The 144,179-nt window shown below is 43.2% G+C and overlaps 2 protein-coding genes across 4 annotated transcripts; both read left to right on the plus strand.

The window, feature by feature from the left end:
- Positions 1 to 19,374: 19,374 nt before the first annotated feature.
- Positions 19,375 to 87,396, plus strand: CACUL1 (CDK2 associated cullin domain 1). Of its 3 annotated transcripts, XM_079137165.1 has the most exons (10): positions 19,375 to 19,674; positions 19,874 to 20,553; positions 40,387 to 40,513; positions 41,390 to 41,492; positions 62,925 to 63,020; positions 66,686 to 66,788; positions 69,528 to 69,617; positions 72,944 to 73,082; positions 80,148 to 80,191; positions 80,577 to 87,396. In XM_079137165.1, exons 2-10 carry the CDS (start codon positions 20,211 to 20,213, stop codon positions 80,615 to 80,617), a joined length of 1,086 nt encoding a protein of 361 aa, XP_078993291.1. In that variant the 5' UTR covers positions 19,375 to 19,674; positions 19,874 to 20,210; the 3' UTR covers positions 80,618 to 87,396. The 3 variants fall into 3 exon arrangements, with proteins under 3 accessions (XP_078993291.1, XP_078993292.1, XP_078993293.1); XM_079137166.1 differs by having other exon boundaries at positions 19,375 to 20,553; positions 73,007 to 73,082; XM_079137167.1 differs by lacking the exons at positions 19,375 to 19,674; positions 69,528 to 69,617; positions 72,944 to 73,082 and having other exon boundaries at positions 19,858 to 20,553.
- Positions 87,397 to 133,696: 46,300 nt separating this feature from the next.
- Positions 133,697 to 135,730, plus strand: PRLHR (prolactin releasing hormone receptor). Its single transcript, XM_079136753.1, has 2 exons — positions 133,697 to 133,778; positions 134,035 to 135,730. Exon 2 carries the CDS (start codon positions 134,041 to 134,043, stop codon positions 135,151 to 135,153), a length of 1,113 nt encoding a protein of 370 aa, XP_078992879.1. The 5' UTR covers positions 133,697 to 133,778; positions 134,035 to 134,040; the 3' UTR covers positions 135,154 to 135,730.
- Positions 135,731 to 144,179: the final 8,449 nt, after the last annotated feature.

A 144,179-nucleotide genomic window follows, 5' to 3' on the forward strand; every position in this document is an offset into this window, starting at 1 on the left:
GTTATTACTAATGTTGGGCATAAGAGATTGTTTTACATTTTAATAGGTGCAAAACTGCAACTGCATATTTTTCTTTGACAAAGCAAATCAGGGGTCTCTAAGTGGGGTGCTCAACAGAATTCACTGTATCATAGGGACAATATCACTGTTTGGGAGCTAAAAAACAACAGAGCACTTGTCCTTTCCCAATCCACGAAGGCTCAGATGGACACGGGTGGGCCCCTTGAGTGCATAGGTGAGAGCGTCCTCCGTCACCATGGCCTCTGTGTCCCCCGAAGTCCTACAACGTGGGGCAAACCCCCCCGCCCCCCAGTGCTCAGGGGATTTGGTCACTGAGGTCTACATGCCCTTGGGCAAGTGGGTTTACTAGTACATTTTGACTAGTAATGTAGTTACATTACTAATCTAGTCATCTACATCACTAGACTTCTTATGAAATAGAAAAACAGTTTTAGCAGATAATTGTAGGCAAGCTGAAGATTAAAGAGAAGACTAACTGGACTAATTTTCAGAAAATAAGAATTTAGCAGAGCAGATGCGTTCAGTATGAGCTCTGTGTCTGTATGTTATGGGCTAAAAATAATATCCAACAAGAAGACAACTCCCCTGCCCCTCCAAAGTCAAACGATCCAGACAGGACCTTGAAAGGTGGACTTCTATCCGTGGGGGAGCTCACCCTTAATGTTTATTATTCCATAGAATATTGGTTATTAATAGTAAAAATATCAGAATTAATACTTGAAATATTACTTCTAATCTAACTCTGTCTACTTAAACATTTTAATAGACTAAAGTAGATAATTCATAAATATGTATATATTGAAGATGTAGAATTTTAAGAATTAGGGATTTCTCTGGACTGAATTGTGATACCCCCACATTAATCCCTAATGTGGCTATATGTGGAGATAGGGCTTTTAGGACATAATGAAAGTTAAATAGGGTCATAAATGTTGGGTCCTAATATGATTGGCTTAATGGCCTTATAAAGAGAGGAAGGGAGACCTCTCTCCATGTACGTGTGCGAAGGAAAGGCTGTGTGAGGACACAGGAGAAAGTGGCCATCTGCAAGCCAGGAAGAGAGCCCTCACCAGACCCCAACCATGCTGTGATCATAAGCTTGGACTTCCAGGCTCTGGGCTGTGATCTATGTTGTTGAAGCCACTTGGTCTGCTATCTTGCCATGGCAGCCCAGCTCCCTAGTACAGGGCGGTGTGACCCAGGAAATTGAGGAATGGTATAGTGCGGGTGACTGGCAGCCAAGACTCCGTTTGTTCTTGCTTCCCAGGTCCCATGCCCCCAGAGAACTCTGGCCTTGGCCCGTGGAGGCAGGCAGAGGCTTGGAAGGTGCTTGTGAGTTGGAGTTTGCCTCCTTACTGTGGGGCCTTCTGGTCTCTGCTCAAGGAACTTACCACAGTCTCTCAGGGGTGGAGAGACAAGGCAAGAATGGCTGCACACATCCCCACTGAGGCTCAGGATGGTACACAGGCCACCCTAGACCATCCCCTAGCACTGGCCAGCCTGACTCAGTCACAAGAACTACTCAGGTCACTTGCAGAGTTATGAGTTACTGCTTGAAGCCAGTACGTTTGGGTGGGTTGTTACACAGCAAAAGTTAAGCAATACGTGGGGTAGATACAGCATAAGGCCTTCTATCCATGTTAAAAATACTGCATCCTAAACAACAGTCATCAGATGAGACTGCACAGATTCGTTATCTGTATGTACATGGATCATTCTCCTTAATTGTTTGCCCCAAATATCAGGTAAGTACTATGATTATATTACCCATGTTAAGATGGACAACCAGGGCGTAGGGAAGCTCAGGCACTTGCCCAAGATCAGCCCACTGGAGACACGGAGCAGGGACGGACCTCCTCCACCACCTGCCTTCACAGCAGCTGCCCATCGTTCCACACGGAAGGAGATTCTAGCACGGGAAGCAGAGAAACAGACTGCACGTCTCTGTTGCTAAGTTGTCCTCAGTCACCAGCCCCTCCATGCATACAGTGGCGGTTGGGTCCGATGACTTAGCCCTGGGAACCAGGTTTCTCACCATGGTGGCAGCTGTGGGCCTAGTGGCCCCTGACTGGCCCGGAGGAGGTCACTGACGGAGGGCGTCAGGAGTAAAAGACGCACAGCCAGGAGCTGGCTGCTTCCAATAACAGCACCTGGGAGGGGAGCCAGGGTACCGCTCCAGTTTGGGCTTGATGAGAACTGATTGATTCCAGTTGCATTCCCTGGGACCCAGGTGGTGCCCATTATGGGCAGGAACAAAGCCAGCTCAGTGGAGGGTCTGTGCCAGGCAGGGCTCTGCGGCCAATCGCTTTTCTGGTAGCAGTGCGTGAGGCCTTCTGTCTGTCCAGCCTGGCCTCCGCCTGTGCTCAGATGGACCGAAGCAGCACAGATTGCATTAGCCTGGTCGGGTCTGGGCTTTGTTAAGGGTGGGCTAAGGGGCTCAGGCTGGCGTCAGGGAGAGGCAATGGCAGGCGCTCAGAGCATCTTTACAGGAGCTTACCCTCTCAGGCCTTGGGGAGGATGGCGTCCCCGTTCCCAGGGGCCCTCCCCATTCTCCGTTTCAGTGAGCCGTTCATTGCAATCGTTCTGTTTGCTTCTTTATTTGCGTTTTCACCATCTCTCCCCCAAGCTCTGTGAAGGTTGGAGTCTTGCCTGTCTTTTTCTCTCTGGTGTCTTCAGCACAATGTTGTGCAGACAGTACACATATGATGAAAATGTGTTCGGTGGCTGGGTGTGGTGGTGCATGCTTGTAATCCAGCTCTTTCGAAGGCTGAGGCTGGAAGATTGTGAGTTTGAGTTCAGCCTGGGCAACTCAGTGAATCCCTACACACACACGCGCACACACACGTATATATATATATAAATATACATACTTATATGTGTATATACATATATAAATATACACATATATTTACACACACATACATACAAGTGGGTATACATATGTATCATGACTTCTTGAAAACAGACATCATCATTCTGTATTAAAATAGGAAACTGAAGTTCAGAAATGTTGGGTAAGTTGCCAAAGGTTGCACAGCTAATAAATCTTAGAAACGAAATTCTAACTGGGGTCTGACTGGCCACCACCCACCATAAGAGTGAGAATGTAAGTCATGCTCATGTGTGTTTAGAGAATATTGAATTATAGTGCAAACATTTCCTTTCTACGTAGCTTTCAGTCCTGATTATCTTAAGTGTGATGGACTGACAGATCTGGCTCCATGAGAATGTTGTAGGCCAGACTCTAAGGGAAATGACTCCATTTTGCTCTGAGACTCCAAGTTATGTAGGAAATAAGCTTCTCCTATGGGAACACCCTGCCTCTGTGCCCATCATCAGTTACTTGGTGTGACATGTTTAATAATATACAATGGCAACTCCTATGTAGTAAAGAATTGCTCTCTTTTGATTCCTATTGCTCTTAACCAATGTACCACGTGAACAGTGATTGTGTGGATGTTAGCAACCATTCTTTAGCTTGTACCTAGGTAAGGGTCAGTTTGACCCACTTCCCCCTCTGTCGATGATCTCATGATGTTAGTTTGTAATTTCGAATCGTAGCAACAGACACTTATGATTGATGTGATTTTTGGTATAAGAACCCCACAACCCTGTGGTCGGGGCTATTCTCCCAATAGCCATTTTTTGGGGCATCGTGTGAGACAGTCAGCTGGCCGGCTAAATAAAGACTCTCAGATTTGGGCTTCTCAGTGGTGATCAGTCTGTTATTAAATGGCACCCCCATAACATTAAGGAAATACTTTTTCCAAGAAAAAAAGAGGCTTTAGGCACAGAGGCAGATTATCAGCATGAGGGTTGGTTGGAAGAGGCAGAAAGCTGGAAAAGAGTGGTGTAACAAGACAAGTCATGTTCCTCTCCGGTAAATGAACTGAGGTAGGAGGCCCAGGGTTGCACGGTTGCCAACCCTGCTAGGCAATCCTAGGAGTCCTCTGCTGCTCAGGCACCCTCATCTACAGAGTCTACATTATAGCCCAAGATAGCTGCTGCAGCTCCAGTCATCATGCTTAACTTCTTGTCATTGGGAAGAAGGAAGTTCCCACCTCTGAATTTCAGGACCACTTCCTGGAAGTCACGATGTGATAATTCACTTCATATTCTTTCAGCTACTGGAGAACTGAAGGAAGGAAGGAAGGAAGGAAGGAAGGAAGGAAGCAATAATCTGTCCCTGTCATTGAGCTAGGACGCTGGCTGTCACAAAGTCTGTGGGCTCACTGCACGTAGCAGAGTCTCTAGGCTGGTAGCTTTGATCAGAAGATCAAGAGGTGCTTCGTTGTTGAACAGGCTGTAAAGCGGGACTTGCCCCTTGACTGAGGACAGGGACAGGGAGTCACTCTGCCTTGGGCCTTGTGTGGGAGAGAAAATCTCTCTTTCTCCCCGAGGTGCATATGTGGGAGGGGCCGCCCCCCTCATTGTGTCACCAAAACCAACGAAGGAGAGAGGTTGCCCAAGAATCCCTCAAAAAAGTCCAGGTTGCCTGCAGGAAGGACGGTGACGTGCCGTTCCAATCAGAGGTGCCCAGGCTCTGTGTGTGCTCATCTCGGGAAGGCCCCACTGCACGCGAGAGGAGGGCAGGCAGGGGCCGCCTGGGCAGGCTGCTGTTCTCCCACGCCAGGTCTCCTGGGCATCCAGGGTGCACGATGGGAGTTGGCTGCCTCCAGGTGGAAGGATCCCAGCACCGGGCGGCGGTGGGTACAGCCACGAGCGTGGGCAGCTCAGGCAGGTGGAGGAGCGGAACCTGATAGCTCACATCAGGGAACAGGGCCAGGGAGGCCCGAGTCCAAGCAGACCGTACGTGGGCCTGCCAGAGAGGACCGTCATGTGACAGCCACACCAGGGGTCCTGACCTTTCCCAGCCCCTACCCCAGAAGCTGGAGAAGGGCAGGATCATCCCAGAGGCAGACTAAGCTCCCCTCTACGTCCACGTCAGAAAGCAAGAAGGTAAGGGTGAAAGCAGACTGCGTGATTCCATGCCAATCCCTGGAGCCCCCAGGCCCCTGTGCGGGTCACCTTGGACCAGATCGAGATTGGGGCTCGGACCGTTTGAGTAAGGAGGGAGCTGGCAGCTCGGGCCTGCCCGAGGTCTTGGTCAACGATGGGGAAGGGAGGAGGAGGCCGGGTCAGTCAGTTACCACATGCGGGGCACCAGCGGGTGCAAGTCACAGAGCAAGAGGGGCTGATGATGTGAAAAGAACACATTCCAGGTGGGGAGCGGAGAGTTGAGGAGACCATCCCCGCTCGGAGGAGGGCCCACCAAACCAGGCCTGCGTGCTGGGAAGGAATCCCTGTGCCCGCCTGGGAAAGGCTGTCAGGACGTTGGCGACTCCTCCCGACTTTCCACTGGAGGTGGCCTGGCCGGCCTGGTGGGATGTCCCTGAGGGTGTCCAGACCTGCTGATCATTAGAATCTCAGATTCACAAACCCAACCCTGGATGCTCATCTGCTGGCATGGGGCTTGGGACCAGGAACCTTCCTAAAATACCTTATCCGACTCTGATCTCTGAAGGTCTGAGGACCACTGACAGGCTCAGTGATCCTACCTGCTACTCACCTGGTAGCCATGTGCTATGAGGAGGAGGGGTCAGAACCACAGGTCTCAGGGGCAGAGTCTCCATTCCCTCCTGAGCACTTCACCTGTATTATCTTTTTAAACATATAATCCTCGCAAGGACACCAAGGCGGGTATTATCCATCTACCCGTTTACAGATGAGGAAATCGAGGGGCAGAGAGATTACATCATTGTTTGAGATCACAAGGGGCCACATGGTGCAGCCAGCTGAAACTGCGGTCCCTCCCTCTGTCCCAAAATGAGAAAGACTAAAAAGGGAGCTGGCCACAGAGGACAGGAAATTCCAGGTGACAAGTGGGAGTGGACCATGCCCAACTTCAGATTTCAGAGGAGAGATGGGTGAGTGAGGCCTGCAGCAGGGAGGCCTGGGCAGTAGGCAGAGGCTCACCCCCGTGTCAGTCCATCGTCCAGAGAGAAGCAGAGACCAGAGACTGTGCCGCCTGGAGGTGGGAGACAGCACTTGCTTTTGCACATGGTGGCAGGACATCAGGAGACTCATCCCAGGGCAGAGAAAGGGAAATGGAGCCTGGGGACCAGAATTTTCCTGGAAATGAATACCAAACACATGGCAAGTAGAGGTTTCAAGTGCAGCACATCTAAACTTAGCAACTCAGTGCAAAACCAAAATAGTAGAAATCCTCTGCCTCTATTTTTGTGGTGCCCCTTTGACTGGCAGGGACATGTCTCCACTGCCCTCCCCTTCCTATGCCTCTGAGTTTGCAGAAGGTTTAGATGCACTTTGTTTTCTGTCTCAAAAATTCAAGAGCTCTTGATCATTTTATGTGACTTTAGTTTCTTGTGCTTCAGTTAAGTTGTGTGTTTCTGGTCTCCGTAACCATCAAATCCCTATCCAGAGCAGAATGATGAGTATGGTTTTTGGCACAGGCAAGTTGAGATGTGCAAGTGGACCCTACGTGCTGAACTCTACTATGAAACTCAGAATGAAGCGAGGGCAATGTATTAGTTAACACCAGATGCTGTGACAGATAAAACCTCAGGGCCTTAACATAATATGTATAAGTTTATTTCTTGTTTATACTATGGAGTGTAGCTGTTCCTGGTCAGGCAGCCTTCATCCAGACCTGAATTCCTCCATCTTGTGGCCTCTCCCTCCTGTGCTTCTGTGGTTTCCTCAGCATTAGGCCAAGAAAGAATAGGTTCCACCTGTGGAGAAGCACACATGCCCAAATGTCAGAGATCCCTGACACTCATTTCCATTAGTAAGAATGAGTCACGCAATCTCACCAAAATTCAAGGGGCCAATGCTGTGGGAAACAGTATGACTGTTCCTTAAACAGAATCACCATCTGACCCAGAAGTTCTACTCCTGAATACACACAATAAAGAATTGAAAACAGGTATTCAAACAAATACTTGGACACAAATGTTTGTAGCAGCCATTATCCCTAGTAGTCCAAAGGTGGAAACAGACCAAATGTCCATCAATGGATGAATGAATAAACAAATTGCAGTATATCCACCCAATGGAATATTACACAGCCATAAACAGGAAAGAAATACTGTTTCATGCTACAACATAGATGAACCTGGAAGACATTAGGCTAAGTGAAAAAAATCCAGACACAAAAGGCCACACGTTGAATGATTTCTTCTCTAAGGAATGTCCAAAATAAGTAATCCCATAGACACAGAAAGCAGATTGGTGGTTGCCAGGGGCTGAGGGGAGGGGGGAATTGGGAGCAATTGCTTAATAGGTCCAGTGTTTTCCCTTAGCAGGATGGAAGAGTTTTGGAACTTGCCTAACACTGGAAACGTACCAGATACCACCCAATGGTACATTTTAAAATGGTTCCTTTTGTGTTATGTTTCACCTCAATTTTTAAAAAAACAAGCGGGAACGGGAAGTGTCGTCCCTGGCTGGACAGCTGCCACTTTCTGCCTGGTGACAACCCCACACTTCAGGAGGGAGAAGTACCTTTGGTGACTGACTCAGTATCTATGAGCACATTCTAGGCCCCCAGGACACCCATTCACCTCTCAGGTCAGCATGTCCAGCCAAAGGACATTCCCAGTGCCCAGGGGGCCAGCTGGAGCCACTGCAATCTTGGGATCAGCTGGGCAGGCAGGGAGCAGTGTGCCCACGGAGGGCATCTCTCCATTAGACCCACACCAACTTCCGGGAGGAACCTCTGGCTCCATTGGGCGTTATGGCCCTGACACCATAAAGGGAGCTTCCCTTTGGATGAGAATCTCCTGGGTCAGAACTAAGGGGAGCAGTGGCGAGTTTGTCCCACTCCGAGGGTGCATGGCTTGCAGGGGTGACCTCCTGCCTGTGTAAAGTTGGGGTCCAAGGGTTGTTTAATGCTTGAATAGTCAAAATTATTCCCGCTTTGGGCTCATCAGTTCTTTGGCAACAAACGTCCTTGAAAGTACAGTAGGCTTCTTCCTGGATACAGAAAGTACGCACTGTATGATTTAGTCATATGATGTTCAGGAACAGGCAGAACGAGAACAATCAATGCGGACACTTGGTATAATGCCAAGTACTTTCCCCAGAAGAGTTCCTCTGGTTGAAATGTGACAGGCTCAGAGGGAGTAAGTGACTCATGCAGACGGGGCAAGCAGAGGCGGGACTGGAACCTGGGTCTTCCGATTTGCAGATTTGAAGCCCAGGAGCTCTGAGCTCTTCCACACCTGGCTCCAGCAGGGAGCCAACAGACCGGCAGTTACCAAACGCAGCTTTTCCTTTTGGTGCTTTTAATTAGCATATATGAAATACACTGCCAATCTAATTTAATTATAATTAGGTAACCAGAAGGCTGATTATGTTGTAAATTTAGATTAAAGAGCTGTTGTTTTCAATTAGGCTTGATTGTAAAGTGCTTTGACACTTTTTCCCCCCGGCCTCCAGGAAAGTTCCTTGTAACTTCCCACTTACTCCCTTTCATTTTGCCTACAGGTTGGGGGTGGTAGGAATTGACCAAAGTTCCCAGGGCACACTCGGTCTGGGACAGATTTGTACCTGGTACTTATCCTGTTGGGGGCAAAGACCACCAGATGCTTCTGGGTTGTTGTATTGGAGGCTTTGGCTGTATATAATGGAGGATTCAACTGAAAAGTGGCTCCAACCCCAAGGGGGTTTGAAATCTCATGATAAGAACAACGGAGGTAAGACAGGTCCGGAGCTTGCTCTCAACACATCCTTAAGGACCCAGGCTCCTTCCATAGCCCTGCTCTGCCAACTTAGCTTGTTGGCATCTCTGCTCAGGCTAGTCCCTGGCTGGCTGTATGATGGTTGCTGCAGGCCCCAGCCTTCCGGTCCCCCCAGGAGAGAACATTCCTTCCACACATCCCTCAGCCTCCAGCAGAACTCTCATTACTCTTTGGCCAGGTTTGCAGTTCAGACTTGTTTCAAGCCAATTGCCATTCCCAAGGAATCGCCATGATTAGCTTGGGCAATCTAAGATTCAAGAAGGGTCCTTTTTGGAGACCATGGTTTCCTGCCAGCAAATGAATAGAGGCTGCAGGCACAGGGAGTATTTGTTGGCTTGGCTATCAGCAGTCCCCACCTGGAACCAATGTGACCACAGCCAAAGCAAGTCTGTCTGATCCAGCCCCAGCCTGCAAATGAATCCAGCTGCAAATGTTTGCTTTCTGACTCTCCATTAGATATCTGCCATCCCAGTGTTGGCATGAAGGTGCTGTTGGCAGTACACTTAGGTAGGGTTTGAAAAGGATGGAAAAGAGAGGGGAAAGAGAACCTTCTAGAAGGCAATGAAAGAGGCAAGCGACTGGAAGAAGAGTGCATAGGCTGTGGGAACGACCAAGCTACCTCAATGTCTCTGGAGACTATTGTGATCTGCTGCTTGGAAAGAGGGTGTCAGAAAGAGGAAGACTGGCCCCCAGCACCTCAGGTAACCCTCCTAGCTAGCCGTCCTCGAGGTCAGGAGCGTCTGTCTGACCCAGACGCTATTATTCTACTGCCCGAGGCTGCCTCCAGCAGCAACCATCTTCTTGCTGGTCAGCCACCCACGGCTTCTCCAGGGCCAGTCCTGCTTCCCTCTGCAGCCCTGTGTGGCCCACTTCTGGAACGGATATGGTGAGCAAGTGAGTAGGCCTGGGGCCAGGCTTCCTTTGCTTGCCATTGATCTTGGGAATTTCCCTACACTCTCTTACCCTCGGCTTCCTTAACTGTAAAAGCTCTACCCCAGGGTTCTTGCGGGGGTTAAATAGAATCATCCATAGAACCCGATTAGCAGTGTCTGGCATGGAGTTAGCGTACAGTGGGTGTCTGCTATTATTATTTGTTTTACCTCAGTATTGTTAATATGATTATCCATCTTATTCTGGGCACTTGGAGAAGCTGGCAAGAGCTCTGGGTATCCTGACCCTCAGATGCCCTCTTGATGTTGATTTAAACCCTGGTATGTGCCTGGCACACAGTAGGCACACAGTCGCCTTTTCTGTCTTAGAACCATGTCGATGACCTCCCCATTTTCTTTCCTGTAAAATGTCAAAGATGATGCTTAAGCTGGAGACATGGCGCTCCAGGAAAGAGGCTGCTCTGAGGCTCCAGGACCGCGCAGCAGGGGACCTCCGTATGTCCGCACACGTCGATGCGTGGAAGCTGAATCACTGCTCCGCGTGGTTGTGAGAGGCTGGACGTTCTCAGGAAGCTAAAGCCATTATATGATCCTCAATTTCAATCGTCCTTTTAGACAGTCGTTGGCAGTGACTTGTTGCCTTCGAACCCAATTTTGTTCTGTACAGTTGAAGACATGAGTGACCACTGAGTGACAGATGGAGGTTATAATCCTGCTTGCCTCACTCCTAACGGTTTATGCTTGTCTACACTGGATTACTTTGTAGTTTTAAAAAAAATCATCAGTATTGGCTCAACCAGTCTTCCATTTTCTACTCATTTTGATAAAACAATGGGGTAAAAACATGCAATTTTCATAAACATATACTAATGACCAGGTAACAGTATGTAACAGGGATCTGCCAAAACTGACCTGTGGGCTGGCAGGCGGCAGCACTGGGCCAGAGAATGGGAGGCGGTTGGAGGTCTGAGGTGTGAAAGGGCTGACTGTGTGTGAAACAAACGTGAGTTGACAGTCATTTGTATCTGCCTCTTTTTAAATGTGATGAGATATAAACCAACTCCTCCTGGATAATCAACGTGGCCTTCAAAGGTGCCCTGGACTCTTCCCAGGGTTGATCCATGGAGAGGCTGCGGTGCCAAGCTCATGAAGCGTCTTGGTCTGGTCCAGGCACCTGGAATGCCAATGAGAATTGCTCGGATTGACTGGCCATGAAAAACCAGGTGTCTTGTGCTCACTGCTGCCAACCCTAGATATGCCATGGCCCCTGCCAGAGCTGGGTGGTGGCAGAGGGCCAGTCCTGCATCTTGACTCCAGGCAGGGTGTCCCTTTCAGGCCACAGCTGAACTGCATGGGGCCCAGGTTCCCTCTTTCTCGAAGACTCCGCTGGATTCTGAATTCTTGTCTCTGAACTTCTCTGGGACGCTCGGACACCATCTCACGGCTTTTCTCCTGCAGGATCCCCCCTCCCTGTGCCTTCTCGAATGCCTGCTCCATGATCAGCGTGTTCTTTTACGTGTGTATTCTTCACATGCTCCTTCCAGGTCACTGCCTTCGCCTGGATTCAGCCATCCTCTGAGCACTGCATCCCGTGTCCTCTGCGGGGTGCACTTAGCTCTCGCACTCGGTATTCCTCCGACAGGCAAGGGGGATGGTTTTTCCCAAAACTGCTTCCATTCCATTCCTTCCCTTGCTCCGGTGAGCCCCCGGAGGCCTCACGACTGGGGTCACTTACCTCCCCTCCTCAGAGTGCCTATCTTCTGGTCTCCTGGCCATTGTTACCCCCTCACCTTCATTTCTGGAATACCTTTCTCTTCACTCCAATCCTGCCACATTCTCCAGAGGGAAACTTCAACATCCACGTGAATGGCCCTTCCAGGCCTCCTGCCTCCTCTGCAGGCCCGTTCTAATGACTGCAGCAAGAATCCCAGTGGAGGCTCATCTGTGTGTCCAAATATTCAAATATTACAGATCCAGTTAATAAATGGTTGAACATGTGTTCTGTTCTTTGTTAGAATACTTTTAAATTGTGACAAAAAAAATGCATAACAATGTGTTATTCATGGTCCAATATTGAAGATAACTGGCTATAACTATTATAATGTTTGCTCTTTTGATCAGTTGGATAAGTCATAAAGTCATACATAATTCATAAATTATATTTATTTCATGAAAGTTAATTTTCTTGCTTTCTCCTAAGTAAATTGCTAATTATGTTGTTATAATCAAGACTTCTACATAATTTGTGTTCTATTGAGAGTAATGACAGATTGGACAACCTTTCTGGGGACACTGTTTTTCTTAGGGTGTTTATCGTTAATTTTGAAATGGAGGAACTATATGTTGCTGAGAGGGGGTAAATGGAATTGTCGATTATGACAGCAATACTTAGATCAGAAATGAACTATGGATTTAGTATATCCTGCTTATATTAGTCCATTTTCTGTTGCTATAATAAAATATCTGAGACTGAGTACTTTGTTAAAGAAAAGAGGTTTATTTAGCTCATAGTTTTTGGAGCTCCAAGGGTCTGGCTCCGACTTCTGCTCAGCTCATTGAGGATTCCCCAGACTACATCACATGATGGATGGCATCACGGTGGGAGTGTGTGCAAGAGAGCCACAATGGTGAGTCAGGAAGCCCAAGACCAGGGAGGGGCCAATGTTCCTTTTCTATAACAACTTTTGAGAGAACTAAGTGGGGTCTTGTAGAACTACATTAATCCCTTCTGTATGCTGTGCCACCAATACCCTTAATCACCTTCAACTAATGGCCCAACTTTTAAAGATTCCTCTTACAAACCCACACTGGTGATCAAGTTTCCGGCACAGGAACCTTTGAGGGACACACTGAAATTATGTTCAAACCATAGCAATGCAAAGACATTTTAATGGGGTGACGTTGTATGTGATCAGTTATTGTCACAGAATACAGCACAAAATATTTTAATGTCATTATATAAGTTGATGTCACTAATATCATGAATTTCACTGTCTCTTAAAGCAGCATCAAGATCCATACAGTATTTTTAAGAATTTTCCTTTCAAATCTCCAGTGCTAGAATCTAAAAACAAAATCAACAACAGCTGGGCATGGTGGTGGGCTCCAGAGGCTGAGGCAAGAAAATCCCAAGTTCAAAGTCAGCTTAGGCAATTTAATGGGGCCCTAAGCAACTTAGGGGGACCCTGTCTCAAAATAAAATATAAAAAGAATGGCTCTGTGGCTAAGTGCCCCTGGGCTCAATCTCCGTACCAATAAGTAAGAAAAAAGAAAATCAACATCAGAAGCATGTTATTCAATTTGTTAAAAATCTTTCTCCTCCAAAATACCTCAATGTTAATGGCCAAAAAATAGTCTCTATAGAAATTCAAGACAATTTTGGGAAGATTATACACAAATCTTCTTTATAGTCATGCAAATGTGCTTGTTTCCTTTAAATTTTTCTTTAATGGTTAAATAATAATCCTTTAAAAGGTGAAAAAACTTAAAACTGGTTTTCTTTCATAACAGTTCACTCCATATAATTGTGGATGGTACAAATACTAAAGTAATTTCATTTTCTACTAAGGTCCACGATTCACTCACATTTGAGACTCTCCTATTGTTTTCACTTAACTCTTCCAAGGCATCTCATCTATCTTGTCTAAATTAAATCAAAATGCTTTAACACAGTGAGTAGCTCCAGGACCATGAATTAGAACACAAAATTGGACACTTGGCACAACTGGGAAATGATATTTTGTTATGCAAGAATCTACCACATTAATGCCAAGTGGAAAGGATTTGAGAAGTTAATTAATTTGTTCTCTCAGTTAAGTGCTTGTGCTGCTCAGCTCCTTCCCGCACTCGGAAGCAGTCTTTCTATGTCTGTGGTGGACACAACCCAGAAACCTTCATGGCAGCCAGATGTGCTTGCTTTTTGTTCTGAGGACACAGAGCCTAGGGAAGCACTTGCGGGGAGCTGAGAGGAGCTGGTTCTGAGTGTTAATGTTTCATTGATGGTCATGTCATACCCGCTGAGCATGAAATCCCAAGTGGCAGAGGGGCCCACAAGGCCTTTGATAAACTTGATGTGTGTTGTGTGTTATACAAAGCCCGCTGAACTGTGGGACCCAGAGCAGTAGTGTCTTTTGAGGTGAGGTCTCACTCCAGGGACTTTTGCTTCCTTTCCATGTTGGTCATCCCCTCCCACAGTCCTGCTGTATCTCTCCGTATTTTTGGTTAAACAGAAAATAACTCTAACGTAGAAGAGGAATTTATTGGAAGAATGTTGAGCAGCTTATGGAATCAACAAGAAAGTTGGGGAACCTGGCCTGAAACACAGGCAGAAGCCAGGTGTAGCTGGGCCTCTGAGTCCAGGCTGAGGTCATGCCTGAGGGGCTTGTGCTTAACATTGCCTCCAGTGCTGCCCTTGCTCTGAGCTCAGGCTCTGCAGATGTCATGCATCATTCCTAGTGATTCCTCTGGCTTCAAGTCATTGTCTTCACACTCTGAGTCCCTTGGCAAGAAGGTTGGCTGAGCTTAGGTTGTGCAACCTTGCTGGGGATGATAGCATGTGGGGAAAGAGAATGACTGGTGCCCTTAGGCTTCCTGCACAGTGGTAGGTGGGGACTTGCCCCTCATTGAAGAATGCAAAATGTGAATGTCCAAACAAAAAGGAAATCGGGTGCTTGGAAGCAAAACAAAAACCAAAACAAATCTCTAATATATCCACTGTAGGTTGACACTGGCAAAATTTCTTTCCTCATCCTTAACATTGATTCAACATCAAGTCCCCTTGATCCTAAAGTCAAAACAAATCTGCAGTCTACACTTCTTCCTGTGTCCATAGCCATCTCCCTAGTCCAGGCCACCATTGTCTATTGCCTGCCGTGTTGTCACAGCTCCCTGCCTGGGTTCTGTCTCCACTCTTTCTTCTCCTATATGCCACTTGCCGCAGGACAGTTATAAAATGCCCTTATAAAATTTTAGGTCACATCATGTGACACTTCTCTATCTCTTCAGCATTTAAATGGAAACACAGGCTCCTCAACAGGACTTACAAGGATATACATAACCCAGCCATAGCCCACCTATCCACCACGAGCCGAGTCCCTTGATCTCCCCTTCTTTCCACGTGGTTCTCATTTCTTTCTTCAGTTCCTGGACAGAACCAAGTGCCTTCTGTCATGTTTCTATTGCTTGGAGTGTTCTCTGCCTAACTTGTTGTCTTATTAACTCCTAGCCATCTTTTCATCTTAACAGAAATATTCTTTTTCAGAAAGGTTTTCCCTGATCCCCTAAAGTAAAACATTTTCTCTGTGATGTCCTCTAGCACTGTTCTGTGATGCACCTAGTATTTTCCTTTAAGGTGCCTGTCATGCTATCGTTAGCTGCTTGATGTCTGACATCTCGATGGAACCCCATGAAGGGCAGATGCATACGATTGCAGCCATCGTACAACAAAATATTTGTGAATGACTGAGTGAAAGGGACAGGCCTACATCAGAGCCCTGGTGGGAAAGCCCTACCCCTCATCCTCTACTAGCTTAATTCATTTCTTTCAGCTCTGAAACTCATCAAGTTTATCATAGAATGTGCATCATTATCTCAGTTTCCCTGCCAGGATGGACTTTCAGATTCAGATGCTAAGATTTTTATAAATGAAATGAAACAAAATCCAATATGGAAAGAAATTAGAGAATACTCCCCCGAGTGGCTACACATCTTCATTGTAAGTAATAATCTCAGTGTGCAACTATTGAGACTTGAATTATTTACATGTCTCTAATCCTCTTACCTTCTAATCAAGAACATTCCAGTAGCTTTGCACTTAGATTTCCAACTGCATCATACATTCAGAAATCATTTCTTTGTCCAGTGCTGTATTTGCACAATTATAATCACCTAGGTTTTAAAGATGTATTCATTTTTCTTAATCCTAATAGTTTATCTTTACCAAAGTTGCATTTTTCAAGTTTTCCATGCTAATTCCTTCATGTAATTAATTGCAATTTAAAATGAAATGGTAATTAAAAGAAATCATTTATGTCTGCATGTGGCCTACTACTCTTCTCTGACCTAATTATTTCTTACTTCCCTACTCAAAAGGAGGCAAGTATGGATTGCAGATTTTTTCATATATATTTTTCTGCTCTTCTTGCATATCTCTGGGCAATTTCATCCTTTATTAACAGTGCAAGAACTAGTTGGATAGGATAGATCAAAAGATGTAAAAATTGCAATAATAAAATTTTGGTTTTTCTTAGGGAAAAAATGTATCTCAGTAAAGGCTACATTTTAAGAGTTGGCTACAGAAAAAGACTTGATATGAAATGAGATTACAAGTAGATTTAAGCTAATCATGTATTTATTAATTGAGAAATACTGAATAATTGCAATGAAATACTCTGTGGAAAAGTGACATTAAGGTATTTAATGTAATACAAAGACTAATTCTTAGTGATAAAGTCTCCACCCCTCCAGTCTTAACTATTTTAGAGAATTTGTCACATATGCATTTTGTAATTAAATAAGCATGTCTTTCTTGATTCTAATCAGTACATGCAGAATTTTGTACAACTCTATTGATTAAGGGGCATTAAGGGAAAGTAAGTGGAAAGGGTGGGATGAGGTTAGGTAAAGAATGGTTCCAGATTAGGTACTTGAGTCTGTAATAGGTATTATTGGCTGCCTGGCACCCACTGAAGTCTCCAAAGTTAACTCCAACATTTGTCCTTATTATCTATCCCTTCCCTCTCTGCCAATGTACTAAAGGAGAAATTGATCCTTATTTTCCACATGTAAATCCATGCCTTTTCTAGTAAAATGTTCTGGAATCCAGGCCCAAGTGTCAGGAATAAGACAATGAGACACTGAGAGGAAGTTTGCTGAGGGCTTCTGGGGAAAAATTTTGAAAAGAGAGCAACTAGAATTCCTGGGCATTCTTCATCTTGACTTTGTTGTCCACATATATGAGGCCTGGGTTGAGGCTGACGTACTTCTGACACTCTGAGGATGAAGCCTGAGAAGGGGGATGAAAAACATGGAGAGGGCAGAACTGGAGGCCTGGCTGACCTGTGCCTGGAGCCTCTTTCCTAGACTTCGTCGGTCTGCTAACCAATGAATATCTTGAGTTTTGAGCGATTTTGACTTGGGAGTTCTGTTTCTGAAAGACAAAACATTTTAACCTATGATATCCCAATTTGTGTTTCCACAACATTATTTTTATTTTTAAACTATAAGGTTGGGATATTTGATATTAAAATGATCAAGTTCATTGTAGAAAAAAAAAAAAAAAAAAAAAAAAAAAAACATTGAAAGATACAAAGAAGATTAAAACCATCCAAATTCTATCATCACTGATAACAATTTCTAATGTTTTGAACTAGTCTTCTTTTTGTATACAAACTTACAAATATACTTTACATGTAAATTTATCCTGTTTCAATGAAACTCATAACCTAGTCGGAAAAAGAAACAAAAAATCAAACAGATGAGTATCTGGGAATGTGGAAGGTAGTCATTTTAACTGTGTCCACTGTCAGTGTTGCTAATAATGATATGACCTATCTCTACAACAAGGAACAAATCAGTCACAAAGTATTAAAGTATAATACACTTTAAAATAGATGTCTTACGTCGATCATCTTGACAGTGAGCATGTAAGGAGTTCAGTATTCACGAGTGTCCATGAGAATTCCTGAAACAGGATTTTTATACTTTTATTTTTTTTAATTTAAATTTTTAAAAATTGTTTACAGACTACATTTTGATTCATTGTACACAAATGGGGCACATCATTCCGTTTCTGTGGTTGTGCATGATGTAGATTCGTACCATTCGTGCAACAGGGCTTTATTAGGATGGAAGTCACATTATTCTGTTAGTCCCTTCAGTTTTCAAATTTTCATTATGGTTTTCTGAACCAGGAGTTCACTGGAAGAACAGAAATGTGGGGACTTACTAGTTATCTTTTGGCACAGGTGTCAGAGACTGCGGTTGCTATACCAATCCTTAGGTGGAGAGAGACTTGCTTTAGGTCCCAGTATGTTTGATTTTTTAAATGTTTCACATAACATTTAAAGAAATGTGGAAGAAATGTGTACTCTATAGTTTTTAGACAACATTCTATACATAACTGCTACATGAAGCTTGGTAATTCATGTTATTGATTCTCTAGTTTAAAAAAAAATTTTGGTCCTTTTGACCTACGTACTAGTTTCCTGTGGCTTTGTAATAAATCACTACAGAGGGCTTAAAACAGAGGAAATGTATTCTCTTACAGCTCTAGAAGCTAGAAGTTTGAAATTAAGGTGCTGGCAGGTTTGCACAACCTCAGGAGGGTCTAGAGAATCCATTCTTTGCCTCTTTCAACTTTGGGTGGCTGCTAACATTCCTTGACTTGTGGCCATGTCACTCCAGTCCCTGCTTTTGTGGTCACACGCTGCCTCCTCTTCCCTGTGTTTTGTAACCCTAACAAACCTCCCTCTGCCTTTTTCTTTTAAGGACCCCTTTCATTGCTTTTATGGCCCACTTGGATAATCCAGGCTCCATGTACCAAGTACTTGAGTTAATTACATCTGCAAAAACTCTTTTCCCCAATATGCTCAACATTCACAGTTTCCAGGGATTAGGGAATGGAACCATCTTTTGTGGGGCTACATTCAACCTGCTGCAATCTATTAGATATATGTATAAAATACACTATACACCTACTCTGGAAGGTTTTTCTTTTTCTTATCCTGTCAAGTTTTTGCTTTGTGTATTTGGTTGCTGTGGTATGAGAGAAACATTTATAATGTTCATATCTTACCTGCATATTGGATCCTTTATATCTTCTCTGTGTATTGGACCTATGTCTCTGGACACTCCACCTGTCATCTATCCAGAGAGTTTATTGATGACAAAACTATCGATTGTTTATCATAAAAAGGCATGATTGGGTTTCCTTTTTCTATTTAAAAAAATTAGGCCTGAGATTCTAAGTTTATATGTTTTTGTCTCATTTCATTCAGTTCTCTTCTACTTAAAAAATTAAAACAAACAAACAAAAAACCCTCCCAAATGATCCAGGGTCATAGACTAAAACGTATGCTGCTAAAAAAAAAAAAAAGAAAAAGAAAAAGAAAAAAAAAAAGGTCATTGTCTGAGAGTAAATCATACCAAAGTGATTGTCAAAAACGTTCAATTAAATATAGTTCAGAATCAAGTGGGAAAATATAGGGAAGCTGAAACAAAAGTGGATACTTAAGTATTTCATAAGTAACAATTTGCTGAAGCAGTTCTTTCCTTGACACTAATAACTTATCTTGTGGAAATAAAGATTCATTATCTACTAATTGAGGGTTTTCCTAGACAACGTCCTTATCATCTAGCTAGTCCTTAGCTAGACTAAGCTCCACAAGAAAAAAAAATATAAAATATGTTCTCATATACTACCACTATTGCTATAATTTCAAAATGCAAATTAACTGATGAATGAAAGAAATTAGAATCACGTCATTTTCGTCCTTGGGCCTCAAGACACACACACCTCCAAGTGGTAGTCAGATTTGCGGAACTGTGCAGGAAGCGTGGCGTTAAAAGAATTAAAAAAAAAGACTTCCGTCCGCAGCGAGCAGAAGAGCTAAAGAACTTGGACAACACGCCCGCGGGGCGGGGGAGCAGCTCAGCCGACCTCAATCCCCAGCAGCAACCAAAAAACCCCATCAATATTTCGAACGCATTAATGTTTTTCGCCACTCTGCCGCTTTTGGGTCACCAGGGCTGAGGAATGGTCCGTGAACAGTCCGCCCAAGGCGGCTGGGCACGTTTATAACCTGCACCCCGAGGCGTCTCCTGGCCTCACACCGCTGTCCCCACGCTAAGGCCGGGGCTGCGAGGCACTCCGCGGTACGAAGGTCCGGGAGACCCAGCGAGCGTGGGAAAAAAGCACCACCGAGCGGTGGCCAGCGCCCCGGCTTCAGCCGACTCAGACTTGGAAGTAGTCCTCAGGTGCCGTCCGGCTCCTGGTCGTCCTGGTAACCAGACTGCGAACGCGCGTGCGCGGGCCAAACTCCCTTATCACGTGAGGCCGGCTCGGGGGCGGGGCCGGCGAAGCTCGTCGGCACCCGTCGCCCAACCCTTCTCAGAGCCCGGCCAGCCGTGGAGGGGCGAACCTCTACCTATTGCGCGGGGGTGACTAACAGCTCCCGCCCCTTTTCGCTCTGCTTTCTCCAGGCTCTTCACTCGCACCACGTGCCCTTTTGGCCGCTCCCCCGGCGCCCTTTCCAACCGCCTGTTGGAAGCTGCCGTAAAATGGCGTGAGGGGCGCCGCTGCTTTACGGCTGCCTCTCCCTGAAGTAGAGCCCCGGAGCGCCCACCGCCGTCAGCTGTGTCTCCAGGAGCGTCGGCCCGGTGCAGAGCGAGAGACCCGGTGCGCCACTGCCCTTCTCGCCGTGGTGCCCGTCTCGGCCCCCGGCGATGTGAGCTCGAGGAGGCTGCGGTGCCCCCTGGCCCGGGGGTTGAGACGGGCGGCAGGTGCCTGTGAGGCGGGCGGGTGCCGGGGGCCAGCAGGATGGAGGAAAGCATGGAGGAGGAGGAGGTACTCATCTACGAAACGATGATGGACGACCAGAACCACAACAACTGGGAGGCCGCCGTGGACGGCTTCCGGCAGCCCCCGCCGCCCCCCTCGTCGATGCCAGTCCCTGCTCGAGAGCCTCCGGGGGGGCAGCTGCTGGCCGTGCCCGCCGTCTCCGTGGACAGGAAAGGCCCCAAGGAGGGGCTCCCGCTGGGGCCGGAGGCCAATGGGGTGATCATGATGCTGAAGAGCTGCGACGCGGCCGCCGTGGCCAAGGCGGCCCCCGCCCCCACGCCGGGCTCCACTATCAACATCAACACCTCCACCTCCAAGTTCTGTGAGTCCGGCCTTTCCCCGGCAGCCTCGGCCTCTCCTCCCCGCCCGGACGCCGCATCCACCCCTCCTGGAGCAGCCCCGCGTCCTTTGTTCCAGGCCGGGGTCTCCTCTCCTCCCCTCCCGCCCCTCCCCCGCGCCGGGTGCCCGCGCCGCCGCCCGCGCGGGCCCGGCTTCTTGTTACCTGGCCTAGGGAAGCAGCCTGGTACGTCCGCCGCCCCGAGTTGTGCCACGAGCGCGATCCTTATCGCCACTGGCCGTCTCGCAGCAGTGGGCAGCTCTTTTCTCCTCCGTCCCCTCTTAAAGTTTCGGCCTCAGAGGGGAGGGGAAAATAAGCCTGCCCGCCCGAGTTTCGGTAGGGGAGGCTTTCCGTCCTTTTTGCAGCCAGAAAGAGAAAAGAAATCTGGCAACTGGTGTGTTCGTGTGCTTGTAGCAGTGCTCGTAGCCTGCGTACGTTAAACAAGTCAGAAATCGAAAGCTGGCCCATATCTACACCGTATTCTTCGCGTCTCGGCACACTTTGCATCCTAAGGCAGTGGGAGCCGCGACATCCGTTTTGAAGCTAGTGTATAAAATCACTTTCCAGAGCCAGTGCTCATAAAAATAAGCAATTCAGCATGTGTCCAAACACAAAAGTCTGTTGCAGGTTGAACTTTGCTATGTTAGCGATCTGCCTTAACCCTCAGCTGCAGGCAGAAAGATTGAAGACCAAAGTCTGTTTTGTAACCCAAAACTGACCCCAACCAGGATGTGTGCTTTCATAGCTAGGGAAAGAAAGTGCTTTTGCTTTGACTGTTTTTCCCCCCTCGGTGGTGGTTTTTGTGCTGGTGGTGATGGAAATGAATTTGAGCATCACAGCCAAGGTTTTTCTCTCCTGTTAAATGACTGCAAGTTTTAAATGACATCTGGTAAAGCAGGAGATTTCTAGTTACTAATCTTATCAAGCACTGCAATTATTGTCCACTTAGCTGTGCAGAGAAAATATTTGCCTTGATGCTGATAGGAAGTCACAACCTTAAACAAAAAAAATTTTATGAGAATAGCAAAAAACCTTATTTGTCTTCAAGGCACTGCTTTAGTGAAAGATTAACATCTATAACGCTTGTCTATTAATGTAGTTTATCTCATTAAGAGAAAAAAGTAGAAAAACCATGACTTTTCTCAATTGATGCTATAAAACCATTTGATAAAATCAGCACCTATTTATGATAAAGTCTTAGAAAGCTGAGAGTGCAAGGTAACTAGGTAAAAGTCATTACCAAAAACAGAGTACATATAATAGTTAATGGAAAAAAGTTAGCTATATTTACTTTAAGATACAACAAGATAAGGATGTCCCCTGTCATCATTACTTTTAACATGGTAGGAAAGGTCCTGTCTAATCCAGCAAGAGAAAAGTAAGGTATAAAGACTGGAAGGGAAGTGATAAAACTAATAACTTACAGATAATTTAATCACTTACCAAGAAGAATCATTAGAGAAACAGTAAGAGTTTAAAAGGATTGTTGGATTTTACCATCAACCTACAGAAATTAATATTTACACAGATTAGTAGTCAAAAGTAGATATCATATACAAGAGTGGCGACAAAACTATAAAGTCTCTAGGAAGGAACTCAAGAATACATGAGATCCAAGAAAAACGTTAGGAACTAGAAGAGTATCTAAATTGTATAAGTTCCCATGTTCTTGGACCAAATTAGTTATTAGAAGAATGTCAGTTCTCCAGTTTAATCTAGAAATTTAGTTTAAATGCTTTCAAAATGACATTTGGTTTGTTGTTAACATAATATTTCAAAGCTGTAGTAATAACAACTGGTATAAGTGCACGAACAGAAAAATAGACCCAGGGAACAAATTAGAGGTTAGAGAATTACCTATGTATATTTGAGAACTTAAGGTGACATTATAAATCACTAGATAAAGGACCATAGGTTGTTTGGCTCAGTATATGGAAAACAAATCACAGCATAAATAGAATGGACTAGGAATTAAAGACCTAAATGTGGAAAGAAGAACTATAAAGTTAATAGGAAATGTCGAAGAAGCGCTTTCCTAGGGACAGGAAAGGATCTTTAGAGGCTCAAAAGCTTATAAAGGTGAAAAATTAGTGTCTTTGATTGTATAAAAGTTAAGAATTTTCATTTATGAAAAGACAGGTGAAAGAATGATAGAAAATATTTAAAGAGCCTAAATGTGATGAAGGATTTGAGTAGACAAGAGAATTGTGGATAATAATAAGAGGGCAGCCACTTCTTTAGAAAAGTACGCAAAGGATATCAATAAGGAGCTTACAAAGTAGAAAATGTTAAGAAAGGATGAAAGTATTACTATCTGAGATATCAGATTTAAAGAATAGTGGAATGTCTTTTTTCAGCTATTAGGTTGACAAAAATTAAAAAGCTGGATAGTGTTAGTGTACAGATGGGGATATGGGGATATAGGAAAACTCACATTTGTCGGTAGACTGACAGTTTCAGTGGACTTGTGTGTTGTTGAGATGCTCAAAGGCTGTGGACCAGAAAATGAAAGATAGCCCAAGTGTTGATGTGACCCTGAACCAAGACGGTGATGGAGAAAACAACTGCTGGTGTTTTTTGAAATGGGAAACTTGAATATATACTATGTGCTTGGGATGGTTGGTTTGTCCTAATGATCAGGCCATGTTTGGAAGAGCAATTGCTATTGAGGTCTCTACGAGGTGTGATTTACCACAGTCTGCTCTGGCCAGGTAGACTGGTGAAATTCGAATGCCATATCAATCACCATCAAGTCTTTGAAGTTGGTATTCTCTGTTGTTCCCACAGGGATGTACTATTTGTTGTTGTGGGGTTTGTTAGTTGGCCCTTCCTACACTATAACCCTAACTGCAGGGAGCTGTTACCTGTGTGTTCAGGAACTGGGGAAATTACAGGGTGGGACAATGGATCCATTGGGCCCCTTGTGAGCTGGATTGAAGCCAAAATGCCATTTATCTTGTGATATCCTTAAGTCCCTGATCTGACTGGTGACATGCTGGGTCCCTGAGGGTTAGTATGGGCTCAGAGCCAGCGTTCATAATCCTTGAAAAATCTGAGTGATTTCCATTTCCCAAATGTTTTGTCTCTAACAGATAGCCACATGTTTTACTGAAACAGGCTAGAAAAAAGACTTAGGTATGTTCTTGAAGCAGTTTTGGAATCCATCCTCTCCTTTGTTCCAGGGGTTCTGTGTCTGAACAGGTTCAATCTGGGTATTAGGTGAGGTTTTATGGCTCTTCATTGTATTCACTCAAGTGAGATCTTTGGTATACTTAAGAGTCCCCCACTCCCATTATACAGATCAAGGAACATCTTGGTATACTGCCTGTTTTATTTTTCTTATGACACCATTATTAGCTACCACCAGAGATCCAAGCCATTCTGATAACCACTCTGACCCTGCTGCTCATTAAAATAACCATGCTCACTTTATATCTGGGACCTTTTTCTACTTATCCTTTGTCACTATTGGAATTGAACTAACCCATTGGTACCAGAGAGTGTCTTTAATGGCATTTTTGTTCATCTTTACCCAGAACTATAAAGGACAACCTTGCCTTCTTCACCTGCGTCCCCCCGTGTCCCCCCCCCCCCAATTAGAGTCTCCCTCACCAATATACTTCTCAGTTCCTTGGTGAAGACCTTCTCAGAACACAGTGTGTGTGTGTGTGTGTGTGTGTGTGTGTGTGTGTGTGTGTGTGTGTGTGTGTGTGTGTGTGTAGGAGGGGCAAAATTAGGAGGGTCAGATAGAGTAAATCCACTCTAAGTCTTCATAAGTCTGGATTCATTCCTCCACATGCTAAGGAATTTCTGGTGTCCTAACCTCCTCTTGCGTACCTCTCTTTTATTCTATCTCCTCCTCATTTTTCCTCCCTTCACCTTTTCCTCCTTGTCCATTTCCTTTCTTCTCCACATCTCCCTTCTGCTCTGTAAAGTGTACCCATTTTAGGTATACAGTTTGATGAATTTTGACCCATGTTATTTGTCAGAGATTTGATTTTATCCTACTTGCAAGTTAAAAGCTAGCCTGTTACTGTTACTAGATGCTGACAGAAGTGGGAGACTCCTGGGTCAGAGACAAGGAATGTATCACAGCACAGCAAACAGCATAAGAATCACCATATTTGCCTAAGTTCCCCTTCCTTCCAAATTCCACAAGGATGACACACTAGTACAATGGATGCTTCTTTACTGTGTTTGTTTTGCAGCTGAAGACCACCGAATTTGAGGGGAATCCACTGCTTTTATAGAAAGCAGTAAGCAAACCTGCTGCTTGTTTAGGGGGGAGACTCCCTTATCTTTCAAGTGTACCAGATGCAGAGTAGCAAAGGTTTAGGAGAAGGGTTGCTCAGGGCCTTGCACTTAGCCCTGCAGGAGTACCTGAAACCCAAGGAGAACTCTTCCAGTAGTAACTACCGCATCAATCAAGAGATGAACTATTTCACCACTCTAAGATATGCCTATTCCTCTTTGCAGTCAGTAACCCTGCCTTCACCCCAGCTACCTACTGATCTGCTTTCTGTAAGGAGAGGCTTTTGTAAGTGGAATCATACAATTTGTATTATTTTGTGCTTGTTTTCTTTCCCTTATCCTGTTTTTGAGATATTCCATGTTCTTGCATGTATCAGTTACTTATTCCCTTTTATGGCTATGTAGGTTTTTTTATTTTTTATTTTTTTTTGGATTTATCATACATCATCTATTTATTTGAGTTGTTTTCAGTTTTGGCTGCTATGAACAACCAGTTTCATTTGGACATAAATTGTCATATAAGAACCTACAAATGGAATTCTTTGTTTATATGTTAGTTATGCGTTTGGCTTTGTGAGAAACTGCCAAATCATTTTTCAAAGTGTATTCACTATTGTGCATTCCCACCAACAATATATGACAGTGCCAGTTGTTCCAAATACTTTTTGATATGTGTACAGGCCAGGCTTCTTTTTCTTGATATTGTCAGTCTTTTAAGTTTTAGATTTTCTAGTGGGTGAGTAGTAGTATTTCATTGTGGTTTTATTTTGCATTTCTCTTGTACATTTCCCTTTGGCTTTTTTCATGTGATTTCTGGCCTGTCTCACAATTTTGAGAGAGTCTGTTTAGATATTTTGCTCATTTTTGGGGTTGTCTTACTGTGTATAAATAATTCGCTGCAAATTTTAGTTTCATGTTTTGTGAGATAATACATATTATGAGTATTTTCATTCTGTGACTTGTCTTTTTTTCTTAACAGTGATGTTAACCAATTTATCGATTTTTCCCCCCCATGGCTTGTGCTTTTTATATCCTAAGAAGTATTTGCATACCCCAAAGTCCAGAAATTTTTTTTTGCATTTTCTTCTAGAAATTATATGGTTTTAGCTTTTATATTTAGTTCTGTGATCCGAATTATGACTTGATGTGTGCGTGTAGCTTGAGATAAAGGTGGAACTTCCTTTCTTTCATATGGGTGTCTACTTATGTCAGCACTATTTGTTGAAAAGCCTATTTTTTCCATACTGACTTTGGCAACTTTGTTAAAAAACTAAACAGTACAAAAACAAAAAAAACTGACCATGTATGTATGGCTTCAGTTCTGCCCATTAATCCTTTATTTGGTGCATCATGTTTAGGATTCTTAGTCTTCTTGGTTTTTTATCATTATATGTCTGTCTTTATTGCTGTCTGTCTTACCCTGAAAAGCACTTTTTCTGATAGGCGTTCTAGGTTTATCAGGATTATTTTTTATGTGATACAGCTTTTCCAGTTATTTTATTTTTAACTTATCTGTGTAAAGTACATTTCTTGTAGACAACGTATGATTGGATTTTGCTTTTTAAAAAAAATCTCTGCCTTTTGATGGCCTTGTTTAGACTCTTCACACTTAATGTAATTACCAGTATAGTAAGGTTTGAATCTATTATTTTGCTATTTGTTTTCACTTAGTTCATATGTTATTCTTTTTTTTTTTTAATTCCCTCTTTTCTTGTCTTTTTATAATTTAGTTTTGTCTCCAGTTTTGCCTATTAGCATAGTCTTTTGCCCTTAGGAATTACAACATGAAAATTTAACTTGTAACAGTTTACTTTCGAATAATTTGGACTACTTTATATATAATATAAAAACTTAATATCAGAATGCTTCCATTTCTCCCATATTGTACTTTATGATAGTTGTTATATATAGCTTTACCTCTGTATATGTCATAACTCCTCAAATACACAGTTATTCATTTTGCTTTAAAAAGTTATTTATCTTTATTAAAAACTGAAATGAAATTCACAACATAAATTTAGCTATTTCATTTTTTTATGCAGTCGGGAGATTAAACCCAGAGGTGCTCTACCCCAAGCTACAACTCCAGCACTTTTTATTTATTTTCTAAAATTTTGAGACAAGGTCTCGCTTATGAGAGATTGACCTGGAACCTGAGATCTCCTGCCTCAGCCTTGCAAGTCTCTGGGATTACAGATGTATGCCACCACACTCGGCAAAATTAACCATTTTAGGTGAACAATTCAGTGGCATTTAGTACATTCACAGGCTTGTGTAACTATTCCTGTATCTAGTTTAATATTTTTGTTAAACATTTTTGTCACCTTGTGGTAACACTTTATGCCTGTTAAGCAGTTGGTCTGTTTTTCCCTTCCCCCAGCTCGTGGCATCCCCCAGTCTGCTTACCTTCTCTGTGGGTTTACCTGTTCTGGATTTTTCATATGAATAGAATCATAAGATGTGACATTAATTTTTTAAATAATCAGAAGCTGGAAAAGAATTTTATATTAACCTAAATAGTGTTTTTATCACTGTTTTTTCCTTTGATCCAAGTTTCCTTATCTGTTTTTCTTTTTCTTGTCCTTTAATATTTGTTATAGTGTAGTTCTGTTGACCTTGAATTTATTCAGCTTTTGTCTGTTTTTACTTTCATTTTCCTAGGGCTATTTTTGCTGGATGTAGTCTTCTACGTACTCAGCCTTTTTTGTTTTGCTTTGTGTTGTTTTTCCTGTCAGTACTTTTTAGATGTCTTTCCATCTTTTGAACTGCATTATTTCTTATAATAAAGGTTGGAATAGTCTTATCTTTGTTCCTATCTGTGTAAAGTGTCTTTTTATTTGTTTTCTTTTAAGACATGTGTATTGCTGGGTGTAGTGGCGCTTGCCTATAATCCCAGCGGTTTGGGAGGCTGAGGCAGGCGGATTGCAAGTTCAAAGCCAGCTTCAGCAATTTAGTGACGTGCTAAGCAACTCAGTGAGACACCTGTCTCTAAATAAAGTACAAAACAGGGCTGGGGATGTGGCTCAGTGGTTAAGTGCCCCTGAGTTCAATCCCCCGTACCAACCCCACCAAAAAAAAAAATGTGTGTATCATATGCATCTGTGTGGATGGCAACCATGGATGCTTACTCTTTGGTCTTCTCTTTATTGACTTAATCATTTAGTGCAAAGCTTAAAGAAGTGCATCAGGTCAGATAGCCCACTCCATAGTCTTGCATTTCTTATTTCCATCATAATTATCACAGCAATCTGCCAAATTGTTTTCTTTAAGAACTTTATTCCAGTTGTTTGCAGTGATGGTTAAGTAACACTTGGCTACTACAGCAGTGCCAGGCACTACTGGAACTGTGTCATCACTCCCTTTAAATCCATCGAGATCAGAAAAGTGACTTTCTAGCCTTTGACAGTCTGTTTCCTATAACTATTTTAATGGCAAATACTCTTATCAGTCACAGTTCACTGCAAGAAACTCCTCTAGGTATCCAAAGCAAGAAGCCACTGAGATTTGGAATTTGAATGCTACAAACTCTCATGTCTCTACTTTGCTGGAACATTAGCAACAATAATAATGTTCTTTGTTTTGATTTGGTCTTCCAAATATCCCTTAAATGTGTTCTCTTGGTGGAACCTAATTATTTTTTTTGTGGGGAGGAGGTCCTGGAGATTGAAGCCACGGGTGCTTCACCACTGAGCTACATCCTCAGCCCTTTTTAGTTTTTATTTGGAGACAGGGTCTTGCTAAGTTGCTGAGACTGGCCTCAAATTTGCAGTCCTCCTGCTTCAGGTTTCCAAGTCACTTGGATTACAGGTGTGCACCACCATGCCCGACCGGAAAGTGTAATTTTTAGTGTAACTTTCCATTCAACATTAGTCAGCATACTATGAAAATAACCACCAAATCTCAGGAACTTATATAACAAAGGTTTATTTCTTGCTCATGTTACATTAGTGGCTGAAAACTGCCTGCTGCTCTCCATATGCCATCTCATTGTAAAGAGCAGGCAACTCTTTTCTGAACCTTGCCTTTCTTGGAAGAGGCAAAGAAAAGAAATAGAAACATATATGGCTTTTAAAGCTTCTAAACTCAGATTAGCACATCTGATTTATCACATCAGAATGCCACATGTCTTGTGTTCCAAATGTATTCAACAGAATAGAATGGCTTTATGTGTGGACAAGGAGGGCATGCAGGGCTGGGGCTACACGACTAAACAAACACCAAATGAAGGGATCTCGCACTGACTGATGATGATGTTCCAGGATCAGAGGACACTTACTTAACCTGGTCACTAATGGTTCTTTTCCAGATGTACAGAAGCTTCATAGAATTTTAAGTCAAATTGAGTAAAATTATTCTGTTTTTTAAAAATTAACTTGACTCAAAAGTGTGACTTATGAACTGAATGAAAGTGTTAACTGATTTTATTAAATCTTAAGGTCATCCTGTAATTGATCAGGACCTATCTGCTGGTTTGCAGATGAGTTGATTCTTTTTCAATTAGATCAGTAAATGCATTCATATCTTAAGGTGTGCACTGTTTGCGACATCTCTGGTGACAGTCTGGCATTTTCTTACCTTGCAGTGAAGTGGGGGTGTAATGCAGCAAGCTCGCTGTAACACTGAGCCATGGACCCAGCATCAGGATCTTTCTGCAGTTTGGTCTTATCATTTTTTTTAAAAAAACACTTTATTACATAAAATGTCATTGATGAAACTGCAAGAGAAAGCCATTTTAATGTTTATGTAAGCCCAGGTCACATCCCTAAAGAAAATCAATGCTGTTTACTTTCTCTATAAACTATACACCATATGTAACCACACTGTAAACTGTTAAGTGCTGTGTAAAAATTTACTGTAGCTATCCCTTTGTAGTGTGTCTTGGCCGGGCAGACTGGCTTTTACTCTCTACTCTTGTGGACATTTGGCTGTTAACCTCTGTAGATCTGAATATGTAGTTGTAGGTGTGCTGATTAGACATCTGCACGTCATTTTTTTAATTCAAGTGTTTATTTATTGTATGCCAAGTTGATATTTTTAACATGGGAGGTGATGGAGAGACAAAGATTTATGGTACATTATGATTAAATGCTGTAGTGAAGCTGTGCACCTTCTTGGTAGCCTAGAAGAAAGAGGGGTTCTCCTGTGAAAATGGAGAGACACTTTGGGGTTGTGGGGGAGGCGAAACTGAACTCAGAGACTTCCTTGCTGAGGAGGCAGGCTGTGCCAGAGGCCAGGAGTCAAAATGACTTCTGGGACACAGGGTGTGGGGAGTGGAGTGGCACAAATCAAACCTGGGTGGATAGAAAGGGCAGGATTGTGAAGGACTTGCCATGTTAGGAGGAGGATTTTCTTCTGTAGGCATTGGAGCCCTGAAGGATGTTAAGGGAGAAAACTTCTGTGTCTTGGTGTGAGAGTGGAGAGAATGGAGCCTGGACTAGTGGACGGGTTATAATTAAGTCTACACAAGAGGTGGACACCTGAACAAATAAAACTTTGGAGGCAAGGAGGTTTCAGATTTTAGAGATGTTTAGGGACTGGAGTCTACAAAAATGTGCCAGAGAGAGAGAATAAAGACTCAGGATTGATGGTTTGGATGACTGTGCAGCTGGCCCTGAATTTGACCCACGTATGAAAGGAATAAAGGTGTGAGTGTGGATGTCTCTTTAGAACATTCAGGGAGAGAGGTCCAGGGCAGTTGGTGGTAAATCCTGGGATTTTTTTTTTTTTTTTTTCCTGCACCTAAGAATATTGGAAACCCTGAAATAAGTATTTGATCCTGATAGATTTCTTTTTCCATTTTTAAGAATTCGAGATTCACCAAACTCTTCAGTTTTAAAAAAGAACAATACTTTGTGCTTATTAAAATAGTGCAGACTTATAATTTAAAAGTTCAAATTGTGGGAAAAAACATACAATAAAAATCTGTGGTTCCCTCCCCTATCCCTTCTTATTCTGAAAACTGTTACCCAAAGCCAACCATTTGACTATGATTGATTTATATGTTTCTTCTGGCATTTATCCACATATTTCAATGTGTTAATATTGTTACTGCTTAATTTATCATGCTTATGTGTTATTGACTTGCTGTTATTAGGATGAGAATTTAGTTCTTTCATATTTCCACATACCTCATCTCTCCAATTCTTTTAATACCACAATTTTTGGTTTAATAAAAAACATTTACATTATAGCTACATAAATGCTCCCTGAAGGGCCAAAAGTATACTCAGATTACATTTTCTTTCACCTAGAACTTTGCTATTAGTTGCCCTATTTCTGTTTGCATACTTTTTATTGGACATAGTCTTAAACTTTTTAGCAGCTTCATTGGATTGACCATTTAATGACTGGTGTTTTTGAAATGCTCAAACAAATCAGTTTGTTTTTCTGTCTGCCTGGGAAGCTGTCCTCTTTTTCCCCCTTTTCCTGTTTATTGCTTAGGGCCAATGCATAGGTACCAGGGATTGAACCCTGGGCGCTTAACTACTTAGCCACACCCCCAGCCTTTTCTGTTTTGAGACAGGATCTCACTGAGTTGCATAGGGCCTTGCTAAGTTGCTGAGGCTGGCTTCGACTTGCAATCCTCCTGACTTGGAATCCTCCTGCCTCAGCCTCCTGAGCCCACCATGCCCAGCTATATAGAAAGAACATATCTTAATAGTGCTTTTATACTTCATTGACAATTCAGGTATAGGATTCTTAAGTGAAATTTGCCTTAGAATTTTTTAAGTGTTGCTTCATCTACTTTAAACTTGCATGTTACAATGAATGGAGGATCAGGTGGTATTTTAATTCTTGTTCTTCTGTATGTGACATTTTTCCCTTTGAGAAAATTTGTGGGGTATTTTCTTATAGTAGCATGTCAGTATTCTCTGTACTACTATTATCCCCTTTCTTTCAAATTGTTGGTATTGAACATGGTAGTTGGTAGTGAAACGTTGAATTTCCTGTTTTGATCTTTTAAGTCTTTTAACTTTTATTATATTCTGTTACCCTTAATGCTCTGAGAGAGTTCCTGGATGTTTTCTTTTTTTTTCATCCTTCTGCTGGATTTTATACATGGGCAGATGACTTCTTTTTCATTATAGTAATTTTAATTTTTATCTTTTTGAGCATATGAGTTTTTGTTTTTTAAAGTTTATTGTACTTAAATTATCTTTGTTTAAAAACAAAGCTAAAGCTTGTCAGTTTTTGTTTTGAGCTTCCATCTCTGAGACTTAGTGCAAATCTTTGGAAATCCTTAGCCATCTATTCATATTTAAAACTGAAAAAGGTTAATAGGTAGTTCTGTGTGTATAGGGACCTTGTCAAGCGTGTTGGTCTTAACCTTTGACTGATTAAATGCAGAGCTGCTGTTTTGTTGAGGAACTTCTAAATATTCATATGTGAATGTCTGAACTCTTGAGTTTTGTAGAGGATCTTCTGAGAAGAGGTGGGGTGGGAGGTGGGGCAGGAAGCAAAGGAGCAAGGTAGATGCGGGAGTGGTTCTTGTGCTGACTTCTGACTTGGCTTACTCCACTGGCCCTGTGCTTCACACCTCCCAGCCCTGCCTCACGTGTATCTATGTCTCCAAGTTCTAATACTTTGTCTTCCAGTTTTGTCATGGAAGAACACTTTTCTAGCTTCTTTTTACTTTTTAGCCTACAGACTTTGCTGTCAATCTCCATTCCACCTCCCACCCCTTTCCATCTCTTCCTCATTGTATCCTGTCCTCAAGTCCTGAACCTCTTGGGTCTGGCAGAGCAAGAGTGGCTTCCTTATTGTTGGGATTCACATCAGCACCTGCCTTTTTTGACTTCTTCAAATACATAAGTTTTTTTTTGGGGGGGGGGCAGTTACTGGGGATTGAACTCAGGGACACTCAAACCACTGAGCCACATCCTCAGCCCGATTTTTAAATTTTATTTAGAAACAGGGTCTCACTGAGTTGCCTAGCACCTCGCTTTTGCTGAGGCTGGCTTTGAACTTTCGATCTTCTTGCCTCAACTTTCCAAGTCGCTAGAATTATAGGCAAGTGCCACTGTACCCAGCAGTTCATATGTTCTTGGTCTTCAGGCCAAGGAGAGTTGACCAGTTTATATCTTGGAAGACACCAGAGAATTTTAAAATCATGGAAGACCTGGAACCAGCAGTTTATACCTATATAATCCCAGTTGATAATACTTTATACTTTGAAGTTTGAATAACTTTGACGTTTTTGAAATTTTGGATTAGGTGAAGTTGGTACCATAATAGATGACCTGGAGTCCTTGACCATTTCATATGTGTATTGTCATAACCTGTTCATGTTAGGAACTATGTCACAGGCTCTAGGTGATGTAATTGTGAAACTTGTGTGATCATTGTTCTAAAGGAACAAAGATCTTAGTCTTTCTGGTAGCCACGATAACTAGGTAGTGTTTCTGTTTTTGTTTGGAAATAGTAGTAATGAAGGAAGTTTCTGCTATTCCTACTACATTTCCTCAAGTTGGAAAATGTGTGAATTCCTAAGCAGTAAAACAGTATCATTGTATTTCTCATACAAGTTTTACAGTGTTTTGGGGGAAGAGGTAGTTCATTTTATAGAAAGCCAGACAGTTTAGATAGTGTCAGTTGTTGATACAGTTATAACTTTACCTGGACCAAAATACTTTTTGTTTGTTTTTTATGTTTTTGTTTTTGTTTTTATATGGGGTGAGAGATTAGGTAGCACAGAACCCTTAAAGAATGTGTTAATGAGGACCTACATAAAATAACACATTAGTGTTATCTGATTATGTATATAATGAATGTAATTTCATGTTGATATGGATATACTGTTATTAGGAAGAGAATGATCACAGATATTTGAAATTGTCCATAGTGTTTCAATTGAATTATGCAGACCACAAACCCTATCACTTAGAAACTCTCCAAACACCTAAAGCTCACAGGTTTTGGAAGTATTTACCCCACTTAAAAATAAGTGCTTTACTAGGACTTAACAAATTAGCTACTCTGTTCTATTCGCAAATCAAAGTATACCTGTGTAGGTAGTGCAGGTTTTGTTTTTTTCTCCTAATAAGGAAAAGGATATTTAAAGATTTTACTAACTCCTTTTACTATTTTCTTTTTTTTAAACTGGTCAGTTTCTCTGAGGATCAACTAAATATCACTGTTTGCTTTGTATCAAAGTTACTTTCCTTTTGAGTAAATACTAGCTAGGATTTTTCTGTCTTAAATAAAGCTTATCTCCTCCCATTTATTTATTAGAATATACTGCCTGGTTCAGCTTCTGATTCTTCTCTTCCACTCTGATTTTGCCCTTTCTTGATTGCCAGGGGCTTCTCTCATGCTGAAAGTTTTGTTCTTGACCTTTAGCTTTACTCTCTTATACTTGAAAGAGTTCAGTCGTCCCTGTGAGCTTCAGGGAGCAGAACATTCTGCCCAGCCGTAATGTTTTGGACAACAGATATTTACTAGGTGGTTATTGATAGATGAGTAAACATGATCACAAGAAGTTGTAAGTTTTCTTTCAGAAAGCAGATAGTGGTTAGAATTAGATAATCCAGAGTTCTTTTCGCCTACTCCATTCTGATTACCAAATTTGTAATTAATTTTAGTTCATCTAAAAAGTTTATTTCAGATGTGATTTAGCTTATTAAATTTGGCTTAAGTCTTTTAGAATTGTCATTACTATAGTCTTATCAATTCTAACTGAAAGCAACTTTTTTTTGATGTGGAGTAGGGATATAGAGTAGAATTTGAGTGAGTCTTTGATATGAAACAGTTTATGGCTACTCTTTTAACATTTTCTTTGATTATATTGTTATTTGACTCTTAACTCAAATTGTTGCCAACTGACAAACCACTTATCAAGCCACAGAAGAGAAACTCTAAGGTGATCCCCTGACTGTCCTAAGCTACTGATGCAGTGGCATTAGTTACTGGTTCTCAAGCTTGAGCAACCTTGACAGTTACCTGGAGCAGGCTTGTTAGATAGATACAGGGTCCCACCTAACATCTGATCTGGCAGTTTGCCTTTGCTGATGCTGCTCTGGAGGTCAGACTTTTGAGAACCACTGAAAGCAGGTAATGATCAGCCTTCACAGTAAACCAAGTGTGAAAGAGTAATGCTGATTGTAATTTCTGAATTTATTCCCCTCTTGAATAAATTCAAAGAAATAACACCAAAAATCACCCAAAGGATTATTTAATAGGGTTAACCTGATGTACTTTATCCTGTGTGAAATGAAATATGATTTAAGCCTTAATTCCAAAACAACTACTAAGTAGTATGCCTTGGATTTTTTCTAGTAACCATTCATTTTGACACTAAATTAGTCTACTTCAAACATTATTGAATACCTACCACTTGTTTCGAGTTGGTACTCTATGAATTTCTTCTCCACCGGGCTTAAGTCTAGTTTGGAATGGACCGACAGTAAATAAATAAATAAATAAATAAAGTCAAGTTTTAGTAAGTTATTTGGTAAGAAAAAAAAAAAAAAGGATGAGTGTTTATTCCTGGTATGAATTATACATCTGTAGTAGTTTCCTATTTATTAGCAACCTAGTATTTCTTAAACTTTTGTTTCCAGCTGTTCCATGTATTTTTAGACTTTATTTCATTTTACTGTAGTAAAGTTTGGTTAAACTGCCTTCTCAGTGGGATTTAGGACATATGAACTTGTTATCTGTTTCTAGGTTTAAGCCTTGTGTAACGTGATGCTTTGAGGCTTACACCAAGAATCTTTAAATTTTTTTAACTTGAATGTCTCTAGAGGGTACATGCAGTTCACTCTTTTTAAAAATTTTTGTACCAGACTTGATTTATTAACTTATGTTTACTGGCCTAGCTTTGTAGGCATCTGAGTTTATAGAACAAACCCCCCCCCGCCCCCCCGCTCTTTTTTTCCTTCCTTCCTTTTTTTTTTTTTTAAGATTTGGGACCCTGCCAGGTTGCCCAGCCTGTTCTGGGATTCCTAGGCTCAAGTGATTCTCCTGCCTCAGCTTCCCAAGTAATTGGGACTGCAGGTGTGCAGCACCAATGCAGTCTTTATAGTGCTTTAAAAAATGGCTTAAAAAGTAATCCATTATTTTGAAGTGGAAAATCTTAGATAAAATTTAGTAATTTAATGGTGATTTAATTTTTATCTCGGTTCTGTGTTTTAATTTGGATTCACATTTGCTGATGTTGCACATTATATCCAGAAAGGCAATTTAAAAGGTAGAATTCAAGAATTCCTTAGTTCACTGGGAATCTTATTTACTCTTTAACCACAGAAGATATATGTTAAAAAAAGACTGGTGTACTCATAATTCCTGGTGGGGAATTATGAGTGATTTTTCTTTTTTGCTTATGTTTTCTAATATATACTTAATGCTGCACTACTGAAATCAAGACATAAGTTTGAAAAATATTGTCTAAATTATATGACTTTCTCAGTCTCCTAAGATCTCATGTTATCTGCGTTCTGCCCTGGAGCGCTGCATGTTGCCTTTTTAAGATAGTAAACTAGTTATTTTATTGCATGAATTTTGTCTGTGGTTTCTTTTGGTTAGTCCACATTTTTCAATGGTGAAAGTTGAAAGGGATTTCATTTCTCTAATCGCATATCTGATTTTTAAAGTTCATGGCTACACACCTACACACCTGAGGCTCTGTGTTAAAACTGCTGGTAAATGGAACAAACTGCTAATGGTTTTTGTTTTTTTGATTGGGGATCAGGTTGCTGATAGCAAGGAAATAATCAATATCTTAAACTTCCCTGCATTGTCATCATGAGTGTGGACCGTGGGGAGCCTTCCTCAGAGTGCTTTAACAGCACTCGTGCCCTGTGAGTGGTGGAGAATTAGCCATACCCCCCAGCGGTTTTCAACCAATGGCTAATGAGGATTCAGCATAGTTTCCTCAGTAGCTCTCCTGTGCTGTCAAGTGAGACAACAGAGACACGTGTGCTACACTGACACGCAGAGATCAGCTCGTGCCCGCTCTTCAGGTCATGTCTGGCTCTGCCCCTGCTCACCCACCCGAGTTCTGCTTCTCTTGCCACTGGTGAGGACTGGCTGGCCTGAGAAAAAGGTTACATTAGTTAGCATGTGAGGTCAGCTGAATTGACTTCTTCATCTGATTTTCAAATAAAATGTATTTGAAGATAGAGGCATATTATATATGTTTTGAAATAGATGTAACTTTTTTTTCTGTATGTGGAAAGAGGCTTTAAGATTCTTTACTGTTCCTCAGATTGTTGTCAGTTTTGAAAAATGTCACTTTTCAAAGATTTTTAAAAGCAAAGCATTTAAAAAAAAAATGAGAAAGATGCCTGAGTGGCGTCAGTAAGTCACTGCTTCCAAAGTGGGTCTCCGTCCTGTCCTTAGAGCTAGAGGACTTTTTTATTTTCTTTTTTAAAAAATCATTAATTTTTTTTTTAACAGCTAGAGGACTTTACATTTTAGTTTCTTCCTCCTTCATGTCTCTGACTTAGTAGCTTGCTGAGGTGGGAAGTAGGAGTGCTCAGCTGCGGCTGACCCTGTGGTGTGGTGTGCTGAGCTCAGCAGCCAGAAGCCCAAGGACTGGTGTGTGGGGTCTTGGCTTTGTGTTTCTCTCAGCTTCTCTGTGAGCACTCTACTCCTCTTCTTCAGGTCTCAGCTTCTGGTGCAGAGCGTGCTTTGGGGGTATACTGATAAGGGATTCACTAACAGTATCACATAGAGTATAAATTGTCTTTTCAGTTTTCTTTGAATTCTTTAGATTACATGAGCAGAAAGGTAGTATTTTGGAGCTAGTGTATATCTTTCAACATCTGCCAATCTCTTTTATTTAACAGGGAAAGCAAACTTCAGGTTCAGAACACTAGGCAGGAAGCAGGATCTTGCTAGAATTTAACATTATATTTATTTCTATATTGCCATCAGTTTAATGGCAAGTGATGTGGCTTTTCTGTTTTTAAGAAACCCTCCCCACCTTTTTTTTTTTTTTTTTTTTTTAAAGTACAAGTAGTTTTAAGTACAGGGTAGTGAGACCAGGAAGCACTTGTAAGGAAGTTGAGGAAGTGAGACCGGGAAGGTAAGGAAGCTGGCAGAATCAGTCTCACCACTGTGAGCTTAATCCTTGTGGGGAACTCTGCGTGTCAGTGTAGCACACGTGTCTCTGTTGTCTCACTTGACAGCACAGGGGAGCTACTGAGGAAATGGTACTGGATCCTCATTAGCCATTGGTTGAAAACCGCTGGGGCTAATTCTCCACCACTCACAGCCTGCCTCTCCCCTCTCTAGAGCAAGTTCTGGCAGCTAGACAGAACACTGAGGCAAGCAGTTGTAGATATTGAAAGTTGGCCTTTGTGTACAAGAGTGTGTTAGTCAGTTTTTTGTTGCTGTGACAAAATATCACAGCACAACAACTTAAAAGGGAGAAAGGTTTATTTTGGCTTATGGGTTCAGAGTTTATGTGGCCCCATTGCTTTGGACCTCTGGCAAGGCAGAATAGCATGGCAGGGAGCTTGTGGTGGAACAAAGCTGCTCATCTCATGGCAGCTGGGGAGCAGAGAGCTTGCTTTTATCACAAAGCACCACCCTCAAAACCCGTTATGTTGTGAATCTGTAAATGCATTCCTGAGGTTGGAGCCCTCACGATCCAGTCATCTCCCCAAAACTCTGAACACTCCTGAGTTCGGGATCAAGTCTTCAACACATGAGCTTTGGGAGAACATTTAAGATCAAACCAGCAGTATCTGCTATACCCCCAGATAAACCTAAGCTTTTTCTGTTCCTCGTCTTAGTAAACAGCAGCCCTGTCTTTTGATGCTCAGGCCAAAAACTTTGGAGTTATCCTCGAATGTTCTTTTAGATCTCTCTTCCAATCCATCAGCAAATCTCTCCTCGAAATCATAGCCTACTAAATTGGTTTACTCTCAGCACTGCGGCTGGAATGGGTCCATCCAAAACCTGTTAGACCTAAGTTAAACCTAAGTTTAGGGGTGTGTGCGTGTGCGTGCGTACGTGTATGTGTGTGTGTATGTGTGTGTACGTGCATATGCATGCAGTTCTTTTTGTCTTTAGTTTTACATTTAATCCAAATACTCCTTTCCTCTCCATTCTCTTCATTGTGAGTTCTGATTCATTTGTAAATTAGATACATTTGTCACAGTTTGCATTTCACCTTTACTAGTTTACTAGCCTTGTTGATTTCTTCTTCTTTTTTGACAGCCAGTAAATTCACTTTGTGGCATACAGTTCTGTTGGTTTTGACAAATGCATGGATGTGGTATCTAATACCATAGTTCATACAAAACAATTTATTACCCTAAAAATTGCCCCATGATAATTTTTGTATATAATCCTTTTACCTAAAACCCAGCCCTTGGGAATTAAGGATATGTTTTTCTCCCTATAGTTTTGCCTTTATTAGTGTCATATAAGTAGAGCTCAAGGTATGGAGGCTTTTGGGTCTGGCTTCTTTAACTCAGGAAAATATTATTTTTTTTCCTTCCATGTTGGGGAATAAACCCAGGGCCTCACATGCTAAGCAGGTGCTCTACCACTGAGCTACATCACCAGCCCCAGCAAAATAATGTTAAGGTTATACTATGTAGTTCTGTGATTCAGTAGATCAATCCTCAAGTGTCCTTTAAGATAAGCTTAAGCAAAACTGAATTGGTTTAAAGAAAATATTAAATAAAGATGATAAATTTAAAAAAAACCTTGAAACTGAATGACCACGGTTGGAAGTCAATATGATACAAAGCCTTTCCTTTACCTGGTACTTCTGCCAGTACTTAGGCATGTGCTCTTAGGGGAAGTCGCCACTTGACTTTTCTGCACCCCAGTTTCTGGTGAATAAACAGCAAAATACCTGATTCAGTGTTTGTTAGCTCCTGTCTCTCAGGGTATCATACACTCTTTGGGTATCTCTTTTTTAACATTAGTGTTCCATTGTTGTGAAGCAGCTGTCACCCCAGGATCTCAAAATTGTTAAGACCAGCTGTTACAAATGCTTTGTAAGACCTATAGTGAAAGAATGAGTCTGCCCGTAGGAATAAGGTAAGCCTTTGATGTCAGGCTCCAGATCATGAGCAGGTTTTCGGTTGGGCTTGTCAAGTTGCACATAGTTAAGAGCCCAGGTTAGAGCTCTGGTGATAACTAAGAGTTACTTGCAGCACTATGAAGCTCGGTACATTTTCTGGCAGCCTCTTCTATGACTGTTAGCATTTAGATCTTAATACCTATAGTCCTATCATTAGGTAGATTTTCCCAGGAACATCTGTAAATATCACTGGTGTTTGTTGTTTCCTAGTAGAACCTTCTGTGGTTCACTGATAGGTCACTTTGTCATAAAATTGACAGTGTCTTTTGAGGGTCAGCATGTTTGAAAATGCTTCATTGATGACAGAAACTTACAGAAAACTGGGAAGGAAGCAAATAATATTTATGTTACTTTTAAAGATGGGCAGATTCATAACTGCTTAACTTCCCTGACCAGATATTTTCCCTTTTAATTGAAATGTGATGGGTAGGTAATAAAAGAAGGAATTTGAGAGTGTAAAATGCTATGATTTGTGTTCACTTTTCATGGCACATAGTAATACTTATTTTACTTTTTACTTGTAGTAATGAATGTTATAACTATTGAAGATTATAAGAGCACATACTGGCCAAAATTGGATGGTGCCATAGATCAACTTTTAACCCAGAGTCCTGGTGACTATATCCCCATATCCTATGAACAGATATACAGGTAAGTCAAGATTTAATTTATCTGGATTTGAAAGGGTATATTGAGGTTCAGGGCAACTTCAGTTATGACAGCATGCATGCTTGTGATATATAAAATACACAGGGTGAGACTTGAAGTATTTATATATTCTGCACTTGTGGATTGGAGCAAGTATGATTTATACTTTTTGATTCAAAATGGTTTTCAAATTAAGACTTCTTACTGCCTTAGCTTGCCACCTTTACCATTTGCAGTGCAGAAATTGGAGATCATCAAGGAAACAAGAGTGACTGAAGTGTCTAGTGTAGAGATACATACTTTTTAGTCTCACAGAGAGACTCTACTTGAACCCATTGATGTTTATTGACACACAGTTCTAACTCCCTTTGATTAATTTATTTCTCAGCTCCTGGTAAATGAAAGCAATAGATTAGGAACTGGGGTGGGGTATGAGATCAGCACAGTGACGCAAAGAAGAAATGACAACTATGTTGTTCCACACAACTCATGTACAAAGAGATTATACTGCAAACATTTTTGTGAGTTAGAAACTTTCTCTCTACTGATTATTGCTCTCTTCTTTATTTTGACATTGATTTATTAAAAAAAAAATAGCAAGAGAGAACCTGACTTTTAAGAAGTTATCATTTCAGACCCTAGATTATCAGCAGTATTAGAATAGCTAGTGCTGGAATGCTTCAGATTATTTGCCGTTAGTGGTGATATCTTTTCCATCCAGACATTGATTGGGGAGGGCAAATTTTTATTAAAAGTTGTGTTCAGTCACTGGTTTTAAGTCTGAATTATTTGATCACTGGCAGTATATTTAGAGTGTGTGTTCACCTTAGATTGAGTTAAGTGCATCTTCATTAACTTGGTTTTTGTTTGTTTTTACAGTTGTGTGTACAAGTGTGTATGCCAGCAACACTCGGAACAGATGTATAGTGATCTGATTAAAAAGATAACTAACCACTTAGAGAGAGTTTCAAAGGAGCTGCAGGTAAAGAACTGATAGTGTTGATTTTTGTTTCTTTGGGTTTTTCTGGCTGGATGAAACTAGACTGTTCAATATATATACATTATATATATTTGGAATCTTGTTCATTTGGTTATGATGTAAATTTATAAATATTTCCTAGTTGATTATTGACTAAATCATCTAATCTTTAGAGTAGATTCTTTGAAAATATGACATAAATTATAGAAATTTTTAGATGGAATATATTTAAGACCTTGACTGGTTCCAGGTCTTAAATTACTTAAATTACTATGTAAACTTTTTTTTTAACTTGAAACCTTATTTTTCTCTTTCACTTTAATATTTGGTGACTTTCATAGCATAAATATATACATATACAACATATTATTAATTTTTTTCTGGAACTCATATTATTTGATGAATAGTTTGCCTATTTATTTCTCTTACTTGCCAATATGAACACTGAGGTCAACTACTGATAAACTCCCTATAGCGGATGAGTACCATGCTGGCTCTTACAGTCTGTGGTGAGAGGACTGACTGTAGGAAATACTCAGTTTAAGAGGGCACTTGGCCTCCTGGTCCCCACCTTTCCTCTGTACTGATAAGCTTCAGTATAACTTCCAGTGCTTAAAGGTCAGCCAGGTCAGTTCTGGAATAGAAATAACATGATACCTAGAAAGTCCTTTAGCAGGAATTGCTACACAATTAGGAACTGCTCCAACAATTCTGAAATAAAGCACATTTTCTGGTAAGTGCTGGGATGGACTCTCTTGGATAATGTTCCTCATATACCTTGTGGTCTGAAGTATCTTGTTTACTCCAAACAGTTGTTGTTGCATTAAGTAGCTTTTTAAAAATTATCATCAGAGCTAAATTTTATTATAGTCAAATATGTACTTTTCTTATTGCTAGTGAATATCTAGTTGCTTTACTAGTAACAATGCTGCAGTGAATTATTAGTCTCATAAGTAACATCATTTGCCAAGTCCATCTTGAGGTTCACAAAAGTTTTACTAAGTTACACTCCAGTCATCTGTGTATCAGAGTGTTTTCCTTCACACTGCTAATATAGCATATTATGAAAATAAATCATTTTTAATTTTATATTAACAAAGGAATGATTCTTACTAAAGATTAAAACTAGATAAGGGTTATGTCTCTTAATGTTAGTATTTAAAAACAAGTGTATTAATAAATGTAAAGTTAACATGATATGGGGAGTTTAAGTATTTTTAAAGTCAATATATGTCCCACCTTGAGTTCAACAGTTGGTCCTTTAAAAAAAAAAAAAAAAACTAGCTTCAAAATGATCTATTTTTGTAAGATTATGAAGCCTGTGATCATTATTAAACAGCAAGAAGGAGTGGTTCAAAACATGGGGACCCAGAGCTATGGTCTCAGCTCTGCCACTCAGCACTTGTGTGTCTCTTGGTTAAACATACTAACATTTTCTTGTAAATTTTCCCAACCTTAAAATCAAATAGCTCTACTAAAATATGTGGTCCTTTTATACTAAGTTGTAAGACATTTTTTTTCTTCTGCTTCCTGCATGGCAAAATCTTTTCCTTCTTTTCTCAATATTCAACTCATTTCTGTCTACCTGTGTGAAGCCTTCCTGGAACTCTTGCACTCCCCTCAGAACAGAACAGAACAGAACAGAATGAACAGTTGGTGCTTCTTGCTTTATGGGCCCCTAGCATCTTGGCAATAACAACTCTATTAGGGCAATGATTGTGTTGTGTTATCATTTTTACTTTACACTATCTCACAGGCCCCCCTAGAGGGTGGGGAATCCATCTCATTTGTCTTTTTATCCTTAGTGTCTGGCACAACTATAAGTCAGTAAATGTTTATGCTCGGCAGTTAAGTCTGACCTGTACCAGTGGAAAGGTAGCATAATTAGTGTCCTGTGATTGCTAATGTTTATGTTCTTCAAATTCCTGGGCATTTTATGACTCTGTGTAATGTCTGTTTTATAGAGAGCTGTAGGTAGTTTTCATGGCGGTACCACACAGGAGTACTTGCCAGGTCTCATGAGTCAGAAATGAAATGTTATATTTGGATAGTCATTTTGTTTGCAGCTCTGATTTTTTAATGAATTTTTAGAGTCAAAACATAAGCGTGGGATGGAGTTGGATTTGGCAGGTAATCAGAGCTGTAGTGTTGAGTTGATAAATCAATGAGTTGGACCTTAAAATAGCTGCTGGATTGTGTAGTTTGGCAGGTGACTTATTTATCATATCTAAAGATATATCCTGTTGGGGATACTGAAGAGATTATATGAAATAATGTTCCATATTCCCCAGTTATTTTTGGTGCTGACCTAAAAACTAGATACTATGGTTGCAGAGATTTTAATAGATTATTTTTATTTATTAACCAAAATATTTTTACATGACAGTATAATCTAACCTGTGCCTCTTTTTTAAAAAACACATTTCTTTCATCTTGGTAACAGTGCCTTTTCCACAGTAGCTTTAAAAAGTGTTTTTGTTATTGTCGTAGAATTAATAAAACCATTTGGCAAATAACTAAGCCTACACTTAGTATTCTCCTTAACTGTTGTATTTCACTGAATGTATATCTGTTCTTTTTTTACTTACTGCTGGATTTCTTGAACTGTGATAGTGTATTTTGGTGTGTGTGTGTGTGTGTGTGTGTGTGTGTGTGTGTGTGCGCGCGCGCGCGCGCGCATGTGTGGTGCCAGGGGTCAAACCCAGGGTCTTATGCATGCTGGGTTAGCACTGAGCTGTGCCTTCAGCCCAGCCTTCTTTTTAAACATTCTCCTTTCCCTTAACCTTAATGAAATTCTGTCATTGTGATAATGAAATTCTATATTTATTTTCTTTTTCCTTTCCAAAGCCTCTGGATTTCCAATTCTGATTTTTCAATATACAAGTGAATGAAATAGGTAATTGTAGAGGGAATATCATTTTAGCAATTTAGTAAATAATATTCTGATTAGTTAGAAAGTTCTGTTGAAGCTTAGAAATCACCAGACTGTTGGTGAGGACTCGGATTAGGACCTCCAGTTGCCTGTTAAACTTGAATTATTACTAGTAGATATTTAGACGGAGTCAAAATTCCTCTTCATCGGAATCAGTTTTTCTTTTCAGGTGTGAGATTTCATATCCAGCTCTCACTGTTCTTTCTAGGTGGTAGTCAGAGTTGGTGTAATATTTTGTTTCTTACCTCTTGCATTCCCATTTTTGTCATTCTTTTTGTGTCATTATGGAGTCATACCTCTATTCTCTTGACTTGCCACCTCTTTTGACTAAAATAATCCTCCAAAAATCCTAATTTTTTTGGCATACTTTCTTGTTTCTTAAAGACTCCCAGTTGCCTTTCTCAGTTAATAGCAATTGAGTTCTTGCTCTTAAAAAACAAAACAACAGCAATAAAAACTTGTTGGTGGGTCACCAGGATTCCTGGTGGGAAGCCTGTGGCAGCTAGCACTTTTCTATCCAAATAGGCAAGATTCTTAGGTAGGGCGGTGGGTATGTATTGGATAAAACTTGATAATTTGAATCATCCCTCCTGCTAATTTTAAAAAACTAGAAATAACAAGGAAATTATAACAAAATTACAGAGCCAAGATCTGGAAGAAGGAAATTCAAGAGGAGAGTCTAATATTTGGGCCATTTCTCTATAGGGTCACCTCTTACTCTGGAAGAGGTGTCTAACAGGCTGTAAGCTTTCAGTAGAACTTTGGTATGTATGTCAAGTGTGGAGAGAAAATTGGAAATTAAGGCCCATCAACCCAGAAGATCCTGTCCCAGCAGCATATACAATCCTTCTTGGTAACTGAAACCTCCTTCCTGGTGAGATTAGTATGGTTTGGATTCGCTGGCACCTCTATCACTTACCAGAAGAAAAAGTGAATTCTCTCTGGAGAAAGATAACATTATCCTAGGCCTGTAGTTGTTCAATAGTTTTTCATAAACAGTGTCAGTCACAAATAACTAGCCAAGGTAGGGGATTTAGGGAATTATAAAGCCAGGAGACATGCTGAAATACACTTTTAGACAAGAATAGAGAGAATTCATCACCAATAGCCTCCTCACTTGAAAGAAAATGAAGATGGTGTTCTTCAGATAGAAAATGTTCCTAGATGAAAACTTGGAATTTCAGGTAGGAATGATGAACAACAGAAAAGGTAAATATGTGAATGTACATCAATAGTGTTAATTTCTTGTAGGGTATAATCAGAACTCATTGCAGTAGTGTGTAGGTGGGAGAAAATTGATTTCAACTGTTCTAAGGCCCTTGGTTTAGTCAGAAAGTAGCAAAGTCCTGCTTTATTTTAGTCTGATAAGACAAGAATGTAGTCTATAGTCTTAGCACAACCTCTAAAGGAACAGTACAAGGAAATGTAACAAATAAGATAATAGAAGATGAAAATCAGATCGTTTAAAAATAACAAAGTCAAGAAAGGATAGAAAAAGGTAGAACAGATGGGACAAGTAGAAAACAAATAGGATAATAAATTTCAACTTCAGCATATCACATTATATGAAATGTTAAAAACTAAATGCTGCATCATTCTAAATGGAGAAAAATTGAAAGCGTTCCCTCTGAAAACTGGAACAAGACAGGGATGCCCTCTTTACCACTTCTATTCACTATAGTTCTTGAAACTACTAGAGCAGTTTGAAGAAAGAAAGGGAGACGAGTAGGAAAAGAAGAACTGGAAACTATCACTGTTTGTGGACAACTTGATTCTATATTTAGAATATCTAAAAAATTCTACCAGAAAACTTCTAGAACTCATAAATGAATTCAACAAAGTAGCAGAATATAAAATCAATACCCATAAATCCTATGCATTTCTATGCATCAGTGGTGAATCCACTGCAAGAGAAATTAGGAAAACTACCCTATTCATAATAGCCTCAAAACAGAACAAAACTAAAACAAAAACCTTGGGAATTAATCTAACAAAAGATGTGAAAGACCTCTACAATGAAATTGAAGATGACCTTAGAAGATGGAAAGACTCCCATGCTCTTGGACATGCAGAATTAATAATGTCAAAATGGCCATACTACCAAAAGTATTATGCAGACTTAATGCAATTCCTATTAAAATCCCAATGACATTCTTAAAAGCAATCATGAAATTCATTTGGAAAAATAAGAGGCCCAGAATAGCCAAAATAATCCTTAGCAAGCAGAGTGAAGCAGGAGGCATCACAATACCAGACCTTTATACTACAGAGCAATAGTAACAAAAATGGCATGATATTGGCACCAAAATAGACATGTAGACCAGTGGTACAGAATAGAAGACACAGACAAACCCACATAGAGTTATCTCATACTAGACAAAGGTGCCAAAAACATACATTGAAGAAAAGATAGCCTATTCAACAAATGGTGCTGGGAAAACTGGAAATCCATATGTAACAAAATGAAATTAAACCTCTATCTCTTACCTTGCACAAAAATCAACTCAAAGTGGATCAAAGACTTAGGCACTAGAATAAAGACCCTGCGTCTAATAGAAAGAAAAAATAGACCCAAATCATCATGTCGGTTTAGGACCTGACTTCCTTAACAAGACTCCTAAAAGCACAAGAAGTAAAATCAAGAATCAGTAAATGAGATGGATTCAAACAAAAAGCTTCTTCTCAGCAAACAAAAAGTAACATGAAGAGAGAGCCTGCAGAATGGGAGAAAATCTTTATTACGTGCACCTCAGAGCACTAATCTCCAGGATATAGAAAGAACTCAAAAAACTTAATACCAAAAAAAACTCAAATAACCCAATCAATAAATGGGCTAAGGAACTGAAGGAGCCTCTTTACAGAAGAAGAAATAGTCAGTCAACAAACATATGAAAAAATGTTCATCATCTCTATCTATTAGAGAAATGCAAATCAAAACTACTCTTAAGATGTCATCTCACTCATGTCCGAATGGCAGTTATCAAGAATACAAGCAATAATAAGTGTTGGTGAGGATATGGGGAAAAAGGTACACTTGTACATTGCTGATGAGATTGTTAATTGGTGCAACCCCTCTGAAAAGTAGTATGGAGATTTCTCAGAAAACTTGGGATGGAACCACCATTTGACCCAGCTATCCAACTTCTCAGTTTATACTTGAAGGACATAAAATCAACGTACTACAGTGATGCAACCACCTCAATGTTTATAGCAGCTCAATTCACAACAGCCAAATTATGGAACCAACCTAGATACCCTTCAACAGATGAATGGATAAAAAAATGTGGTATTGTATACATAGTGGAATATTACTCAGCCTTAAAGAATGAATTTATGACATTTGCTGGTAAATGGATGGCATTAGAGAATATCATGCAAAGTGAAATGAAATAATCTAAACCCAAAAAACCAAAGGCCGAATATTTTCTCTGATAAGTGGATGCTGATCCATATTGGGGGTGGTTAGGGAAAAATGAAGGAACTTTGGATGGGCAGAGAGGAATGTGGGGGAGGGGTATGTGGGTAGGAAGAATGGTGGAATGGGACATATTATTACCCAATGTACATATATGACTACACTACTGGTGTGACTGCACCATGTACAGTCAGAGAAATGAGAAGTTGTCCTCCATTTGTGTACAATGTATCAAAATGCGTTCTACTGTTATGTCTATTTAGAACAAATTTAAAAAGAAAAACCTAAATGTTGCATTAAAAAAGTAAATCAGTAATCAGACTAGATGATCCTGCAACCTCCTGAAGGTTGCTAGCCTGTCTGTAAAAATATAGAAACATTCAAAGTGCAAGTTGCAGAAAAATTAGCTGAAAGGAAGATGTGGTAGCTATCCTGATATCAGCAAAAGTAGATTTAGAGCAGGAAATATTATTGGCTATAAAGAAAACTTTCTTTTGTGACAGAAAGTTTAGTTACTAGGAAGATAACAATTCTACATTTGTATGCACAAAGTAACATACCTACAAAAATTAATAGACCCAAAAGGGAAAAGTGTAACATTGTGAGAAATTAATCTCTCTCTCTCAGTAAGCAGACAAAATAATCAAAAATCAGTAGGAATATAGGAGATTTGAACTGCATGGTTGGTAAACATTTAGAAGTTGGTGCATGTTGATTGTAGAGTACACATTCTGTTCAAGTAAACCTATGTCACTTATAAAGATGATGATACATGCTTGGTGTAAGTCCTCACACATTTCAAAGAATTTAAATCATGCAGAGTATGTTTTCTGGCTTAACACCAAAATTCAGTTAGAAATGAATAGTGAAAACTCGAATAAAAAAAAAAAGAAAAGCTCTGTGATTGAACATGTAAAACTATACTTCCAAAAACCTACGTGTGATAGAGGAAATTGAGTGTCAGTAAGCACCTGTATCTGAATGGTAGTGTTGGTGCCTGCTGCCTGTCACGCCTTGTGGGGCTAAGCCCGTCTTAGAAAATGTCAAAGTCTAAAATTCATGTTAGAAAATAAGGTCAGAAAATCAATGACTCTAGCATTTATCTCAGGAAATTAGAAAAAGAATAACAGTTGAAATTCAAAGAGGGAATTAAATCACGGTCTCTGCTAGCAGACCATGGGGAGGATGAGAACTTTTCAGGAAACCGTGGCACGGAGAATAGTGAGGAAGGCGCTTTGTTACGCAGAGGTGGTTGAGCCAGCCAGGTTAGGGTTGAGGGGACGGCAGCATCAGGGAACGTGGTGCACAGAGGCTGTCCTGTGGAGAAACCCGACAGACTGATAATGAGGAGGGGTCCTGCGCAGTTGGAGTGAAGGGTATTTCAGGGAGACTGGAAGGAGAAAAGACTCAAAAAGGCAGATTGGAGCCAACTGGTAAAATCCCTTAAATGTCAGGAATTGCATCTTAGAAGATCAGTGTGACAAAGAATATAAGGTGCATAAGAGTAGAAGAGGTGGAGATGTAGGGAGGTGGTGATTGTGGTAGACAAGGTGAGTTGCAGCAGCTACCCAGTCCCTTATCTGCAATTACAAAAAGAGGAAAAGTCTGAAAGAGGAATGTTTTTTCAAAAACTGGCTCCCAAACCGATGTGGTAGTAGAACTTTATCCAAACTCATGAGGAACTTAATGGGAACATTCCTATACTTTATCCCAGAAGTACCAGTGTGCTGTTCCTGTGCCTATGGGATTAGAGCGTATTGTAGGGCATATGTATCACAATACCTTCTATGTGTAAGAAGTTCTGATTTCAGGGTCTCATGTGACTCAGGAATCTTGGATCAGAAACTGTGGACCTGACAGTAACAAACGGGGAAAAGGGTCAGTCTGGGGATGCATTGTAGAGGTCAAGGAGACAGTGTAAGACAGTAACTTCATGGTTAGAAGAGAGGTAGGGTTACAGGATACAAAGATCATTTTGGTTTTCTTAGAAACATTAGGAGTTGAGGGGACTTGAGCCGGGAAGGGTAAGGATGGTGGTTTGAGGACGTTTAGTTTAACAAGCAGGATGCTGGCAGGATGCTAGATGCTAAGGGCACAGAAAAACTAGCATACAAGTTTATTTTATTTTTTTTTTAGCATCTTTTAGGGGAAAGGTGTAATGGTAGTTCTAATAGATTGGATAGGAATATGAAATGAGTTAAAAGTCTTGCTAATTTTTCCTCTTGTGGAATGTCTCAAATCTATCTCTGCCGCCTCCCTAATTTAAGTCCTCATGGGTGTTTGTCTGGACAAGAGGAAAAGGTTGCTACCTTGTCTCTGGGCCCTGCACCTTCCCCAAGTCCATTTTGTTGAGTGTTCTCACACTCATTGCCCATTTTCTGAACCTTTTGACTCTCCACTTACCTACAGAGCAAACACTCTGCTCCTTAATAAACTTAGATGGCTCTTCACACTCTACTCAGCAAGATAATGCAGCAACAGTATTTAGTCTTTTTAATTTGAAGCGGACTGTCTTTCCATCGTGTCTTCTCTCAGTTTCTTTGGCCACTACTTATTTCCTCCCCTCCATCTGGGAGAAGGGCATTCTATTTGTGAGAGTTCGCCCAGCTTTTCATTTCCCTATCCAGGCAGGCTTAATTAATCATGTTTTCTTCTTTGCTTCTGCAGCACTTTCTGTTGTTACTGTAGTGCTTAATATAACACTTTGGTGTACATTTAATTACCAGACAGGAGGTCATCTTTGCAGTGCTGTGAGCTCCTTGCAGGCAAGGATGCTGACTTACTAATGTTGGCTTCTTTTGGCCTGTCGTAGGCTTGGATTAAGGTTAAGTACTCATTAGATAAATGTGCTGGTCATAGAGCTGTTGACAGATGTGTCCAGTCCCCTTCTGGTACGTGGTGGGATTGAAGTTAGACTTGGCCAACTGACTTGCTTTGACACATGAATTGTGAGTGAAAGTAGAGTGTGTACCCAGAGAGCCTTTAGGATTGGCTCTGCCACAGTGCTGCAGATGGCAGAGGCTCACTTCCTGCCTAAGGGTAACATGGAGCCGACCCTCAAGAGAGGAATATGACATGAGTGAGAAAGAACCTCTGCTATATTTTTATTAATCTATTTTCGAAATGCATTTTTCATTGAGGTAAAACACACACCCTAAGACCTTTTGATATGTATGACTCAGTGGTTTTTTAGTAGTCACAAAGTTGTACAATGATCCCCACTAATTTCAGAACATCTTAGTCACCTAAAAAGAAACCTAGTACCCATTAACAGTCACTCCCTATTCTTCTCCTCAGACCTTATCAACCACTGATCTGCTTTCTGTCTTTGCAGATTTGCCTATGCTGGACATTTCATACAAGGAAATCATATGAGAATGTGACCTTTTGTGTCTGACAGCAAAATTTTACAAGATCCAAGTCATACTGTAGTATGATTAGCACTTCATTTCTTTTCTATGGCTATATAATACTCCATTTTGTGGATGTCTCACGCTTTTCTAAGCTACATTTTAAGTCACTGAGAGTTTGATGTGGTTTCTTTTTTTGAGTGATATAATAAGTATTTTAAATGACAACATTTAGAATATACTTTTTTTGCCTCACTGCAATGTGGTAATTGAATTTAATGGGTGAAAAATTTTTTACTCTTAAAACTGTCTTAATGACATTCCCACTTGTTGACTTTTTTAAAAATGTGTATGTCTGAATTGAGAATCCACTGAAACAATTGAGTCATCCCCCTCAAGTAACATAAGTAAATTTATTGTACATCTTAATTTATTTTATTTTGTGAGTATATTTTCATTTTCACCAAATATTTTCATTTTGATGATAGTTTTATAGTTAATATCCATTAACAGGTGTTTTTTTCAGTATTTTGAAACTTAACACTTCATCACCTTCGGTAAACAGTGTTTAAACAGAGACTTGGTTCTCAGGCCAAGGTAACAAAGTGGGAGGAATAGCACTGATAATACCTGAGTCAGAGTATTTCTATGTAGAGAGGCCACAAAAACAGAGGAGCCTGCGGAGGAATATTCTGGAGGTTTTTAACTTCAAATATGGATGAATTTACAATAACTTCGTTTGCCAGCTGTTTTAATTTAAAGGAAGTTGGCTAATTAAATTTAAACCCTTCTAATAAAATTAATTTGATGTCTTTTATGCAGAATGTATCTTGGTTTCAAGTTAAATATATGATTTGGCTCTCAAACCAATTAGTAATGGAAGCTAACAGAAGCTAAACCAGAATTAGTCAATATTTTATATATGATTCAGCCTTTATAGAAGGCAGATTGCATATAAAAACTCTGCCAAACTGCTGGTAAACTGAATGTCCTGGTATTTAAAATTAGGACAAGTATTACTTTGATATTTATTTTCTGTCCAGTGGGTGGCAGCATAACTCAACCTAGTTTTGTTTCATGGTCTTTGAAATTTTGTGTATGTGTTTTTAAGCCTTTAATTTTTATTTTATATCTGTTGAACTACAAAGTATTTTTTAAAAAAAAACCTCTTTCTTCCCTCAAATATGCTATTTACTGTTTACTCCTGAATAGAGTGAGGAATATTTTAAGTAATAAGAGAGTTGCCTGGTACCTTTCTTCATAGATTGCAAGTAAAACAAATATCATTACCAGCTGGTGAGGAAGTCTTCATTTGTGTATTTTACTGAGTTTTTCTGGAGAATGTGTTTGGAGATCTATTTTTAAGTCCACACTAGAACTTCAGCTGTTGTTACTATTGTTCTTATCTCAGAGAATTTGCTGATGAGTGACTCCCTGACACACAGTCATTCCATAGGATCTCATTCAGACCACAGTTTTAATAAGTTTTACTGTCAACTTTGAAAACAGGGACTGTGTTGTCTTTCACATGTGCCTTCATAGGGTTTAACAAAGACCAGCTCCCAAGTAGAGATTCAGTAAGTAACTTACTGTAAGTCTGTAGAAAGCCTGTTATTGTACAGTTGAGGTTGCTTAGAGACATCTCCTTATTCCAGCTGAAACTGTTTCCTTGAACTTGAAAATGGAATTTGTTATAAGTAAGAGTAAAATCACCTAAATAATGAGTGGTTATTTGCATTTGTTATCAGAGTGTACAGAGTAGAATCATGAATTGCATTTTTATGAATATTTTGAGACAGTGCTGTATACTAAAATTTCAAAAGATAAGGAAGAATATTTTCTTTAAAAAACAAGCACATAAGCATAAAGTAGCAAGCTCACAAGTGTTATCAGCTCACTGTATAGAAAACTAACACATCTGTTAGTCTTTCTGGCTTCTGTCTTTTCTGGCTTTTGGATATTTACTCCATTAACTAACCCTTAAATCTTTTTAACTGTCCCATATCACCCAGCCAGTTTAGACGCTAGAATTAGGACCCAGATTACTTCATACTTATGTGGATAATTTACAAAAATCTAGGATCACAGAAGCCAGGCTTCAATTCATTTTATTATTCAAGCCCAAATGGTATTTGGAAATGAGTACAGTATTATTTTAGAAATCTGAGCAGCTTTCCAAATGGTGGTAGTAACAACAATGGCACTTAGTTGAGACTAAGTGAAAATAGCGGTGTCTGCTGTCTTCTGCTAGACACACTTGGCTTCCTCTGTGTAGTTTTTATTGAAACCATTGTTACAACTTCTCTTAGGAGTACATAATGTTATAAGCATTTAATAGTCCTAAGGTTCATTTACCTTCTGTATAACTTACTATTTTGGGGGACATTGTTATATAGAAATAATACCTGAGAATATCAACCTAGAGGAGGAAAGATTTATTTTGGCTTATGGTTTCAAAGGTTTCAGTTCTTAATTGCTTGGCTCTGTTAAGTCTGGGCCTGTTGTGAGGTATGGAGCCCATGGCAGAGCAGAGTGTCATGGTGGCCAGAAAGCAAAAAGAGAGAAAAGGTGAAGAGGCAGAGGAAGAGACCAGGTCCTAATGTACCCTTCAAAGATGCACCTCTACTGACTGCTTCCTCCAGCTAGGCCCTACCTCCTAAAGATTCCTCCATTTCCCAAGAGCTCCACCAGCCTAGGACCAAGGGTTTTTTACACGTGAGGCTTTGGGGGACATTCCAGATCCAAACTATAACACTGGGTCACTATGTATGTCATAGTTATTTTAAAGGCTCTGTTGGATAATGTCATGTGGGCCATCTTTGCTTCTGGACTTATTGAATGTTTAATTCTTGACAACAGATTGTAGTTTTTGTTTTTGTTTTTTGGTGTCTCTTAGGATTTGATTGAATGTTGGGTATTGTGTTTGAAAAACCAGTAGAGACTGACATGCATGATAGTTAGGCCTAGAAATAGGTGTGCCTATCCTCTGTCAGGCTGTTGAATCCATGTGTGAGTAGTTGAGTTGGGTCCTAGTTCAGTTGTTCTCAGCCTCTGATTCCTCAGTGGTAGGCTGTGACTGGCTTGTTCTTAAGTGATCCAGAAGGATTCTTTTTAGTACTCTGCTCTTCCCTCAAGTCTTAACAGGCCTTGTCTCACTGGGGCTGGGGTATCTCTCAGCATTACTGTCCCTCCCTTTGCATGGGTAGTTGTTATTGTTTGGTCCAAGGCCTGGGCTGGCAGTGTAAGTTCTATGTGTGGATTTTGTTGTTGTTGTTGTTCTCTTGCTCTCCTGCCTCAGTCATAGGTATTCCTATGTCCCTGAGCCTGGCTTCTCCCCATCTCTGTTGCAAATGACTTTTCATCCTCAGTTGAGAGTCCTGAACAGGGATTGGTAGACTTTTTCTGTTAAGGAACAGACAGTAAATAAATATCTTCATAGGCCTTATGGTCTCTCCTAACTATTCAGCTCTTCTGTGGCAGTGTGAAGGTGGCCAGAGACCTTACACAGATAAATGGGCAATGCTGTGTTCCAGTAAAAACTTGAATTTATTAAGTGGGTAAACCAGATTTGACCTGCAGGCTCTGCTCTCATGGGTGGTCTAGAGTGCAGGTGGGTCTTCCCTCCACTCTAATCTCTGAATCCTTTCATGACCAAAGTTTACTTGAATCTTTGGGGGATCTTGAGAGTGAGGATGTTTCCTGCCTCCCTTAGCAGCAGTGTATTTTTTGCTTTGTAGTAGTGCAGAGATCTGCAGGCTGAAAATGGTGATTGACCTTTGCCTGTCACAGAAGGGAGCTACAGTTTTTGCCTCAGGTCAAAGAAAGGTAACAAGGGTTCAGGTGGGTTCCTTACTCTTTGCTGTGGCAAATGGCTTTTGCTCTGAAGCTGAGTGGGCTCCTGGGGTATATTTGTTCATATTTTCTACTGCCTGCTAATCACCAACATTTTGCTCAGGGGGGACCCAAATGAAGCATGCCTGGGTTTCTTCACATACTGCTTTCCATCCCCAAACCACAACAGGCAGACCAACTTCTTGGTTGCTTACCTGCTTTTATGACTAATTACCAAAGGAGAAGCAGTTCATGTGTCCTTTTCTTCCTTCCTGAATTGTGTCGCTCTTTGGAATTCATTTCACTTGGTTGGATGTTGCAAATGTAAGATAAACCTAAGGTGTCTGAAAAGCTGAAAAAAATCGATTATCAAGATGAATCAGCTTTTTCTCAAAAAAATAAAAATGGTGAGAATGATGTTCTCTCAGCTTTCTGCACTCTAAGTGGAGGTAGAACTTCACAGTACATTTTACTCACTTTATAATCCCTGAGTTTGATACTGGTCAGGGAGCTGTTAAATATAAAAGAAAATTCACCTGTAGTCTAATGCCGAGAGTTAGGATGTTATTGAACTCAGTCTTCCTAGTAGTGGTGTGGTCTGCATCTGCACAGCTCTTGGTGTGCAGTGGGTGCCTCGTGCTGCATGGGTGAGGCCTGCCCACCCGTCTGGTTCTCCAGCTTTCCTTCCCACAGAGCTTAAGAGGCCTGAGGTGGAGATTTCTACCAATTTGGCCAGCTGTTTACGGAATCCCTGATGCCCTCATTAAAAATAGGAACCTCTGGAAAGTTTCAAAGTCAGGACTTTAGAGTGTGGCCGAGAATCTGCATCATTCACACACCCTTCCAGTGATTTGCAGAGTGACAGTCTTTGAGGTCCACTTTCCTGTTGTAATGTACCCTTGTTCTTGAACCCCGTCTCTTTCTTCTGAGACAGGGACTGCACAATATCTTATGTTTAGGTATAAGATGGTGTTGCTGAAGCCACTCAGCACCTTTGCACTCCTGGAGTGTTGGTCTGAGTTTGGGAGAATCCACATAAACCTGGATAACATAAATAGCAAGGAGCACCCTTAGCAGACATTGGGTGCAGGGGCGGGGACTGAAGAAGACGATGATGTGTCCAGAGAGTTGGTAAAATTTTGTTGCAGAAAAGAACTTGGACCTGGGAGAGATGTTGATGAGACTTAGCTAAGCAATTAAAGCAGGCAGCAGAATAATTCGTATTTGTTTAAAAATAGATACACAACAAAACAGAAGAAAAGAAACATGAATGTTAATGGTAATTATCTCCAGTGTTAATCCAGTAGTGATTATTTTTCTATAGTTTTTTAATTTTTTAAAATTTTAGTGAACCTATGTTCCTTCTTGAAAGGTTTGTGTTAGTTGCCTTGTCATGTTTATTAGGTCCTCTTTACCTCCTACTTCGTTTGAACATACAAATATCTTTTATTTGCTTGAAGCTAACCACAGTGCTTTTGTGAAGATAAGAAAATATATTTACAACTTTTTTTTAAGCTTCATTTTGGTAGGATAGGAGGATAATGGGGGGATATGCATAGGAGAAGGACATAAATATGAAATTGTAGAATCTATATTTTATATCTATAGTATCCAAGGAAGCACTATTAAAAGTTAAAATTTATTAAAATGAAGTAAAAATTTGGTTCCTTGGTTTTATTAAGCATATTTTAAGTGCTTAATAGGCACAAATGATAAGTGGTTATCATATTGAACAGTGGAGATAGTTTCATTGGGCAGTACTGACCTAGATCATAGTGTATTTAAGGCTCGTGGCTGGTAATATTTCTTAAATAAGTTATCCTCTTCTAAAATTAATATACAACTAATGAGACAGACTTGTCACCCAAACTTCCTTATTTAGCTGTAGATATTAAAGGTGACAAGCTTTCTTTTCCCTTTCTTCTATGAGAGTATGGTATGTGTATCAAATCAGACCTTTTCTTTCTTGCTTTAAAGCATTTCTCATGCTTTACTGATACACTGTTAAAGTATACATTTTTAGTTGTATTTAATAGATTGGCTTACTTAAAACTAAACACTAAAATTGTCTTTTAATATAAGGATGCATATGATTAGACGATAAATGTCCCCCAAGGACCTCTGAGAGTAACTCAAACCCTTTTGGAGGGTCAGAAAAATCAACTCTTTTTCTACTTTTATTTGGATATTATTTGTGCTTTCCATTATGTTGACATTTAAACTGATGGTGCAAAAGTAGTGTGAATAAAATCGTGGGACCTTAACAAAAATCTTTACTTTCATATGGTGGTATTAGCCAGAAAGGTGTGTGTGTGTGTGTATGTGTGTGTGTATGTAAAAGCCAGTTTCACTTATGAATGCCTAGATGAAGCAGTGAAAATTATGACTTTGATATACTTTAAAAAATACTCTATGTGAAGAAATGGAAAACTATCAATGTCTAGAGGTGATTTTGAAAAGAAACCCTAGTATGGTTACATGAGTTTTGAGTAAACCAGCACCCCTCCCCCTCTGCCCCATGAAATGCCATTTTCACTTGAATGATTGACAAACTGTGGTTATTTAGACTTAGGTATTTGACCAACAATTTCTCAAAAATAAATAAGTCTGTTCAGGGAGAATAATGGACAATATTTGTGGCCAGTATTAGAATTTTAGAAAACTTTTATCTACCACTGTGACCTTGATAACTTCCCAGTACTTAAAAAGACTTAACTGATGGGATGGGCAGTAATACTAAAAATATGTCTTTTTGATATTATATAATGAAATGTGCCAGCAGCTAGAAGATTTGTATCTCAGTCGTCTTTCCCAAATGACCATTGCATGATGGTAGAAAATAGGTACGTTAAAAATCTGTTTAAAGTAGAAAATAAAGCAGAGTTTTAATGCAGTAAAGTATAATACTAATAATCTGTTGAGAAAAATCAGGAAAACCATCCCATTCATGATAATAAAACACCTAAGAATAAATCTAACCAAGGAGGTGAAAGGCTTCTACAATGAAAACTATAGAACATTGAAGAAAGAAATTGAAGAATACACACTATGGAAAGTCCTCCCATGCTCATAGATAAGCAGAATTAATATTGTTAAAGTGGCCATTCTGCCAAAAGCAGTATATAGATTCAGTGCGATCCCTATCCAAATATCAGTGACGTTCTTCACAGAACTGGTGGTTGCAGGGGGCCAAGGGGGGTTGTCCTAAAATTCATTTGGAAGGATAAAAGAACCAGAATAGCCAAAGCAATTCTAAGCCAAAAACAACAACAATAATGCTGGAAGCATCACAATATATCAATTCAAATTATACTACAGAACTGTAGTAACAAAAACTGCATGATACTAGTATAAAAGCAGAGTCATAGACCAGTGATACAGAATAAAAGAGAGAGACAAACCCACACAGACACAGTCATCTCATTCTTTGACAAAGGTGACAGAAACATACATTAGAGAAAAGGTAGCATTTTTAACAAAGTGCTGGGAAAGCTGGCTAGCCATATGTAGAAGAATGAAATTAGAACCTTGTCTCTCACCCTGCACAAAAGTCAACTCAAAATGGATCAAAGACCTAGGAATTAGATCAGAAACTATGCAACTCCTTGTAGAAAACAATCCAACACATAGGCATACACAACGATTTTCTTTCTCAGTAGGACCCCTGGAGCCCAGGAAATAATACCAAGAGTTAATAAATGGGATGGCATCAAGTTTTAAAGCTTCCACATATCAAAGGAAACAAGAATGTGAAGAGAGAACCTGCAGAATGGGAGAAAATATTTGTCAGCTGTTCTTCTGACAGAAGATTAACATCTAGAACATATAAAGAACTTAAAAAAAAAAAACAAAAAAACTCACACATAACCCAGTTAATAAGTGGGCAAATGATGAATTAAAACAGATAATTCAAAAGAAGAAATACAAATGGCCAACAAATACATGAAAAAAAATGTTTCAACATTTTCGCAATTAGGGAAATGCCAATCAAAGCTACACTGAAATTTCATTTCTCTTGTCAGAATGGCAACTATCAAGAATAGGAACAATAATAAATATTGGGGAGGATGTGGAGAAAAAGGAGTACTTTTACACTGTTGGGGTGTAAGTTAGTACAACCACCATGAAAATCAACATGGAGGTTCCTCAAAAGACTAGGGTTGGAACCATCATATGACCCAGCTATACCACTTCTCTGTATTTATCCTGAAGAATTAAAATCATCATGATTCATGCATACCTGTGATACAAGCATACCCATGTTTATAGCAGCACAATTCACTGGAACCAGCTTAGGTGTCCATCAGTGGATGAAGTGATAAAAGAAATGTATATATACACAGTGAAGTATTACTCAGGTATAAAGAATAATGAAATTAATGTCATTTGCTGGAAAATGGATGGAACTTGAGAACATTTTATTAAGTAAAATAAGCCAAACTCAGAAAGTCAAGGGTCGTATGTTTTCTCTCTTGTGGAAGCAAGAAAGTTAAAAGGAAAAGAAAGGTTGGGTTGGGGAAGAATCTCAGGAAATTTGAAGGAGGATCAGTAGAGTAAAGGAAAGGGACCAAGGAGAGGGAAAGGTCCCATTATCAAACTAGGGTATGATAATGCCAAATTATATTGTTACATTGTGTGCATGTATGAATATATAATGAATTCTACCATTTTGTGCTGCTAATAAAAAATGGGAAATTTAAAAGTATATATGTGTGTGTGTGTGTGTGTGTGTGTGTGTGTGTGTAAAAATTGCTGACAGTTTTAGATTTCATGGCAACTAACCTTTAAGAAACTACCACTTGCCAACTTCCAGAGGAAAATATCTACAATTACCTGGAAAGATGGAAAGACTGTTTATTAAAATAAGCCTTCTCTTTCCATCTACCTAGCTGTCTGAGGCTAAAGTTTCTTAATTTACTTTCTAAATAACACATGCAGTTGATTTAATACTGAAGCAGATATGAGAATCCAGGTATCTTCTTAAACCAGATTCTAAAGAGACTTGCAGAAATGCTGGAGTAATGACATTTACCTGAATTTCCTTTTTGTTTTGTGTAATTTTTTCATAAAAATGTTAAGATGTGATGTAACATATTAAGATGTAATAATAATCTCATTGTTGACAAGTTAGAAAGAATTAATACATATTTTTAAGGCCTTATTTAATTTTGAGATGGGATCTCACACTGCTGGGTTCAAGTGATTCCTCCTCTTCAGTATCCCCAGTACCTTGGACTACAGGTGCATGCTACCATGCCTGGCTTAATTTCTTATAGTCATCAGTATAACTCACATGTCAACAAAAACTTTTTGGAATCTGCTGTTATTTTTAAGAGTGCAAAGGATTCCAGAGAATAAAATATTTGAGAATCACTAGAATAACCTTGATTTCAAGATACATTGTTAGGAAAAGTGCAGATCAGTGCGGTTACACATTTGCATTTGTGCCACAAGAGCTATAAATGAAGCACTGCTTTTATTATATGGCATACAATTCTCCTGGAAGGATATGAAAGAATTTAAGTGGTAGCTGCTTCAGGGAGAAAGGAGTTAATAATGGGATCCTGATTAGAACAAGTTATACTTATTCTATGTATGTATAATATTTCAAAATATATTCCATCATGTAAAAAATTATGAATGTAAAAAAAGAAACTCTAAATGCATTTGAACTAATTTTAATTTTAAACCAAATGAATGCATATCCATTCCCCAACACCTCCCTCCCCGGTCAGGCATACACACCCAGGAAAGTAAAAACATTCCCACTCAGCTCTATTACAAATTTCAGAGAGTATAGGCACATTATGAAAAGTTGGAGCAACTCTGGAGTAATGATTACTAGTTTTTTGGCAGCTTGCTTTTTCTTGTTTTATTTGAAAAAATAATGTTCAAGCCAAATACTGTTATATTGAAATAATGTAAATCAAGTAGGTAGCAGTTAATGTGGCCTAAGGTATGCTGAACTTAAGTTTAAAGGAAAACAATTTGATTCGAATTTTTAAAATGGCATTTATTTATAGATTTCTAGAAAAGATTGGGTTTATCTTAGAAGACTTAAAATTTCTAGTCTTGTCATTTAAAAGGTTTCGAATAAGTGTTGCATGAAATGTGGACATAAAAAAAGTAAGCTAACATTTGATTCAGTACAAAAAGTACTTTTTAATACTCATAACCTTTGAGGCTTTGGGAATTCTTGTAAAGAATAACTAAGGAATTCAATTTTATTTGTGCTGCCTGCTGTTAAATGTGCCTTTTGATCAGCGTTCTTATTTTTAACTTTTGGATAAAATGTCCTTTTATGAATAGGGAATATTATTTTAATGTAATAGCTTTTAAGATTTTTTCTCACATAATACTTCTAAATTTTATTTCTTTAAATTCTAAAATATCACTTTGAGAGTCCTTTGAGGTGATTTAAAAGAAGATACTTTGATTCTTTTATTAATGATGGTTTTAAGTTTGCCTATAATATATAACCATTTTAATGCTTTTAAAAATGTTAATGGGTTTTTCTAAAGAATTGGGCATGTGTGAAGCTAATTTGGAAAGGAGTTTTATTCTTCCTGGTTGTATATTTTTCAAAGCACTTCCGCGTTATTTTCTTTGATTCTCAGCACATCTTGGAAGTAGCACAGTTGGTGTTTTTCCTATTTAAAATGAAAATTGAAGTTCAGAAAGCTAAATGATTTGCCCAGTGCCACATAGTCTTGTTAAATAGTGAAATAGAAATTTAGATTTAAATGAAATGCCAAAGATGGATTATTTAACCAAGTCCAAGTTTGTTTGTTTGTTTTTTGTACTGGGGATTGAACACCAGGGGTGCTTAACCACTGAACCACCAGCTCTTTTTACATTTTATTTAGACACAAGGTCTCACTGAGTTGCTGAGGCTGGCTTTGAACTCATTATCCTCTTGCCTCAGCCTTCTGAGCTGCTGGGATCACAAGCATGTGCCACCTGCCAGCTCCAAGTTTCTTTCCTACTGTTCTGCAGGCTGGGAAGTCCACCGTAAAGCGCTAGTTGACTCAGTGCCTTGTGAGGGCTCCCCTCCTGGCTGACAGATGTCTGTCCCCTCACTGAAGCTCTCATGTAGCCTCTCCTCTAAGCCATGTTGGGGGGACAGGGGTAGGACATAATGAACTCTTTGGTGTCTTTTCTTATAAGAATACTGATTCTATAGGATCAGGACCCTACCTTATGACGTCATGTAATATTAATTATATCCTTATTTTAAATACAGCTGCACTGGGGGACTAGGACTTCAACATGCTGTATATTCAGTGTCTCACACAGTAAAGTTGGAAGTGCTCTCTTTATGGCTTTGTGACGATATTTTGTAACAGTGAGTTAAATAGGAGACATGCATTATAATTTTACTGTTCTCTAGAGCTGCAGATACACATGGAATATTTCGTTTCTGCTCTCTAACAATGTTTATAACTGGTTAGCTACAGAAGCTGTTTACAACCCACCTGGCATAGATCTCAATGTTACTGTGCCTATTCATTCACCATTCTAATAACATTGAGCCTGTGTTACTTCCTTGAGTCTCATCCACCCATCAGGTGCCTCAATACAGTGTGGTTTGTATAGAAAATGTCTAAATTCAGTGTTAATTTTTTTAAATCATACTTAATTTGGAATGCACCATTTTATAACTTTTAATGAGTGTGTTGAGGTTATATAATTTTTAAAGATAGCTAAGCCAAAGCTCAATTTTACATAACAGACTTTGGAACAAAGTCTTAACCAAATTTCAGAGTGTAAGGAAGTGTCTCTCCTTTTCTTTTGTGAATCTCAGTATGAATTTTGGATTCCTTCAAAGCCTATTTGCATTTCCAATTATGGTGGAAGGAATTTTTTCTGGTTTGCTAGAGTGATTATGTTTACATTCTTTCTTACAGGCCAGCCCTCCAGATCTCTATATTGAAAGATTTAATATAGCTCTTGGACAATATATGGGAGCATTGCAGAGTATTGTGCCTCTTTTCATATATATGGTAAGTTAGAGCTGTTTTCTCCTTTCCAAAAGAAGTAGAGTTAAACATTCTAGTTATTTTTTTTTTACTAGTATTTTGTGGAATTTCCATATTGTGAAATGAAAAATTCATTCACTAATGTTTAATAGTTGTTGACATGGAAGAATTATTTATTTTTCCCTTTGTCTGTTTTGAAATTCCCTAATTCCCGCTTGAATAATACAGGAGGCATTAGTAATTAGCAAACACCCAATGAGTGTTTATTGTATCTATGGTCATGTGGAACAGACTGTGCTTGGTCTTGGGAAAATAAAAGATACATAAGATTTTTTGTCCTTAGAACACAGTTAAGGCATGTATGTAAAAATATGATGTATGCAAAATGCCAAGTAAGTCATTGCATAAAAAGTGGTAAATAAAATGCTTCCATTCTGATGATCTTGTTTACTTGGAGAGTTATGCTAGAAGTATAATTTGTAGACTGTAACTTGTTGATTAACTACTTCTTCCTTTTAATTATAGAATCATGGGATCTTAATGTTAGCATTCCTAATGGAAAGGGCTGTAGAAACCATTATTTCAACTCTTCTTTGTTAGATTAGGAAATGGGGTATTTGATTGTTTTCTGCATTCTATAGCATATACGTTGCTATGTGTGGACTATCAATCTTAAAAATGACTTAGTCTTTGTAAAATGTACTTTATTTAAAACAAAAACAAAGCTACCTCCAGTTATTTCTGACTTAGAAGGTACTTTACAAAAGATCTTGTAGTGCAGGATTTTCATTTAAACTTAATTATTCTTTGGGTACTGATAACAATTGTAAAAATTAATAAAGGTTTATAGTTAATGCAGAAGAAGCTTGTATTTACCTATTGTTTTACCAAGACTTTACCTTAGAAGAAATTGATAAAAGAGACTTTACTTTTGGTTTAAGTGCCTGAACCTCTTTATGAATCATACTAGTCAAAAATATTAACTGGGTGAAGTGTTACATATATATAATTCCAGCTATTCAAAGAGCTAAGACCAGAAGACCACAAGTTTGAGACCAGCTTGGCAACTTAGTTGAGACCCTGTCTCAAAATAAGACTTCAGAAAAGAACTGGTGATGTAGCTCAGTGGGGGGTGCTTGCTTAGCATACACTATACCCTGCGTTCAATCCCCAGTACCACCAAAAATCATCATCATCATCATCGTCATCATCATCATAGTTTAGTGTACCTGGGTGGGCTGGGTTAGTTCTTGGAAAGGGTCAGGAAGCCTGGGAGATAGCCACATTGTAGCATTTTGGTGCAATCCTCTAGGTTTATCAGGAGTATTTGTTAGATAAATATCTTATGCTGATGGAGCAGATATTTCATTCTCATTCTAGTAAATTCCTTATTCTTGCTGTTCTAAAATTTTCAGTAGAGATGATGAGTGATAGCAGAGCTTGAAGGATAAGGTCTTGGGTGTAGTTGTGGAAAAGGGGAATTAAGGTTAGATGAGTAGGTTTATTTACCTCCATGTCTGCCATTTAAATGGCATTTATCTATAAGCATGTTGGCTAGGTGAGTTAGAAATAAAAATACAGTTAAATGAGCATAACTTGGATTTTGATCAAAACTAATAGCTAATTTGTAAAAATAAAATTAAATTAAAATTAAAAAAGAAAGAAAAGGCAAGAAAATGATTTATACTTATCTGCACTGCCATTATTGCTTTCTTAAACTTTATGGTGGGATCCTGGGGTTTAAGAAGTTTGTATCAAGTAAGAATAAATGAACCTCACACTTAACTCTTCTACCTAGCACAATTCAAATAAAGGATATTAGATTGTAAAATTAAAAAGCTTAAGTATACCTTTTCACATAGTTTAAGAATTTGAATTTGCTTTCTAGTTACTCATGAAAGTTTGTTAAGTTTATTTTTTTAAATTTTAACCTTTGGTATTCTTATGGTGGAAAAAGTACATTATTTAAATAATAGTTTGAAATGTTAATAACCTGTTAGGAACATATTCATGTTCTTTATAATCACAGAACAGAAGTCAAATTTTTGTGTTACTTGTCAAAATTATTCTCTTAGAATTCTATATTACTATTTTAAAAAATAAAGTCGTTAGAAAATAGATTGTGTCCAAGCCACTCAATTACCAGAAAAGAGTCTCATTGAAAGACATGAGGTCAAATAAAGACATCATGTATTTTGTTTAGGATATTGAAACTTAACATGATTGTACCTAAAAAAAAAAAAAAAAAAAAAAAAAAAAAAAAAAAAAAAGTTGGATATCTGTTATTTAAAGAGGTAAAATAACTTAAAGAGTTTCTAAGTGCTTCTGAAGTTTTCATACTATTTCTATTGAATGAGTCTGGTTACTAAAGAGTAGGAAGAGAACATACATTAAGATACTGTGCCTTAAGGTCTTAAATATTGGAAGACTCAGAAATTGTATCTCTAGGAATTTATCTTATAAATAAACTCATAAATATATGCAAATACTGTATATATGTAAGAATTGTGCAGTATTGTTTTTAATAACAGAAAATTGGGGAAAAAACCTATTTAATAAGGCAATAGGAAATATGTAAAAATAATGATGTCTAAGTTCTTATAGGGAAAATTTTTGCCATACACCACATTGGTGTGAAAAAGATGTACAAAGCAGTGTGTAATGGTTTCTCATCAGCAGGTGTTTTCTTTTTAAGTGAAAAAGAGTACATATCTACTTATGTGAGGAACATTTTAGAAAGAATAGACAGTAATTTCCCCAGTACAGAGTGGGACCTTTGGGAATAGGACAGAAGGTCTTCAATAGGAGAATTATTTTTATTGCATACCTTTTTGCATGCTTTTATTTTTTTAACCATATGCATCTTGTTATGATTTTTTTTAAAGAGAGAAACCATTATGAATTTAGAACCAGTGAGCAACTTGTTAACTTTGTGTTTTCTACTCTTAGGCCTTGACATTTAAGCATGAACAAATTTGATCTTTTTTTGACTTGTCAGTCACTGTAGTCATTCAGCTGCAAGAAACAGAAAACTTGATTAAACCTCTGTCCGTGAATTAAGTACATAAGGAGAAGCATTGTGTCCTGTCTTAGAACTGTAGAAGGAGGCAGTCTTCAGGTGTTTTGAATCCATGGGTTCTTTTTTTGTCTCTTTGCTGTCCACCACATCTGTTTCATCTTGCCCTCAAGCCTGCCTTTTCATAGTCTGATTATGCTGCCCTGGGTGTGTCTACCTCTTAAGCAAAGATGGACTCTGTGGAATGCCAGAAGCTGACTGGATAGTCATGGAAGTGGAATGTGTGCTAGGGAGTCACCACTGCCTGCTTTTAGCCTATCTTGTTAGTAAATGGGGTGCCTTTAATGAGTGTTTGCCAGTGTTTCTTTAGGTGATGGTGGAGGATTTTAAAGGGGATGTCACACAGTGTGATTCCATAAAGTCTACATTCCTGTTGAGTTAATATTTGAGATCTTCCAGTGCTCTTTGGAGATGTATGGTTCATAGTTATTTATCGTCTTACTTTGTCAACCTCATTCCAGAAAGACTTGTTACTCATAGTGGTGGGCTCTTGTTTGATGGTTTTTTTAAATTGATGACTTTATGTATGTCTCCTAAAATAATATTTAGTGCTTCAGTTCACAAGACTACTCATATCCCCCAGTTGATACATGAAAAATAATTTCCTTTTCAGAATAAGTTTTACATCGAAACCAAGCTTAATAGAGACTTAAAAGATGACCTTATAAAGCTGTTTACGGAACATGTTGCAGAAAAGCACATTTACAGCCTGATGCGTAAGTAATTAAATTTGTTATGAGGGTGAGAGACTACTAACAATGTTGTTTTCTTTCCCTCCCTCCCTTCCAATAAAAAACCCAATATTGACATCTCTGAACCAGATAGCAGGAGGCATTGAAGCCTGCCCTAGTCTATAGGGAGAAACACCGACCTCAGGGTGGGCCAGTGAACTGGGAACAGCTTAGCCAGGTTATTGGACATGTCTTATGTCTCATCTGTATTGGACATGTCTTATGTCTCATCTGATACTTGGTACCTTTTTCAGTTCTCTCCTGGTCAGGGAGAAATATTAGGAGTTTCATTCCTGACTTTACTAAGGAGGAGTACTGGGCTGTATCTTTGAGATGGGAGTGCAGAATCCTTTCTAGTTTTTACTCTTTGGTGCAGAAACCCTTCTTTAGTCTGGCTGTCACTTTGATAGGCAAGCTTGTTAGCCTTTTGTGGTCTACATTTTCTCTGTGAATTAGGATTTGGGAAATTTTTAACATGGCTCTGCAGATGATTAAGTAAATGAGTTTTGCCTCTTTCCCATTTGCAGGTTGCCTGCCCCCTCACAGTAGGTGACATCTCATTCTGCCTTCCCTAAAAGAGTTATCCCTCTCCAAGTGAATTAGGAAGCCCAGTCACTTCATGTCCTAGCATCCTCTAAAAGCTCCTGTTTTATGTAGTACACTTAAAGGCATTTTTAAAGAATTTGACACATATTTGGATTTGCAGTATGTATATTTTGCCTTCCTATTAGTCATAATTACTTGCTACAGTATACTTTTACCAGAATTATTCTAAACTTGACCACAAACTTTTTTTTTTCATTTTTGTTTTAAATTAAGAAATTGCTGAACTTTGAGCCAGTTTATTTTAGAGACAGGGTTTTCAAATAATAGTGTAGATGATGATAAGACATGTTTTATTATTATGTTCCCAAGAGATTCTAGAATGGAGGCCCAGAATCTTGGGCATATAACTTGCTGTAAAAAAGAAAAAAAAAAAAAAAGACTGGATAGATGTTTACAAACATCTTTGAACATTACCTCATGAGATAATTTCAGCTATTAATTATAGCCATGTGCATATTTTCAGTTGATCTTGACATTTTCTTTTTTTTTTTTTGCTTTTGTTTCAAAATATAGCACAATATTTTTCTTCTGTTAAAATTCTATAGAGAAATGCTACTATCTGGTAGAAAATCCTATTTCCTGTATAAATGTTTCTAGTGCTTATTAGCACTTTAGAAATCAGTTTTCTTGAGCATATAGGAAAAGGATAATCAAAAGAAATTATCCCAGATTTGGTGAGAGAGAAAACAAATAGATTCCTTCTTTTGTTTCTTGTATATTCTGGTTTTCAATAAAAATCAACTTAAAGGTAGAAAAAGAGGTAAACCTTTTCTTTTCAGAGTAAACTGGAAAAGGTCCTTAAGCCTTCATAAATTGAATAAAATAGAATTTATCATATTTATTGAGCAATTACTTGGCATTATACTTAATGAGATATATAAAACAAGTGAACATTAGTCACATTGGTTTGGGCTCCAGAATTGGGACTCTGTAAATGTTTAACAGTGTTTTGTGGGTGATCACCAAAATGATTTTAAACATACTGCTTGTTTTCGATAAGACCTATTCCACATACTTTACAGATGTTGATTTATTTAGTTCTCATTTTAGCCAAATAAGATGTTGTTTCCACTTTTAGAAGGGCATAGAGGGAAAACAGTTAATTATAAACCTGGCTTAGAATAAAGTATGCCAGGTTTTAATATAATTATTTGTTAGTAAATTGCAGGTGTTTGAGTTCTATCCACTAAATAATGGAATTTGTTCGAATCTGTTAGTGATGTTATTTAGAGGAATTATTCCTCCTTACTTAAAAAACGTTTTTAATAAAAACTGTTGTAGAACAGTGTAAATAACCTCAGAAAAACTGACTCTATTATGATGTTCAGAGTCAGGGTTATTTTGTTACCAAAGTCTTAAACATGAGAAAGATGAATTCATCATCGTCATCATCATCATCATCATCATTATCATCATCTCTTGACCTTAGCTTTTCTAAGAAGAAAGTAGATAAGAGCTCGGCATTGGGAAAGCAGGTTTCTGTCTGTAATCAAGTTACTAAAATTACTATATGGTGAGCATCCTCAATTGGAAAATCTAAAATGCTCTGATATCTGAAACTTTTTGAGTATGACAAGTTTTAGAGCATTTCGGATTTTTGCATTAAGGATGCTTAACCGATAAATATTCCCAAATCCAAAAAAACTCTGAAACATGAATCACTCTGATTCCTAAGTATTTCTGTTAAAGGGTACTTAACCTGTAAATGTAAAGAGCTTTAAATATGGTGTTTTGAGGGAAGAAGAAATGATTGAGGAAGTCTATCATATGGTATTTTATTCCCCAGATGTAATGAGAGCACTTTCAGCTCACTTCCAAAGGCCATGATGCTGTTGCTTTTAGAAAGCTTACCTCTTTTTGCAATCTACCTGGGTTGGTTCATTTTCCTTGGTGGCTGTAGCAGACCTTCATGTATTACCTGTGCAATTGAACTACAGGGATATATATATATATTTTTTTTTTTTTTTTTTAAATCTTAATATATAAACTCTTGATTTTGTTCTCTTGTGCTGTTCTTTTCTTGCACTTGTTTACTCTTCAGCTTTTGAGAGAAATAATAATAATAAAACCTTGAGAATCAGCATGGTGTGCTTTTTTTAACCTGTTCTCTTATTTCAGCTTTACTTTTAGAAGCCCAGTCAACACCATTTCAGGTCACACCTTCAACTATGGCAAATATTGTGAAAGGCCTGTATACGCTCAGACCAGGTAAACATCTGTCTTTTTCATTGGGATTGTACCTGTTTGTTTTATTACAGTCTTACCCAAGAGGGCAGTAGTTCTTTATGTACTTTGTGAGACCCAGTGGTATTTGGATTTCCTATAGCAAAAAAAAAAATGAGTAGTTATTCATCAATGTGCAACGGAAACTCGGAGCTCACTTAGAACTCTCTACTGGTGAGAACCAATTAGTTTGGTTTTGGTAATATCTGTAAGGGGGAAAAACAAGAAATAATTTGTGGGATATGCTTTGGATAAAATTGAATCTCATGTTTGGCCTTAATTTTAGAGAGTTCCTCCTTTACTTCCCACTCTAGGTCGCACACACATTCACAGCTCAACTTCTAGGCCTGATGTCTACTGGCAAGGAATCTTGAGTTGGTGAAGTTTCAGTCATATCGTGAGGACATTTTGAGAAGATACATAATCAAAGAACTAGGCATTCAGAGGCTTGGTTTGCACATTATCCTAATTTATCTTAGAAGAAAGATTTAAAGAAATCCCAAGGTGCCTTCTTTGTAAGCATCTTCCCGTTTGTTAATCAGAATGTCAAACTTGTCATAAAGTTGTCTAGCCAATTTAAAAATGTTGATGGGAGAGAGATTGCAGTTCTCAGGGTAGAATATTGTCCCCTAATTTGTAAACACAAAGGGTGCCTTTTTGATGCTAATTACCTTTTTGTGAAATTATTTTATTTTAGGATTAAATAAAATAAAGCATGATATAGAACTTGACACAGTACATGATAACATAATAGGTGTTTACTACTATTTATTTGAGCTTAATTGTCATTTTATTTTAGTTAATTGATGGTTTGATTTGTTAATTAATTTTAAAAACATGTCAGAATTTAACTTGCTGAGATGGAAACCAGGTGAAAATTGTGGAATTACAGAAATAGACTGATTTCAAAAATGCCTTCTTTCTCAGGCTATTTTAAACCATTCGTGATGTCTGGAATATTCAAATTTATCATGACTTAAATTTGGGTCAGGTCTTGAGCTCTATTTATAACTTCTAACAGAAATTACTTATATAAAATGATTGCCTGTATAAAGCTGCAGAAAGATTCCATTGCATGTGTCCAGTAAACTGATATTTTTCATTTTCTAGTTTTTCAGACATTTGAATTTCATTTTACCACAGTGTGGTGAAAATGGCTCATGAAATGTTTTTGTGTGCTAGGTTATGAATAAATTTTTTCTTCTTTTATATCTGGAAGGCTTCCAAGTACAGTATGACAAATTCTGCCTCCCAAGTAGGCAGCATTATCAGTTCTGACTTTTGTCATAAGTAACAAAATTGCAGAATAAAGCTAATCACTATGGGTAGAAAATATTGTAGATACATGTTTATCTAAATGCTATTTTATCCAGGCTTGAGCTGTTGTAATAGGATTTATACTACTTGTGAGGAAGATTCTGCATTTGAGAATTGTCCTTTTCAAAAGGCGAATTTTATCACAGACCAACCTTTTGCTGCCCTAGGCATTTTCAGAGATCCTTTTAAACATATTTTGGCATTTACATGTCTTGGTTCCTGGTTATGTTCCTAGTTTATTAAAGGAATTTCATTCAACTGACAGATGAAGATTAGAATATTTCAAAAGTTGAATTTTAAATGTAAAAGTTTCTTCGGTTGTAAGGTTTCTCAGGTGCTGGTCTTTTACAGTGCTGCATCTGAATCACCTCTGAAGGTTTCTAACTAGATCCACAGGCCTTATTGTAGAAGGTTGTGAGGACTAAACCATTGTTGCTGTGTTTCCCTTGGTCTGCAGAGGCTCAGTCTGGAAATAGTTGGGGCAGTCTTACCCTGCCTTTTTCCATCTAATACGTAGCCTTTGTTTCTTCATCTTTATTTTAAATCACTACCTGAAGTTCCATAAAGTGGCAGAAAGATTTGATTTCCGTCTTCTCTGTTTAGTTGTTTCCTTGAAGCATGACAGTGATGCTCTTTCTAAAGCCAGATTTGAGCCGGGCTGGCAGTAGGAACACTATCGAGAACATTTTGCCATGAGTTTGTACAAAGGCTGAGTGGATCAACCTTTGCGTTATTTCCAATGCTTTCTTAGTTCCCATCTTTATCTTAGCTATTCTCGGGTGGATGTTGTTTACTTCCACTGTTTTACTTACCATTGATCGAGCATCATATAACATCAGATGTACCTTTTTCAGATTTAGAGTTATTTACTCAGATTGTACTTTTTAAAGTGGGCTTGCTGGAGTAATGAACATTGACATTTTTATGGTTTTTGATGCAAACAGCCAAAATGCTTTACAAAGGAGAAATTTTGAAAGGGCTAGATTAAAACAGTTGGAAAGGGCTAACAGAGTTGTCACTGAAGACTAGCACCAAGGGAGTAGTGGTTCATGGTGCCCTTGGGACAGGTAGGCATTATTTGTATTTAATGTTCACTGAGCAGGGGGAACAAAGTGGTTTTTTTAAACTTGAATATTTCTGAATATTAACAAGACTACCTAATTCTGTTCTCCCTGCCCCCACCTCTGGGAAATTACCATTCCTATCTTTCTTTCCTTTATCTGGTCTTACTGATTTGTGCAAATAATTTATAATAAAGATACCAAAGTCATTTTTGTTAATGTCCAGTGCAAATATTTTCCTGTGGCTTCTATTTGCCTTTTCATTTTCTATAGATTATTCTCATGATCTTAATAATTTGAACAAAGAAGTGGTTCTTTTGTTTGTATTTACATACATATACAATAATTATTTGTAAATTTGTTAACAATTTAACGTGGGCCAAAATGAGTTTTTTCCAAAGTACTGACCATTTATCTCTAGCCCACTGATCAAATTTTCAGTCTCCCCACCCCTTTTTTGTTTTGACTCCCTTTTTATGTCTATTTTTATCTCTGTAGTGTTGTATTTTCCAGCCAGTGTATTGTTTTAATACTAGCTATTTGGCTAATACGGCTGGTATATCCTTCCAGTCCCCTCAGTCCAAGTCCCTTCCCAGTCAGAAATCTTTGGAATTCTCATTCATGTTTTTCTTTGTATTTAGAATTTTTGACAAGATCCATTTTAAAAAAACTTCCTAGAGATTTTCATTAAATTCTGATAAATCAGTAAAATGTAAAAATGCCTGCTTTCTTCATCCTGTAAATTCTTTTTAGAAAGAAAATTTAACGACTGAGTAGTGTTCTTTTACCAGAACAGGATTGCCTTGAGTTTTTCCCCAACCACCATGTTTCATATTTGTTTTAATATATATTTTGTTCTTTAAATGAAAGTCAACTTTCCCTTTTTCATTTATCTATGTGATTTCCTTAATGAATCTTTTCCTTCCCTCACAGAGTGGGTTCAGATGGCTCCAACTCTATTTTCTAAATTTATTCCAAACATTCTCCCTCCGGCAGTGGAATCCGAACTTTCTGAATATGCTGCTCAAGATCAGAAACTTCAAAGAGAGCTTATACAGAATGGTTTCACAAGGCAAGTTTTTTTTTCCCCCCTTTGGTGACAGAATACGTTCATTTCCTTAGTCTGCTCCGGCATGGTGGGGAAGGGATGCCAAGGGCTCAGAACGCAGAGTTACTGTCCAGGAGCCAAAGTGCTGCTGCCTGGGGAAACAGTTAGCTCCTTGTTGGCACAGTTGTTGAAGCTGGGTTTTGAACTTGTGGAAGCTACTCTTCACTTCATGCATTTGGAAGAAGGGATTTCTCACTGGGTAGCCAATTAGGATGGACAACTTCCAAGCTCTCTTCTAACTTATTCATTAACTTTCAACATGTGGAAAGACACTGTAGAAAATTTATGATCGGTTATAATATACATTTATGACTACCAAAGAAGCTTTAAATCCTACAATTCAGATTTTTGTTTTCTCTAAAGTCCAGTTGTTTATTCTTAAAAAATACAGTATCTCCTTAAATGTATCCAGAAAAGTTACCTCTCTTGATTTTGATGTTTACATTTTGCTTGTTTTTCTTCCATTTTTGCAAGTCTTTATAATGGCCATACCCCAGAAAATCTTGCAAAGTACCTTTTTTCAATGAAAATAAATTAATGTAAAATTTTTGTGACTTCCTTGTGGGAAAACACTGAGTTAGACTGCCACATCATTTAAGGGAATAGTAATATCTTGTATTTTATAATCCTTACTCTTAGTACTTTTATGTGTCATCTTGTATTTGAATTCCTGGCATTAAAGAAGAAACTTGTGGTAAAAACGCATGGATTGTCTTTGTCATAGTTGTGTCCACAGATATTAGGTGGATGGACTTTTCTCTTTCATAGGTTCTAAGGTCAAACTAAATTTAAGAGAAACTAGCCTTGACCAGGATCACTGTTATTAAAGTTTCTGTTTCAACCCAGGTTAGGAAAGAAAGCAGGTAATTTTTTTCGTTGTTGCTGTTCTTTGTTAGTTCATGGATTGACTTTTATTCTCCTTTTTTTGTCCTGATGACATCTGTATTCATGTGGTAATGGGGGCACTGAGTAACCCATTGGTCGTTTACAGTCTTCCCTGGTACTTGCACTGTAGAGGCTCAGAGGAGCTGTGTGACTTGGCCAGGTAGACCTGACTTTCTTGTAGCTAGGGGAAGGAAGGGCCAGAGAGAAATGCTGGAATGTTTCTCTTTGATGTTGAGGGATGTGGTATTATTTCACATTAATTGTGTTTCTGGCAGAAATAGGGGTATTGTTTTTGTACACAGCATGACTGTTGAAGGCCATATTAATTTTACTCATGATTTAAAATAAAAATGATACAAAAAATATACAATGAGAAATTTGTCTACCCTCACCTGGTTTAGTAACTGTTACTATGTGGTTTCTTATAATTCCTTCCAGTGTTTTTTATATATAGATATAAGAAAACATAAAATGTCCATATTTTTATTAGTTTCTTTGAACATTTCATTGTGTGGGTGTATTAAATAGACTATCACTTATGTAATCAGTCCCCAGGAGTTGACCTCTGAATTATTTCTAGTCTTTTGAAGTTTTGGACAGTGCTGCAATGAAGAACCTAGTACATGTGTAGTTTTGTGCCTGTTACACATATACCTAGAAGGTAAATTCTTGCAAGTGGCACAGCTGGGTCAAGGGTAAATGCAATTGTAAATTTGGTTAGTGTTGCCAGTTGCCCTTCATAAGGGTTGTTATCCTTATGAATATCCTTACGTATATCTAACAGCAAAGTTTGAAAGTGCTTGTTCTTCATGGCCTTGCTTATATAGTATATTGCTAGACTTTTGAATTTTTGCCAGTCTAGCAGGTGAAAAAAAAGACTTAGAATTGGTTTAGTTTGTTTTTCTCTCATAAGTAAAGCTGAGCATGTTTTGTTTGCATTTTTCAGTTATGTCCTTAGCTTATTAAGTCATGCAGAAATGTTTTTGTTTTTCTGTGACTATACCAGATTTACAGCTTTTTTTGATTTAAGTATATAGTTTGAATTATAGTTAATAGTTTTTACTCAAATATTTTCAAATAAGTAGAAAATAATCAGTATAACTTGTTATTTTCCCCTACGCTTACAATAATTTTGAAGTTTTTAAAAATATTTTTAATTCATATTTTGAGTATTTTTAGATTTAGAGATGTTTGTTAATATCTTCTTAAAGATCAGTCTCCTGAAAACTGGTATTTATAAAGCAGTAAAGGAATATAGTTGTTTTGGAGTTATCTGAGCACCCTGAGTTCACCTTCCAGAACAGGATGTGGAACTGTTTAAACACGTCCAGAGACATTTCCCAAGTTTGAATCTGGAACAAGAGAAAAGGGTGTAGGAATGCTTCTGTGTAGTAGCTCTTGCATCACATTTGCTTGGGATAGATGGGTAACTAACTCTTTAGTATTAGAAGGATGAACTTGACACCATTTAGCTAAGGCCAGTGGGTCATGCTTAAGATTTTGGTGTTAAATTGGAATTTTTATTATTCTTAGTAGAATTCTTTGGTACAACTTCTGGTTGAAATTTAAACATTAAGCAATATTCCAAAAGGTAGTGAAATTAAAATGTTTTATTTTACAAACTTAATCGGACCATTTTATAATTATTAACACTTTATAGGCTGGGTGTGGTGGCTCTGATGCCAGCCACTTGGGAGACTGAGGCAGGAGAATCACAAATTCAAGGCTAGCCTCAGCAAATTAGTGAAACCCTGAACAACGTAGCGAGATCCTGTCTCAAAATAATAAAAGGGCTGGGAACTTGGCTCACTGGTAAAGCACCCCTGGAATCAGTCCCTCGTATCAAAAAATAAATTAATATTTTATTATATCTTTACTATAAGGATTAAACTCTGGTTCATAAATTCGGACAGGTTCTTAGTACAGAGTACAAAACTGACGTTTTGCACCCATTCTTGAGCTCATTGCAGGTCGCTGCTGCTGCTGAAAAGTCTGCTTCTGTTCTTATACAGAACAGAACCTTATACCTTCCACAATCTGTCCTATCAAACTTAATGTTTTCTTTAATCGTTATTTGGCTATGGTTGTTTTGGAAGAAATGGTGTCCACTGATAGAAAAAACATATTTAAAGAACACACTATCAATAAGAATTCTGTTACTGGTTATTCTGACATAAGCAATCATTTTGCAGTTCCAATGTTACAAACTGCTTTTTCATTTAAGATGATGTTCCACTTAAGTGATTAGGGTTCTTGAATAAGCAGCCCGCAGCTTTAATGTGACCATTGCAGAGGAAGTATTTGAAATGTCATGAATATTATGTGAATGTTATCAAATATATCTTCCTCTGCAGTTAGTGGACAGATTCTCATTTGAGTGGGAGTTTTTGTGGAAATATAGGGTATACTTATTTCATAGCTAGAACTAACATAAGCTCAAAGCACCAATTTTCTCTTTCTCTTCCCTGAATAATTGAATTGATTGGGGAGAAGCAGCAATTTGGTTTCTCTTATCAAAAAGATCCCATGAAGATAAGCTTATTTGGGAACCTATTTAAAATGCAGGCCCCAGCAGGAGCATCCTCATTCAGACCAACCTGTGGTCTCCTACAGAGAGTGTTCCAAGGAACTTGTAAAGGCAGACAAGATGTTCTTTCTAAGACAGTTACCCAGATTTCTGGAACAAAATAGAACCTTGTGAAGTTATTGCTGGTCTTTTAGCTGAGAGGGTCACCCCCCAATTTTGGCTTTTTGTTTAGTAGCAGGTTTCTTGTTTTGAGGACATCTTATAGTTATGAAGACTCATGGACATAGATAACATCTTTGGCATACATCACATTCAGATTCTTTCTTTCTACCTGCAACTGTTTTCACATCTGCATTTTTCTCCTGTTATTTGTGCATGTTTGGTTTTTATTTAACTATTGAGAGGTGATAATAAAAGTTGTATGTAGAAGTTAAGGTTCCATATATAAAATCATGCATCTTCTTTTTTAGTTAGCATTAACTTATTTATTTTTTTAAATATTTATTGAACGGTACTCTGATACCAGTGTAAATAACATTGTAAGTCACTGGACTGGCTTTGGCAAGGCGTTTAGGTTAGCAACACAAGGATTTAGAAAGGGGTGTGAAGGCAGACAGCTCAGAGATCTGCTGAAGGCTGGTTCATGCTAGCTGGATGTGCTCACAATTTTCCTTGAATTCCCTCTGGGGGTCAGGTGGTATGGTCTCTGCCAGCCATGAAGGCTCCTCATCCACCCCAGCAAGAGGTATCTGCTCTGACCTGAAACATAATCAGAGAAAGAAGGAGGAGACTTTGAATATTTTTAAGATTCTTTGAAATCTTCCATTACTGTGACCTTTCAGAGTAAGCGGTGGCTGTGGCTTAGTGGTAAGAATATTTAGGCTTCATTGTTTGGGCCATGCTCAAGCTAGCATTTAATAGGCCATCTGTGAGATTACGAATTATTCACTAATTTGTTTTTTTTTTTTTCTTTTTTTTTTTATTGTAAACAAATGGGATACATGTTGTTTCTCTGTACATGGCGTAAAGGCATACCATTTGTGTAATCATAAATTTATGTACAGTAATGTTGTTTGATTCATTCTGTTATTTTTCCCTTCCCCCCACCCCTCCCACCCCTCTTTACCCTCTATACAGTACTTTCTTCCTCCATACTTGCCCCCCCTCCCTAACCCTAACTCTAACCCTAACATTAACCCTTCCCTCCCCCCCTTTATGTGTCATCCTCCACTTATTAGCGATATCATTCGTCCTTTGGCTTTTTGAGATTGGCTTATCTCACTTAGCATGATATTCTCCAATTTCATCCATTTGCCTGCAAATGCCATAATTTTGTCATTCTTTATGGCTGAGTAATATTCCATTGTGTATATATACCACAGTTTCTTTATCCACTCATCAATTGAAGGGCATCTAGGTTGGCTCCATAGTCTGGCTATTGTGAATTGAGCAGCTATGAACATTGATGTGGCTGTATCTCTGTAGTATGCTGATTTTAAGTCCTTTGGGTATAGGCCAAGGAGTGGGATAGCTGGGTCATATGGAGGGTCCATTCCAAGTTTTCTAAGGAATCTCCACACTGCTTTCCAGAGTGGCTGCACTCATTTGCAGCCCCACCAGCAATGTATGAGTGTACCTTTCTCCCCACATCCTCGCCAACACCTGTTGCTTGTATTTTTGATAATCGCCATTCTAATTGGGGTGAGATGGAATCTTAGGGTGGTTTTGATTTGCATTTCTCTTATTACTAGAGATGTTGAACATTTTTTCATATGTTTATTGATTGCTTGTAGATCTTCTTCTGTGAAGTGTCTATTCATTTCCTTAGCCCATTTGTCGATTGGATTCACTAATTTGTTAGTTCAACAAATATTAAGTGTCTCTGTGTGCTATAACTTTTCTAGGTACTGGGGTGTACAAGACAGGCAAAGCACCAGCTTTTATGGAACTTTTGCTCTAATGTTGGAGACAAATAAGAAACATAAAAATACAAGTGTCGTCAAGTACTAATAAGTGCTGTGGAGAAAATTAAACAGAGAATGAGGTGGTGTGAGGGGCTATTCCAGCTGACCTAATGGGAATGTCCTCTGAATGTTGGAGCTGGGCAGAGATGAGACAGCGGGTGACGGCGTGAGGGGGGAGTTGCAGACAGAGAAACTCCTAAATACAAAAGTGTCGACGTGTCCAAAGGAACAGAGAGGGAACCAGGGTGGCTGTAAACAGGGGTGGAAAGTGGTGGAAAATGAGGTTGGAGAGAGAGGCAGGAGCCATGTCACCGGGCTGGGAACAATAATTGGAATTGATTTTTTAACAGTAATGGGAAGCCATAAAGGGCTTTAGTTAAAGGTGTGAACTAATCTGGTTTTACATAAGATCAGTGTGGCTTTTGTCTAGACTTAAGGCTCTTGCAGAAGCATAGGAGAGAGATGATAGTGGCTTGGACTGAGGCTGTAGCGGTGGACTTGGTGAGCAGAGCTTGACTCAGGATTGTGTTTGGAGCAGAATTCCCCAGGGTGAAGGGAAGAGAGAATCAGGGATGACCTAGAAGGTTGGCCTGAGTAATCGGGATGGCTGGTGGTGTCCCTGAGATGGAAGACTGAGGAAGGTGTGGGGATGGAGTGCAGTCAGCACTGTTTTCTGGCCATAATAAACTTAGAATGCGTAGATAATGGTGATGAGGCAGTTGGGCTTACAAACGCAAAGCATATAGAGGGAGATTGTTTTAGTCAGCTTTTTCACTGCTGTGACTAAAAGACCTGACCAGAACAATTGTAGAGAAGGAAGACTGTATTCAGGAGCTCACAGTTTCAGAGGTCCCAGTCTATAGACAGCCAGTTCTAATCCTTAGGGCTCAAGGTGAGGCAGGACATCATGGCAGAAAAGTGTGGCGGAGGGAAGCAACTCACATGATGATCTAGAAGTAGAGAGGGAGGCTCCACTCTCCAGATACAAAATATATATCCCAAAGGTACACCCCCCAGTTACCCACCTCCTCCAGCCACGCCCTGCCGACCTTCAGTTACCACTCGGTTAATCCCATAGGGGGATTAATTCACCCACCCATTGGTCATTTCTCCTCTAAGTGTTCTCGAATTGTCTCTCACATGAGCTTTTGAGAGATACCTCACATCCAAACAGTAACATAGATCAGTGCTTTATATTAAATCTGGAAGCCACTGGCTTGTGGAAATTTAAAGTCACGGGGTTCTGAGAGTTTTTAAAGGCTTTAGGAGTTTTTGGTTTTTATTTTATATTTGAATTTTTTTTAATTTCATATTTGAAATTTGCCTTAGTAAATGCAGGTCGCTTGGGAGGTTGATAGCAGAACCCAAATTTGCCTTCAAAGACATATTTTAATCTAAACCTATTTCTAGAACTCGATGTAAACCATGCTTTTAGATGATTCTTCATTTAATAACTTTTTGTATTTAAAAGACTGCACCCATTAGCTAAGAATATCCAGGTTATAATTCAGCTTATGTTTAATGTCTATAACAGGATTAGAATTGAAATGTTTGCTGTACTTCCACTAAAAATTGTGCTGACTCATTTCTTCTGTTGGGATGTGTAAAGAAATGGGTCAGGTCTGCTGATTGCCTTCTCTTTCCTTTCTCCAGAGGTGACCAGTCCCGGAAGAGAGCTGGGGATGAGTTGGCTTACAGTAAGTTCCTTCCCTTTTTGGGTGGTCTTGTGCTAGGACAGCCAGTGGGGGGTACCAACACAGTGAGTGTGTCCTGCCCCTGGTGTTCCTGATGGTGCTCACTAAGGTGTCATGTGTGACCAGGGTCAGGCTGTTGAGGCAGCTTCCAGGAGGCCACTGGATTCCTTAGTGTCTGCACGGATGGGGCAATGACCCAGAGTCAGTTTCTGATGATCTTGGCCCCTTTTGACTTCACTCAGAACCCCTGATTTTATGGGGCTCTTTTTATAAGTCTTCTTGTGGGAGAGGAGTTAAGACATAAGACATGCACGTTGAAAATCAGACTCCTGCCATCCTGGGACCATGTCTGCTCTTCATGCCTTTTCCTGTTCTGACCTTTTTTCAGACAGCTCATCTGCATGTGCAAGTTCCAGGGGGTACAGATAGTGAATGTGTTGAATGTACTTTCCTCCCGAGGAGAGAACACACTGGAGCTGCAGAGACTGTGTTCTGAGCACAGCGGGGCCTGCGACACTCAGGAGCTCTGTCACAAGGCTGTTCTTGGGAGAGAATGCCGGACTTCTTACTTTGGTTTGTAATTTAAAAAAAAAAAAAAAACAAAAACTAACAAGAAACAAAAACATGAAAACAGTTGCTGCTAGACTTGGGGGTGATTTTGAAACGGGACAATCTTTTAGTGAGTTTATCTACAGATTCTATGAGGAACAAGCTTCTGGGAAATTGACCATTGCTGAGTGAAATCTGACAGCCAAAATCAGCAGCTTCCTCCAAAAATAAAAGGGCAGAAGAACCTTTTTTTTTTTTTTTTTTTTTTTTAAAGCACTTGTTTTGTTCCTTTGTGGACTTTGGACCTAACAGCATCTTGGTTTTACATGTCAGGATATCTTTTGCTTTATACCCAAGCAGATGGTTACAATACAGTATTTTTCACCCTAATCCAAATAGCCCCTTTAAAAACAAGAGTCAGTCTTTGTTTAGTATTAGGAAGTCTTGTTCAAGGAGAATGCTAATAACTACTTTCATTAGAATCTTTCCTTCATCAGTTCACAACTTTTTTCTACTCTGTGCCTTGAGCTTTGTGCACTTTGCAGCTGTGTGACAGTGTTGTCAAACTCACAGATACTTCCTGGAGAAGGTGATGGTATTCCATACCAACCCGCTGATATGGGGGGTGACTTACAGCAGGATGCTGATTGCGTGGGAGAGTGGAAGCGTGTTGCGCATTGGTCAGATGGCCCCTGCTGCACCAGGCCAGTTCATGTTCTTGTGGGGACCAACTCCTGTAGAGCATTTCCATTCCTGCTATCACCTCACCTGATGCACCAGCCGTTCTAGTGTGGGCAGAGCCCTAGTTCAGGGGTGGGCAGCCCTGTAGCACTGATGTCCTGCCCCCTTTTAATACTGTGGAGAATGTCCAACAGCAAAAAATGCTTCCTGTGACATTCTGGGAAGTGATTCAGTTATTAAAACCAAATATAATCCATGGTGTGGGGTTCCTGATCCATTTCATTTTAATGGGTGATAAGTACTTAAAAATGGTAGAGTTTGTGCTCTGCATCCTTTAAATATTATATTTGACATTTGAGCACAGTAGGGAAGAAATTCTGCTCTTTCGAGGTTCCCTTCCAGCTGTAGCAAAGCCATATCTTCTGTTTCACCACACCTACAGTGCTGTTTAGTTCTGCATAAAAGTCTCTGTAGCTAATTCTGGTTGGTTTTGAAAGTCAAAGAAAAATAGTGTGGCAAGGGGAGAATATTTTTCCATTCATTTTTTTCTTAAATGTAGATTGAACGTATACTTCCCTTTCTTGGGCCTTGTCAGACTAGTAATACTCATGCTGATCTCTTCAGAGAACTTGGCAAGGAAAGAAGACACACCTGATCTACAAGTTTTCAGTAGAGCTGCCTCTGCCAGTTCAGTGTGTCTTTTTTTTGGGAGTGTGATGGGTGGAAAAGCTAAAAGGTGGGATATTAGGAGAAAGTTATGTCTTCTGACAGAAGTCCTTGATTTGTAAAATTATTCTGCAGAGGAGTAAAATTAAGTGAAGTTTTTCAGATATATTTTTAAGTACTTATCATCCAGAATTGGTGGATTTTGTGGAATGCTTTAACTGGATTCATTTCACTCTGAGCATCTTGGATTGTATTGATGAATACTGAATTACTGTAAGAACATATACAGGCTCTCACCATGACCTGTATAGTTTGATTTGCTACACCAGTAATATTCTAGTGTCAAGGAAGAATTTCATTTTATCATGAAGCCCAAATTTTACTTTTCTCATTGGAGTGCTTTCTGTAGGCTTATAAATACACCTGAAACTGAAGTCTCTCCTGAGTGGCTTTAATGATATTTCTGAAAAGAATAAAATTGGAGCATTTCTTTAAACATGGGTGAATTCTTCAGTATCCTGATAATATTAATCAAGTGCTTTTTTTCTGAGAGAGAGCATTCATTTTTGGCCAAGAACAGAACTTTCCCTTTGAAAGCAATGTATTATGATGTGAATTGGCATTAAAATCTTTGGATGTTTTGCATTATAAGTTAATGAAGAAATACTTTCTTTTTATTGTTGTGTATTTGTTAAAAAGTAGGTGAAAGAAAGTCTGCAGAATTTAGTTTCTCTAAATTTTGCACAATGACTCTAGCCAGCTGTGGGTTAAGGTTTGGTACCACAAAGCCATTATTAAAAGGCATACAGAAAGGATGTGCACATTTTCCCAGGCATGTGTCCTGGTGGTGAATGCATCTTAGACCCTTGAAGTATGTTGCAGCGTGAAAATCCATTTTTTTAAGTTTGAAAGTGACCTTGCTTATTAATTGAAATTCTTGACAGGTTTTTTAGTTTGCAACATGAGAGGAAATAAAACTTGTCCCCCTACCATTTTTGTATTGAGAGTATGGTTTGCCAGGAAGTATTGTCCTCTCATGTTTTCTTGTATTCTTCTTGTTAGCAATAGTATAGTTTTTCCACCCCAGCTAAATACTGGCTTTTTGTAGCAAATCATTGAAAACCCAAATCATTGAAGATAGAATATTATACAAGCTGGTTGATTGTCTGGGTTAGACAACACATACAGTTGATTTGGCTAAACTGACTAGTATGTATGTGCAGCCTAAAACTAGATCCTTAACAAGAAAGCTGGGTCAGTCATATTGAATTAATGACATGTAAAAGTAGTGAATGATAATTGTTTGGAGAGATGGTACATATTTTAAAGGTTAGCCTTAAGCCTCAGTAACAGTGTCCTATCTCTTGACTTCTGTTGTCACTGCTGCACCGTAACCCGACAGGAATTACTGCTTCGTTTTCTTTGGGATAGAAAGCAAAACCTGGTGTCGTGACTCTCATCCCAATAGTTCCTAGGAAGAATCAGTGAAAAGAAGCACCAGCCTGTTGTATGACTGCTGCTTTATAACTTTCATGACAAAGTCACATTTTTTTCCTGTACTTGTTACAAAATTGTATCAGTTTCCCTTCCTTTAGTGAGGATGGAATTTGTGGGTGGGTGGGATTGCAAAGGGATGGATGCCCATGGCCAGGAATGCTGCACACGTCTCCAGTGCTCAGACCTGTCGAGCAGCCACTCCCCTGCTGCATGCCACGCATCTGTCAGGTTGCAAATTTGCACACATAAATAATTCCTCAGGAAGAGTTTGCACATGTATCACCTCGCAATATTCTGTACTGACCAAACAAGGAATTTGAAGGTTTTCAGCACAAAAGGGTAACTTCAGCATGGTCTGTACACCTACTGGCAAAGGTAATGGTGATCTGGCAAACCCAATTGGTTTCTGCAGTTATAAAGTGAGCAGGAGCTTTTGTACCATAGTATTTAAATATTCCTCTTGAATCTCCCTGTATACAGTAAATAACCCTTCCAAATTTTGTCTTCTTATTGAGACAGCCTGTGTTTTTTTCTCCCCCCCCCTTTCTTATAGCAGTTAATTATTTCTGTGATTGTTAAGTAAGAGGCATTGCCCTTGAGTTAAAATTCACTTGTTTAATAAGCAGCTATTATTAAACTAACTGAGCGTTGTTTTATGGATATACACTAATCTGAGATACTGAAAAATTTACAATTAAAAAGAAAAAGAAAAAAGCCTGCATTAGCTATCCAGCCATTGTTTGGATGTTTTGAGTTGATTTTTTGTGTGTGTCATTGAACTTTTAGCTTGGGATATTATGTTTACTTTAATCCAAGTCTAGACCTCTTAAGGGAACTTTGAAATTCAAAGTCAGAAAGAATCCTTTGACACCTGTAAGAGGTTTAGAAGACCTTTTTGGGTGTGGTTACTGTTTTTCAATAAGTTTGTGTGAGATGAAGTTCATTTTTTTCAGAAGTTAGAATGATGGAGGTCATAGGAGTTGGTGGAGAAATAGCTTTCCCAATACTTTTCATTACCCTGTTGAAATTGGCCTGAGTTTATGGCGACCAGGATATATGAAAGGAGCTCCATTCTTCCCAAGGGAAATGATTCCTCTTCTGTCCCCAGTATTGATTAACTAGTCCCTGGCACCTCCACTCTCCAAAGCCCTAGTTTGAACCTCTCTCCAGAGCAGAGTGGCATAGTGCAGGTGCTGTTTCTGCTTATGCTGGTGGGGCGGCTGGGGGAGAATTCAAGAAAATGCTAATCATAGATCCATTCTTACAGGACCCCGGTATATATTGCACCTCTGCTAGTTGGAAATTGTCTTCCTTTCAGGTTGGACTACATTGTTTAGAAAAATGTTAATGGATTACAAATTTGGAAAATTTATAGGATGACCCTGGGGCTGAGAATTCTGTGGTTTGGAAAAAATAAATATTTTGTATTGATTCTCACATGTCATTTCAGTGTTGTGACTATGTACTAATGCAATAAGTCTGTGGATGTTCTCTTAGAAGAGGGCAGTTTACTCACCCTCATGAACCCTATTTGTCGATATTACAACCATGCAATTCAGGTGAAGTTATTCAGATGTGAAGTTGTGGGGAGCTGTGACCAGAATCAGGAATGCTTCTGTGTAATTTGGGGATGAAATGCAGGCAAAAGATTTTGCCACCCGCCCCAGCAGCCAGGGCAAGGTTGTGGCAGTGAAGTCTCATCCTTGGCAGTCCTGTCAGAAGGCATGACCAGGCAAGAGCAGGTGTTGTGCACATGAACTCATTCATTAGTCCAAGAAAAAACAAAATGGAATGGAATACTTAACTGACCTGGGATACAAAGTCATTGACTTTGGCTTTGAGTTTTAACCCTTGGTGGATTTTGAGTCACTCCTTCTGTATTAGGGTATATACTATCACTCTAAAACATTGTGGTTAATGAAATAAATCTTGTACAGATATCCTTGGCCTTGTTATGTTATGTTATAAATCTTGTACAGGGCAGATGTCCCTGGCCTTGATACCTGGTTCACTTGAACTTTGTTATAATATCGACATTTGATCTTTGCTTACAAAACAAAAACAGTCTGGTGCAGAGGTCAGGACTGACACTCACCCTGCTCATGTTGTTGCCACAGTTACTCAGCCTGCAGAGTGAGTGTCAGTCCTGACTCCTTCTGAACCAGTGATAGAAATTCTGTGTGAGTGTGTGTGTGTGTGTGGGGGGGGGGGGGGGGTTCTGTAGACATATAGAACACATGTGGAGGTATATGTATAGTATGTCTTTTTTCAAACACTTTCTTTTGTAGACCTTGATTCAGAGCTCTCTGGCTTGGGAATTTTTGTGTGGATTGTACCATGATTCTGTGTGATGCTTTCTGTTTTCCTGCTGTGAAATTAGTAGTAATCCCTAGTAGTAGTTTTTTTAGCCTGACTTCACAGTTGTAGTTTTTCTTGCTGTCTCTTTAGAAGTGTCTTTTCCTGCAGTGTTATAAGAACGCCAATTCTCACCACCACCAACTCCCCCCAGCTTTTCATATAAGCCCTGTTGTGATAGTATCTTATGTTTTGGTTACCAGATACAGCAGGTTTCAGTGGCTTTTTCTTTCTTTGCATTGGAATTGCCTGACAGCTACCTTTGATTTCCTTCCAGCCAATAGGGTGCTATTTAAGCACTCATTTTTTTTTTTTTAGCAGATTCTTTTTTTTTTTTTTGTTACTGAGTATAAATCTTTTCTGCTAGAATCATGCTAGAATCCACTCTGTATTTATTTCTTCTATTAGCCTTTTTTTCTCAGTAATCCAAAATTCTAAAATCATGAGTTTTAAAAAGCATGATAATAGAAAATCACACAGAATCTGAGAGCAGACGTTTGTCCCAGCTTAACTAGCTTTGTGTTCTTGGGTAGGTTATTATTTTGAATCTTCATTTCCCTATATTAATGTTAAGTCCTCACCTCCCCAAATTGCTAGTGATAGCCTGAAGAGTATAGCAATTTAAAACTGCCTACTAACTGAAGTGTTTAATAAGATACCTCAAAATGGATGCAACTATAAGAAGTGGCTGAAGCTACCAACACAGTGGGGGTCAGCACATTGCCCTCAGCAGCTAACAGATGGTGCAGAAGACCCAGTGAGTAAGATTATGGAAGGAAACAGAAGACCACATAGCACAGCTAATAAACTTGAACAGTTGGGGTGTGTGTGGGTGTGTGGGTGAATGTGTGTATATAAAAAACATTGTACCCTTCAATAGGAAGCCTGTTTATGAACCCAAGTCTAATAGTGTACAGTAATGTATAACAATTGGTGACCAAATTGGATTTATCTCAGGAATGCAAGATTGGTTAATATTAGAAAATCAATGTGGCTGTTAATTTAATAGATTAGAGATGTATGATCAAACCAGGCATGAGTGACACATGTCTCTAACCCTAGCGACTCAGGAGGCTGAGACAGAAGGATCCCAAGTTCAAGACCAACCTCAGCAATTTAGTAAGGCCCTCAGCAACTTAGCCAGACCCTATCTCAAAAATGTTGGGGGTGTAGCTTAATGGTGAAACACCCCTGAGTTTGTCTCCAGTGACACCACCAAAAAAAAAAAAAAAAAATTGTGAGATCAGATTGTTTATGAAAATCTAAAGAATGTACAGGCAGCCAAGCGTGGTATTGCATACCTAGAATTCCCAGTGACTCAGGGATTGTGATTCAAGGGTAGCCTCAGCAATTTAGCAAGACCCGGTTTCAAAATTAGAGAGAAAAAGGACTGGGGATATAACTAAATGGTAAAGTGCTCCTGGGTTCTTGTCCAGTAACCAAAGAAAACCAAAAAACAATTCTACAAGGCAAATAGAAGAGTTAAGGGTTTATCAGGATTATAGTTATTTTTAATTTAAAAAATACTGAATGCTGCTAAGTAGATAAAATTTTTTTGTTAAAAATGCAGTCTGCTTCTAAGTAAATAACAAAGTTTCTTATTAAAAACATTGCTTATGAATGCTTCTAAGCAAGTGGAATTTTGTTTTACCTTGAAAAAGCTTATCGGGGTTTCTGGGACAAAACCAGTATGCAAATGTCAATTTCATTTTCAGGTACCAGGTACAAATGTGATGGTTTTAAAAATTTTAAGACATAAGTACAACTCATAGGAGGAACAAAAAAATATAAAGTACCTAAGCATATATCTTAAGTATATGGTGTTTAATGAGGGGACAATTTAAGTAAGGATGAGAAGACTTGATTTTACCAAGATCCCAATTCTTTCTCTAAATGGGCTAATAGATTCAGTGTAGTTCAATAAAACCCCCCATGATCTTCATTGTGAAACTTGACAAAATCAATTTTAAATTTTAATGAAAGAACAAAGGGCCAACCATACTCAAGATGTTCCTAAGAAAGAATGAAGTGTAAGGGAAATTAGCACTATAGGAATATAAAACAGTACATAAAGTGCAGTGATTGAAAGAAACAGTGACTTAGGGGTAGGGAAGGATTCCTACACAAGATGGCGTGAGCCTCAGTGAGTAGAAAGAATTTGGCTACATTGATGTGAATAGTCTTGTTTACCAGACAGGCCACAGAGTAAAAAACTGTATATAAATCCCTGTTAAAGAGCACCTGGATGTGCATCCATATTGAGAATACCCAAGAGAAATGGAACTAAGCAGGCAGGAATTTCAAGGAAGATGCAGAAGTGGCTTATAAACATGAAAAGATGTTCAGCCTTATTTAATCTTCAGGAAACAAAATCATAATATCATTTTCTAGCCATCCGATTGGTAGAAATTATAAAACGTCAGAAAATACCAACATTTGGAGAGATTTTGGCAACAGTGACCACCTTCTGCTACTGATAGCATGGAAATTGGGAAATTGTCCCGTTAGGAACAGTGCAGCCTGGTGAAGTTGCAGGGCGCATCTGATAGCCCGCTCTATGTTTCAGAACCCATGCACGTGTGTGTTGGAGATGTGTAGGAGCGCCCACGGGAGCAACTGTCAGTGTTCACTGAGCTCTGCTGGGGGCATAGGTCACGGTAAAGCGCTTGCCGGGCATGTGCAGGGCCCTGCGTTCCATCCCCAGCACCACAAAAGAAGGAAAGGAAAAAGCTAGTGCGCGCCTGCAGTACAGTGGGTGAAACGGTCTCTGTGCAGTGGAGTTCTGTGGAGCAGGAGAGCGTCAGACAGCTGTGAGGGAAGCAAATTCAAGGAGAGCCAGCACGGCCATTAACAATGTTCAAAATCAGAAAACAGTGTCACTTCGGGACTCATACATACTTAGTAAAACCACCAGGGAAACGACAACATTCAGAGTCATGATTTCAGTGGAGGGGCAGCAGAGGGAATGAATGCAAAGAGCCCAGATGCTTATAAGCATTTGATAATATTTGACCCTTGTAAGCATGTCAGTTCCCTTTGAGTTACTGTACAAATTCAGTACGAAGCCAACCCAGATTAAAAGACATTTTTAGTGTAATTTAAAAACTTACATAGAAGTATAAACATGAAAATAGGAAGCTCTTCCTTGAAAGATGAAAAAAATAGAAGGAACTTGCTGTACCAAACATCCCATTTTTTAAAAGCACAATTAAAATGGTTACACTGGTGTAAACACAGCAAGTTAATGGAAAATTTTTAAAAATAGAAATGAACTCAATCTGAAGAATTTAGAGTACATTAAAGATAGCTTTTAAAAATTCTGGCCATAATGGATTATTCCATGAAAGGTGCTGGTGTTGCTGGAGAAAATTAAAAGGATTATAAAAAAATGGAAAACCGTACAGTTCTTTGTTGGGGTTAGAGAAGTTCGTTCTAAGAACTCCAGCATGGTGTAAGACACGACCCTGTGCAATCACCTGCCTTTGAGCTCCGGGAGCACTTGCCCCAGCGGGGTTGTGTGTGTGTGTGTAGGCACATGTGTGTTTAAAATGTTTTAATTTGAATATATGCTCTTACACTAATTCACAGAAGAAATAGAGCATTTCAAAAATGAAGTAAAGGCGTTTTAGAATATTAGTATTTTTGTTTTTAAACCTGCTTTTTTAAGTTTTTTCTTTTGTTGAGAGCCATCTGATTATAAAATATGCTCTGTTTTTGAAATTCCTAGTTTTAACACTATGAAAGCACCTCGAGTTCTGATTGGTCCTAAGGTGGCAATTGCAACTCAAAAGGCCACCTTCATTGATATTTGGATTTCTAGATGACTGTGCTTACTACAAGACTTTTTCTATTCCATCTGTCAGTTTTACAAAGATGTAGAAATCTTTACGATTTCCATCTTACCCTGTGTCAGTAACTGTTCTTGGTGAATAATTAGCAGAGTTGCATTTTTACTCTTGGTAATCACTGGGTTGAAAACCTATTGAAACATTTATCTGGATTTCATTTTCTAGGTTAGTTCTCTTTTTTAAGGGGGACAGTTTTGGGCAGAATATTATAAAGCTGAATACACGTGTAACCAACAGTTCACAGTTCCTCCTAACATTTGTTTTGGAAAAGAGATTTTTTTTCTTATTAATAGTTGTTATCTTTATCTTGAAGGTTCACATAAAACCTGTTGATTTTTTTAAAATACTTTCTGGACTGTATATTACACACTTATCATCACCAGAAAACTTGGCAAAATGTAGCTTTTTGATTTTTTTTTTTTTTTAAATCTGTAAAAACCTGGATAGAGCATCTTTAGGTTGACAGTATTTTTGAGAACGTTGCTGTGAGATAGCAGCGTGTGTCTTAGAGGGTTACATTTTCTTGTCTCATGAACTGCCAGCGTGCTCTTCGGTAAGATGGTGAAGTCTTGCAAGTTCAGGACACAGGGACTACAGCATTCTGGAGGGGAACCATGCCCATCAGTCCCTCTCTGCTGGAGCTCTTCCAGTCCTGAGAGGATCCCTCACCTGCCTGGGTCCCCTGGCTGCTCAGCACGGGATCTGAGAGTGTATTCCGTGTTGGTAAAGCTGCTTTACTCCTAAAAATGTGTAGCTTCTCGTTTCTTCCTCTGGCTCAGTGAGTCATCTTGTTTACTGCAGAGACCATTGACTTAAACAGTGTGGGAGATTGATCACCTTGGAAGCCCCAAGATTGGACGGCTCCAGGGTTTACAGCAGCCATGGCATCATTGAAAACATGTTTCTTTCAGCTCTCTGCCTGGCCAGCTTGTCTTGGTCCTCGTGTCGCTTCCCTCTGGGCCTTCACCTACCTGCTCGTTTGTCAGACCAGTTGAAGAAGAGGGCCACTCCTGCCCAGCGACTCCTCAGGAGCAGTAAAACTGCCCAGACACCCACTACTCTTCCCTTTCCACTTGGGGAAGTTAGGAGTATGTGAACATCCCCAAAGTAGTAACTGTGGAGGAGAATGGGGCGGTTTGTTTTGAGATGATTTAAATGTTTATCTGAAAATCAAGGGTCTGAGCTTAACCTGGCATGTGAACTCAGCTGTGTTTTGTGAACAGTGCTGTCTCGCCAACTTTGACAGTATGTTTTGGCTTCTAGTCAGAGACTGGAGAATTGAACTGACATTAGCATAGCTTCAGCCAAAATGTCCTCACAGCCATCCAGGTGAAGCTTGGAAGAGGGTCATTTGACGTCCTAGTCAGCTGATTGCCCTGCAGCTGGGTGTCTTCCTTGGTGTACTGAAAACCATGCTCAGTCAGGATAATTATGGCAAGTGAGGAATTGCTTCCAAACTGTCAGAGTGGCAAGGAGAAGATGAAAGGCACCGGATCCCTCTGCTGAGGCAGGGAATGAGGTGAGAAGCAGGAAGCAGGCATGAGGACTCTCTCCTGAGAGGGCCCAGCCTGTTGGGTCAGGTCCTTAGGAGGAACGATGGGCAGGTTCTCTGGGAAGATTGGATCAGACTGCTGCTCACATCAGGCCCTGGCCACGTAGAGCTGAGCAGGCCACCTGGGGCCAGGGCAGAGCTGGGACTTCAACCAGGACTCCTGGGTGGCAGCACACTGCAGTGCAAGAATGTCAGCCTCAGGCTCGGGGCCAGCGAGCACCACTGTGTGTGCCCTCTGTGCCCATTTCCTTGTTTGTGAAGTCAGAGTACTGCTCTCACTTCTTCTGGTCACTCGTCCTTCATGTATCAGAATTGCCACCACCGGGCTCCTGGCACACTCGCCCTTACTGCTTCCTGAGTGCTCACGGTGTGCCCTGCAGCGTGGTGGATCACTCTGCCTGTTGTCACGGTAACAGCAGTTGGTCCTTAACTGTGTCACACTGAAGGGTTGGTGTCAGGCTTCAAGATGCAACCACGATGGGCCAGCACAGAGCAGGTGCCAGGAGGTGCACATTTGGTCACGCTTCAGGGTGCTTTCAACGGCTCAGCTGCCGGCACCGTGAACTGGGCCTCCTTGAGACCACAGTGACGAGCCCTGTGCTCTGGATGCTGTCCCATGTCAGCAGCACACCTTGGTGGACAGTGAGCCCTAGGCTTTGAGCCCATAGATGGCTCAAGTGCTCCGACACGTGGGAGGTGCCCAGCAGGGCTGTGAGGCAGTATTTCTCAGCAGGCCCGAGATCCCTCAGCTACCGGGACTCCTGCCAGTGAGACCAGAAAGCACCGTTGTTTGCTGATCCGAGGGAGGGATGCTGGCCAGGGTCGGGCAGACTCATGGGAGGCTGAGCACTGGCAGGGAGAATTCTTCATAGAATCTGGATCAGACTGGGACTTCTGGTTCTGCCATTAATTACCGGCAAGTCAGTGAGCCCCTCTTAACCCCCAGTCTTCTCATCTCTTAATAGAAGGAACTGGCCCACTGTGGTGGACTGTGTTTGGGTCTGTTTAGCCTTTGTTTGCCCTCCTTCATGTAATTTGCTTGGGAGAACTGTCCCTCGGGTTCAGCATGTCTCAGGGAGACTGCTGGTGAGGGGTCCTGCTTCACTACCAGTGGAGAGTGACCCAAGCCGATGAGGCCCTCTGCTGGAGCTAGAAGTGTCTGTGGGTCAGCCTGCAGTCTGCAGAAGGCAGGAGCAGAGAGACCCCAAGACTGCTGGGGCTCTTGTTGCTGTGGTCTGGTTCTGCCTGACGCCTGCCCTCCCAGAGGCTCAGCTCTGCCCTGCTCCACCAACCACAGCCTTTCCTTCTTCACCTTAAGAGGTGAGGGTCTGTGTTTATTGCTTTAGGCCACTTGCCCTAAGGAACCCCCCCAACCCTGCCACCTCAGAGAATCTCCTGGAGCCTCTTGCTTTCCATGTAAACCCTTTTCCCATAAGTGGGGGTTTTGTTAGCCACTTTGGAGCATTTTTTTAAACAAGGTATTGAACAATTAAATGTATACATTTAAAGCAGTGACTTGCCAGTTTCTTCCTCTGCACTTTGGGAAAAAAGGGGAGACTATCTAGGTTCATTTCCATTTTCGTCCATTTTGTGTTGCTACAACAAAATACCAGAGGATGCATAAGTTATAAAGAAAAGAGGTTTAGTTAACCCACAGGTACAGAGAAAGGGAAGTTCAAGATCAGGGCCTCAGCATCTGCTTGGCTTCTGGTGAGCACTCCCTTCCTCATGGCAGAGAAGTAGAAGGGGCCAATTGAGTGGGGATGTCCTCTTTACAGCAGTTCACAAGAACTAACCCACAAGAGGATGAGAAGGGCATTAATCCCCTGTAATGACGTAACTTAATCACCTTTTAAAGGCCCCATCTCCCAGCAGTGCCACACTGAGGAATTAACACAGTTTTGATGGGGACAACCCATAACAGTCCCTGGTCCAGGATTCCCACGGTGGAGTACCCAGCAATACCATCCCTGAGAGTGAGCCTTCATCAGCCACTCGCAGAGAAACCCGAGTCCTGTCAGTCCAGCCCTGCCCTGGTGTCACTGGGCCCTTGCCTGGGCCAGGCTGAGCTGCCCAGCGGGCTCCAAGGGAGCGAATGCCTCTGCACCGTGTTGGCAGCTGGGCGGCTGTGAATTGCTTTTGCCCTGGAGCCCCACAGCGCAAAGATGCATTTGCAATCTCCAGGCAGCAGGTGTTCCTGCCACCCCAGCAAGTGTCAGGTCCCACCTGGGAGGGCCGGAGCCAGGCCAGCTCAGCAGGGCGTAGGTGGAGGTCAGCCCTCTGCCCCCACAGCGGGCTCTAGTGATGACAGCTGGAAGGAGCCCTCGACGGCCACAGCAGCCCGTATCCCGCAGAACACGGACCCACGGGTCTGGGTAGGATCTCCACACGAGCCCCTGCTCTGTGCCAGGCCCTTTCCACACCATTGCCCAGCAGAATGCTGCCACTAGGTGCTTCGCTCCTTCGCTCCATTTGTTACAAGGTTCTGCTCTTGGGTCCTAACAGGGCTTCTGGTACCAATGGCACTGGGGACCTGACATGTATTTCCAGGCCTCCCCTTTCCCCAGGGCTGTCACCTGCACATTCCAGGGTCCTGGCAGCACCTTGGGGGCTGCGTTGGACTTTCTTTCCAGTCCCCACCTGCCAGAGGATAGAGCTGACAAGGTCTGCCCGCTTCCTCAGTGAGCTGAGAGGAGTGAGGGCCAGCGGTGTTGGGTTACCTTCCCAGCATCCAGTGTGGGTGCTGGTGAGGAGCACAGGTGTGCCACTGCAACAGCACGACTCAGGGGCTTGTTCCCCGTCAGCACACGGAAGACATCCTACAAGGAGCCAGGATAAACTAGCACCGCAGAAAGTGATGGTAGCTACGAGCGGAGCGAGTTGAAATGACTGTTTTCTGGAAAGCAGTTATCAGTAAGTATTGAAAAAACAGCAATTATTAACATGTTGTCTGACCAAAGCCCATTATTCAAGTTGCCTTTAAACTTGCTCTTTTGGGGGCTAAAATTAGATTCGTGTTTTCTTTTAACTCAATCAACAGCCACTGAGCATCCTCCGTGTATTAGATTAGGCGATCTCCATGGTAATTCAAAGCACCCACATCTTATTAAATCCATACCTAGGCCTGCATCCAAGGCTGCGTCCCTGAAAGGACGTCCTTGGGTGGAAGCGACAGCTTTCAATTATTGAGTGCGTCCGTTGTCAGGCTGTGTGCTAAGCTGCTGCTTACGCCTGGCATTTGATTGCCAAGACGGTCTCACCAGGGAGCCACTAACATTTGCAATCCTGGTTTACAGATGGGTAAGTGATTCCGAGAAAGCCAGTAACATCCAGGCCATGGAGCTGCGTCCAACTCAGGTCTGACCCTAGGCTGTGTGCTCCTGGTCCTGGGCCACATTACAGATCTAGAGAGTGTCACAGTGGGAAGAAGGCTGATCCCCAGCCTCCAGAGTCCTTGTTAAGGACACTTAACAGGAACAGATTTCCCGGAAAGGCCACCCATCGGTGACTTCCTCTAGCTGGAGCTGAAGAACTGTTCACTCGAGGTAACCCTGGGGGTTTCGTGCTGGTTGAAGTAGCCCAGGTAGGCAGATGAGACAAGTAAAGCAGAGAACAGTTAGCCCCTGACCTCGCTTCTTCCAGAGCTAGCAGTCTTGCTGGGCTGGGGATCGAGGGCTGTGTCCCCAGACTGGAGTGTGATGCTCAGGTCTGAGGGTGGAGCGGGAGAACGTGTTCCATGCCCTCCCCATCTGCTCAGAAAGGGGTTGACGAGAGCAGGGGAGAGCCTGAGCGGCAGACATCTCGCACCGCCCCTTGGGAAGTGGGCCCCTGTACTCTGCCTTCACAGGAGGAGCTGAGCTCAGGGAGGTCCTCGGTCACACAGCAGCAGAGTGGAGTTGGCCAGATCCAAATCAGGACCCTGCCTGCAACCAGGCCCCAGACAGTGACCAAGTTCCTCCCTGAGGGACCCCACTGGGTGGTGCTCCACTGCCTGGCAGCTGCGTCACTAGCTAAAGAGCTTCCTGCCATAAGCTCAGGTTCCCAGAGGGGCAACAGATCATCCTGTGGCTAAAATCCAGGGCCTGTGCCACCTCTTTCACAGATCAAGGGCTGGTCCCCACCCGCTCCCCTCTCCCAGCCCCGGCAGCATTTGCTAGGGCTGGGCTCCAGGCCCTGGCGTGACCTGTCTAGGGCCTGGCCACCTGGCTGCCCCATTTCCTCTCTGGCAAGAAGAGGGGTTCCAGTGTGCAGGACTGGCACTTGGGGGGCTTGTCGGTAACACGGTTTCTCCTGACCTGCTGATCCCCCTCCTGCAGATCTACAGCAGGACCCAGACACCCACCATGGGAGTGAGGGATGTGTAGGCTGGATCAGGTCTCGGGTTCCAATTTCTGTATTGTCTAATTGAAGACTAATTCTTATCTTTCACACTTTCTGATCTTGGGCTAAACTTAGAACCCTAATTTGGGTGACCTTTTTATTCAGTTCTGACACAGCCCTGAGGTTCCACTGTGGTGGAGGACTTTAGGCAGGGTGGATAGGGACACAGAATGGTCCCTAACCCTTGGCAGCAGCCACGAGGAGCTGAGGGCACTGATGGGCAGGGGTCCAGAGGGCAGGGCATGCAGTCCCCGCCAGAATCCATGCTCCCCCTCTCCCGGAGCACGCTCAGCCTCTCCTACAGGTATCCCAAGGTGGGCCTGCTCAGGGCTGGCTCCTCTCCCTCAAGGCCAGTGAGCTGCACAGAGCCGGTGGGGTGGTCACATCCTGGTGTCTGCTCAGCCCTGGGAGCCTGTTGCCTTTTGGCCTAGTCAGGGTGGTGTCCAGCTAGCTGTATGGGTCATGTGCTTTGAAATGGAAACCCCACCCAGTGCCTTCTACAGTTGAGGGCTTAGATTCATGGGCATAAAGAAGGTTCTCCATTTCCTCGGATGGATTTTGAATGGTTACTCTGGCAACCAGGTCTGGTCTCATTTGTTATCCTGGAAAAGGAGGCTTAGTGTGGTAGGATCTGTTTTCCCCTTATATTTTGCAATCTGTGAGTCTGTAAGTGAATTGAGGAGTGTCGTCACTTCAGAGGTTCTACTGACCCCTCAGCATGAAGCCAAGCCCTGGCAGAAAGTACAGCAGGTTCAGGTGGACACCTAGGTGGTGTCCAGTGGGCTGGACAGGAGGGCAGGGCTCATCCCCTGAGGCCTTGCATGCCAGAAGCAGGATTCTCAGTTATGTCAGGACCAGGTTCAGAACTTGACCTGGCAATGGCCTTGAGCTAGGAGGGCTTAGGGCTCAGAGGGCAGTGAGGTAAGGCAGGGGACCTGGCGAGGCTCTTGGGACCTTGTGGAGTGGAGCCTCGCCATGCAGTGCTCCCCACCCTGCCTGCCCTTGGGATCCCAGCTGTGGCTTGTGACATCAGAGGACAGCAAGAGCTCGGGAGGGGAGAGAACATTCTATGGAGGTGGGGCAGGACCCCAGGGGACCGGGAGGGGACCTCTGGCCAGCAGATCCTGGTGAGTCTCCATGCCACTTCACAGCTGCCCAGAATCCTCTCTGAAGACATGCTGCTGACCTGGCACAGACAGTGGCCAGGCTGGTGCTAGAGGCAGGTCAGATGGAGTTGTTCTTCCAGAGGCAGGGGGAGCCCTCTTCCACTTGCTCACCAGCATGGACACCGTTTCCTGAGCACTGTCGAGCTCTGGGCACACAAGATCTTGGTTCATTGTCCCAAAGAGGCTCAGACAGCTTAGGCACTCATCTGCCCCACAGCTGGTGAACATGGATGGAAACTTGTATGCTCTGGCTGCAGTGTTGCCGCCAATCAAGTCGGTTAATCGTTCAGACAGCAATCATTCACTGTTTTGTGCCAGGCATGATCCTTACGACTAGTAAGGGTCCTAAAGCTTCCAAGCACAAGTCCAGGGCCCCAGCTTCAGTCCTTCCCTGGCCCTCTGGTCCCTGGGGAGGCTGACAGTCTCCATGGCAGAGAGCCGAAGGCCCTGCTTCACTTTTGGAACATGGCAGATGAGAGGTTTTACAAACCCCTCTCAGGTGCAGACAGGTAAAACTGCAAGGAGGGAGTAGTCGCCACCCCTAGCTGCCTCTGAGCTCGCCAGTCCACAGGAAAACCTGGAAGGGTCTCGTGCTTGCATCTACAGCAGTGTGACCCTGACCATCAGCGAAAAGGCCCAGCCATTTTCAGTGCAGTTCTGACGTTAGAAGTGGAAGAGATGCAAGAACCACTGCAGGAGGTGGCTCTCGAGCGATGCCGACTAATAGAACATGTGAAGACGGGAGTGTCTGGAGCTGCCCTGGCCATTGTGACCACTGGCGCATGTGCACCTTGAACCCCAAAAAGGAATTAGTGCCACCAAAGAACTGGAGCTGAGGCTGTATTTAATTATAAGGAATCACTGAGGGCCACCACGTGGCTGGTGGCTGCAGAAGTGGACAGCACAACTCGAGGCAACAAAACTTCTGAGAGTTGGAGGGCCCACACTTAAGACTCTGGACCATTGTTAGTGCTTCCAGGCTCTGCTGAACACACCTGTTCCTGCTATGAACAGAATGAAACGAGCAATAGAGCTACAGCCAGGCTTAAATCCAGACCTCATTAGCTGTGTGACCTGGGGCAGGTTACTTAGGCTCTCTGAACAATTTCTTCATCTGTGAAATGGTATATTACTAGCACCTGCTCTAAAGTGGTGTTTTGAGGACTAAAGGAGAGGATTTGATAAAGTGCCCTTGAACTGGAAGGGGGCTGGCCTGCAGACAGTCCTGCAGGTTCATGCCTACCACAGCTTGGCTAGTGAGCACTGAGGGCATTCCCATGCCCAGGTGCCTCCCTCCCCTCACTTGCTCCACACCACAACTCCTAGGTGTCCCTGCTGTCCTTACACTACCTGGCAGAGAAGTGAAACCGAAGCTGGAAGTGGCAGAGCTGGGTCTCAAATCATTACACGAACCTAACCACTAGCCATTTTACCAAACTATTTCTGGTTGAGCATGTTCTGAGGAGTGGTTCTCAAAGGCAGTCCCCAGACAGCACCGTCACATCAGCCCAGGACTGGTAGAAAAGCAAGTCTGTGGAGGTCTCTGGAGTCTTGGTCTTGAGTCCCAGGGGACTCTCCCCTGGTGCTCATCCCAGCACCCCACCAACCCCCAGCTGTTCCCTCTGTACTCGCTGCTCTGCATCTGTGCCTGAGGGGAACCCACCCACCCAGACCCACCCATGAACCAGAGGGGAGCGGTCAGTGTGGGCTGGCTGCCCTCCATGCCCCTGGGTAGCAGCCAAGATTGTTAGCCTCCCAGTAATTAGCACACAGGAAGTGGCATGGACAGGGACACCACTTGGTTGTTCTGAAAAGGATGCACCTTCCTAGCTGATGGCCTGTTGTGACAGAAATCAGGCTCCCTGACAAGAGCATTTTCAGAACTTGGAGCCCCAAGGTCCCCAAAACAATAAGGGGGTGGGGAGAGGATGAAGCACTGTAGGGCTCTCTGGGCAGGCTGTCCAGCCAGGCAAGAGGGGTCCTGGCTGCACACTGCGTCACCTGGCAAGCTTTAAAAACCTCCAGGCAGCTGCTCCCACCCAGGCCAAGGAAACGCCACCCTTGGTCCTTGGTGGTGGTCCCAGAGCACTGATCATTATTAAAAGTGCTTCCGGTAATGCTAGTGGGTGGCCAAGGCTGAGAACCATTGCTCCAGATCAGGACTTCTCAGCCTTGAGGGGCAGTAGGAATCCTGGGGATCTGTTTAAACTGCAGGTCCTGTTTAGTGGGTCTTGGGGAACACAATTTTCTGCCCTTAAAAAAATTTGCCCATTTGCCAAATGGTCAATTTGTTTACGTAACTAGATTTCCTGTGTGGTTTGCTAAACACAATAGTTAGTAACTTATTCAAGAAAAGTTCATTCTTGCTTAAGATATTTTATCTACAGGAAGCCAACTGCATTTCATTTAATAATTTTTAGACTTTATGCTAGCTTTTTAGGTAAGATATTTGCATGACAATTTACATGTAAGATCTTTCAGTTTGTCTGAATAATTAGATATTTGGTGGAATGATTCTTGATGGGCTACTGTAGGAGTCCATAGAGGGGTCTCCACACAGCCTGGGGCGGAGGGAGTGGGACCACAGAGGAAGGTCTCTGGGTGAGCCCCCAACTCTCCCAGAACCCCTTAAACCCGTCAGGCTCTGCTTCCATCTCTTTTTACATTTGAGTGATTTGCAAATGAAAGCTGGATCATTTTTTATCAAAATGTTGCATTTGATATTGTAGAAACAGGAGGCTCAGTGAAGTTAAGCAACTTGCCCAGGGTTGCACAACCCAGTCAGCCCAGATGGATGCTGTAGGTCCTGCAGTGTTAACTCGGGCAGAGCCAGGACCCTGATGCTCCAGGCTCACCTTCCTCAGGGAGGAATCACTTGGCCGACCACCCAGAAGTTGCCCAGGTGGAGGCGGGTATTAATCACCTTTACATCCCCCACAACCCTAGTGGCTGGACTGTCTTCCTCTGAGGGGTCCTCAGCCTCGTCTCCCTCCATGGCAGGGGCAAAAAAGGATGCTTCTTAAACTTGGACCCATCAAGGGCTTCAGAGGCAGAGAGCAGATGTCTGAGTCTGCCATTCCTCTGCTTCCTGTTTCCAAGGGGATGATGTGACATCAGCCTGCAGCAGGGAGCGGAGGGGTGCACAGGTGCAGTCACTAACTGCCAGGACCAAGCCCTGCCCAGGAACTTGGGGAGGTGGGATGGACTCTGCAGCCTTCTCTGCGCACCGTGGGCCCTGCGCCGGCAACCAGCCCATTAGCCTAGGCAGGACACACATTCAGAAAGTCATCTGGTGCAGGCTTCTGCCTCCCTGCAGGTAGGTATCTCATGGTCCTTGCAGAGATGAGGCAGCTGGGCCCCAGGAGCTGAACTGTATTGGAGGAGACATGCCTGAGCCCGCCAGTTTTTGATTGGGCTGGAGAGTTGGGGTTGGGCCACTGTCTCCAGGGGAACAGGCGGGGCAGGGCAGGCATCAAGGGCTGAGTGATAAGGACCAGGAACTTTCTGCTGGGGATTTGGGGAATGCAGCAACTGCTGGATTGAGGGCTGGGGCTGGGCATTGCCCCCCACCACAGAGCCCAGCCCCCAGGTGGAGAGGCTTGTGATGATGAGACTCAGCTATGGCCCCAGCACCCTAGGGGGGCACAGGGCCAGGCGTGGCCTCAGCCTCCCAGTTTTCCTGTGGGTGGTGTCTTGTCATGAGCCCTCAAAGTGCATATACAGAGATCCATGGCAGATAAGTGAGTGCCACTGCTGTGCCCCCAAGAGTAGATGAAGGTGGGGACCCCCTCTGTCCTGACCACTGACCCAATCAAGTGTCCAACAGGGTGAGGTTGGAGCAGCCCATTCCCACCCCGGTGGCGGGTTCAGGCCTCAACCCTCCATGAGACTCTAGCCTCCTGCTCAGGATCTGGCGATCTGGGCTCAAACCCAGCTCCAGCTTCCTAGCTGCGTCTCATTCCCCTCCCTGTGGAGCAGGGCCAGTATGAGGACCTGGCGCCTCCAGCACGCAGACGCACTGAGGTTCAGTGAGACCACCCATCCGAAAGGCTTGGGAGGGTGCCTCGTGCGCCCTAGCTGTTGGTCCTTGGCATTGCCTTTGGGAGCGGGAGGAGGAGGGGCTCGGAGGCAGCACCCGCCCTGGGGCGGCAGGGGAGGTGCTGGAGAGGGGAGGAGGAAGCCGGGGCAGGAGGCTGGTCTCCACGGGAGGTTGTGTATACTCCACGTGACAAAGACTGAGGGCCTCTGCCGGGGTGGAGGGGCGCCCTGCAGGGCGGCAGGTGGCTGGCATCACCGTTTTTCCGATCCACGGAGCTGGGCTTTGCGCGCACGCGGCCGAGCGCGCAGCAGCAGCCTCGGCACCAGCTGGCGTTGGCTGCTGGGTGGTGTCGCGCCTCCCGCCCTGTAATTGGAAGTGGCCTGTGCCGAGGAGGAAGGCGGCGGCGGCGGCGGCTAGCAGCGCCTCCCCACCCCGCCCCCGGTAGTGGAAATGGTTTCTCAACCCTAATGTGAAAAACAGCTGAAAAACAGACCTCCCGTCTGACTCGGCGCCATTATCCCTAATCGCACTGAAGAGGCGCCAACGTCCCCACGGCAGCGCGAGGCCAGGGCGTCGCCAGCGCCTGCTGGCACCGCACGGGTCGCGTGCCAGCCTGTCCTGAGCCCGTGGCGCACTCACGTCCCTGCTTTGTAGCTGTCGGGATGGGCCTCGCTGCGGGAGTGTGCTGCAGGGCGGAACACGTCCATTTGGACACACAAAAGCCCCAATTTCAGAAATATTGAGCACATGCTAAAGGTGGGCGTTGGGAATGAGGGTGAGCCAGGTGCAGCAGGCACCCTGCCATCCCAGCTACTCGGGAGGCTGAGGCAGGAGGACCGCACCTTCGAGGCCAGCCTGGGCAACTTAGCAAGATCTTGTCTCAAAATAAAATATGAAAAGGGCTGGAGGTGTAGCTCAGTGGTAAAGTGCCCCTGAATATCGGTCCCCAGTAAAAAAAAAAACACACACACACACACACACACACACACACACACGAAAATGTAGCTATGTAGGAATGGATGTCTGCCAAATACTATTAGGTGGGGAAAAACCAGTTTATAATATAAAATGATGCATAGAGTGTGCTTTAATCAGATCAGGCTGCTATCACAGAATCCTGCAGACTGGAGGCTTAAACAGCAGGCGTTTGTTTTCTCACAGTTCTGGAGGCTGGACATCCAGCATCAAAGTGCTGGGGCTGGTTCTGATGAGACCTCCCTCCTAGCTTGCAGAAGCCACTTTCTGCTGCGCCCTGTTGGCCTTTTTCCTGTGTACGGGGGAGTGAGACCTCTGGTATCGCCGCCTCTTCTCATGAAGACACCAGCCGGACCTCCAGGTGAGGGCATCAGGAACTGAGGCTTCCTCAAGGGATTAGCTCATGGCGGTGAAGCCCTCCTGGACGGGATTACTGCCCTTCCACAAGGGGCCCCAGACAGCTGTCTTGTCTCCTCCACCATGAGGGGACCAGGAAGCAGGCTCTTACAGACACCGAAACTGGGGTGATCTTGGGCTTCCTAGTCTCCGGGACTGAGAAACACATTTCTGTTGTCAGTAAGCCACACAGTCTCTGGTATTTTGTTATAACCTCTCAACATAGTAGGTTAGCACATAGCACACCCACTATGTGCTAAACACTGTTGTGGACACAGGGATCATCTCACATTCCAACAGGCAAGGAGACCAGGAAGCAAGTCATTTATTGTATAATGCAGCATAGAGACACGTTCTGCAGAGGGGTGTTGAGGGACTTCTTGGTCTGTAGGGTTGCCGGCAACAGACCAGGTGGCTTCAGCAGTAAACATTAGCACAATTTGGGAGGCTGGAAATCCGAGATGGAGGATTCTGGTGAGAGCCGTCTTCCAGACTTGCAGACTCTTCCTCTGGCTGTGTGGTCACGTGCCTTCCCTGCTGCGTGTGTGTGTGTGTGTGTGTGTGTGTGTGTGTGTGTGGCACCTGCACTCTGAGAGAGACATTTCGAGCTCTCTGTGTGCCTTCTTATGAGGACACTTCTCCTATTGCACCAGGGTCCCACCTTTAGGCCTCATTTGCTTTACTTCCTTAGAAGACTCCATTCTGAATACAGCCATATTAGAGGTTAGATTTTCCACATATGAATTTACCCATAACAAGCAATTTCTGCACCATGACCTGCTCCTTCATTGATAAGCTGGGTCATTTGGGTAAAGTGACGTGGCTTCTCTGAGGTCTTCTGTTTCCCCTTCTGTACCCTGGGAGGAGATCATGCCACCCTCTGGGGCAGTTATAAAGATGAGAAGGATGAAGAAATAGCCTCATAAGTTGTCAGGTGCCCTGCAAAGAGTGACCGGATAGGAGAAAGGAGAGTTGGGACAATACTAGAGAACTGTCAAATGCTTCAGGCCACCTCTAGTCTGGACGGGCTCAGGGCTTGAGGTTTCAGGCCCAGCATTGACACAGAGGCGAGGTGGTCCCATCATTCAGGGGAGTGGGTGTGAGGAGGATGAGAGGTTGCTATGGTGACCAGGTACCAGAGCTGGGAAGCTCCAACTGTCCCAGCGGGGCAAGTCAGCTCAGTTTCCTCCAAGTTTGTGAATTATCAGGATGAGAGGGACATCAGACTTATTCTGCGAGATGATAATTAAAGAATTTAAAATGTTAACAAACCAAATGAAACAGGCCTGGTGTGGCCCACAGCCCAGCAGTTGTGGACCTAGGCTGTCAGGGTTGCTGGTGGGATGGGCAGGCTGCGGCCTGGGAAGGATGAAGGAGAGGAGAGCGGAGGGGTGGGATAGACTGCACACTCCTGACATCCAGTAAGTGGAGCCCTGAGATGCTGCCAAGTGTCCTCCGATGCATAGACCAGCCCCAAAGAGGGAGCCACCAGCGCAGATGTCCCCAGTGCCTACAGTGGGGACCTCTTTTCTGTGCCAGGCTGGGTGATTCCTGCCTGTGTGAGTTTGTCCAGGTCCTTACAGAATGTCTGCGCATGCACCCATGCACTCTTAACCCACAGCAATTCAGTAGGAGATTGTCACTTAATGTATAGCAGGTGCCACCTCTTCAACAGAAACACATTCAGGCCAGTTCCAGGCTGCCTCCTCCTGTTCCCAAGGTAATTCTCAAATCAGAGATGTTTTTACAAGTACTGCCCCTCTCTGCCCGCCCTCCCTGCTTGTTCCAGTCTCTCTGGGAGAAAAGTGCAGCCTAAATATTAGTTATTATCATGATGACAAGGGTACTGGGGGATTGTATCTAAAATGTTTTATTCTGAGTATGATCAATCGGGCTCTTCAGGAAACAAACAAGCTCATTTCATTTTCGCTGAAAGTTCCCCCATTTAGAACCCAATTTTCTGTCCCCATAACCCCCGCAATCGCCCCCAGGCTTGAGGGAGGCTTCTCTCCCTGTGAAGGGTGGGCTCCAGGACAGTGTCCAGGACTCAGAGTCCTTGACTGCACGCAGTGCACCTTCCCCAGGAACCAGCACTCTTGGGAGTGTGTCTGCCATTTATTATCTGATTAGTCTCTTCAAGGGCATCTTAATTTGTCCTTCCCAGACACGTTTCCATTCAGACAGTTTGAGAAATTATGTCTCTGGGCCTGCTATAATAAGACAATTATTCCAGCAGTGTCCCATAGCACAGTGGCAAGTCTTGAGCTTGGTCACGGCCTTGATTTCCATCTGGGGTGAAAAAACACAGACATTTCGAGAAGCCGCAGCTTTCAGATAACCAGTGTACACAGGCAAGACTCAGGCAGGGCCTTCACTCTGGCGGTGATGTTTATTTCCTTGGCCCTACTCATGGGCTGTGGAGACTTGGGAATGGTAAATGGGATGAGTTTTGGGGCCTCCCGAAAATGGAGCTGGAATCTCAGTTGTGCACTAAGTGTGTGGTCCTAGGAAAATTATTTACTGTCTCTCTGACTCGGTTTCCTCATCTGTAAAATGGCTATGATTATAACCATCCTATATGTTTGGCAGGTATTGGCTGTTCAACATATTTCCTCCTCTTTTGGTAACAGTTCCTTAATTACCTTTTGGGAAATCACCTTCTTCACTGTGTACAACCTGAGGGGTAGAAATCAAGGTGTCCAGCCCTCAGGTGCTAAGATGGGCACATAACCAAACTGGGCCCATCAGAGTGATTCCAGGGACATTTTTAGGATGACCGGGGCTCCTCGTTCTGGCAGCCACCCCCTGAGGAGACTCTAGAGAGGCTGTTCTTTAGAGCCTGGTATCTGCCCGGGTTCCTGGTCCTCTGAGCCCATTGCTCCAGCTAGCTTGTCACTGCCATGAGCTACCCTGTCTCCTTTGGCTAGACTCCTCTTGCTTGGATGTTTCTCTTGTTTGCAAGCAAAGAGTCCTAAGTCACCCACAGGCTTGTTGGGGGTCAGGAGAGTGAGGACCTCTCTCTTGGGTAAGACCCTGACTTGGAGCCCAGGATGTGTGGGAACACAGCAACAGGTCCCCTCCATCTTTGCCCAGAGAGAAGCGTTCATGAATGTGGACAAGCAACCAAAGGGAGGTGGGCATTCCCTGGGGAGCTGAGGCCCTGCCCACTGTAGGGACTGTCCACCTCCCACCTGGGTTAACCTCTTCTCTCAGGAGACTACAACTGCCTTTTTCTATGGATCTATTTTCACTTCCTTCTGAGTTTGCAGGGTGAGGGGAAAGCTCAGGGGGCCACTGATACTGAAGGTGCCCCTCCCTTCTGCTCCAGAGGAGTAACCGGGCTCTAGGGACCAGGGGTGTCTGTCCACCTGCCCCAGCTGTCAGGCCTGCTCACCTGCTCTCCTCCTGCAGAGCCGTGATGATTTAAAATTGCATCTCTGTCTATGGAATGAGCCGCCCGAAGCCCCATCAATTTGCCAGACCTCAGGAGAGCAGGGTTCGCTGGGCCAGGCCCCACTGAACAGCAAATGCAAACGTGTCAGCAAGAAACTAATGGTCATTGAGTTGCATTAAATGTGCAAATCACTTTAGAAGCACTCGTCCTCTTTCCTTAAAAAGAAAAAAAAAAAAAATTCATGAGACATCAAATTGCATAGAAAAGCACAAAGAGGATATAACCAACAATCATCGTTGTTACTTAAATTAATAGCTGCTAACATCTTGTTCCTGTCTTCTTCTACACATTTAAAATACCATTATCAATGGGGACAAAGTCCTTTTAGACGGTCTTGTCCAGTTCCATTTGCTCCCTCATGCCCCTGAGTGAGGTAACCTCGAGCAGGAGGTTGCCATGGACACGTGCAGTCTGCATGGAGCACCCAAACACACGCATGCACACATGCACACGTGTGCACGGTGTACACTTGGAGGATTCACATCCGTGCACATGCTTCAAAAATGACACAATTGGTGTCGTTCTCTCTGTATTATCTGTTTTCTTGCTTTTCTCATCCAGTCTTGGATTTTGAAATCTATGTTGACATACAGGCTGGAGTGACACACACATGTGGGTTGAGCATCCCTAAGCCAAATACTCAAAATGCTTCAAATCTGAAAGATTTTGAACACCAAGGTGAAAATTCCATATCTGACCTCATGTGATAGGTTGTAGTCAAAATAGAGACATACAACATGGCTTATTCAGCATCCCAAGGTGGGAACAAATAATATTATTATTATTACTGGGGATCGAACCCAGGGACACTTAACCACTGAGCCACATCCCCAGCCCTTTTTATGTGTTTATTTTGAGACAGGGTCTCACAAAGTTGCTTAGGGCCTTGCTAAATTGCTGAGGCTGGCTTTGAACTTGCAGTCCTCCTGCCTCAGCCTTCTGAGTCACTGGGATTACAGGCTTGTGCTACTGTATCCAGTTTCATGCACAAAATTATTTAAAATGTTGTACAAGATGACTTTCAAGCTATGTGAAATAAGGTGTAAATGAAACGTGAATTTTGTGTTTAGACCTGAGTTTAGACCCATGCTCACAATATCTCTTTTTTTTTCTTTCTTTCTTTCTTTCTTTTTTTTTTTTATTTTTTGCGGTACTGGGGATCGACTCAGGGCCTTGTGCTTGTGAGACAATATCTCTTTATATATGCATATACAAAAATCCCCAAATCTGAAAAAAATCCAATTCCCAAACCCTCCTGGTCCCAAGCATTTTGGATAAAGGGCCAGCCTGTGCTTTCTTCTGGACTTGTCTGGTGTTCCCGCTGTGAAGGCTCTGCTTTGGAGGACTCGTGTGGGATGGCAGCTTCCCCTAATTCTGTGAGGCTGTGTCTGCACCTGTCCCCCTGAGTCCACTGGACTGTTAGCTTTCCATCACGGGAGCAGAATACCTGAGATACGGCTTATTTTGGCCTACCGTTCTAGAGGTTCAGCCCATGGTCACTTGGCCGCATTGTTTGGCCTGCAGTGGGGGCAGTGCGCTGTGGCAGACTTTACCCCACAGTGGCTGGGAAGCAAAGAGAGAGATGGGAAAGGGCCGGGTCCCAGGGACCCAGATTCCTTCCACTAGGCCCTGCCTCTCAAAGGTGCCACCACCTTCCTGTCGTGCCACTGGCTGGGGACAAACTTTGAGCACATGGACCTTTGAGAGGAAGATCCACACTACAGCATGAACCCTGCCCAATGACTGCCCCGTTCTCCTCCCTCCCTCCCTCCAGCTCTCCCTGCTGCTCTCCGCACCTCACAGAGGCCCTTCGGGTCCACCGCCGACCGGCCTCGGCTCCTCTGAAGAGGGGCCTCACTCCCACCATCCTGGGTTTCCTCCCCTCATGCTCAGTCTGGTCTTTCCTGCCTCCTGTCTCAGCCTCTTTCCCTCTTGAGATGCTCCCAAAGGCTCTGCCCCGGTCTCCCTGGTCTTTGTTATACGAGGAGCCTCATGGTGACTGTGCGGCAGATGTGGTGGAGATGGGTCTCATCTGGCCAGAGTGCTCTTCTTGAGGCATTTTGAACCAGAGCCCCCCGACCCCACCCCATTGTCTGACAGCAGTCACGTTGACACCTGCTTGGTGTATGTAGTGGAGACACAGGTTGGCTTACTCCACATCTGTCCCAACCTCCTTATTCAATCTCTTCCTCTCCGGAAGTGGCTGAAGAGCTGAGATTTCCCAAGCCCCACAGGCATGCCTCTGGGTGAGATTCAGTCACAGATTCACAAGAGAGTTAAATAGTGTCACAACACTGGCCTTCTTTGGTGGATTCCAGCAGACGCCCTGCGAGTCTGGAGTCAACAGCCCTTGGCACTGCTTCCTGACCCCCGGTAACCAGAGGTGCAGACCTGGAGCCCTCGGCTGCTTCCTGCCTCCCCAGCTTCTAGATTATGGCAGAATTGGCAACTCCCCTCCCTTGGTGGTCCAGTTCTGTGGGTGTCTTTGGAATCTCCTCTCCGCTAGAGATTATTTATTCCTCTGTCCCTTCTGATGACTCTGTGAACTCCTGTCTTAAACTTACTGCTGCTTAAACCAGCCAGGGTACTTGCTGTTCTCCGCAGGGGCGCCCAGGCTGATGGAGTCCCTGAATGAGGGGAGTCTTTGACTTCTGATTTATTCCCTCTCTTCCTTTCTCTGGGAGCACGCTGACTGCAATTTCATTCCATCATTTATCGCACCAGCCAAAAATGAGTACGAAGCACCTGCTGGGCGGGACATGAAGTATACCGTGTGAAATGAATCGCTCCGACCAGGGCTGGGGTGTAACTCAGTGGTAGAGCATTTGCCTGGCATGCCTGAGGCCCTGATTTCCGTCCGCATTGTGTCAACTCACATCCCCTTGGTCCCTCTGTAACTTCTGGTGTCATAGCCTTGGTAAGTAGGTGGTTGAGACAAGCCCAGAGGAAGGAGGACATTACCCGAGAGGGTCACTTGTGGCTTCCAAGGGCAGCATGAGCATCTGCCTCACCAGTGCATCATCCAGTATCCCTGGGATCTGGGCCTCAGAGGGCTGATGAACTGTTGCTTCCTCCCAAGACAAAGTGCCTCATCAGCCCAGGGGACAGAAATGGCAGCTGCTTTCCCAGCAGCAGAGCCAGAGTCACATCTGGAGGGTTGTAACCAAATGGACCATTTGTTTTTGCACAAAAGGATGCTCTGAACATCAAGATCAGTCCTGCCGGAAGCAGGAGTGAGAACAAATATCTTTGACTATCAATGAGTCAGGACAAACAAGCTTCCTTTTCTTTGTCTCTTTGGAATCATAAAGAAGCTTATGAATTATTTAACCTAGACTTCAAAATAAGGAATATTGCTGGAGATAGAGGGACCCTTCATAAGGATTTTTTTAAAAAGCCAATCCATCAGGAGACATGATATTTGTAACTGTGCACACACCTAGTAGCAGAGCTCCAACAAATAAGAAACCAAAAAATGACAGCATTACAGGGACTAATCTACTCTCCTAGGAAGTCACTTGTAGCAATTGATAGAGCAGAGGATCTTTGGTAGACAAAGGTGGTGGGAAAATGTGAAAGTGCTAGCAACAAACTTGAACCCGTTGGCATCAGGGAGCCTGGCGCCAAGGGTAGTAGAGCACACGGTCCGTTTTTCCATGCAAATGGGAATATTTACCAAGGTGCACCAGATGCTGAGCCACAAAACAAAGCTCAATCACTGTTGAACGGTTAAAATCATATGAAGTACATTCCCTAATCCAAATGGAATTACACTTGAAATAAGAAACAAGATATCCCGAAAATCTCCAAATATTTGGAAGTGAAGTAACATGGTTTTCAATAATCTATCAGTGGGAGACGAAATCACAGGGGAATCAGAAAGTACCCAAAATGGGTGATAACGGTGGCCCTCTCAGGAGGGATGTGGCTGCCCATCCCTGCCTGCCCAGGGCCATGCCCGTCTTGTTGCTGGAAGTCCCTTGGCTTCAGAAACCCCTCACTGTGAGCAAAGCAGGCTGAAACGCTCCGGTTTGGTCTGCACTGTGAGTCGTGTGGTTACCTTGGGTACAGGGCTTCTCTCCTTTTATGTGGGAGGCTGGTGGCATAATAAAAAGATTCGGTTCCAATTGGAGCTCCACCATGTATTAACTGTGCGTCCCTGGGCACAGTAATTCTTCGCCCTGGGTCCCAATTAAGTAATATACCAAATAAGAGTTCATATTATCTACTTTTAAAAGATTTTTTAAAAATGAGAAATAAATGATGTGAACATAGTGCCTGGCTTGTTAAAAACATGTTCAGCTACAAGACAGGAACGTACCTTGGAAATGGGATAATGGCTGATGTCACGGAGCATTTGCGATGAGGTTTTCACCACACCGGCTGCTTTTGAAGCATCTTGTGAAGAAAGTTAGACCCAGAGAAAGGCAGTGGTTTTCCTGTGGTCACACAGCAAGTCAGAAGTAGATGCAGCAACCACTTTCAGTTCTCTTTGGCTCAGGGATCCTTAGATAGTGTCTTGGAGAGGGGTTTCCTAGTTTCAGGGGGCATCAGAAAATGGAGGGCCCAGGAGGTTGGGCAAGCCCCAGCAGCCCTGGCATGAACCCCCGACTTTCCCAAGCTGCCCCCACTCTATTTTTGAGGTGACCGTGGGAACAGGCTGGTGTGAGCAGTCTCCCCGACGTGCCTTGCCAAAGCCTGGGAGGCCCCGGTGTGGGAGGGCTGGCTTCTTGCTGCAGTGAAGGTAGAAGGCGCAGGGCGGCACTGATCTCTTGCTGGTGATGTCCCTGTTCTGTCCCTCTCTGCCAAAACCTGTTTTCTCAACGTGAATGAGGATAATGGTTGAGGGACAGCGTATCCATGACGTCAACATCAGTGACTTGATTGACCAAGTCAGAAGCAAGGCAGTGGTCCAGCTAGCACTGAGGAGAGAACGAATCGGAGGAGGAGAGGACCCGAAAATGAGGGGAGACAGCAGGACTGAGAACTGGGTATTAGACTCAAGACGCATCGGAATTGATGCCTTTCTATTTCTGGGACTTCTGGAGTGGGAGTCACTGAGAAAACCAGCCGTGGACCTGCCAGCTCTTGAGGTGGTCATGTAGGACAAGACCAAACTGAAAGTGACATCCACAGCTTTGTCGTCTTACTGTTCTGTGTAAGCGAGAAGCCCCCAGGAGAAAGGTACCAGCTGCCCACAGACTGGCACTGGGTGAGGGTGGCATGCAGGGCAGATGGGGGATCTGACTTTGGCTGAGGAGCCCTGTCTCTATGGGCCGGAGATGAGAGGGCTGGGGCTGGGGTTGGGGTGGAAAGCACCGAGTCAGAGTGGGGGAACGTCTTGACCAAGAGCTGCTGAGAAGGAGGCCTCTGAGCCATGGTGTGAACCTGCATGTGTTCATCCACACCAGATTTTTAGATATTTGCACCAAAACTTCCTGTGATTGTGATGCTAAATTTTTATTTAATTTTTTTTGGTGTGGCTATCAAAACTCCTAAGAATGATATAAAAAAGATAGTAATTATTTATAATGGTACTGGGAAATAACTAAATGTAAGATGACTATAGAATTGTCAAAATTGGATGTGTCTTTGTGTTTGTGGGTTGATTCTTGAGGAACATGGCGTGGTCAGTACGGTGGAAGATATAAGCTGGGGAGGTGGTTCTATGCACACTTTCTAGGTGGAGGACTCAAGGCTGTTTTACCTGGACATGTATAATTTGGGGTTGACGAATTGATATGACAGATTTACCAAGTGGCTTAGTACAGTAGAATTTTATTTCTTGATCATGCCACAGGCCAATGTGGGTCACTAGTGGTCATGGGGAGGGGGTGGGCAGGGTTTGCTCTGTACTGTTACTCAGGGACCCAGGCTGTGGTCCAAGGTGTGGGATTTTCATCTTTTACGGTCTTGTCCTCTGCACCCTGCCAGCAGATAGCAAAAGAAAGATCATGAAGAAGTCCATCAGGGGCAGACCTAGACGCGTGTTTAACTGTTCCGCTCCTATTCCAATTATCAACACCTGGTCACAGATCTCGCCAGACTGCACAAAGGGCTAGGAAATGTGGTCCCATGTGTGCAGGAGAAAAAGGAGACAGAGTGTGGGCCCAGGGCCATCTCGGCCATGGCACTTCTCTTGGACAACTGTGGATATTACTTTGGTTCTCTTTTGTGGATAAATTTGGTGGATTTAAGGAAGGACAGGCCAGGAACACGAAGGTGGTGTATGTATTTCATGCTCCCTGGGGAAACTGGATCTCAGAACGGGGATGGGAAGGAATGACCAGCCAATGCAAAGGGCAGATTTAAAGGAGAAGAGAAAACGTTCAAATGCGGAGCCAAGCTGGGAAAAGTTAGAGAGTTTTAAACAAAACTTCAAGAGCTGATAATCTAAGCTCTCTCCCGTTCAAGTGCCCTGGGCTATGTACCTAGGGCCTTTGGTGTTTCCCTGGGGGGAGATTTGGGCGTCTCTGTGCAGACAGGTGGTCCTTGAAGGATTGCCCTGGGCGAGTAATGGCTACTTCTACACACGCTGAAGTCAATCCCAGCAAGCTGAGCCACGAGTCCCCAGCAGGAAAGGAAGTGGAAATGTGTGACCCCTGAGAACAGCATCTCAACACAAGTTCTGCTCGGTTACCTAGGAGATTAGTGGATGGTACTTGCGGGGTGGGAGGGTTGTTTTCAATGGATGCTGCACCTGTGGGCAGACGACAGGTAAAGGGAGGAGGGTTGTGGAGTAACATGCCTGGGGCTCAGGTGAGCTCAGGTGGGCAGTGCTGGTGTCAAGCATGGGATGTCGGCAGGTCACAGGGATCCACCATCATCCGGGATACTGTGGGGGAGCTGGGCCAGAAGCAGGAGTGGGGCTGGATCCCACTCGTTCTGCACATGGTGGTAAAGGAAGCAAGGTCATTTCCCATTTCCCTGCAGGGAAACGAAAGCTCATCTGGCTTCTCAGCGGGGACTTGAAGCCACGGTTCTGGGAAGAGCTCGGATACTCACGGAAGGCCCACTGGCTTCTCCCAAGGTGCCCCATGGAAGCCCTGCTTGTCACCAACCCTGTTGGAGAGCATATGCCCCATCCTGCTCTCTCCCTGGTGGAATCCCAGGGTGACCCTGGGGTAGGTCATGAGGGATGGGTGTCTGAGATGCTTCTCCTCGGAGAGTTCTGTCCAGGGTGCCACTAGTCACAGAGAGTTCTGAAGCAGCTCTGAGGACAGGAGCTCTCAAGCACCACACTCTTCACGTCCCAGAAGGCTGGAAAATGCAGTGGGACAAAGGAACTTGCTTTCTCATCTGGAAAGCAGCTACCGTTACGATGGACAACACAGCACTTAAAAACCCACTGTGACAAATGGCAGAGGTTATGAGCTATGTGGAACAAAGGGACAAAGGAGCAAGTCAAAGTCCTCTTCCTGCAGTGGCGGAAAGGAAAGAAGCTTCTGCATCATAGCAATTGGAGAGAGGAGGTGCGCCCCTTCAGAAGGGCTCAGAGTTGATTATATAGCATAACAAAGAAAATCACATTCGCAGAGATACCTGTTTCATTGGTGTTATATTTCAGTGCAGAGGAATATGAGGGAAGAATGCCACCAAAGGGGTAGGTGGGGAACTCATCACATCCGACCCCTTTTCTAGACAGGCACAAGGCGTAGACTGCCTCTCGAGAGACCTGCAGGAGAGGTGGGCAGAGGGACTATGTCAGAGGGCACCTTAGTCTCAGGCTTAGGAGGAGGAGAAGTTGCACTGAATTTTGCCAGAGACCCAGGAGCTAAATGAGCAAATTCAGGAGAAAAATATTGACCAAGAGACCTTGAGGGGCAGAGAGAAGGAATTCAGAGGAAGTGGGGGAAGCCAGAGGAGGCTAGGCTGGTGCTGTGGTTTGGATATGAGGTACCCCCTGAAAACTTCATGTTAGGAAATGTAGGAATGTACAAAGGTGAAATAATTGGTCTATGACAGCTGTAACTGAATCAGTGGATTAATCCATTTGGTGGATTAATAATTTCAGTGGACTGCTGGGTGGTCATTGTAGGCAGGTGGGCATGGCTGGAGGAAGTAGGTCACTGGGGCGTGCCCTGTGGTGTTATATTTTGTCTTTGGCTCCTCACTGTCTTTCTGTTTCCTGGCTGCCATGAGCTGACTGCTCCCCTTCACCATGACCTTCCACCTGATGCTCTGCCTCACATTACACCCACTGCAAGGGGGTCGTTCGACCACGGACCCAGACCTCTGAAACTGTGAGCCTCCATCCTTGTCCTTCCTCAGCTGTTCTTTGCTCACAACAATGAAAAGTCGGCCACCGCTGCTGGACAGAGGCAAAGGTTGATTCTGCTGGTGGCCAAGGACATGGCGTCTATCAGGCCAAGTCCAGAGTTACCAGGTTGGCTGCCACTCTCCATTGTCCTGGCAACAGGTCCCTGTTTTCTCATGGTGGCATTGAAATGAAGATAAACCAAGAAAGCAAATTCTAATCAGGGGCAGGGCCCCTTGTGATGTGGGTACCTCTGCTTTGGGGGCACTCCCTGGTGATAGGAATTTGGGATGGTTCTTGCTATAGACAAAGAATGTGTCCAGACAAGGATCAATAAGTTTTGTGCCCCTCCAGAATAGAAAGAGTCCTGTCCTGGGAGCTGCAGGCCTGGGCTTCTCCTGTTGACTGATAGAGGTCTTGCAGTGCACACGCAGGAGTCTGGCTGTGCCTGAGACCACGCGTGTCTGGGAGGGGTCTAGCATCGCCACCAGGCAGGGCAGAGGTAGGTGTGTGCACTGGATAGCACATAGAACAATCCAGAGGCTGTTGCTTTCCTTGCCCTTTGGTCTTGCCCCCGACTCCCAGAAGTTTGGGCCAGGCAGAGGTGGGAAGGCTTGGGAGCAGGAGATGCAGGGAGTTGGCAGGACTCTCTTGCCACCTTCCCCACTGGTTTGAGCCTCCTGTCCTCTCTGTGGACCTCTGCCACAGCCTCCCACTGGGTGCCCAGCTCCTGCCTCTCCATGCTTCCCTTCACCCTCCACACCAGTATTTGAGCCACACCAGTGGGTCCTGGTTCTTAGAGAATGAAACTCCAACTCCCTAGCCCAGTTACAGATTCCTACCAGACCTGGGCCCACCTCCCCGGCCACTGTCACCGTGCACCCGACTCTCCTCACTGCCAACTCTGCTCAGCCTCCTACCCCCTGGCACTTCTGACCTAGGCTGCTCAGATCTTGTGTCAGATTCACTCCAAACTCGACCTGATCCATCCCCTCAGGCTGGGATGGACTACCTCTTCCTGAGGACGCATCAGGGATGCCCCTGGGCTGTAGGAAGTGCAGGATCCAGGTGCTTGGACACTGTTGAGCCTCTCCTCTGCTCCATGTCCTTTGCCAGTGAGCTCCATTCTGTCCCCGCAGCGGGGCCTCACTCCACCAGGTGGGAAACAAGCCTGCCCTCTTCTCTGCCTCGCTTCCCAAGGTGTCTATCTTAGTGAAGTCTTACTTTTTCCCCGTTCCACTTTGAAAAGTGTTAAGAGTTCTGACTGGCCTTGCTTGGGCCAGCTGACGTTACCAACCACAGCCAAGGTCACTCTGGTCATTATTGCTAGTAACGCTGTCTGAATATGAATTAGCTTCCTTATTCCGTCTCACGGCACATTTGCACTAGACTAGGCCAACGAAAGCTCTCATGGCTTTGTGTCTGGTCCACGTGCCTCACCAGCAGAGTTCACGGGAAAACAAATTAGCTGAGTTTTCCACCATCGTCTCTTTACACCTGCTAATAAAGCAAAATGAAACAAAACTGGGCAGTTTTCATTTATTGGGTTTCCTTTGTCTTGAATAGAATGATGTAAGGAGTATTCGACTGGCCTTTGCCCTGGCTCCTTGTTGCCAAAGGCAGAGGCAGAGGGGGAGTCACAGGGGAAAAGAAGGGACAAGTGGGAACCATGCCTGCCTGCGTACAAACGTGTCCCTGGGACAAGAGCCTCCAGCCTGTCTATTCACTGGATATCATTAATTCATTCAGAATGTGTTCAAGAAAAAATATTCATAAAGAACGTTCCTGGCTATAATCTTCTTATGAATAAATAATATGGTAATAAGGAATATATTTGTAGGAATCCTCATATTCAAGATAATCTTATTAATATATTTTTCCTGGGCCCCTGAGTGTTTCTCCCCCTCTGATCCAAAGTCTAATTAACTGCTCTTCTATCGTTTTTTAAAATCCTAAACAGCCTTAGGACTTCAGTGTTTCCTCCTGGATGTAGCTTCCAGGCCGTCCATCAGTTTGCATGTCTTCTTGTCATTTAGAGATGTCTTTGCTCACAGCTTGCTTCCAACTGGGTCTAGGTCCAGCTGGGTCCTATGTAAATAAGTGGAATGATGGGGCAGTCATCTTAAACTCATGCCCTTCGTCTCTGTTAGCCATTATCATAATCATTATTATCTACATTGTCTAAGTATGCATTTATTTTCTTATTATCCCTCACAGTAAGTTCTTGCTGTGCTTGCTGCCAGATACAAACTCCTCACATCTTACACATATAACTTGCTACTAGCCTGGGAAAAAGATTCTGTGGACATATCAGGGAAGCTGGGCTTCAGGAAGAACAGGACTTGGGATCCTTAATAGATAAAAATGAGACTCCATCTAAGTCTAAGCCCTTACTTATGAGTAGAAAGTGTCTTGGACAGTTTTCTGTTTCTATAATGGAATACTTGAGGTCTGGAAAATTTATAAAGAAGAGAGGTTTACTAGTTTGACATTTGGAAGCTAAAAGTCCAAGCAGGTGGCTCTCTCCAGTGAGGAGTGAGGTGGCAGCATGGTGGGAGTGTGTGTGGAGGGAGAGATCACATGGCGAGATAGAGAGCCAGGGAGCAGCAAGCGGCCAGTGCTCTTTAATAACAACCCCTTTCAAGGGAACTAACTAGGGTCACAAGCCCTTCCAGTGGCAGGGCCCCAGGCAACCCACTCACCTCTCACTAGGGTATGCCTGTTAAAGGTTCCTCACCATCTCCCAACATCACCACACCGAGGACCAAGCTTAGTCCACCTTTGGGGACACACCCAGACCAAATTAGGAAGCAAGGGCCTGAGCTCTGCCCTCGTTGGAAAATGAAGAGTTGATCCTCTTGATGTTTAAACATGGATTTGGAGACACCAGTACCTCCTCGCAGTGCATCAAGAGCTCTGATACCTGTGATTTGTGCTGGGTGCCGCCTTCATGTGAATCCCGCAGACCGGCGGCTTGAGGTCTTGCGTCTGTGTGTGATCACATCACGCCTTCATCAGAGTCCTCCAGGGCACGTTCTGTGACTTAATTAGGTCTGCATTTAGCCACAGGAAGGGAGAGCATATTACATTTCCAGACAGTGTTTCCACTTGAACTTGAAAGCCTTCCCCATCAGGGTGTGCAGGGCAGGCGTGAGCTTCCTGCGAGCTCTCAACCTGTGTAACGCATCTGGCTTTGGTTGCTCAAGGCACATGTCAAAATTAGCCTTTAAATGCTGATTTAATCTCTGGGATAATCACATTGCTCTTCACCCCGGAGGCTTTTAATTCTTGATTGTATGCTAAAAAGTGACAAAGCTTCAGGAACTAAGAAACGCATTTATTTAATATTTTAAAAAGCAGCCTGTTGATCACAGAAGGAATGGTGCCTGAATGGAGTTCGAAGGTGCTGGCTGATGGTTCTGGGCAGGCGGTTGAGCCATTGAAGAAGCTCCGGTGTCCCCAGCTCTGCGTGTGTCATGGCAGAGGGGGCTGGGCTCCTAAGGGAGGGTGGGAGGGACACAGCACCTACAGCCTCTGCCCCTCTAATACCCAGGGGTTTATCTGGAGAATGTGGATAATAACAGCTAATGTTGCTTGAGTGCTTATTCTGCTTCACGTGCTGTCTGGTCATTCAATCCGATCAGGCAGGTATAAAATTACCACGCCCACCTTAGAGATGGGGAGACTGAGGCCACGGAGAGGTTAAAGAGCAGCCCGAGTCATCTGGAAAGTGGAGTCTAGATTTGAGCCAAGGGTCTGGTTCCTTAGTCCACACTCTTACCTGGAGCTGCACAGCCTGAGCGGAGCCCGCCGTACCCGGTCTTAGGAAGGAATCAAATGGGCGAGTCTTCCAGCTGCTGGTGGGGGTCTTGGAACCACCCGCGACCCGATGCTCTGATGCGGGTGATGCCGGGCCCTCCCAAGAGGGGTAGGCGGAGAGGGGATGGCTCCGGCTCCTGGGGTAACTGTTCAGCCGCTCCCAGCCTCAGTTCTCCGTTAGTGAAATGAGCATAAGAATCTCAGCTACTTGTAGGGCGGCGTGAGGGCGTAGAAAGGTCAGCAGCACCAAGAAAGCTGTCAAGGGCGCGTCGACTCTGTTGCCAACACAGGTGGAGCGCGGAGCACTGCAGGGACCTGCGGAGAGCGCTTTCCCTCCCGCATCTCCTTGAGCCCCGGGAGCGCTGGGGAAATGCGGCCTGTCACGGACAGGAAACCGCCCAGAGACGGAAGGACCCCTGCACACCACACAGCCAGGGACGGTCAGGACATCCAAGCCCAGGTCCCGAACCCCTGCACGCTGCTCCCACGCCGACCTCCGCAGAAAGTGCTTTTGTAGGGTCCTGCTCCTCCTGCAAGAGGTCTTCCCCACCGACACCTCTTGGTAGCCCCGCTCCCCCCAACACCTCCCTGAGCTTGTCTTTCAACCACTTCAAGTTGGTGTCTGCTGGTCACCCTCTCCAGCCCGCTGCCTTCACTGGACTCTGCTTTCAGAGCAGCTGCCTAGGCTGGGGTGGCAGGCAAGCGTCTTCCCCGCCCTTTCTGCTTCCCATGCCCCTGCCTCTGGGTCTGATCCTGGAACTGCACAAGGTTGGATATTGGGGATCCATGATCCTGAGGCGCTGAGGGAGCAGCTCTGGGCCCCAGACCTCTGTCGCACAAAGAAGATGAACCAGGGCGGCTGTGGGTGTGCAGGAGAAAATGCTGCTTACACCCTGGAACCAATTCACAGGATGGGATGCATTGATGCTGCTACGCCCTTCTCACCTGGGGACACTTTGGATCACCTTGGGACACAGGAAGGGAGTGGGGCTGAAGACTGTGTGAGAGAACCTGCCAGTGACTTCAGACTGGGCTTGCTCTTTTAATATCTCAGGGAAACCCACACCCAGATGCTCTGCCTCCTCAACTCCTCTGCAGTGCCTGCTTCCACTCTAAGGCCATTTGGAGCAGAAATGGGATGAACAGACGTCATACACCTCAATTCTTTGTCCTGTAAAACCAAAGCTCTGCTTGCAAACAATCAAAGGAAAAAGTCAAGGCTGAATTTACGCAGCAGATACCATGCTGGCTTCCATTCTCCAGGGAAAACATTTTCCTTGTCTTGTCCCAACTGGCTGGAACCATCCTCGGGTCTTATGGGTATGGCTGGCTTTGACTAATTCTGGAAGTTGTCAAGTCTCCTTCATCTAGATTTAATTTAACCAGAACTCACAAGATGCTGTGGGGACCAGGAGACAGATAAATCACCATCCCTGACTGGTCTCCTGGGGACAATTAAGCCAAACAAATAAAACCCCAGTGGAGGATAAAGCATTCAATGTCACTGGGAGATGGACCAGAGGATGGAGCGTCAACAGGGCTGCAGAGCAGTGGGGAAGGGGGAGGATGCCTGGGCTTGAGGCCGAGCAGGGAGAAGTGGTCACATTGCCTGGTTTTGTAAGATAAAGAGGATTTGAAAGAATAGAATGATTGAGGGACCTTTGGCTTAGACCAAGCGTACCGGGTTGGGGGTGAGCAAAGCTGGGTTCCTGCATGGACCCCTCTCTCCTCTCTTTTCATCTTGTGTGCACAACAGCAGGGTTTCTAGCTTGAATGGGCAGAAGAGACAGCCTAAGGTCTGGGAAGCCAGGTGGAATCCAGTTACTTTTTCAGGGAGTCATTAGTGTCACGAGAACACCCTCCATATAGATGAAAGGGCACCAGAGTACCGGGCCCTGGCCTTGCTTTGCTGCTGAATAATTGGGTGGCTGTGGCCTGTCACTCACCTGGCCTCAGCCTCCTCTGTAAGAATCCCTTTTGCCTGGTGGTTGGCTGTCTCTCTCTCTCTGGGTTCCCTGGGGAGCACCTGGGCACCGTGGGAGAGTTCCCAGCAGCCAGCTCACCAGGAGTCCAGGTGGTTCACAGCACTTCCTGTGCTGACAGCCCTTGGTTCCCAACCTCCTCCATGACATGTGGAGTCCCCCTGGAATGGCTGGGTCCCCATGGACAGCATCTGCTCTTGCCCTATGACCACCTGATAGCACAGCTTTTTGTGTCAGGTCCTTCTACCCCCAATATCAAATGACAGATGCACTGGCAAGGCGTAGGCTGGGGCCCAACTGGAGAGGATGGAGGGGTTTGCCTCTCCCCTCCTCCCCCAGGGTGCCTGTGCTTGCCCACCTCCTCCGTCCAGGTAGCTTCTTCCCCTCTCTTTCTTTCTATCTCTTTCTTCTCTCCCAGTTGAGCAAACAAAGAATTCTTTTTTGGGGGGAAAGCTCTTCTTAAAATGCAGAGGAATTATAAGTTAAAAATCATTCTCTCCTCATGTGAAGAGCAGGGTGAAGGCCAGTGGATCCGCGGGAGGGCAGGAGCACACCCGGTCCCCACAGAGCTGCCTGCAAGTCCTGGGCACCCACTCGAGCTTGCCACAGGTGGGGCCTTGGGGGCCCTGGGCACCTAGTGGATGTGCAATGAGTTGCACAATTCAAAAGCTGCCCACCAGCTCTCAGGAGCTGCAGGACACTAGCTGTCCCCAGTAGACATCGCTCCTCCATCTCTCAGGACAAAGTGTTGCTGGGAAGTCGCTGCATTCCCAAGCTTCCCTTGGAACAAAAGATGATGGCAGGTCAGCGGCAAAAGTGGTGCCCTGCTTCTGGGTCTTTCCATGGGAAGGTTGAGTGTCCTCTAAGCCCTTCATGCTGGGGGTGGGACCCTAAACCCAGAGGTGGAGACCACCTGTGCTGGTTCCAACCCTGCACGCTACCTCTGGGCTGTTTCACGAAGGAACAGAAACCTTTCCTTATTGAAGCCACTCTATGGGAACCTTTTGAAAAGCAGCTTGGCCTGGACCCTGCTGTAGCCGCTCCTGACTAGACGAGGTGGGGCTCATCCAGTCCCTCCTCTCACCCCGATTGGAAGTGTCACATTCATCACCAGGTCGAGCCGTCTTCACTGGTCTACAAACACCAGTGAGCAGCCACGAACTGCAAATGCGTGTTGCAGAACAAATAAGCCTTCAAAGCTCAGCGTTGAATTAAAAAATGAGTACCCAGAACAAGATTTATGGCGCAATAACACTTGTGTAAATTAAACCTCTCTCCGAACCCACACTGCTTTATTTCAAGGATACTCATGTATATTCAAGGACATATATAAAATCATTAGAGTAGGTGTCTAAGAAAGGGGACAAAGAAGGAAAAAATAGATATTTATAAGACAAGGGCCCAGAGCCAGGTGCAGTGGCACACGCCTGCAATCCCAGCAGTGTGGGAGGCTGAGGCAGAAGGATTGTGAGTTCAAAGTCAGCCTCAGCAACTTAGCAATTTCCTGTCTCTAAATAAAATATAAAAAGACCTGGGGATGTGGCTCAGTGGTTAAGCCCTCACTGGTTCAATCCCTGGTACCAAATAATTAATAATAATATTGATGATGATGATGATGATGATGATGATAATAATAATAAAATAGAAGGGTCTTGTTCAGAGGCATGATGGCATGATGGTGCCAGGCAGGAACTGAGGACTCTGCCACATCTCCAGCCAAAGTGAGCACATGGAACGTATGCATCACACGCATGCACACATACCTGCATGCACACACACCCCTGATGTGGAGAATAAAAATAAGTGGGATCTGGGGGACCAAAATGTCATCTGTGCTCTGTAATGTGGACATTTTCATTGAAAAAAAACAAATAAGGTGGAACAAACCCTAAACAGATTCAGGGATTTTCAGGACCTGTTACCTTCTTCCTCTTCTCTGCTTTTTCCTCCTCCTTCTCTTTCCTCTTCATTTTTGTTATCTAGTTGTTATTTAATGATCATAAACTTAACTCTGCAATTCAGTCAACCATGGAGGGAAATACGCACAATATGGAACCCAGAGAATGGCAGTGAGCCTGCCAAGATTATAAGGCTTTATAAGCAGATGGGGCGGAAAGGCGCTCTCCTGAGCTGCAGAAGGAATGGCCTGGTGTTCAGATCAAACAGAGGTCAGAGATAATAGATGTGTCTGCCATTGGCAATGGTGGTCTTGCCCATCTGGAACCCAAAGTGCTCCATGGCTTCCATGATGGTCAAGCCATTTTTTATCTTCCTATGGAACACACACAGGCCATCCAGTCACAGTATTGGTAGGGAACCGTTTGTTTTGGGTCCAGTATTCTCTGTGGGCAAGATGCCAGGACCTGGAGCTTCAGGATGAAGTTATCATTGAATTTCTCCCTGTAGATTTAGTGCCATCATGGTGCCTGAAGTCATCACCCTGGCTCATAAGTCCTGGAATATTTCTGTGAAAACAAGAACCCTTATAACCAAATCCCTTCCCTCTAGTGCTCATATCACAACAGTTTTCTGTTATCTTTGGAACAATATCTGCAAACAGCTCAGAGGAGATGCATCCCAATGATTTGCTACAGAGTTGAAGAGTATTGTGGGGTTGGCGAGGATTGGTGACAAGTGACTCCAGGTAACAGCAGCAGCTGCAAAGCCTTAGAAGGTTTTTCTTCAATGATACTCGTTATGGTTGGGATATAAGGTGTCCACCAGAGGTTTCTGTGTTAATGCAGGAGGTGAAATGATTAGATTATGAGAAGCATAACCTAATTGGTAGATTATTCCATTTGATGAATTAATAATTTGAATGCACTAACTGGGTGGTAACTCTAAGCAGGAGAGGCATGGCTGAAGGAGATACGTCACTGGGGGGGATGCCTTTGGAATTTATTTCTTGTCCCCCTAGTTTCTCCCTCCGTCTCTCTCTCTTCCTGACTACTATGAGCTGAGTAGTTTTTCTATACTGTAACTTTCTGCCATGATGTTCTGCCTCACTTCGGACCCAGAGCTATGAAGCTGACTGACCATGGACTGAACCTCTGAAATCATGAGCAAGAATAAGTGTTTCTTCCTCTAAATTGTTCTTGTCAAGTATTTTGGTCACAGTGATGTAAAGCTGACTAACACAATACAGGTGGTGTGTCTGCTCCGATGCAGGATGAGGGATACAGTTCAGAGTATGCAACTGGAGGCAAGGTAAGGAAGCTTCTAGCTCATCTCAGAGGAGGATGGGGTGCCAATCCCTGTAATCTTTTGAAAATGCAGATCTGATTCAGAACGCTGGACTGGGGCCTGAGAACCTCACTTCTAACCAGCTCCCAGATGCTGCTGGTTCATGCACCACCCTGAGTATTGAGCCCCTGAAACATTTAGACTTATTTTTGGTAGATCAGTAAATAGAATTAAAAAATAAAAGGAAGAAATGGAAGCAAGAAGGTATTGAGTCCTGTTGTTTTCCTAGGATTGCCAGACGCTTAAATGCTAGATTTCGGACAGGCCAGTTTCCAGGGAAATCCTTACTGTGTCACTTCCTGTGTGCTTTCTTTTTGTTAATGGAGTTACTTACATAAGGCGTATCTCTGGGAGCTCTCTGTGTTTGTTCTTGTTATTTGTTGTAAGAAAAAGAAACCTATCACATCCACTATAGTATGTTCATGAAATTTATGATATGAAAGCAAAATGGTTGGGAAAGGACTAGACAACTGTTACACAATTATTTTTAATCTTGCATGCAAAAGCATCTTTGTAAGCAGCAGAGCCTCACCTAACTGAAAAATGTTGGAGGAGAGTGAGTTAGTAATAGTTTTGATTGAGGTGAATCACAGAAATTGAACAAAACACCATTTACTAAACTCCAAAGACTGCTGATGATTATGCAATTTCTTTCCTGTCCGTACTTAAAACTTGAGTTGCTAGCAGTGCATCCTGGTCTAAATTATTTCCCTCTGGATTCTTCCCTCAGGGAATTGTGAATCTAAGGGTCTGGGGTTATTTCCTAGAGGAAGACCAGGCCTGTGGAGAGAAAAGCTAATGAGAGACCGAAAAGCTTGGAGGTGCATTGGATGTGAAGCAGACCACCTTTTAAAAAGGTGGACCTTGGGAAAGGTGTCATTCAGGTGTACGTGGACAATGGATGCCATCCAGCAGTGTGGCTAGTTGGCAGGAATATCTCAGAATGACAGTCTCTGAGCCCCAGGGCCAGCAGAGCTCATAGTGACCTCAGGGATTGTCTAGTTGTCCTCCCAGCCTGGTGCAAACATGTGCAATGCCTTGATAAACACTCCAAGGACCTCTCCAGTTCTGCATTTTGAAAACAATAGAAAGAAAAATAAATAAATAAATAAAGGAAGGAAGGAAGGAAGAAAGAAAGAAAGAAAGAATGAACAAACGACCCAGGATCGTTCTGGATCCTGACAGGAGAACAAATTTAGATGTGCATGGATAATGATTTGGAAGTTTGCATATGAGATCCAGTTTATATGAGGAAGCAGGGATACTGAGCTGGAGAGGGCTGCCCTGGGCGGCTCGGGTAGCTATTGCCAGAGTGGGGGCTGGCATACTTTGATTGCAAAGCAAGACCTGATCTGCAGACCTGGGAACATAACTGTCTTCTCTCTAGACTTCTCAAACTCTTTCTCCCTTAGTCTTCAGCTCACTTTTACAGGAGCCTGGCTAGAGGTCCCCAGCCTGTCTTACTGAGCCCAGTTCATCTGGGTGATACCGCCGTTTACCGGTGACGAGTTCTGCTCCCTCTAATGTTGAAGTTTGAACACTAGAGAAGGATGCCAAGGCAAGCATATTAAGCAGGTTTTATTTAAAAGTAATAATAATATAGACTTCTCCTGGGAGGGAGAAGGGGGCCATGGCTGATGTTCTAAAGTCCCCAGAAGTGAGCACACCCTACATCTTTTATAGGTTAAGGACTCTTGTTCTCCAGTTCCCTCCTCCCTTATCTCTCCTTCCTGCCTACTGACTAGGCCCGGTTTTGCATAAAGTGAGAAGCCATGGGCAGGGGGAGGGCTCAGGGGGCATTAATTAGCAGCTCCATGCTTGCAGTCCTTGATAAAGGCAGGCAAATTTGGTAATCAATGGGCTCCGGAGATCCTTGACATTCCATTCTCCCAGGGGCAGTCTCCAAATTCCAGAGGCAGATGGCTTCATGGCTTCATTTCCTCCATTTGACCCGATCCCCTATTTCTACACAACTGCCTGTCCTTAATTCTGGCTTCATGGGGAGTCCAGTGACTTAAATCAAGTCTCCCATGGACATCTAAATTTAAAAACAGATTAAAGGAGAGGTTCCTCTGTTGTCCCAGAACCAGGCAGACAGCACACCTCAGGCGATGCATGCACCAGACACAGGCCCTGCTGGAAGATCCAACATCCCTCCCCAGAGCGCTCAGGCTTCCCAGCAGCTCATGAGGCCCTGACTGGCAGCGTGCTGTGTAAGGACAATGGCAACCTGTGTCAGTGGGAGCCTTGGACAAGTGTGGATGCTCACTAGAAGGCAGGGGAGTATGCAAGGAGGAGCAAGTTTGGGGGAAAAACATCAGCATTTATGAAGAATGTCTTGGCTCAACAGTAGCATCCCTTCCCGCACTCCTGACCACTGTAGGAACTCAAGACACATATAATGAGCTTGTGGACTTCATTAAACAAATCAGGCGCCCAGTGGAGCTAGGAAGGATGAATTGGGTTGTCACTTGTGACTCAAAATTCTCTTTGCTGAGTGTCCCTTGGAGAAACCCTCCCCAAACAGGTGTCTGGGCACACGTTTCTGAGAGTGAGAGTTGTAGAAGCAACCTAAATGCTCATCAGAACTGCATCCTTTCTATAGGTTCAAATCTGTGTGTGTAAACACATAGGTCCAAAAGACCGAGTGTAAATTCTGAGCCACAAACTGGGATCGAGGGTGTGGGTAAACGGGACTTTGGGCTTATTTGTTTTTTATGAAACAGGAGAAGGTGGTCATGTGGTCCTATGTCATTAAAAATCGTTCAACAAGAAAAGGATAGAATATACAGAAGGCACCAAGCTGGTACAATACATAGTCTTCCAATATCTCCCACGGAGAAGGGCCGGAGGGCTGAAATCCTCTGCTGGACTCTTCAGGCGAGAGGGAAGTCTCAGCAGCTGCTCTGAGCCCCCTGACAGGCAGCCAGGACCAATGATTCTCCACCTAACGCCAGGCCTCAGGGTAGTGGTCCACATACCTGAGCGTGAGTCAGAACAACACATTCTGCTTGTTATCAATTCACTTTCCCAGGCTGCGCCTTCATCGACTCCGGCTTAATGAGTCTGTTTTGTGTTCCAGCAATCTACATTTTTTAATAAGCACCAGAGATGATTCTGATAAAGATGGCCAGTGGGACACAGTGAGGGGAGAATAATACTGTCCTGTTATTTAACCTTTCCTGAGGCATTGCCTTATGATTTCCTTCAGGATAGAAGCCAGGTTTCCCTGGTGACAAAGGCCCCCTTGCCAAGACAAAGCACAGGGAGGACACCAACCTAGACATTCAAATCGCCAAAGTGCCATTCCCGAGTGGCAAGTGCGTATGAGTGCACGTTTGTGATGTTTTGAAAAACACCTCGAGGCCCATCCAGTGCAGTACTTGGTCAGAGGGAGGGAGAGAGAGAGAGAGAGAGAGAGAGAGAGAGAGAGAGAGAGAGAGAGGGAGAGAGAGAGAGACAGAGATACAAGCAGGGCGAGATCTTCTTACCCTTAGATAATGACTCTGGAACAAACCTAGATGTGTGTGGATAATTATTCAGAGACAGGCATAACGAGATGTGGTTTGGGTTCAACACTGTGTTTCATGATGAGTCATATTAATGGAAACCTAAATGAGGGGTTTCTTCAAGGTCAAGGTCCCCACCTCAATGTGACTGCAGAGAGCTCTTCATGGCCAAATGCTATGATGCAGATGCCAGATGATTTTTACCATCTGTAAAAGCCATTTCTGTTCATAATAAAGGAGGGCTGGAACCTAAATGGGAAAGCAAATTGCCTTGTCCCTGCCAATGGGAAAACATGTAATAGAAATGGCTTTTAAGTGTTTTGTTTTGATACCCATGTTTATTTACATCATTGTGTATTTGCGTGGATTTTCTCTTTCTAATAGACTAAGCTGAGATATACCATCCATGCCACTGATGTCTGAGTATTGAAGAGACCAATCAAGAGTTTAAAAATGAAGACGTGCTGAGATCCTGAATTGGATGTGTCTTTAGGGGAGAAGTGTGTTTCTACTGTGCCATGAGAGTAGGTGCCCTGGCTGGAGGCTGGATCTTCAGGGATGGAGTGAGGTCCTGGGATGGTGAGAGGACCAACTGCCTGGACAGAGCACCCATACAAGTCGAGGGAACACCCAGGGAACTGGAGCCCCAGAAACTCAGTCTGCCTGGGTCTCCTCCCAGCCCTGGATAATCACAGCACAAATCAGCCCTGTTGTCAGCATCGTTCACGGACCATGTGGGATACTAGTAAAGACATAAATTATGAAATTAAGTGACATGATCAGGAAAGACAAGAGACAGGCAGGCCCAGGCAGGAGTTCACCCTGTGGTTCTACCTCAGGCCTGATGGGCACACATGAGATTTCTGGGAGCCCCTCCCCAGGAAGAAATTGTGCTGAATGGGTGGTTGGAAAATCAGGAGAAGTGGTTTTCTGACAAACAGCAGCCTGAAGAACATTCCAGCAACTCAAAGGACATAAGGAACTCTCCTTCTCCTTGCCATCTGAGCACTCAACTCATGGAGATCCATGATGGGCCCAAACTGTTGCATATGTCGTACACAATCACAGAAAGAGAGACCCAGCTAAGCAAATCGTGCTATGTTGATATGGTTGAGTAAAAGCTGCTATGAATACCTGAAAGACTGTTGTGCATTTGAATAAATATGATCTATGGAAGCGAACATAATTCTAATTCAGTAAAGCAATTAATACACTTCCCAGTAATCATTAATCTCTTTCTTTTGTAGCATTCATCATCATTCATACAACAGTGATTTTTGTAGACTTCCTTTGCACTCACCAGATTGCAAAATTTTAGGCAATAATACTTGATTCCTCCTACTGTATCTGGCCCTGGTAAATAGTGATTGGATGGAATAGAATGAAAAAACAGCACATTCTTCTCACCACAAGGCTTGCAAAATAACCATCATGTGAAAGAGTTGGGAATTGCACCCCAGGAACTTCCTTGACAGGAAATGGTGCTATAAGGCAGGACAGACAAGAAGGTTGTCAAGGGTCGTGGCAGCTTTGCTGGGAGCCAGTGCTGTTCCTTCACACATAATACATCGCCAGGGCACCCAGCTGCCCTGGAGGCAGGCACTATTATGATCTTTTTATATGTTCCAAAACCAGGGTTCTTCTAGGATAAGCACTTTGCACAGAGACTCACATTTAACAGTGGCAGAGCTGTTACTGAGGCCCAGGAGCTGGACACTAGTCCTTGTTTTGTCTTAAGGCACAGTGACTAATTCTCCCTTCCATTCGGTAATTCACTTTTTCTTATTCTAGAGTCTTTCTTCTTGAAAAGCATCATCTCTGTCCCTTTGCCCTGTTGCTATTTCAGGAAAGAGAGACAGAGGACAGCCTGGAAATAAAATATTTTTCTGGGGTCAAGGTGTCTGCAGAGAGCGGACTCTGAGGGTTGCTTGTGTTCTCATTTCGGAGACAGTACCTCGGGAACAGGAAAGGGGGCATCAGCGTCAGGCAGGGAGCCTTGTTGCCCGTGCCCTCGGAGGGGGCAGTTGGCAGTGCCTGGAAATTCTTGTGATTGTCACAATTTGGTGCGGAGGTCACCTGGAGGTAGAGGCGGGGCTGCTGGTGAACATGCTACAAGGCAGAGGACACCCCACGATGGCCTACCCCCGAATGTCACAGTGAGCCGTGTAGGAAACCCTGGTGTCGTTACATGTCTCACATCTTTGGAAGCTAATTTTATATTTAGGTTTTATTTCCCATAAAGTAGAGCACATATGATCATATACATTAGGGTCAACTAAATTAATACAATATGAAGTGTATATGTGTGTGTGTGTGTGTGTTTCATATATATATATATATATTCCTAATCCTTTTGTGTTTTTCTCAGATTTCATTCAAAATGATGAAGTGGGGTAGCAATGGGTGATGTTAAAAATAGTTATCTCTGCTATTAAAGACTGAAAACAGGGCATGGTGGAGATTTAGCTGAACTCATAGCTAACTATCTTCTCGTATTTGGGGGATATTCCTCATTATCTTACCAAAGTGAAAGTTAAAACCCAAATTCTTATACTTTGCAATTAGAACTCAGGTGTGGATTTGGGCTCTGCTACTCAGTGTCTACGAGTGAAGCATATTGACAAATGAGGCACTTGAGGAAATTGGGGTCCCATGTTGTGGAAATGGGGTGTCTGGCTTTGGGGAACACACAGTGAGGACTGTAAGATTGAGTTCCCAATGCAGAAGTGGCGATGGTGGAGGCGACAGTAGCAGTGGCAGTGTAGGTGGGAGTGGGTGGGTGGAGGTTTCTTCATGGGGTGGTTTTGGAAGCTTAGTGTTGGTGCCAGTCCCTCAGTTATGTGGGTACCTTCTTTACTACAGCCCATAGCAAGAAGATGAGCTCTTTGCCTGCTATGATGCACGCTTTGCCTAAAGAAGCATTTTATATTTTATTTTATTTACATATTGATTACATTTTCAATGCACAGGGGAGGGAAGCTTGCGCTTGTGTGAAATGTCTTTTGAATTGATTTCTCCCAGGGGTGGGCACGTGAACAGTCACCCGGGGTTGATGCGATGTGCCCAGCAGGATGGAGCACACTCATGCATCTCTGTACACCTTGACTGCTAACTCAAGGTCTCATTTTAGTTGAATGGATAATTCGTGTACAAACCATTAAGCCAAAAAAATAAGAAGGTATTGAAAGAAACAGCTATAATAGATACGTAAGTCTAGAAAAATTGGAAATCAAGAATTGCAGATATAATTTGTACGTCTGGATCTGTGACAAAAATCACTTTCTCAAAGTCATCTAAGGAAAATACGTGGTGCTTTCTTTGCTTTTGCGTGAGATGTTCTGTCAGTTCTATAGTGCCTGCTGTCAGAGGTAGTTCTCTGTCCTAGGTAGCTAACTCTGCCATGTTGGAGAGTCTTCCTGAGTCAGCCTGAGGAGCCAAGAGGGTGCCTGGCTCTTGGGACACATACAGGACAGGCTTGGAAGACTAAACTCACTTCTAGGGGAGCGTCTGCCCTATTACTGCCTAGACTTAGAAGACAAGTTCCAAATAATTGCTTTCTTTCTGATAGGGATTAAAGATGATCTCTAATGTTTTCTCAGAGTGTTTTCTTAGATGCTTGGACTAACTTCAATGAATCAGCATGAACTTAACTCGTGTCAAATTTTTGGATTCCTCTAATTAAGCTTCCCAGGCCCCTAATTTGTCTTTACTTTTATTGTTTCTGTCTTCTGTTTTCCATTATTACATTGCCTATTGTCTTTGTGTTAGATAGCTCTTAGTTACTGGAATAAAATACCCAAGACAATCCAGTTATAAAGAGGAAAAATTTATTTTGGTTCACAGTTTCAGTGTACAATGTCTTGGCCTTGTTTTGTGCTCATCATAACAGAGAGCATGTGGTGGAGCAAGTTGCCAGGGAGCAGAAAGAGAGAGAAGGAGACCAGGTTTCCACAATCCCTTTCAAGACTAGGTTCCAAATAACCTAACTTTCTGTGACTAAACCCCACCTCTTAAAGCTTCTACCACTTCTCAATATTGCCAGGGACTAGGGACAAAGCCTTTAACACCTAGGTCCTCCAGGGGACACTGATCCAAACCTTAGCAACCACCATTATCAAATATCATCCCCTGAAGTTCATATGGCCCAGAAGTTTGTTTCCTCTATAGGATAGAAGCAAGGAACATTCTGGGTGAGACATAAAGATCTATTTAACTTAAACAGGACAGGGCTTGAGTTGTACCTGATTTTTCTAGAGCTTCCTTTAATAAACCACTTGATTTTCTAGAGTATCCTTTAATAAACCTACATTTTTCAATCCCATTTGAATCTCCCACTTGAAGATACCTCTTGTCATTCATTCATAAGCAGTATAGTGAAGTAGTTGAATGGTTTGGCTCTAGGACCAGGCAGAGCTAAGCTGAAATTCTGACTGTTAGCTATGTCATTATGGTTAAATATTTTGAACCCTTACCAAACTTAACTTGGAACTTGGCAAATGATCAACTCTCTTCCCTGGGAAATAAACACATGAAGTCCTGAGCACAGTTTCTAGCATGCATAAATCCCTCAATAAATGGTGCCTACTTTAATTCATTTGATCAAAAGAAACACGTATTGGGTGTTGACTGGGTTCGTGGCATGTTATAGGTACAAAAATGCTTGAAGACGTTGACTCTGGCCCATAAGGAGTTTCTCATCAGTGTTGCTGGAGACAGGGAAGCCCAACACTTTTGCCGTTTCAAAGGTAGAAAGCAATAAAGAACAGAAGGATTACGAAAGGCAGAAGACTTTGAGCACAAGGTAAGATATGAGTTGGATCCTGTAGGGTGTGAAGGATGTGAGTGAGGACAAAGCAGCCAACATTGTAAACACAGGAAATAAAACCCAAGAGAGCTATTGGGCGGAAACGGTGAGGGTATGTCCATAGCCAGCGGAGCTCTCCATCCCCAGACAAGAGGGAGCACCGGAGTGGAAGGGCTGCTGGTTGGAAGTGCTGTGCTCAAGAGGCTGCCCTTGGTTTGACGAGCCATCAGAAGCTTTCTGAGTGGGAGGAAATAAAGTCCTTAGTTTGCTGTGTGCCGTATGCAGGACTATGATAATTTGTCTTCAGCGTTCTTTGTTTATTTTTGACCTTTCAGGTTTTTGGAGCAGTATTAACCCAGGACAGTCTGAGCATTAATGTGGAAAGTGATCCACTCTCTTCTCTGGAGGGTGCCCTAATATTGAGCCTTCAAAAACCAATATTTAAATATTCTTTATTCCAAAGTACCAATTATGGAATGTTGTCTTCTGGTTGCTTTCTCTGTGTATGTAAATGATGTTGAGCATAGCAGTGGCTCTGGTGATGAGGCCTAGCTATATCCCAAATCCTTTTTTTTTTTTTTCATAACCTACTTTGCTACCATTTCCTCCCCTAAGGTATTTTGAAGCAAAGCGACATTTCTGCTTTCTGGTACATACAACCCTGCTGGTGAGCATGATGGAAAAATTACTCAGTGAGAGATAAGGCAGGTGCAGATTGTATCTTATTTGGAGCTTTGCACTTCAAAAAAAATTCACACTGACTTTAGCTAAATTGTAACTCAGGGAGTGTGGGTTTAGGATGGATACAGGTGCATAAAATTGATCGTTTTGTGCCCAATATTGACTTTTCTTCCTGTGTGAATGACTCACTTGAATTGGAGGGTGCAATAATTTACCACCTCTTTTCAGTCTACGTGGAATAGGAAAATCTATAGCCTCAGAAGACAAAGCACAGGACTTAGAAAGGGAATGAAGCTCTGTTCTATGGAAAAAGAAAAGGAGAGGCAGAAGAGAGAGATAGATGGGATGAAGGAGTTTACAAAGCCTCACTCCCCTGACAATGAGCCTTCTATGGTCCAGGGAAATTTGCATTTCAATGACAACTGAATACTGCTAAAGATTCTATGAAATATTTTTTCAAATGTTTATCACTTTTGTTATTCGAGCAGAAATCCTGCTGTTACTAGTATTATTTTTTAACGTTAAAAAAAAAAAAAAAAAAGGTTGAGGAGGGCATTTATTCAAAGAAGAAAAGGATGGACTACTGGTCCAAAACCTTAACATTTTGTAGTGGGAGCATCAGGCAGGTAGGGCATGGGTCGCTGTAGCTGAAAGTGAGAGGGAGTGGGGGGGTGGGGGTGGGCAGACACTGAAGCCTGTCTGTGTATGGTTAACTGGAGAGAGAACTGCATTTTCTGACCCAGAGAAGTAAAAGATTGCCTTGTCCCATTGTGCGGTGATCTGCAAAGGAGCTAGTCACCAACCCTGCGACCTCCGGACACCCGGCTCATCTTCCTTCATCCACTCGACTCTTTTGAGCCCAGGAAGCAAACAGGGAGGCAACTCTTGGAACCAGGCCGAATCCCTCCTCCGAACGTCTGGGACCCATAGAAGGGAAGGGATTCTCTAATTGTTTTATGGCGCGGTTTCCGAAGCACTCCAGCACCGAGCCGGCGGTCTGGCGGGAGCTGTCCGTGGTGCCGAAGCCTTCCTGGCTTGGCCGGACCCTGCGCCCGTGAAACGCGCTGCAGCCCCGGCAAAAGGCTCAGTGGGTCCGCGGTAGGGCGAGAGCCCCAAGTTCCGCGACGAACCCCGGGCTCCACGCTGCAAACCAGAACCCCTCTGTCAACCGTAGCTGGGACTCTCCGCAGGATCCAGAACTGAAGGTCAGGTCCGTCGTGTCTCCCCCGCCTCCCTGCGGCATCTCGACCCCCACCCCAACTCCCTCCCCTGCGCCTTCGCTCTTGAGATCGCACCACGTCGTTCTGACAGCCTGGCGCTTCCCGCTTCTCCTCGGCCCTTATCTCCCTCACGCTCTTCGGGAGCGCGATCCTCAGAGGCGTGGCAAGCTCGGGCAGCGAGACCACCCCGCGCTTGCCGGCCCTCCCCCTCGCTGGCTCCGTCCTCCCGGCGCTGCCCTCCCCACTAGTTCCCTGAGCGCAGAGTTGGGCCACGCGCGCTCCGCCCCCATTTTCCATACAAGGCAGCGCTGGAGTGGAGGGCGGGGCGGAGGGGAGGCGCTCCCAGCCCCTCTCAAAAGCTGTAAGCCCACCCGGAACCCCTGGATCCGTTCAGCGGCTGCGAGAAGCCCGAAGCCCGGGCTGCCGTCGCGGGCGGAGGGCAGCTAGAGGACAGCGCGAGTCCTGCCTCTCTCTCCCGCTCCGGAGCGCTTTCCCATCCGCCAAGCCCCACTCCCAGGTAGGACTTCGCTCCTGGGTCTGGACTGCGTAGATCCCAAGGGCTATACATTAAGTAGGAGTAGGTTAAGTAACCCGTGCATGTCTAACCATGCTTGGATTCTTTCACCCAGGTGTCAGGACTGCACTTTTTATTGATTCTGTTGTCGTGTGGCCAATTATTCCAAAGGGAGGACTTGGGTGGTGAGGGGCGGGCGCTGATACAGGAGGGGCAGATGGAGAACAGAACGTGACGGACTTCGATTATCTTTGGACAGGTGGCCATGACCTCACTACCCGCTCGAAAGCCCGGGGTCCCTGACTTGTTTTCTGGGCTGCCGGCAGCAGCCACAACACCGGCTAACCAGAGCGCAGAGGCCTCGGCGGGCAACGGGTCGGCAGCAGGCCCCGGCGCGCAGGCCATCACGCCATTCCAAAGCCTGCAGCTGGTGCATCAGCTGAAGGGGTTGATCGTGCTGCTCTACAGCGTCGTGGTGGTCGTGGGGCTGGTGGGCAATTGCCTGCTGGTGCTGGTGATCGCGCGGGTGCGCCGGCTGCACAACGTGACCAACTTCCTCATCGGCAACTTGGCCTTGTCAGACGTGCTTATGTGTGCCGCCTGCGTGCCGCTCACGCTGGCCTACGCCTTTGAGCCACGCGGCTGGGTGTTCGGCGGCGGTCTCTGCCACCTGGTCTTTTTCCTGCAACCGGTCACCGTCTACGTGTCGGTGTTCACTCTCACCACGATAGCCGTGGACCGCTACGTCGTGCTGGTGCACCCGCTGCGCCGGCGCATCTCGCTGCGCCTCAGCGCCTACGCGGTGCTGGCCATCTGGGCGCTGTCCGCGGTGCTGGCGCTGCCTGCCGCCGTGCACACCTACCACGTTGAGCTCAAGCCACACGATGTGCGCCTCTGCGAGGAGTTCTGGGGCTCCCAGGAGCGCCAGCGCCAGCTCTATGCCTGGGGGCTGCTGCTCGTCACCTACCTGCTCCCCCTGCTGGTCATCCTCCTGTCTTACGTCCGGGTGTCTGTGAAGCTTCGGAACCGTGTGGTGCCGGGCTGCGTGACCCAGAGCCAGGCAGACTGGGACCGTGCGCGGCGTCGCCGCACTTTCTGCTTGCTGGTGATGGTTGTGGTGGTGTTCGCCGTCTGCTGGCTGCCGCTGCACGTCTTCAACCTGATGCGGGACCTTGACCCGCAAGCCATCGACCCCTATGCCTTTGGGCTGGTGCAGCTGCTCTGCCACTGGCTCGCCATGAGCTCCGCCTGCTACAACCCCTTCATCTACGCCTGGCTGCACGACAGCTTCCGCGAGGAGCTGCGCAAACTGTTGCTCACCTGGCCCCGCAAGATCGCACCCCATGGCCAGACCATGACGGTCAGCGTGGTCATCTGATGTCACTGTGCTGGGCCTGGGCTGGAGAGTTCTAGGTTCACTGGCCTCCGAGGTCCGACTGGAGACCTTATTTCCTGAGCTAAGCCAACACAGGGGAAAATTTCCAGCCCAGCCCATTTGTCTAGCGTCCTGCCTGGTTCTTGTGTCTTTAAAAATGTTAAATGGGCCTTGGGGTGTAGGAGGCCAGGGAGAAGGAAGAGGATGTATTATTTCTTCCTTATGTCCTTGAAAGACAAGCAGATCTCTTTTTTCTGGATTCAGAAAACATTTTAGTACCATGGTTTTCATCCTTGCTTTCTCTGCCTCTTGCTTTCTCTGTGGTGATGAAGGAACACCGTGGGAGGGATTTCAAATGGCCTTTTGGGGTTGGCAAAGGTTTTCAGTTTGCCTTTTTAAAAGAACCCAGCTGAGATTTAATGCCTGATGTTTGTAAGTCAACTTGAACCCTTGACTGTAGGATTTCAGCTGAATATGTTTTACAACCCTTAGGATTTTAGCATTTCCTGAATAAGACCATTAAAAACAAAGGACTTTAGTTTTAAAACCATTTGAGTACAAAACCATTTACAAACTGCCTTTCAAAGGTCTTTTTTTTTTTTTTTTTTTTTTTTTTTGCGGTGCTGAGGATTGAACCTAGGGCCTCGTGCTTGCAAGGCAAGCACCCTGCCAACTGAGCTACATCCCCAGCCCAAGGTCTTGTTTTTGTTGTCCTTTGTTCTTACTCCCCAACTACTATTTTAAAATGACAAGATGAATTAGACAATGATTAGATAACTAACGAGTAAAAGGTTCATTTCACTTAAGGGGACATATAACTAAAGGACATGAGAACAGGCATTGTGTGTGTGTGTGTGTGTGTGTGCGCGCGCACACACACCCAGTGTTTGCCACAAGGCGGGCACTCAAATACTTGATTGGTTTCCTGAATACTCCATGTCAACCGTATGCCACAGCATTCTCTTGCATTCTCTAATTGCTCAATTGCAACACGTCAGTAGCTGTCATCTGACTGCTCAGCACCTGCTCCTTGGAGACACTTGGAACATATCAACCCAGAATAGAAGGACTAGGAGATGTTTCCTTAAGTACAGCACAGAAAAATTTACTGCCATCCACAAGATGCACAGATCCAACACTAATTACTGCCAGGGTTAAGGGAACGGGTGAAGGCTGTTGGGCATGATACCAGGCTGATAATCACCATGTTAATCTCCTGAGAATTCTGTTAAGGAGAACAAGTGCTCTGAGACAGGGGTCTTCACAATGAATGCTGGAACAGCAATTGGGACAGTGAGAGAAGGAGCCCTGGGAAATGATACACAATAGCCAGCTGTCAGATCAGTCCCTGTGGTACGTGTGGCATGAACTAGTGTCTGCAGTAACTCTGTCTCCATCTGCATGGGCCCAGTACTTCCCCAGCTCACTGAACAGAAGAATCAATGTTTCTCCTCCTCTGGGTTCTCTAACTCTCAGAAATGAGCTCATTCACTGGCAAGGAAAGAAAGGTTGGCCCTAGGATGACAAGTATTAAATCCTGAGGCCAGCGTCAACCATGATGGTAGAGGACGTATTCATGATGGGGCTAGGCAGCCAGAAGAGTCTTCAGCAGTTACATGGTTGACCTTTTCACAGCACAGGAAAGGGCAGGGAAAAGCTGACTTGGGACAAAGGACTAGGCAGTTTAAGATGGGAGGTGGAAGCTACCTCTCGAAATGTCACTAATGACTTAGCCTCATCCAAGTACTGGAGGACAAAGAATCTGTGATCTAATATTGCATTCCACTGCCATAGCATATTGTCACAGCACCATGTCCCCTTCCCCAAATGAGCTTATCTCCCAGGCATACCAGCAACTGACTCCTGTGCTTCCAGCAGCTCTGTTTCCTTGCAGGCTCAAAGTCAGAGCATTCTTTGATGGCTACATGTGGAGAGTATAGGGGAGAGGAAATGAGTGATTAATTGTGGTGTCTTTTTTTAAATTTATTTTTTGGTATCAGGGATTGAAACTAGGGGTGCTTTATCACTGAGCTACACCCCCAGCCCTTTTTATTTTTTATTTTAAGAAAGTTATTTGCTAAGTTGCTTAGACTGGCCTTGAACTTGTAATCCTCCTGTCTCGGTATCCTGAGTCACTGAGATTACAGATGTGCATCACTGTGCTCAGCCAAGGTCTCTTTCTTGGATGGTTTAAATCACTGCTTATCAGCCCTGGGTGCTCCTAGCATTAACTGGGGAAGTTTTCCAAAAAACATCAATGCCTAGGTCCTACCCTTAGACGGTCAGTTGACTTGAGATGGAGCCTGGGCATTTGCATTTTCCATAGCACTTCAGATAATTTTGACGTGCATCCAACATTAAGCCCCTGAAGAATTCCCCTCTTTTCGAAGAACATCCGAAACATCTGAATGAAGCTTCAATTGTATCTGCCAAAGGTGTTAAGAATTTGGAGTTGAATTTGACAGTGAGTTGCATATCATAAAACTCTTCAGACAATACCTGATTTATCACATAGAAGGAAATCCTTTTGATTGTATAAACAGGTATTCATTCAATGGTTTTCTCTTATATTTCCTGTGTGAAACACTACTTTGTGCTTGGAAGAAACATCAACTTTAGATGAATTGCAGTGTACAGCATGAATTACTCTAAGTTCTCATTGTCAGGGTGTTAAAAAGTTAAAATGTTCTCCGATTATCTTAATTCAGGTCTATGTCAACTGTGAGAAGAAAGTATCCCTATTAATTATTAGAAAAGTTGTCACCAACTTCTGTCATGTCTACAATGTAAAGTTTTGACATTTGTATAGAATTTATGGAGAGCTCAAAGAAGTGGGAAAATCATGTTAGATTTATGATCATCTTTACAAATTATGAAAATTGGTACCTGAACAGCAATTAATTGTTACCACATGTGACATCTATTTGGGACTAACTGAATTGTAAAAAAATTCTCAGCTGAGTTATGGAGAAATCCATGTAGTATTGTAGTTAGGAAATTGTATTTCATAATTCATTTTGCTTACTATCAAGCACCTAAGATGTGTACCCAGGCTGTTCCTGCAGGGAGTCAGACAGGAAAAAATTTGGGCACCTAGCCAGCCTGGACTTGGCAGCAGCCATGCCCAAGGCTGATAGAGGCTCTGTAATCCTTTTTGCGAACCTTGTCACCAGGTCTTACTTTTGGCAGTCAGTCAATAGATTTATCTCACTAAATCGGCAGAGGAGTGTTTCAATATGTGTTGGCAACAGAACCTGGAAAAAGAACTGGGAGAGATGTAACAATATTCCATTGATGTAACCTTCCTGAGTTATTGTTCTTATGAATTTTCAGGCAGCTCATTTTCATATTTATTATCTCAGGAAGGCTAGTCAACCACCTCTGTCCTGTGGTTTGCACGTCTGAACATTGATGGTCTTTCAAATGCAAGGCAGGAAGTTATTTCAGCGGACCCAGGCAGGAGTGTGGCTTGATCCTGGAGTGAACCACAGGGCCCATCCTCCACAAACAGGTCCTCAGAATCACCTTCATTTCTCAAGGCAGGTCCTTGATGGATCTACTTTCATGTGTTGATGTCTTTCCTGTGATGCTTGTGTTGCTGAGTCACTGTGTAAAGCTCTTCAGTCTGAAACTTGTACTGTGTTTGACACATTGTGGGTGCTCAATAAATATTAAATCACTTGCACTGTCTCTAGCCATGGGATTAATAAACCAAGCCAGTTTATATACAACCGAAGGATGGCCAAGGTCAAAGCAAGGATAAATCACGCCAAGGAAAACATACTATTCAATCTAGATTTGTCAGCTCCATCGAATACCAGAGATGACAGTTCATTTTGGGTTTTCTGTGACCCTCTGTTCTCCACCTGAGAAATATCGGCATTTTAATAAATGGCACAAAATTGCACGTGCCTAAATTCACAATCAAAATAAAAATGGAGAATTTCATGCTTCATTTCTATACCATCATGAATCTGGATCATTATTTAAAGGTTAGCATTTTGTTACCCATTTCCCACATATAACTTGGTAAATTCTAAAAACATCAAGTGTGTAGGTAAATAAGATCTAGAAGATTCCAAAATATTCTTGACAGAGTCATAAACAAGAGTTTCTGTTACATATAAAACACCGCTTAAAAATGAATTTGTGGGCAACTTTTCAAGGGATACATTTATCCTGAAAAGTAAGATAAACTATTGTTAAAGGGTCAGAAAGATACAATATTTGGATTGAAAGAGAGTTACAGGCATGATTTATTGAGAGACTGGACTTTCCCAAACAGTTTTTGGAAGTAGCAAGTCTTAGTTTGACAGCAGAGTTTGTGCACTTCAAACAGGATTCAACTTGTTGTTCTCTGCCTTTCAACTTGATTCCTCTCTTTTCTCATTCTTTGTTCCTCTGTGATCCTCTTTTTTTTTCCTGCTACCTCTCTATGTTATCTATAAAATACCACCTCTCTGAATCCTCTTCTGTCCCAGTGAAGGGGAGGCAATAGGAGGTAAGCACCTGTTTTCTGGTTGGTCTCCCTAAGGTGAGTGATGGAGAGAAGGCCTGGCTAATCCCACTGCAGAAGTCAGGAAGCACTGTTGTGCTGGGGGCTGCAGTTCATTGTCTCTCTTGCCCACAGTGGGGTCTGGGAGGTCACACAATTAGTCGTTTCATGGTCAAGCTCCTGGCCAAGGTGGATAACAGAGTTTGCCCTGAATCTCCCTAGGACCTTAAACTGATGAATCTCACTGAGAGCTGTCAAGAGGGGCCTAAAAATAAAAGGTCAAATGTGTTTCATTTTGATGTTTGGTGCTGGAATAAAGAAACCAGAGCTAGAAAAAGCAAAGGATAAACACTCTCTGTTTTTAGGCCCTCCCTGGACTCACAAATCCTCTTCTTGACCTACAGGTCATTAAATTCCCTGGTCCCAGGACCCATCTCCTCCTGGAATGACATCCAATGATGCACGGAAAACTACACTGTCACCACCCACCCCCCAGACCCTCAGGCAATCAAAAAGAGAGTTGGAAAAACCACATAAAGACTTCAGCTTGAGCCCTGGGTTTGAAGTCAGGCACTGGGCTTTTCTCCCTAACCTGGAACACCTCAGCCACCCTTGGTTCTTCCCTGGAGGAGGCTGGCCCAGTTATTGGGGTAAGAGGCACAGTACTGCAGCATAAAGACGTGCCCTAGTTTGGTCTGGTGTGGTGGACTGGTCACGACCAGTATGCTTACAAGCAGGCTCCTGCAAAAACACAGTCCTGAAGCCACTGCCCCTTGCAGGGTAGGTGCTTCCAGGGTAGGTGCTGGCCTCATTTTAGAAAGGCCTGGCGGGCTTGTGAGCACCATTGATGCCCGTATGTTGCGTAAGGTCTATTTTATCACATTTCCTGCTCACTCCAGGCTCCTCCAGCAAACCCTTTCTTTCTCTGTATAATACAATTACAAAGCTTGGGGCATTTGTGCATCCACATTGTTCTTTGAGTGTGCGTGTCGTGTGTGTGTGTGTGTGTGTGTGTGTGTGTGTGTGTGTGGTGTCTTCTAAAGGCTGAAACTAAAAGTGAGCAGTCAGACTCCCATGCAGCTGCGCCAAAGCAAGAAGAGCTGGTCTGAATGCAACAACTTCTACCTGACTTAGCTGCCAGGAAGCGGGCTCCACATGGGTGCCCTGGGGCCTGCTGTCTGCTGGTAGAGGAGGTGTCCTGATCCCAGCTAAGGAGGATCGGTGGATCGTAGGCCTGGAGCAGTGCTGTGCAGGACAGGAGTCTTCCTGGAGCCAGCAAGCTGTGCCTGCAAACCACAGCCCTCACTATGGCCTCCCACCCAGCAAGGGAGAGAGCTGACTCCTGGGGAATGGGACATCCCCCCTCCCAGAAATTGATAATAACTAAATGCCCCAAGTTCTGTAATTATATTATAGACAGAAGAAAAGGGTTTGCTGGAGACGTCTGGGATGGGAAGGAAAAGGGGCTGAATAGAGACTTGTTCTTAAGAAACAGCTGCAAGGACTCTTCTCCCGACCCAAGTGTGCTGCGCATGTCGGCTCATTGGGACTGTCTTGCCGGCGTCTTGGAGGGAGCCCCGGCAATTTGCATCCACAGCATCAGTGCCCGACCTCGGCACGGCTGTGCACCTGGACTCTGGCCTCCTGGGACGGGATCCTGTGTCTGTGGCTTGCCATTGCCTAGGAAGCCAGTCTTCCTCAGCTGCCCACTTGTCTGTTCGCTCTTCCTGTCCTCGCTGGCTGTTTGGCGGCTCCCAAAGGCAGAGCACCTCTGTTGCTGACCTCGCTGGGAATAAAGCGCCAGACCTACACCGAGGCTCGCCGCGGTGGACGCCGCCTCGAGGACTCTAACCGAGTCTCTCGGTCCTCCCGAGCCCCCAGCTGCCCGCCCTGTCCCCGCACGCCCCCAGGCAAAGCACGGTCGCCCTTGTCACTGCGCCTTCTGCTGCTCGCTGGGGCGAAGTGCGACGTTTGCTGTCATCTACTCCTATCCTTGAGCATCTTTCACCTGCTCTGGGGAGTGTGTGTGCGCGTGCAGGGGTGGACCTGAGCCTCGTCCCAGTGCTCTCTCGGTGTCCTGCAACTGCTCTGTCCCCGGAGCCACGGACATCAGCACACTGCACCGCCCTGCCCCAGGAGACTCCCCGTCTTGCCTCCCTCTCCATTCTCTGCCTCTCATCCCCACTCTTCTCTCCAAATCCAAGGGTACCTGGCCCCAGCCCCTGGCAACACGCGTCCTGCTGGAGTGGGCTAGGGGAAATGTTGGGGGGCCGCTGTAGGGGGAGTCTGCACCCCGCCAGGCAGTGTGCCTGGTCCCACTGGCCAGGTGACCAGCACCTGCTGTTCATCCAGAGGTCTTGATATTAGTGGTGGGAGTTAGAGAAGATGTTCACAAACAGGGCACTCAGGCAGTCAGAAAGGACCTTCTCCTGCCCTTTGCAGCTGGTGACCCAGCCTCAGTAGGGAGGGTTCCTCCAGGAGCGCAGACTCAGGGAAAGCCCCCTGACTCCTCTTGGTAGGTTTGGTCGCCTTCTTCTAAGTGATCCTTAGTTCCTTTGGTGGTCCTTGATTACTGTTGATATGACATCTTGACTATCAAGGAGAAATTTGGAGCTCCCAGATGGGGGAGCCCTGGTCTTCGTGGGGAGCAAGCAGGGACCTGGCAGCCTCTAAGGTGGGTGGATGTGGGGAGGGGCGCCACTTAGCTAAGGCCAGATCCCCTGACCCCTTCAGGCATTATTGCACCTTCAGTCATTCTGCCTGTTTCCTCTGGGTCCACTTGTTGGTTTCCAAGTGGAAAACAACATGAAGCCACTGATTTTGTTTATGCAGTGCTGGGCTTCCGGACTGTGCATCCTTCCAACTTCCTGCTAGTGGATAGGGTCAGGTTTGGGGGCAGAAGGGGAAGGAAGCTGATTTGTGGGTCAAAAGGAGTACATGGCCCTGTGCAGGGCTCTCCCAGGGTGCACCTGGAGCAGGGTACTTGCTGATTATCTTTGTGTGCAAACCCTCAGTTGCCAGGGCTGGACTCGAGGGCTGGGAGCTTGGGCCCTGCAATCTGGTGGACACCCATTCTGCATTTCTGTGGAAGAGGTGGGGTCAGCTGGTAGAGCAAAGGCAGCCCTGAGGGAAAGCAGAACCTTGTTGGCCCAGTGCCCCCAGCAGTGTCTAACCTGAAGCTTGGTCTCCTGCTGAAGAGCAAGGGTGCCTAGATGGGGAGCTCCTTTAAAAAGTAATAGGTGAAAATTTCCCACCCATTCCCCCTGGGGGTGTTAGGAGTTTGTGCTTTCTCTTTCCAGGCCTCATCAGGAGCAGACACAAACATATGCATTGTTTGTATTTTACCAAAATGGGATTAATGTGTACATTACTGTCCTGTAACTGACTTCCGCCTTCTTCCCCTTAAAATTACATCAAGAACAGCCTTCCATGTTGGGTCCCAGGCTCTCCGACTGGAGAGGAGTCCATGGCCTGGCTGTACCCCTAATTCATCATTTTTTAGCTGGTGAGTGGCATCGGTTGGAAGATATAAATCTCAGACTTAGTATGACTCCCAGAGCAGTTTGAGTCTATTGTAGTCACAGATGCTGAAGGGCTGCCTCTGTCTTCAGGAGGGTGGGTGATTCCCTCTTTGGAGGCCAATACAGTTAGGCTGTTTTCAGATCCTACACCCGGATCATGGCTAACGCAGACTTCCCAGCTGTACCCAGCAAACTGGCTTGGCTTTGAGACACTTCCACCTGTGGGAAGGATTTTCCCAGGAGGCGGAAAGTGTGGTAGGATCTATTTTTTTGGTCACAAATCTACAAGGTCACAGGTGCATGGAGCATAAAGACCTTTACCTTATTTGACACAGGTGAGTGCTTCCGCCAGCATCCCAACACAGGGGAAGGTTTATTAACAAAGAGGTTGTTACAAAGGCGAACATGAAGCACAGGGCAATAGAGATGGTGCAGTAACCGTAGCTAGTGGAGCAGAGGCGCTGTCACCACCCCTCAGTGTGGGGATGTGAGGAAAAAGAGGGATTGCTGCAACTCCAAAGGCAGAGTCATCTGGAGAAGCCCACTCCCAGAGGGGCATGGCCTTAGGTGGAGGGACAGATGGAGGGACAGAGCCAGCCCCAGGTTCTCCATGGTGAGGGAGCCAGTGGAAAAGGTAAATTCACAAGAAACTAGAATGTGCCTGGACGTGTAGGTATCAGAAAAGTGACCTCTTAGTGCCATGCAATTTTAGTGAAGGGGCCATTCAGAGCCACCTATGTGGATGAGTTGACATTTGAGCCAGGCTTTGAAAGAAGTCTAGTGGAGTAACAAAAGGCAGGAAGCCTTTGTCCATGGGGAGCACGTGGGCGGTGCTTATGGGAGACGCAGTGAGAGGCAGGTTTGCCGAGGCTAGACCATGGGAGATTAGTAACACTACGTCCACTGCTTGAGATCTCGCATCTTCAACTGGTTCACCTTTGCCCTCATGCTATTACCTCATGTCCTCCAAATGGCTGCGGGGATTCCAGATACTCAACCACATCCAAGGCAAG

The sequence above is a fragment of the Sciurus vulgaris genome (assembly GCF_902686455.1).
Source record: "Sciurus vulgaris genome assembly, chromosome: 4".
Classification (NCBI taxonomy): Eukaryota; Metazoa; Chordata; class Mammalia; order Rodentia; family Sciuridae; genus Sciurus; species Sciurus vulgaris.

Excerpts from the sequence above, each read along its gene's own strand:
- CACUL1 (XM_079137165.1), top strand. The coding sequence starts at position 20,211 with ATGGAGGAAAGCATGGAGGAGGAGGAGGTACTCATCTACGAAACGATG. Across the intron at positions 66,789-69,527 it reads GCACATTTACAGCCTGATGC|CTTTACTTTTAGAAGCCCAG; the intron begins GTAAGTAATTAA and ends CTCTTATTTCAG. Across the intron at positions 80,192-80,576 it reads TGGGGATGAGTTGGCTTACA|ACAGCTCATCTGCATGTGCA; the intron begins GTAAGTTCCTTC and ends ACCTTTTTTCAG.
- PRLHR (XM_079136753.1), top strand. The coding sequence starts at position 134,041 with ATGACCTCACTACCCGCTCGAAAGCCCGGGGTCCCTGACTTGTTTTCT.